The sequence below is a fragment of the Rhinolophus hipposideros genome (genome assembly GCF_964194185.1).
Source record: "Rhinolophus hipposideros genome assembly, chromosome: 1".
NCBI classification, from domain to species: domain Eukaryota; kingdom Metazoa; phylum Chordata; class Mammalia; order Chiroptera; family Rhinolophidae; genus Rhinolophus; species Rhinolophus hipposideros.
In genome coordinates, this window is record NC_138047.1 from 22,605,566 (window position 1) to 22,749,744 (window position 144,179).

Genomic DNA, 144,179 nt, shown 5'->3' on the forward strand with positions numbered 1-144,179 from the left:
TTTGAATTCACCAGAGAGTAGGGTGATGTTTTCTAGATGGCATTGTTGTGATTGGCTTTGTATATCAGAAGTATCTAAAGTTAGGCCTGAACTTCACATAATAGACACAAAAAATAAATTTAAGATGGATAAGTTAAAGTTCTTGATCTTTTAAGCTGTAAATATTTTAGGATAACATTTAAGGTATATATTTTATAACGTTGGGTGGGGTAAGCCTTTAGGAAATGCAGAATCTATAAAGAGTTGACTACCTAAAAATTAAACATCTGTGTATGTCTAAGGACAAGATTAAGAACAAAGTTAAAAGACAAACAAGTCTGGGAGAAAAACATTATTAACATATGTGCAAGACCAAGTGTAAATGTAATTCAGCTTCTACAAATTCATAAGAAAAAGAATTTACTATGACAAAGGGTATGAACAGGCATTCATGGAAGAGAAAATACTTATGAGATGACCAACAGATATATACAATATGCTCAACCTGACTCACAAAAATGTAAACAATCATTTTATGCCCATCACAGTCGGGATGAAAAGAAGCAACTCTGCTCATAGAAGTGTGAGAAAACAGGCACTTGTATCTACTTCTGATGGGAATAAGACTTGTTAGTATCATTTTTGAAAAGAATATGGCGGTATTTATGAAATGTTCAACGTCCATGCTTGTAAGCACTCTTAATCCATTGTAGAAATCCATTCTCCAGAAATCAAAACACCGTTGTAGTATATATTAACATGAGGTCAGACAATTAATTTAGAGATCTTTCCACCATGTAAGTGCACAGTGGAAAGTTCACGGACTTAGTTGTCCAGCCTCATATATTTATTTATCTATTGTGACATTGTTTATAATAGAGAAAAAAATGGAAACACTTAAATGTCCACCAATAACCAGTATAGGTATCTCATAGAATAGTCTGCATCCACGAAAAAGAATGTCCATAGACTTTTTCTTTCAATGTAGTGGCTCTTTCCTGAGATTGTACCAGTCGGACCTTGGGGGGATCTTTTTTTTAAAAAAATTTATTGGGGAATACTGGGGAACAGTGTGCTTTTCCAGGACCCATCTGTTCCATGTCTAGTTGGTGTCTTCAATCTAGTTATGGAAGGCACAGCTCACTGGCCCATGTGGGAATCGAACTGGCGACCTTGGTGTTATGAGCCCTGCGCTCCAACCACTGAGCCAACCTGCTGTCCAGACCTTGTGGGATCTTGCTCTAAATTTCTCTAGAAATCCCCTTGGCTTTACAGTGCTGGCTGAGCTTCAGGCAGGATAGTATTATGGAAAAATTGTGTTTGTAATCTCGCATTTAGTAGCAAAACAGGTGTCCCTCTCTGGGGCCACCCACACGATCCTGCTTATATACTTAACGGTTTCACAGCTTTTCCCCCTCTCCCCCTGAGAGGCAGAGGAAATAGCATCATCCTTCTACCAAACCGTTTTGAGTTTCACTGGCCCCAGTGAGGATTGCCCCAGACCCTTAGAAATATGACCACTTGGGTGGAACCATGTTAAAAAGTTTTTTTGTTTTTAATGATTTAAGAAAACCCTGGGGGAGGTGGTAGGTGGGAATAAAAAAACACAATATGGGTTTTTCAATAACATCTTGAACTTATAACTCTGAGAAATATTGTCTTTGAGCCATTAATGAAACCCACATTGCACCAGTGGCCTTGATGTTGAACACGGAGGGGGAGGGTGGCTGTATTTACTGTCCTTTGGCTCTGTGATTCTCATTACATTCTTGTTCCCTTTTGTACTTGAAGAGAACTTCTGGAGCTCCCAGTACTTATGTGACATTTCTCCTGGGAAGAACTGGTTTAGAAATTCAAATATGCTTGCCTCTGTTCCATGCCGCTGCCACCTGTGTAGCCTGAATAACTTTTGGGTGCTCCTGACTCTGTCTGGCTCTCCTCAGTTTGGGTTGATGAGAATTCCCCTAAACCTTTCAAACCAGCCCAGTGGAACAGCAGTCCTACAAATTAGTAAAGGTGCACAGGCCCTAAAGGAAATTGGAAATCTTAGAAATCACAGCTTTCTAGGCTGGTGGAGAGTTTAAAGGCTTTTTAAAAAATCCACCCCCATTTACAGACTGAAAGGAAATATGATTTCAAGAAAAGACTTACTTTAAGCTTCAGATAGTTGCTCTAGTCCTGGGCGATCCTCAGCCAGTGCCAATTCAGTAATTATGGAATGGGATCCAAGAATATTAATTTGAAAGTCTTCCAGGTGATTCGAATATTCTCTAAAATGGAAGAACCACTGGCCCAGGCTCAGTCTATCTACCTGAGATACTTCCTCTCTGCTGATGAAGCGGGCTTGTAGGGGCATCTGAAGTTGTTAGACACGCGAGATTTAGAAATTGAACCCTTAAGCCACCCAAGACATTTTCACTGAAAGGCAGAGTTGTTCTTCTTGACCATTTAAAGGATTGTGACTTCTAGTACTGTAAAATTAAAGCTGACACTTCTGATTTCTCTGCCTACAGAAGCAAGTCACTGATCTGCCCATTTGGAGAGTCTGCGGTTCTCCTTGGGCTGAGGTGATTTGATCCCTCATATGGATATGCTTTCTGTTGTTGCCTGCAGAGGGTGAGAGTTGCTGGCATCTGGCAAGGTCGGGAGAGAACAGGCAAATATGGCTGATGATTTTTGTACAGAGAAGTAGAACATACCTTTTTAATCTGATGGAAACCATGGACTTCCTCCACACAAAATGTACATACACAAACTGTACTTAAATTGTTGAAGATACATGACTCCTTGAACTCAAATTTAAGAATCTTTGCTAGAAAGATTCTAGGAACTCACCAAACATATATCCCAGTGGACCTGGAGTTTAAAAGATTGAATTTTCAAGGAAACAGTGGGTAGGGTGGCAGCAAAAAATTTTGTAAAATGCTGATAAATGTTGAAGCTGGGTAATGGTGTATGAGGGTTTGTAATCTTTCTTTTGGGTATGAACATTTCTGTAGTACAAATGGTGGGAATTTAAAAAAATACTGGGGGTGCCTCCAAAATGCATACAACTGGACATTTAGGTCAACATTGCTCCAGCAGTAGTTCGCCTTCATCAGAAGTGTCTGGACACTGATGGTAACCACTTTGAGCACCTCTTGTCATTGAAGAAGTCAAATGTGACTTGTCGTCATCTTTTGTTATCGGTATATATTGAGTATTACAGTTTTAATAGTTTTCCTTTCTTAAAATGTGTATACATTGTTTTGGCACCCTAGTCTTCTCTCCAGTTTCCATTTAGTGTCTCAGTTATTGAGGGAATCTGGGATGACAACTGAAAGTCAATGAGGATCAAGTCACGCTGATAAAATACAATTTCCAAATTTTGAAGCTTTAAAATATCCTGTATTACACACCAAACATCAGGCTCCCACTTGTAATTTATAACCTGTTCTACTTTCTATGGGGACTAATATCAGTCAAGGGGCTAAAATGTTGCATAACATGCCATCCCAACATACGGTGACATAAAGAAGTAAATTGTTCTGGATCACGCATCTGCTGGTTAGCTGGTCAGCTGAGGCTATTCTGATGATTTCAGTGGCTCAGTGTGTTCCAGGGGTTTCCCATTTTCCTGGAATTGTTGAACCACCCTTGTTCTTCTCATGACACAGGCTCAAGAGGGCAAGCCTCTGCTTGTACCATGCTGTTAATACAGTACTCTCCCCTTCTCCGTTCTTTTGCTTTCTGCAGTTTCAGTTACCGCATTCAGTTGTAGTCCAAAAATATTGAATGGAAAATTCCAGAAATAAACAATTCATAAGTTTTGAATCTTGTCTCCCCGCTCCATCCTGCCTGTGACATAAATCCCTCCCTTTTTCAACGTCTCCACACTGTAGATGTTCCCCATCCATGAGTGACTTAGTAGCTGTCTCAGTTATTAGATTGACTGTCATGGTATCACAGTGCCGGTGTTCACGTCACCCTTATTTTACTTAATAATGGCCCCAAAACATAAGAGTAGTGATGCCGGCAATTTAACATGCCAAAGAGAAGTTGTAAAGTAAAGTGCTTCCTTTAAGGGAAAAGGTATGTATGCATAGGAAAAAATAGCATATACGTGGTTCTGTATTAAGTTGATGGGCTCTGTCTTCTAAAATGATAGAAAGTCTAGCAAAAGGCTCAGGTATGTTCCTCCCCAAAGAATAATTCCAAATGCCAGTCAACTTCTTAGCTTTTCTTGTCAGTGGGAGACAGATGGCTCTGAAAAGTGAAGTTGCAAATCTAGCAAGTCAGGTTTCTTCTGAGTTTCCTACAGGGAAGAAGCAGGAGGCTATCAGGCAAGCTTACAGATGCCCCCGAACTCCATCCCTCCCCCCCTCCAGCTGGTTGCCTGAAATCCAGAGCAGATCACCTGTTCCTTCCTCCACATACCACTTTCCATCTCATACTGGCCTCAAGAGAAACCGAAAAAGCTTACTATTCTGTGCAGGCAGTTACCTGCCCTCTACCCTTCCCCCTCTGCTCAGGCTGTCTAGAATAACTTGGGAACAATACGTTTCTTGTATATTTAAGGCACTTTATGCTTTAAACGTGCTCTCAATATCTTAACGATTTTATATTAAACATAAAAAAATGATTCGGTAGGAAGAAAAGGTCTTATTTTATAGATCAGGGAAACTGAGTCACAAAAGCTCAGGGGTGATCGCCGGAGCCTGAGTGACTGAGCCTTAGGTGACTAACCCGCAGCAAGCTTCCTGTGTGACCCAACGGATGATCTGGTTGCTTCGATGTGCGAAGGTGACTCAGCTCATAAATGTCTGACCCTGGCTCTCCTGCTGAAAGACTGCCGCAGAAGACGTCGTTTCAGAGCACGGGCATTTGCCTGGCGTGGCCCTTTTACTTTGCTAATCTGTGAAGTTTTCTGTTTGGATGCCTGAAAGTGAGTGACAGCAGAAGAGAGGGGAAAAGTTTATTTTCATGCTGCTGAGTCTAATGACAAGTAATCAGTTCCACAGGTACTGTTTTCGGTGACCCTTTTTCCATGTGGAACTCGCAGGAAATTCCATTACTATTGATCCCCTCCAATTTGAATGCTATAATGATGTTTCCATTCACGAGGGAGATGATTATGTACTCAGACTTCTGCACTCTGAGTTGTGTGAATACATATGTGCATACTTATATACATATCTTTGTTGTCCTAGCAAGGTTCTCAGGGCAGTTAAAATGGTTTGTGAATGTCTTTGCTAAACCTTCTCCAGATGTGTCAAAAAACATACTGTAAATCAGACTTTTGTTTTTTTGCAATTTGGTTTTAATGCGCCAAACATTTTGGGTTATTATACAAAAGAGATTACTATAGAAGAGATTTGTTCTCTTTTTTTTTCTCCTCCCCGCCTCCCTCCCAAAGAACTCTTTTTCAATGTAAGAAGTCAAAAGCTTCCTGTGTTATTCTTTGGGTTTCTCCCTACAACATTCAAACCTTTGTCTGGGCCAGAAGAAGAGTTGAGGAGGCTCCCTCCAGACTGGCAGCCAGCTTTCAAAGTCTCCCCTTTCCAAGTGGAGAAATAAATTCAAGCTGACACTTGGAGTGTGTATACGCCCGTTGCCTTTAGATTTGTGCTCCCACAAGCTTATTTATTTTTGCTCCATTGCAAAAAGATTTATGAACCCTAATTATGAATTCTGACACTTGTGCTCCATGGATGCACTTAGATTGATTTTCATTTCTTGATGGCTTTGAAAAGCTTTCCTTTTCAACTCTAAACCCTCCAGGGCAACAAGGTCCCTTTTGAAAAGAGGGTCTGGCCAGTGGCAAGGCCTACAAAGGCTGTGTTTGCATGGCTCTGGTTTAATCAGGGCCCAGGGATTAACGGATGAGTAGTAACCTCAGCCGCTGCTTTACTGACTCTTTCTTGGCCTCTTTCTCTTCCAGAGAATTGAAGTGAATACGTAAAAAATGTGTTTCTAAATAAAAGCTGGCAAGTAGAGTGTCAGCCTGGAAATAACCTTTTCAAGACATTTCAGGAAAACAAGATTACTTCATTATTTGAAGCTGAGAAAAGATAACAGTTGATGGCTGATTTGGCTGGGATGATGGCATTGGCTCAGCAAGTGAGAAATTGCATTGATTTTGCAAAACAGAAAAACCGATGTGAACTTCATGGACCATTCATCCAAATCAACATAAGAAGGTGTGGGATACTTTGGTTTTCTTCCAACGCTTAGCTCACGGCATTTCATCAGAAGTAAGCAAGGAGAGAGGTCAGTCTGATGGGTGGAGCAGTAGTTATAAGACTTGGAATTAGTCCGGCCCCAAGTGTCCTGCAGGAAGTTTAGGGGTTAATCCTGGAGAGAGGTGTGTCACACAGGACTTGAGCACTAGCTAAAAATCCAGGCATATTCTGGAACCTGGGTGGGATTCTTAACTCCTCCCTTCCCACCTCCCCCTCTCAGGCCCAGTCTCCATTTACTACCTTTTTGGTCTATGGACCTAATTCTTGGGGCATGAGGAGGGCGTGAGGGAGTGGTGATGGACCTCACCTCTCACACTGGAGAGCAGGCACCTTGAAGTCACTAACGATGTGTCAGGTCACCTAAGACCTCCTGGAGGGTTGCATTTTTTTGTTAACTAGAAAATTATGAGTGAAAAGTAAAATCACTGAATTGGTAAAATATTTCAAAACATGATCATCTCTAAATTTTTGAATAAACCTAGGTATATTATGGAATAGGAAGATAAATCAACATAATACTTAACATAGCCTTAGCCTCCAATGGACAGGCTGCTTTCCTAGGGATCTCCTTCATGGATCCATGGGTGCTGGAATACTTTGGGGTAACACTTTGAGAAGCAATGGTGTATAACACTAACTATAGCTGCCCCTTCTACACACAATCCTGCTAGGTGAACCAGGATTGAAATAAATTTCCTTGCTGAATAAAATAACCAAATTTAACTGGCAAATTCAGCCTTGCAGGTAGGGAGCAAATCAAATAATTTCAACTAAAGAAGCCACTTCTTCCTGCTCCTTCTCTCCAACATTTTCTGTTTTAAGTTGCTGTCAAGCTGCAGTGGGGATACCCTCAAATGCCTGTGCCAGAGTCACTGAATCTGGACTCCAGTTTCCTGTAGTGAGACAGGTTAGTTAGTATGACATCAGGTAGTTAGGAATTCCCTGGTAGACTGAGCAGAAACTGAACTAACCATATCTTCCAAGCCTCAAGATAACCTGCTCCTACCGGGCAAAAACCTTAGTCATGCTTTGGGGCAACTAGAACATTTCAAAAGTCTCCCCAGACTGGAGCAGCAGAGCGGATCTGATAAACATCATACTGGTAGGCACCAGCATTCCAATATTCCCCTCCTGGGTAGAAATAGAAATATAAAAGTAAAAGCTTTTGCCTTAGCTAGTGGGCATCCCAGCTTCGGATACCCCCTCCCACTCGGGAGCTGTAACTTTTCTCTTGCTTCAGTAAACTATCCTCTCTTGCAACTCTTTGCCTCTCCCTGGTCTGTATATCCATTCTTCAGCTTCACAAGACTACGATCCGGGTACAAAGAAATATCCTACATCAGTAGGATCGCTCTAACCATCAGCATTTCTGCCTAACTTGCTCCAAAAATCCCTCAAACGAAGTGGTTGCCAAGAAGACCCCCTACGAACCATACGAGGGCCCTTAATGTTGTGATTTTTCAATCCATGAACTAGGATGTCCCTATTTTTTATTACACTGTCCATAAACCTTTTATACAAGAATCAGTGATTGGGGGGCGGAGGAAGCCTGTAAAATTATGCCGATATCTTGCTCCGTTTAAGCTCTCTGGTGATTTCCCATGAGCTCATAACAAGACTCAGATTCCTTGTCATGGACCTTCATAACCCACAAAATCTTCCATACCTTTCTTCCCACCCCATCTCCTGCCTCTCTTCTCAGATTCCACTAAGCTTCAGCCATAGTAATTTTCTTTCTCTTCCATGAACATGCCCAACTCACTGTTGTTTAAGGAAATATGTACTGTGTGGAATTTTCTATCACCAAGATCTTTGCTGATCACCTCTCCAACAACTCCATCCGATGGCCTCCTACCCCCACCCTCTCACCCCAGGGCTGCATTCAGAAGTTCAGAAGCATATCACCCTCTTTTATTTTCTTTATGGAACTTAACAGTATCTGAAGTTCTCTTGTTCATTTAATTGTTTACTTACATATTGGCTTCTTTTCTCCCATCCCTATCTCTATCCCTGAATTTTTTTATTTATTAACTGAGGGATAATGGACATATAACCTTATATTAGTTTTAGGTGTCAACATGATTCAATATTTGTATACATTTATGCAATGATTACAATAAATGTAGTTAACATCCATCACCATACAGTGGACAATTTTTTTCCTTTTTACATCTTGTGATGAGGACTTTTGAGATCTACTCTATTAGCACCTTTCAGATATACAATACGATATTATTAACTATAGCTGCCATGCTAGACGTTACATCCCCATGACTTACATATTTTATAACAGGAAGTTTGTGCCTTTTGCCACTTTGTCCACCCGCCCTCTCCCCCCCATGCCGCTCACCCCCAAAATCAAATGCTGTAGAGCAAAGAAGGCTTTTTCTGTCTTGTGACCCAAAGTATCTCAGTGCCTGGCACAGATCCCATTACACAGAAGGAGCATAGTGAACATTTGTTGAATGAATGAAGGAGTGTGCCAGAGCACTGTGCTGGCGAAGGATCAACAGTAGCTGACACCCCTTCTTCCATGGGGCTGCAGGCCAGTGGAGGAGACAGAAAATTGGTGGACAGATTTTAACAGGAGACTGGTCTAGAGGAGAAATCCAGGAGGTCTTCCCTGGTGACATGGAATTTGTAGATATCATCTGAAGCGTGGGAGAGTTTTCCACTTGACAATTTGGTGTTAATTTTGTAATTATCCTGGCTCTAAGAAGATAACATAGTGAGAGCAGGGAAATCATATGGGAGTGAGTGGCCCAGAATAGCTGCTGAGACTTTCCAAACCCAGCGCACTTCAGTTTCACCCTTCATACTTGAATTCACTGACTTTTCCCCTTTTCTTTCCTTCTCTCTCTCCTTTTTGAAAAGCATTAAGAAACTGTCCTCACCAAATAAAGTGATTTTTTTCCCAACCTATATTTGTTCCCCCTGCCCCTCCAATTGTTTGTTTCCAGCACCAATACTTTAAAAATGTCCTTTCCTACACTTTTGTTCTTTTCTATTTGTCAGAGGGGTATGCATGTGTGATTGAAGTGGAGCTCAGCACTGTGTCCTTTCTGCACCCCCCACCCCCACACCTGCCCCAGCCACACACAGGCCTCATGACAGGCTGGAGGGCACAGTGACCCCCAGCATCTGTAATGGGGAGCAGGGACGTGGGTCTCGGCCAGCTCCTTCCCCAGCAGCGTGCTTTTCAAAAAGAAACAGACAAATCAGAACCCAGCCGGGCTCTGCCAGGTACGTTTTTTGTTTCTCTTTACATCCTGTATGCACTTCAAAGGAAATTTCTTCTGCGAGTTTCCTCTTTATTTAAATTAGCTCCTGACAGTGGTGGTTGTAGAGACCTTTGAAGCTCAGCAAGTTTCTCTGCCCCTTTTTAGCTTTCAGAACGGAGCCATATGGAAAGCAAACTTAAATGGAGCCTAGAGATTGAAGAATTGCTTGAGGTTTCAGATGCTCCCAACTGGGAAAATTGTTCCTCATTCTCAGGGCTCTGGTAATATGTAGGTGGGCCTTATTTTCAGCTGTCTCTGTCTCTTAGCGAATGAAGCACTGAGGGGACCCAATCCTGTCCTCCACGCCCTGATCACCTGCACATTTCAAGGAAAGGACTTCTTGTTCTGAATCAGAAAGAGACTTCAGTTTTGGCCAGTGAGAAAATGCTAGTTCTCTGAACAAGTAGTTCACGTGCCAGCTGCAGAACTGATCCATGAGTTCCTCTTGAGCCAATTGCCATCCTCCAGTTGGACAGAGGATGGTCCACTAGAGTATCTGAGTATTGCATCTGAGTATTGTGCTGTGTGTCATGTATCAGATGCTCCCAAACTCTCAGGACACCAAGTGTCCCATGGGCCTCTTAAATACAAAGAACAATGTCCCTTTTAGAGGTTATGGGGTTGCAATGCTAGGGGCTTCCTTCTCCTTGGTAGCAATGGATAAATGAAGAGGATTGTTCAAAGCCTGTGAACTTTGAACAATTAATTGAATATAAAGCTGATGTTAATCTGAAAAGCACACAGTTTCAGGTAAAGGGGTCATATTTCTGTAGGCAGTGATTATCACAAGCAAAAATTCCTGCTTTGTGAGTAAGGGTGCTTAGAAATCCAGAAAAGAAAATATTCTGATGTGAAAAATTTCCCTGAGATATTCTTGTGAGTGAAGATTGGTCTTTACTTTAGGTAAAAGTTGAAACAGAACGAAAAACATATCTAGGGAAACAAAAGATTACAACAGGGTTTGGAAATGAGGTCTTTTCAGACAGATGGATGTAGTTTTGGAATTGTCTTTTGGAAATTGTTTTTTAACTCTGTGACCTGAAATTGTGCTTAAATTTTTGAAGAATAAAGAATCCTTTTGGTGTTGGTTATATACTGTCCTGTTAAGAATTTAGCATTTATTTTCTCAATAGATATATTTCATCTAATAGGATAAGACTATTTCCTTTCTCTTCCACCTTCTTTAGATTGAGAGAATCTGAATTCAACCTGAATGAAAAGAAAACTATGGCGTTCATCCATCAGGGGACAGCTGGCTAATTCACAATGGTATCTCAAGTCAAGAACTGAGGGCACAGATAAATAGGAAGAAAAGAATGATATGTGTTCTCTAAATTCTTCTTTCAAGATGAAGTTACATTCATAGCACTAGGTATAAGTCTTCCATTTTTTGCGTTACAAATTTATATGACACTGGAAATTACAGAATTCTGAGCTGTTTAGTTCCCATTTTAAACAAATTTTTAAAATTCTACTGAAGTTCTCCCACATGCTAGATTTCTCAATATATGTTTCTTGTTAGATGGACTTAGTATGTTTTAGCTTTTGCTTGTTAAAGTTATTTACATGGCCTAAGGTCAAATGGAGTTTTTTCACATTTTGCTTGATGCAAAAGTCACTGGGCTCTATTGTTTTTATAGTAAAAGATCAGTTTCAGTGAGGTGGTAGAGAACTTCACTTCTAATGGGTCTGTTTAGCAATACATTCACCAGGCATTCAAATCTTCTGGAGAAGATATAAAAACATGAGGTCTGTATGTGAAGTTTTAATATGGTGGTTCTTGATCTGAGCTGAGCTGGTTCACACGTTGTCATGATCACACACCAGCAAGGGAGAAGGTCAAGCGCAACATTCTTTCCAATAGAGGCAATGGAGTGGTGGCTTTGCTTGCTCAAGGGTTATGTAAGAAATTGAGATGTCTGGAGGTCATCGATGGTAACTGGAGGAGAAAATGGAACTAAACAGGCTGCTTCCACTTAGTGAGATTTCTCTAGGAGATTATTTACTAGTCTCAGAGTCCGGCTCTGGTAGAGCTCAGTTTCAGAGTCAGAGAAAAGCTGTAAAATAAGCTGAAATCAGCCCATCCAACATTGGAAAGGGCAAGGGACTGGGGAGGGGGGAAGGAACAAAGGCGCAGGGAAGAAAAAGGACTCATTCCAAAATCTGCCTAATTTATTCCTTTCCTCTTTTTCTTTTGTCTACTTGGCTCTCATCTCTTTCAAGGAGTCTGCAAGTAGAGCAGATGGGAGTGAATAGCCAAAATGGTAGCCATCATTGCTGTTCTGGTAGTAAAGCCTCCGGACTTAGGCGGCCATTTTCCCTTGGATCATGGATGTCCAAAGTCACATTCTATTAGCTCAGCGGCACATGCAAAATAATAACCATAAACCCAGAAATGTGCTGTGGAATTTTCTCCAGCTCTCTTAACGAGCTTTGCAAAGCTCCTCTGTCAAGGAGAGCGGAGAATGTGTAATTTCAAACACATTTTTAATAGTTTCTCTTGGCTGTCTCTGAAGAAGAGGGAGGCATGCTGACGCGGCTCTAGGAGAGGCAGTAACTTTACAAGAGTAATGTTAAACAAATCACCCAGGTATTGGTAGCACTTGGAAAGCATAGGAGCTGGGGCTCGTCAGGCAAAGGGCAGTACTGGAGTTTGATGTGTGGCTCTAGAAGTCAAACCAGTAGGGCAGATGGCTGGTACAAATGAAGATAGACATTTTCAGTGCTCTCTGTCCAAATCATTCTCAGTTTCACCCACTTTTCAAAGTCTTTTTTCCTCTTATAACCAGGCAGGATTTTGTAAAGCACAGGAAAGAGGTAGCAAGAGTAGAAATAGTAGCAGGTGCCAGACCACCAAGGAACGTCAGTGAGGATGCCCGGAGCTCTTGGCTCTTGGCTGTAGCAGCAGATAAATACTTGGTGTATCTCAGCGTCTTAAACACGCTGATGAGGAGTCAGAACTTCTGGAGACCAGAGGCGAGGAGATGTGTGACTCCTGGGCTTCTCCTGCTCAAGAACTTAAAAAAAATCTCATCCAGGAATTTGTGAAGAACTGAAAAGATAACCTTATACTCAGAGTAAAAATAGTCATATGAAATAGAAACTCTATGCTCTCCAGACTCTCTCCTTTTCCCCACCAGTATTTATGAGTACCTGACCAAAATTTTCTTAACTGAAAACCAGAACTCATGGTGTGATAGCAGGTCAGAATATCCGAAATCAAGACAATTTTGAAAAATCTGTGACTATGGTCACAATAACGAAGGTTTAATTCAATGAATCTACCAAAGTAATTACGCTTTTCAAATTGGGAAATGTCACCTGTATTGAAAAGAACATTTTCCATTTTTTAAAATCTTATAACTGGTAATGGAAAAGTTATTTTCTTATGATCAATTTAAATGTATTGTCTATTTTTAAGGAAGAGAAGATTCAGAGATATATTGAATCCGGGGGCTAAAAAGACATTAGCGATCACCTGTTCGAAGCTCCTTGTTTTACAAATCATGTGACGAGGGCTCAAGGAGATGACAAATTCATGGCTGAGAGACCCAGGGCCCTGATTTCTATGCTCAGTGTTATTTCTACTACTTTCTGCAAATTGCTGTGTATCTGCATTATCAGGGCCAGCTCTGCCACGAGGGGTTCTGCATCCGGCCATCTACCTTCCCTTTTCTCAGTGTCTGTAGTGGAAGATGGTGAACTTCTTCCTTAACTCCCAGACCTTTAGCAGTATTGTAGTCCAAATGGGAACTTTGGGATGGAAAATGCTGAGTGGGTTCTGGCTTTCGTACAAGTAGGTTAATCATGGTGAGTACCTGGTAGGACTTGGGAGAGACATGAACTCCCTGCCATACCATTTTCTTCCCAGACCCCCAAGTTTATCTTCTGCATCTCCTTTAGGTCATCTATTTCTTCCCTGACAAAAACATCTGGTTGTTTCAAAACTGAAATTTTCATGCATTTCAGCTCATGTAGGAATGTTGAAAAGCTGTTCTGAAAAACATAGCTCCTCCCTGTGCCAAACCAGTTGGGCTGGAATGAACAACTGTTGTTATAAATCTCCACTCTGCCTCTTCAACAGCCCCAGAAGGTACAAAATAGAATATTTCATGAGACCAGCCAGACGGATTGAATAAGACCTGCCCAGAGCAGCCCTGTGTGTGAAGGGTATGGAAACAATCCTCTCTTTCCTCCCTCTTCTGACTCTTTTTCTTTCAGACAATTTCTGGGACTGCTGGCAAGAGGACAGCATGTTAGGATTCTCTGTGTTCACAACAAATTCTTTTGTGTCCTTAAGTGGAAAAATATTTTATGACATGGCAGAGCAACTGCTTGTTCTGTGAGTGATTCACAAAGAAAACTCAACGACCTAATGATGTGTGTCCTCGCCAAGACTGAGGCAGGGAAAGGGATTAAAAAAAAAAGTGACCCAGAATCAAAAGGCTGACAGGAACTTTGGAAGTCATTGAAGATGTTAGACTACCTTACCACCAAGAACCTTTCACAGTAGACTAGGAAGTTTTTCATTCTCTTGCTGCAAAAGTCTCTCTCCCTGTCACTCCTGACTTACTTCTGCACCAACTCCTTCTTCTTGATAGACAGTTCTTTAAATATTTGAAGAGAGCACTCATATTTCCTCAAACTTTCTTTTCCAAGCAACACATCCTATTTTTTCAGTCATTTCTTATGTTTTTTGGAACTCTCCTTAATCAGCCTTCCTCTTCTGCTTACCTTTTAGTTATTCTTAATTCTCCGATCTTTTTCTTACAAATTTATACCAACCTAAGTCTCTTCCATGATGTTCTGTGAGTTATTTTTGGGAGACTAAATGGGAGACTTTTTTCTGTGTTAAGGTTTATCCCATCAAGATTTAGCCAATATTTGAGGTTGTTGATGACATTTTGAATATTTAGTCTATAACCCATGACACTAGCTATCTCTCTTGATTTTTTTTCTCTTGAATTGTTAACATTTACTCTCTTCATAAAAGTCACCAATATAAAAGTTAAGTTTAGAAACAACTTCCTAGATGTTATCAGACCATTAATCCACTTCAAGTTCAATTGTTCACCAATATCAAATCCAGCTAGCCTTGTTATCACCCAGCCCCTATTTCACCATACTTTCTATAAAATATTATTAGATGTTTCGTCATTCGTGGTGTGACAATTAAGTTTGCGAACTCATCCTAGGAAGAAGTGCTACCTACATACCTCATTGCTGTATACCACTAAGATAACCTTCGAAAAACTCCCCTTGGGAAGCTATGCACCTACACCAGCACCTAATCCACCCTTCAAAGCAATTTTGGAACTCTTTTTCTGGAATGGCCATTAGAACTGTCGTCGTATTATCCTTGATGTCCTGAATGTCATCAAAATGTTTTCCTTTCATATTTCTTTTATCTTTGGGTAAAGAAAGAAGTCACTAGGGCCAGATCAGGTGAGTAGGGAGAGTGATCCAATACAGTTATTTGTTTACTGGCTAAAAACTCCCTGCCAGACAGTGCCGTGTGAGCTGGTATATAATTGTAATACAAGAGCCATGAATTGTTGGCGAAAAGTTCAGGTCGTTTTCATCTAACTTTTTCAGGCGGCCTTTTCAGCAGCTGCAGATGGTAAACTTGGTTAACTGTTTATCCAGTTGGTACAAATTCATAATGAAAAATCCCTCTGATGTCAAAAAAAGGTTAGCAACATCATTTTGACTCTTGATTTGGACTGACGGAACTTTTTTGGTCATGGAGAATTGGCTGATTTCCATTGTGCACTTTGATGCTTTGTTTCAGGGTCGTATTGGTACACCCATGTTTCATCACCAGTGATAATATGGCCCCAACATCATCTTGCCTGTCCAAAATGTCTTGGCAAACTTCGAATCTCCTTTGCTTTTGCTCATCGGTGAGCTCCTTTGGGACCATTTTTGCACACACCTTTCTTATGCCAAGATTTTCAGTTAAGATTCTCTTAACTGTTTCTCTATCGATGTTTGCTTGGTCTGCTATGCTTCTCACAGTAAACCGACAGTTTTGATGCAGAATTTGATGAATTTTTGCAATGTTTTCATCAGTTCTGCTCATTACTGGCTGCCCTGACCTCTTTTCATCAGTGACACGTTCTCTCCCCTCAGAAAAATGTTTAATCCAGTTGTACACTGCCGTTTTCTTCATGGCATTATTCCCATAGATTTGGGCTAACATATCCCTGATTTCACTTCCACTCTTGCCAAGTTTAACAGGAAATTTAAATGTTTATTCATTGCTCGAATTCAAGCTCAGACATTCTCACGACAGCACACAAAAACATGCAATAACAATAATGAACGCCACTCAGCAAGACACCACCACACGTCGACACGAACACAGCTGTGAGACACTGATATACCAAGGTTATGAAACCTTACTGTGCTGTTTGTACAGTGCTGCCAATGTAAGTGCACGGTGGCAAGTTCGTGAACTTAATTGTCAGACCTCGTATGTTTTGCTGAAATTGCAGAGTGTCCACTGTGGTTTCCACAAATATCAACCTGGAGATGCTATAAAAAATAGAACTAAATCTCATGTAGAAATGTCTGTTGGCAGTGCAGTGACAGCTTTCTTTTCTAAATACTCTTCTCACGAATCTATCTGCTTTGCCGCCTTTGCTGATGGCATCCTCTTTACTTTCCCTTTTTAGACCTTTTTCTTCTTTGTTCAGATACCGAGATGCCTTTTGTTGATCATCAAATAATTTATCTGACCCATCCCCTAAGTTTCTGCTAGGTGTTCTTCCAAGCTAAACCTGCATTTTAATGGCAGCCCTCTGCACCTGCACCCAAAAAAGTGAGGAAGGAGAATTTGTGGCAATACCAATAATTGATGTAATCACATCTCCTGGGACGTTGCTTATTCTATAAAGCTTCTCACATTCTCCTTGTCTGTGACTCTGGCAACTTTTCCCATGCAACCAACTCCCCAAACTTCATACCCCAACATGGCGGACAGACATCCTGTTATTCAAAGGGAAACCTCAATGTGCTCCAGTCCAGGCTCCTTTTAGCCAGTATTGAAAATGGCCTCATGGGAGTTTTGTCTTTAAAGCTTTTTTCTAAACCATGCTAAGCCAACTTAGACCAATTGGGGTTTTAAAAACCTCTATCTCTTCTTTTTTTTCATTTCTTTTCCCAACACTGTTCTTCATTAGCAGCAAGCAGGAGGGTTCATTTACTCATTCATTCATTCATTCATTCAGCAAAGAGTTTTTAAGCACCTATTATGTGCCAGTCCGAGGTAGGCACTGGGGGTTCAGAGGTGAGCAAACCCTGCTCTCGGGAGTTGCCAGTACAACTAGAAAGACAGGCTTTAAACATATAAACAACCGTTTATAGAGACAGGTATGTGGGAAGGACAGGGTCATACCTCAGTCTAGAAGTCAAGGCAATGACGTGAGAGGTAACATAGGAAGGGTGATCACCTGAGTGCACCTAAAAGCCTAAGAGAAGCCAGCTCTCCCTGGAGACCATGCCCAGATTCGTGTCCCACAAGACTCTTTGAGCTCCTCCAAAGTTGAGGGCCCATCTGTATCATGGAAAAGGGATCTAACAGAATCTCGCTTCTTAGCCCATCTCAATTTAAACTCTGGGGCTGTCACAGCCTTTGTTTATCTACAAAATATTTACCTACCGGTGGGGTGATTTATTTTTGTAGAGGGAATGTCTGTAGCCCTTCCATCTCATTGGCAGAGTCGCCAGCTCTCCCCACCGAGTCTCCCCTTCCTCTTCAAAACACCAGCTATGCCCAGAAGTGCCTGAAGTTGTCTGTTAGAATTAGAATTCCTGACTGTTCTAGCCCAAGGACAATGGATTTTAGGAACAAGGTTGGGAAATGTGTTTTTTATGATGATAACCATGGCTCTGTCTATATGGCCCAGCTGGATCAGGGGAGGACACTGCCTTGTGACCCCCTTTTCTGAGGGTGTCAAGGTCTCCTGTCTGGCCCACCTCCTGGCACATGAACCCCCCAGGACCTTAAAGTCTGCTCAGCCAGCATGAAGGTGAAGGCAATTTTATGGGAAGCGTTTTCGCAGCCTAGTCTGTCTTGGGACGGGGCCGCTCCTCTCTTGAGTGCCAGCCTCTGCCCCATCTTGCGCCCACCTCAGTCCCCTCCTCCTAACAGGAAAAGGCTCATCTTGCTGGCTGTGGCTGCACAGCCACTTGGTCAATTTGCCAGGGGTCCCTTTATTCCCCTTTCCCAGGACCGCAGAGCTCTTTCTCTTCAGAAGCACCTTGAACGGGAGTGAGAGTTTTTACACAGACACTTGGAGTTGGAGCCTGATGGAATGCATCTGCAAATGTGGAAAATTTCCTTTCTGCATTCTCCCTAAACATTTGACAAGAATTAAAGTTCCCCCCCAGGGGAACCAATTTCACATATTGAAACCAAACTTTTTTCCTTCTTATATTTTCTTTCTCCCTCTCTCAGTCTCGGATTCAAAAGGAATGATTTCCTCAGAAACGAAGCCACTTGTGCTCAGAGTAGTGGTAAACACTGCCTGCCTAGAATGCCCCCGGTTTAAATTAGGGTGCTGCGGCCGGGGTTCACGTTTACTGTTCTGAATGTGTTTCAGGCCTGTCACAACTCATATCCTACCAGGGCATGGAGGCCTGGGGAAAGGCAAAACCTGTTTTCCCTGGAAAAATAATAAAATGTGGAGCTGATTTCTTTTAAAATGGCTTCTGTTTCACAATTCAAGTTGAGTTTTCTGTCAGGAAATGATTACCCATTAGGCCTTTAAGGTGGAGGAAGGGAGAGGTGAGGCGGTGGGGGGCAGGAAGGGAGAGAGGAAAGGGGAGGGATACCTAGAAGGCAGAATTTAAGGGATGTGCTCTGTCCTCTGCCTTGAATCAGGCTGGGGTCTGCAGGCTTCCACTTGTTCCTCTATGTCTGGCAGGATGAAACCGTCAAGGCCTGGCGGAACCTACACTCATGACAAAGAAGCAGCTATTACTCTGTCTGTGGTAGGGTCGTTTATGCAGCTCCAGGAAGGGCTTTCTTTAGAAAGGATAGAGGCCAGCATCACAAGACAGAATACACATCTGTAATGAAGCCAGGCAGCCACTGGATGTCAGCAGCCGGTGTCATTTTAGGACCACAGGGATGGGCCAACGAAAATCCCAGGCATCCCTAGACAAGGCAGTCTCCAGGAAAACAAAAATGGGGGATGCGAGGGGGGCCCAGGCAGACTGAAGAGAGAGGCCCAGCCATAAATATGCATGTCTGGGCAGTGTGTGTTTCAAATTGAATGTTAACACACACACACAGGGTATATTGGAGCATGTTTGTGAACATCCCCAAAAGGGTGGAGCGCTCAAATACACATTTGGAATTTTCATTGGAAACACATGCACAATTAACAGAAACGAAGGCATATCTTAGAAACATTGAACTTGCACCTAAGCAATTAGCAAGCGGATTCATTTTGATTTACTCGGTTGTGGGGCCCGCATCACCAAAATCTAATACTGTGGTGGTGGATACATTTAGCCCTATGGAAGGCTTTCCAGATTCATGCTGTGGCTGAAGTGGGGGCAGGATGAGGGCTGGATTTCTTGTACTTAACACCCTGCGATTCCCAAGTTTGGAAAAGGGATTTAGAGAGAAAGTATTCCTCTTATTTTTGAACTTTTTCATAATATGCGTGCAGAGAAGTGCTTCTCTCAGTTCAACTAAGTTTTTCAAACTGAACACATCTGTGTCATCAGTACCTAGCTCACAGAAAAGAATATCAGCAACACCCCAGAAGCTCCACTCAGCTCCTTTCCAGGCACTGCTCTCTCCCCCTTATTCATTGCATTTTAAATTATATTTTTCTTTCAGCCACTAAAGATGGTAATGATTTATCTTGTGCCAGAACTTCAGAGCAAAGTTATCCAAAGTCAGGGGTGTGCTGTGTACCCAGGAGCCCTTCTCAGGCACTCTGGCTGTGCCTCTACTTCCCTCAGGCTTCAGAGTCCAGTTCAAATGCCATCTCCCCAAATCTCTCCAGATCTCCACCTCCTCAGTTTCAGTGGCCCTTGGAGTTCATAAATTCACTCATCTTCTATGTTTTAGTCCTGTCATGCTGCTATAAAAGGATACCATGGATCGGGGTGAGGGTAGGCTTGTAAACACAGAAAACAAAATGTTTTTCACAGTTCTAGAGGGGGAGTAGTCCAAGATTGAGGCACCAGCATATTTGGTGTCTGGTGAGGACCTGATTCCTGGTTCATAGACAATTGTCTTCTCCCTGTTTCCTCATGTGGTGGAAGAAGTGAAAGAGGTCTCCATTATAAGGGCACTAATCCCATTCACGAGGACTTCACTCTCATAAGCTTAAAGTCCCCACCTGCTAATACCATCACTTTGGGGGTTAAAATTGCAACATGGGAATTTGGGGGGGACACAAGCATTCACTCCATACTATACATATTGAAAGCCAACCAACACCAAGATCTCTGTTTGCAAGGAGCTTAGCAATCTATGGAGGGAGAAAAACAAGTAAACCATAGGGCGTGGTCACTGCTAAGGCTATAGTCAGCACAAGGGAAGAGAGAGTGCCCAAAATGGAGCACTTAACGTGGTCTTAAGAGGTGAGGGATGATTCCTAGAAGAAGAAGATCCTAAGCAGAGACCTAGAGGAACAATCAGAGCCATCCAGGTGAAGGAGTGTGTGGAAAGGAGAATTCAAGGCAGTGAGAACAGCACGTACAAAACTGGGAAAGGGATGGGAGGTGAGGTAGGAGAGATGAACAGCAATTAGCTCATGAAGGTTCTCTGTGCTCTGGGAGACCCTATGTCCCAATTTACCTTGGATACTCTCTACTTACACCTGCTGTCTCAGCGTGGCCCTCACCCTGTCCCCTCCTTCACTCTCAACAGTAATGGTTTGGAGGAAAAAAAAATGATATGGTCACCCCATTCAAACCATGCCAAAGAATTTGATTGGAATGTTGAAAACCCAAAGAGCCAGTGAAGGTCTTTGAGGAAGGAAGAAAAGGATCACATTTGCATTGGAGAAATATTGCTTTGGCTTCAGTAGAAGAATGTTTTGAAGAAAAAAATACTGGAGGCAAAAGATGTTCTAGAAGATTATCGCATTAATCCAAGGTAGAGGTGATGGGGGCCAAGATTGATAGTGATGATGGTTGCATTCAAGACATATGAGAAATATTGAGAGGGAGGGATCACAAGGACACGGTAATTTTATTTACTGTATGTTAAATAGTCGTGTATGTGCTGCCTTCTCAGATTTAAAACTGAACTCTGCTGGCAGCCCGGAGCTTGGGTTCTAGGATCACAGAACCTTTGGGAAAGCTGGAAGCAGAAGAGAACGAGAGTGAGCCCCAGCCTGGAGTCTTCTCTCTCTGGAATGCAGAGCTTTCCTTTGCTGAGCCAGGACCCAGCATAGCCTGGGTTGAGGCCAAGGTCAGGCCTGGGGCAGGGTGGTGTTGGTTTGGGGTGGCACAGACAGCCTGGTAGCAATGGGGTTCTCTGCAAAGACTTCACCCTTAGACTAGGAGGTGGGTTGACATCGTATAGGGTTGAGGAATGTTACAGGCTTGTGAATTGCATTTTAAAAAATATTTTATCAACACCTCTGGAGTAGAACAAACTCCAATCCATGCCACATGTGTTTTCCATGTGTTGCGACTGTAGAAAGTAACCAAACAACTCTGTATTGAACTTGTCAGAATATAATCAAAAATTCCGCTAATTACTTCAGCATGAAGCTTACTGAACACTCTCCCTTAATCATCAGAAGCAGGTCTTATTAGCGAGCACCACGGCTCAATAACACCACTTTATTGTGTTTCTTGGACAACTGTAAAAGCTTATCTTTCACTGCAAGTTTTTCTCATTTTTGGAACCTTCGTCCCCATAACAGTCATCATTACTAACTATATCAAGAGTGCAGTGCTAGGAAAAGTACCATGCAAAGAAATTCCTGAAATGGGAATGGACATTCGTGTTGGAGTGGTGGTTTTTGCCAGAAAGTTAAACTCCAGCAAATAAATTGATTTTCCTAGGCTGCTGGCTTCATTGCCGAGAGAAAGCAACAAACATAAAAACCTGTACAGGCTACTTAACACATTTGTTTTATCTCTGAGAGGCAAATACTAATGACAGAACAAAGTTAAAGGAGCTTTGAGTCCAGGAAGAAAACTTAAGAGGTTTGTAACATTTACAGAGAAAGAACATTATTTCTCTTTAATCTTTCTTGTCTCCCATTTCAGCTCCCCTTAAGCATCTGTACAGTCTGGGGAAAAAAATAAAGAAAAGAGAAAGTGAAAGCAGTGAAAAGAAATAGTAAGTTCTCAACTAGAGAGAATGCATAATTATTTATACAGATGAGAGTACCATGGTGCAGTCTGTAAATGTTTATATTTGATATTTAAATGAAATATGGTAAGCCCTATTTGCTATTCAGAAATCCAAATTTATAAAACAGATTTTTGTTGTTGTTGTTAGTGGGACAAGGAGGTGAAAATGGGTTGGGATAGGAGTTTATTCACATTGCATAAAAATTCTTTACTTTGCAAAATGATTCACTGAAAGCTTCCTTAAAATATAAATAACAGCTCTACTGGTGCATTTCATTTACAAAAAAATTAATTTTAAACAGAACTTTAGGAATAAATTCTATGTTATACAATGGGAATGTAATAGGCATTTTTAAATAGAAAGAAGACTGGGGTGAATATTAAAATAAATTTGCATTCCCTGAATACACTCTTACTAGGCAAGTATTGGGATGGTGGCCTACGAGTGTAATGGGAAAGTCAGTGTTGGGGAGAGAAAGTTCAAGAAGTAAATTAGGTAGGATTAAGGGAAAGAGCACGGACTTATATTTAAAAATTTGACATGAAATTATTTAAGGAATGAGTTTCAATAGGAAACCTTGCCTCCGTAAAAGTAAATGAATGGATTTCTAGTTCAGGATGTAGGTAACTTCTCCTGCTTTTAAGCATGCAGGTAATTACCCCTCCCTTTTCAAATTCCTGTTGAAATAACCAAATAAATACACAACAGAGAAATCTGTATCAATATTTAACTGGTTTCTACAAAAGAAAGTTTGACAATTATAAAAGAGCAGTGAGAGAAGAGAGGGTTGATCCTAATATTTTTAGGCTGCTACTCCTGGGAAGACTGATAAATGTAACTTGAAAGGTAATAAACACAACGTAAAAAAATAACATTGGTAATTTGGATCTAAAAGCTTAGCTTGCTTTAACACTAATTTGGAGCTGGGGGATATGAAATAAAAGGCTGTTAAGTATCTTGTTTTACATGAGGGAAGGACAATAAATAGATATGATTTCTTGTTTGTGATCAAGAATTTAAGCTAAAATATTATTGAAAGGCAACCTCCTATGGAAAAAACGTAGGAATATAAAGAGATAAAAATATTTATAGCCTAGTTATGTCAAAAGGGGGAAAAGTCTTTACATTGGCTCTTTCAACATATAGAGAAAGTTTGAAGGAAAGACTGAACTTTAAAATCACATACAAATACTTTGGTGCTGGCAAGCAAAAGATCTGGAAATAAGCCCCTTTTCTAGCATAGTATGTTAATGAGTTTTGGAATCTACAAAGGTAAATAGACTTGAATAGGGGTGAAGTGCTAAAATGTTACCTATGTAAAGGTGAAGACCCAAAGAGAGAAAGTCAACTTTACATGGTGAGAGAATAGTCATCTGTGGATAAACGTGGCTCATAAGAAGTCTCTAATGTCAGGATGATCAAAGAAATTTTAAGAAAAAATTTGCCTCATTCCACGTTACGTTTCTTGTGCTGCCATAATTCTTCATCCCTTCATCACCTCAAGTCTTCAGTGAAAACTTTGCAGAAGGTTTGGAAGTACTTAAAAGCTTAGTATGAGGTTTGGAGTGATGTGAAGGTTGAAAGGAAATAAAAGAAAACAGAACAGAGAACACACCTGGGCCAGAGTAAAGCTGTGGTGGATTGCACAGCTATAGGAAGGGCCTCAAGAGATACTGAGGGCAGAAGACACAATCAGAAGCAAAATTCACTATTAAAATGTAAATGCCTATCAATTTGCCCAAATCTTGGAGAGGATGTTACCTTTCTTATTGAATATAGTAGAGAGGGTCATTGGTTTGGTTTTGTTTCCAATATCAAGGAGCCATGTGACACGTGGGGCAAACAGTGTCTACATTAAAAAGATAAATCTATCAAAAAGTAAAATGAAAAATATCCACAAAGCAATAAATCTTAAATAAGAGAAAAGAAGTTAGATCACATAAAGGAGTCATCACATTAACTGTGAATAGTTAAACTTGCTATGAAATGACCAAGACTCAGAGACTTGCACTTCATGGCAGGATGTAGTCGGTCAGAGTAATCCAGTATTCTCACTGCGACAACCAGAAAAATCCTGAAATTTTACAAAATTATATATTTGAAGATATAGGAGAGTTGTGGAAACAAAGAGAAGTAGACGAGTTGAAATTCCAGTTTTGAGGATATCTGGCAATTATCACCTGTTTTCTTTGTGGAGCTCATTTGCCAATTTTTTTTTTTAAAGGAGTGTTTATATGCTGTTTACAAGAGACACACTTTACCTAAAATACTGTTTACAAGAGACTTTAAAAGGACACAGGAAATGGAAAAATGCAGGGGAAAAGATATACCATACAAACACTAACCAAAAGGCGGCAGATATAGCTATATTAATAGCAAATAATGAAATTTAAGGCAAGAAATGTTAATAGAGACAGAGGGATTTCCATAATGATAAAAGAACCAGTTCATCAATAAAACATAATAATTTTAAATTTATATATGCCTAATAGTTATAAAAGATATAAAGTAAAAGTTGATAGATCTAAAAGTAGAAATTGATGAGTTCCAGTCAAGATGGTGGAGTAGGTAAACACTGTTGTGGTCACCTCCTCTCATGACCACATCAAAATTACAACTAAACTACAGAACAACCATCGTTGAGAGTCACCTGAAATCTTGTTGAATTGAAGCCCTACAATGAATGACATACAGAAGAAGTCACCTTGAGACTGGTAGGAGGGGCAGAGATGCAGAACAAGCTGGTCACACACCTGTGTGACCATTAAAAATCAGGAGGGATATCTCAGCTGTGGAGGTACCCCCTGAAGGAGCAAGGGGTGTCAGTGCCACACCAGGCTCCACAGTTCCAGTGCCAGGGAGAGAAGTCTCCATAATTTCTGGTTGTGAAAACCAGCAGAGATTATGGTTGAGTGAGATGGAGGGTGGCTGGAGTCCCAGGCGTTCCTCTTAAAGGGAGCACACAGGGACTTATTTACTGAAGGGAGTAAGACTGAATCACTGGCTTTGAGCTCCAGTGCTGGGGCAGCAGCTGGAAAAGTGCCAGGGACATATGCAGGGAAAAGAGTTTTCTGGCTGCAGGACAAGGGCTGGAGGGGCAGCTTTCTCCAAGACAGAGGAGCTCACAGAAGCCATTATTTCTTTGTTGAGCCTTCCCTCTTCTTGGTGGGCAGAATCAGGTGGCTGCCATATCTGAGTCCCTAACAAGCTGGCTGACACCTTTCGTTCACCATGCCCTGGTGATTCTGATACCCTGCCCCACCCAATTTTCAGGCCCATGTAATACACTTCCAGTGACATTTTCGTACAAACCACCTCCTTGGCTCAAGCTGCACGCTTTCCCAGTGTCTCTCAAAGGTTCACAGAACCCAGACAAGCAGCATCTGGCTTGAGTATGTTCCATACCTCTGCCTAAGCAGCCCTAAGCCTGGCATTAGTGGCAGCTGACCTTGGTTCACTGCTTGGCCTCTTGAGGCATTTTCAAGCACAGTGCAGGCAGCGACCATCTATGGATTTCTTTGTGGCTTCTGCCAGGTGGCCCTGAGTGGGGCATGGTCTGCAGCTAAACTTGAGCTGCAGTGGGTCCTCTCCTAGGTGACCCTGGGGTTGGTGCACCAAGTGGTCAACTTCAAAATGAGCTGGAGCATCACCCAGTCGCCTCCAAGGACAACACACCCAACAGGTGGATTAAGCAGGCACCAGAGCCCTGTTAAAGTGAATCAAGCGCTGTAGGACCAACCCCTGCCCCACAACTTCTCCACTGTACCCACTACTAGTCCTCACAACCAAGGAGCCTGAGGGTCAACACCTCCCACTGATGTGCAAATACCAAGCAAGGCTCAACTACAAGAGGAGGGCACACACAACCCACACAAGGGACACACATGGAGTGCACAGCTCAGGTGACCAGGAAGATTGTGCCACTGAGCTCCACAGGACACTTACTACATAAGGCCACTCTATAAAAGCAGGAGACATAGCAGCCTTACCTAATACATAGAAATAAACACAGGGAGACAGCCAAACTGGGGAGACAAAGAAACATGTCCCAAATAAAAGAACAGAACAAAGTTCCAGAAAAAGAACTAAACAAAATGAAGACAACCTACCAGATGCAGATTCCAAACACTGGTTATAAGAATGCTCAATGATCTCAGAAAGAACTTCAACAAAGAGATAGGAAACATAAAAATAGAGATAGAAAACAAAAAAGAACCAGTCAGAATTAAGAGTATAATAACGGAAATGAAAAATACATTACAGGGAATCAACACTAGATTAGATGAAGCAGAGGATCAAATCAGCGATTTAGAAGATAGGGTAGCAGAAAACACCCAATCAGAACAGCAAAAAGAAAAAGAGAATCCAGAAAAATGAGGATAATTTAAGGGACTTCTCGGACAACATCAAGCGTACAAACATTTGCCTTATAAAGGTACCAGAAGGAGAAGAGAGAGGAATTGAAAACCTATATGAAGAAATAAGGGTGGAAAACTTCCCTACCTGGCAAAGGAAATAGACATACAAGCCCAGCAAGCACAGAGTCCCAAACGAGATCAATCCAAAGAGGTCCACACCAAGACACATCATAATCAAAATGCCAAAGGTTAAAGACAAAGAGAATCTTAAAAGCAGCAAGAGAAAAGCAGTTATTTACCGATAAGGGAGCTCCCATAAGATTATCAGCTGATTTCTCAACAGGAATTTTGCAGGCCAGAAGGGAGTGGCAGGAAATATTCAAAGTGATGAAAGCAAGGGCCTGCAACCACGATAACTCTACCCAGCAAAACCATCATTTATAATTGAAGGATAGATAAAGAGCTTCCCAGACAAGACAAAGCTAAAGGAGTTCATCATTACCAAATGAGTACTACAAAGATTCTTAGAGGGACTTCTTTAAGACAGAAGAAGAAGAAGAAGAGGAGAAGGAGAAAGAGGAGGAGGAGGAGGAGGAGAAGAAGAAAAGTATGAAAAATAAAGTGGCAATAACTACATATCAACAATTACTTTCCATGGAAATGGATTAAATGGAAATGGATTAAATGCTCCAATCAAAATATAGTGTGGCTGAATGGATAAGAAAACAAGACCCTTATATATGCTGCCTACAAGAGACTCATTTCAGATTGAAAGACACACACAGACTGAAATGGATAAGAAAACAAGACCCTTATATATGCTGCCTACAAGAGACTCATTTCAGATTAAAAGACACACACAGACTGAAAGTAAACGGGTGGAAAGAGATATTTCATGAAAATGGAAACAAACAAACAAAAATCTTATACCAGAAAAAATAGACTTTAAAGCAAAGACTATAATGAGACAAAGAAGGATCTAGTAATCCCATTACTGGGTAATTATCTGAAGGAACCTAATACACTATTTCAAGGAGATGTGCTCATCTATATGTTTATTACAGCATTATTTACAATAGCAAAGATATGAAAGCAACCTGAATGTCTCAGAATGAATAAAGAAGAGGTGTTACACATATACAATGGAATATTATTCAGTCGTAAAAAATAGAATGAAATCTTGCCATCTTTGACAACATGGATAGACCTAGGGTGCTTTGTGCTAAGTGTAGTGAGTCAGATAATGAAAGACAAATATCATGAGTTCACTTATAAGTGGAATATAAAGAATGAAACAAACAAAACAGAAACAAAAACATAGCTACAGAGAACTAGTTAATGGTTGCCAGATGGGAGGGGGTATGGGGCTGGGTGAAAAAGGGGAAGGGATTAAGAAGTACAAATTTGTTGTTACACAGTAGTCATGGGAATGTAGGGTATAGCATAAGAAATATAGTCAATAATATTGTAATAACTATGTATGGGGTCAGATTGGTACTAGATCTTTTGGGGTGATAGAAGGAAGGGGGCTCTAAGGCAGGGTGCAAAGGTGATTTGTATTAAGAATACAAATTGGTAGCTATAAAACAGTTATGGGGATGTACAGTAAAGCATAGGGAATATAATCAATAATATGCTAATAACTATGTATAGTGCCAGGTGCATACTAGTCAGGGGGATCAGTTCATAAATTATATAAATTTATAACCCTTATGCTATACACCTGAAATTAACATAAAATAGTATTTAATGTCAAAAAATAAGATGAAAAAAAGGAGAAATTGATAATGCACAATTATAGTTGGAGATTTTCATACATCATTCTTAGTAATTGATTTTAATTGATAGTAATATATAGAGAAAAAATTAATAAACACTTAGAAGATCTGAACCTAATTGATATGGGATAGAACACCACACTCAAAACTACACAACATACATTCTTTTCAAGTTTACATGGAACATTTACCAGGATAGACTATATACTAGAACATAGAGTAAGTCTCAAAAAATTTCAGAGGACTAAGAACATACAGAAAATGTTTTTTTGACCACAGAAGAATTAAAGTTGAAATCAATAACAGAAAGTTAAGTAGAAAACCTCCAATTTCAATCGCACATGTATTAAAAAAGAAACCACAATAGTAGTTATGAGATATGTTTAACTCAATAATAGCAAAAATTTGGCGTATCAAAAATTGTGGATGTAGTTAATGACCAGAAAGAAATTTGGTCATTAAAGGAAAAATTGAAGATCAAGTGATTTAAGTCTCCTCAAGAAATTAGAAAATTAAACCCTAAGTATATGGAAGGAAAAATAAAGCTAAGGCAGAAATCAATGACAGAAAGCAAAGATATAATGGAAATGAAATCAACAAATTGAAAGCACAAACCATTTAATAAAACTATTTAGTAACATCTATTTAAGTTAAACATATGCATATAATATGATCCAACAATTCCGCTCCTGGAATACTTAACAAGAAAAATGAGTTTTTATGTCCTCCAAAATACAATATATATATATAAGGCATGGATTAGACATGTATGAGAATGTTTACAGTAACATTATTCATAATAGCTCAAAATGGAAACAACTCAAATGTCCATCAATGGAAGAATGGATAAATAAATTGTATTATGTTCTTATAATGGAATACTATATATCAATGAAAAAGGATGACTTCTTCTACATGCAACCACATGACGAACCTCACCTGCACAGTGTTGAACAAAATATATTACGTACAATAAAAAGAATATACACGCTGGGTGATTCCAGTTAAATAAAATTGAAAATTAAGTTAAACTAATCTATTGTTATAGAAGCTGGAATGATCTTTTCTTTGGGGGATACTGACAAGGAGAGTATAGTAGACATGAGGGGGTACTGCTCAGACACTCCCTTCATGGGAGAACTTTTTGCTCAGCTGCTGGGAGTGCTGTGGTGAACAGCTTCAGCTGTCAGTGGCTTCAGGGATTGCCTCAGCTGCAGAGAACCACCTCGTCCAAGGTCACACTCTTCCAGAGGCTGTCTACATCCAATAACTCATGCAGGTGGTGGTATAAAGGCAAAGGACTATCCACTTTGGCCCATTGCAGGACAATTTTGATGGATCCTTTCAGCTTTTGAGCTTCCTGTGAGTTTGGTAGAGGCTGTGAGCCTTGCATCACACCTTGCCATCCCTTTCTTCCCAGCCCTGCTTCCTTCCTCCCTTCCACAGGTATTGATTCCAAGCATCCACAGGAAATATCCTGAGCACTAAACTCTATCTCAGAATCTACTTCCAAGAGAACCCAGACTGCAACATGGGGCAGAAGAGAACCAGCGGGGTGCTGGAAATGGTCTATAATTTGATTTGGGAGTTGGATACACAAGTGTATGCATATGTAAATATTCATTCAGTTACACATTTAAGATTTGTACACTTTATGTAAATGAGTCATACCTCAAAAAAAAAGGAAAAATAGACTGAAATTGAGTTTAAAAATGCAACTATATGCTATTTTCAAAAGACATACCTCAAAATAATAAGAAAAGTTTAAAAAATAAATAGTGGAAACATGGGGTATTGAACATATGAGTTTATCTCTATTTTCTCCAGAAACCCCACTAAGATGACTGTAAAAAAACATTCAAAAGGTCTAAATTCACAAAGACAAGAAGAGAAGGATAGAAAACAATAGCAAAAAAGATACATATATGATCATTTTGGAAAATGGTGACTAACTTAACAAAGTAGAGAGAAAGTTGAAATCTAAGCCCACAGGCAGGGAAACCAACAGGAAGTTTCCACATATGGCCCCCAAAAGCTCAGGGAGTTAAGTATAGGATGTGTCTGAGGTTGGGAAGATTGGTTAAAAGTCCTTATATTGAGCAGTTAGACTTCTGGATCCCTTCTCTGACCCACACTGTCATATCATTACTTCTCCTTATTTTCAGCAGAAGACTGGATGGAGCTTTTCTCTTTGTAGAAGGTGAATCTGGCAGGTTCTGGATTTGGGCATACCTGGCACAGCAGAAAAGTGAGAAGGAAGTGCCATACTGAAAACAGAGGGCCAAACGAAAGTTGTCATCCTCAGTCGTGAGACCTCTGGCCCTCTTCCTTCATATGAGTCTCAGAAAACTAACAGCCAGCATGAACTCTCTAGCAGAAGATTAGTTGATTCCTTTCTGAGGAAACTACCAACCTCAAATGAAAAGATGGCTTTCACCCTCTCTTGTAACAGCCCTGTGTTCTTGAAGCCCAAGCAACTGGCTTTCAGCAGGACTGGCTTCAGTCAGCTGGAGTCTAGGATATTGGTTCTCAACATTCTGCGTGTCCCCTGGGGAGCTTAGAACCAATAGCCCAACCTGTCTTCTAGGGTCCACCTACTCTGGGTTTCCTGCTGCATTTGAGGAAAAGTTCAAGACAATTCAATTTGAATGTTAAAAAATGTGCAGAGCGTGGTTGATATCTGGATCATACCCACATGAAGAAAACAGAAAAATCGTAAAAGAGGAATATTTTTAAAAATAAATAAAATTGCAATTATGTTAAGTGCACCCTAATTTAATAAATAAATCCTAATAGAGATTTTTAACAAAATCTGTCAAGTGTTTCTAATTTTCATCCAGAGTAATAAATATAAAGAACAATAATTTTTAAAGGGTAAGGAAAGTAGGCTTATTATATATTAAAATTACTCCTAAATTTACAGGAATGAAAAGTGTCAGGCTCTGCTGCCAGAAAATACAGCTCCATACAACAGAGTTGAAGTAAATGAGACAGCCAACTATGAAAAAAGTGGCATTTTATATTAGTAGGAAAAGAGTAGATTGTCCAATGATAATCACTAACAAAAGAGAGGGAAATGATTTTATTTCTTTTTCAATGGTTAATTAATGAAGAGTTCATAAGAGCTGGGCAACCCCTGTCAAAGTTGGTAACCTTGACCGCTCCCAGTTTCCCTAACGAGTAAATAAAACATCATCGAATTAGCTGCCCACTAAGATCCCTCTCAGCTCCAATGTTTTGCAGTCAATCTAAACTAAGATGGTTGCTGCTTTTGTCTGTCTTTTTCAAAGCTCAATTGAGCAGTGGCATTTGGTAAATCAAAATAGAAAGACAAAAGTAAAAATAAACTTGTCTGGCTTTCTCTCTTGAAAGAAGAGGAAAGATGCCTGAGATGGGCCCATTCTAGCCTCGAGGGCCTGAGGGACTCCTGGAGCTTTTTGACATGCACTGTTTGTTTTCAATGGGAAATTACTCAAAATGTAATAAGGAAATATTTTGCTGAGTAAATAGATTCGTTTACATCTTGTGGCATGGATGGTTAAAAAGAATCCTGGCCTTTTAGCTCAGTTGGCTGAAATCCCTAGTCAAAGAGAGGGATTTCTCTTTTCACTAGTATTTCTGTCTTTCCAAGGGGTTCTTCCTCCTCCTTTTGAAATAAGATATTTTAAGACACTTAAAATCCAGGGAGGGAAAAGAGACTTTATTCTACTGTGATGGGGAAGAAAATTATTAATGTTTTGTGGTCACAGCCTTTCCCGGACCCCCTCTGCCTCTCTCATCAAGAGAATTCTAGCTTTGTCAGCTCACAGTCTGGGTTTATGATATGAAATTGAGGCAATGGGCGAGACAGACACACAACTGGATGAGTGAGGACATGGTGTTTACATTGGAAAGGACAAGATTATTCATGAGAAAGAAAACTGGAGATGAAAAGGAGGTAGACAGAGAATGGAGAGTAGTAGGACTTGGGCCATGGAGAAGATTTGGATTGGGAGATGAGAAGGAGGCAGAAAGAGGTTTCTGGGGTCAGCTATGATTTCTGTGGTGAATGTAGAGAGTGGAGGAGACTCAAAGGACTCAGGATGATTGGCTGTGCACTAAAAGTGTAGTTCTCTCCAAATTTCTTGGCAATTTTTCCCTAAGTAAAAGTTGGAACTGATTTCATTTATGTTTTTCAGCAGAGTGTGGTTCTTTGAATCAAAACGTATGTGCTGAAGCTAGGCCAAGTAGGTTCCAGTTATATTTGAGTTATGCCACAGAAGCCAAAGGTTGTATCACTCTTGGCCCTTTTCTCTCAGTTTTCTCTTGGCCTTGCCCCACCGTCTTTTTGCCCCACATAAGGCTTCTCCTGTTCCTTGCTCACAAGCCTTCTCTGGGCTGCAGTCTGACCCACAGATTCCTCTAATCCCAATGCAGGTAAAAATGCATTTAAAAAGTATCTGTCTCAAATACTACCAATGCCACCTCATCTTTGTCCTCATTTGTAGTCTCCGAAGAAAATTTGAATTTGGAAGTAATTTTTCCTTTCAAGACGACTTCAGGACACTCTCTTCCAACTTGCTATCTATAGACGTGATATTATTTTGAATAACAAAACCCAAGGCTACAGTGAAAATGTCCCATGTTGGATCCTTGCTTCTTCACACACGCTTCTCCTGCCTTCAAACCCAAAAGCACTCACTTAACGGCAGTTGCCAAGCCCTGTGCATTATACTCATGCATTCTTCCAACAAATAGTCACTGAGTGACTGTGAGCCAGGCACTACTCAAGTGCTGAGGATATAGCAATACAAAAAGACATAACAAAGAAGACCCCACAATTTGTGCTTTCATGATGTTTGCAGTCTAGTGGAGACATATCTGCATCTCTCTCTCTCTAATATATATATATATATACTAATTATAATATACTATAATATACAATAGTTTATATATTAATAGAGCATTATATATTATATACTATATTATAGCATAGTATTATAGTGCTAGTACAGATATGTAGTATCTATCTATTAGTATATATACTAATTAGTGTGCTAGGCAGTAGTGAATGCTAAGACTTAACATTGAAGCAGGGATAAGAATAGGAAACATCAGGATGGATGGAGATACAGTGGTACCTTGGTTTTCCAACGTAATCCATTCCGGAAGACCGTTTGAGTTCTGAAAAATTGGAAAACAGCCGACAGCTAGGCCTCAGGATCTTGCATTCAGCGGAAGCCCCCTGACATGTCTGACATCCGAGGTGTGTTTGGAAACTGAAGCATTTACTTCTGGGTTTACGGTGTTCGTAAACTGAAATGTTCGTCAACAGAGACGTTCGAAAACGGAGGTACTGCTGTACTTGAAATTTTAGATGGGGTGGCCAGAAACATTTTCACTGAGAAGGTGATGTTTGAGTAAATACAAGAAGGACATGAGAAGGGGAGCATTTTAATAGAGAGATCCATTAGGGGAAAGATATGAGGCAGGAAGGTGCCTGCCAGAGTCATTGGAGAAGACTTAGCAAGGGGGAGAGCAGGACGACATGATTTCAGAGAGTTTATGGGGAAAGATCATGTAGGGCTACTGGTCATAGTGAGGACTCAGGCGTTTACTTTATGTGAGCTGGGAAGCCATTGGAGGAATTTGGGGAAGAGAAGGGACATGATGGGACTTAGCTTTTAACAGGATCATTTTGGCTTCTGTTTTGAGAATAGACTGAAGAAAAGGGAAGAAGCAAGGAGACTAGCTATGAAGCTGTTGTAACAATCTAGATGAGAGAGGATGGAGGTTTCCATTAATTAGGATGGTAGCAGTGGATGTGGCGAGAGACTAAATTCTGATTTATTTTTAAGGAAAAGCTGATGTGATTTGCTGACCATTTGGATACAGGATGTATGTTGGGGTAGTTTACTTTCATTCCTAGTTTGTTGAGTGTTTTTATCCTTTAAAGGGTTGCATGTTTTCCACAATTTTTGCCCACATCAATGGAGATGTTCATGGGGATTGTTTCCTCCATTCTGTTAATGTGGTGATTACGTTGATTGATATTTTTGTGTTTAACCAACTTTATATCCCAGGAATAAATCCCACTTGGTGATGGTGTATCATCATTCTAATATGTTACCGGATTTGGTTTGCTAGTATATTTGGGGGGATTTTTGCATCAATATTCATCAGGGATATAGGTCTGTAGGTTTCTTTTTCTTGTAGTGTCTTTGGTATCAGAGTATTACAGGCCTTATATAATAGAATGAATTAGGAAGTGTTCCCTCTTCTTCAATTTTTTGGAAGCATTTGAGAAGGATTGGTATTAGTTCTTCTTTAAATGTTTGGTATAATTCACTAGTGAAGCCATCTGGTGCAGGGCTTTTCTTTGTTGAGAATTTTTTATTATTGATTCTATTTTCATACTAGTTATAGGTTTCTTCAGATTTTCTATTTCTCATGAGTTAGTCTTGGTAGGCTTTGTGTTTCTAAGAATTTGTCCATTGATATGTGGGATATAAAATTAAAAGCAACAAAGAAACAAGACAAACAAATAAAGAAATAAAAACTCCTTGACACAGATAATAGTTCAGTGGTTACCAGAGGGTAAGGGGGGAGGAGGTGGGTAGATGAGGGTAAAAGGTGTCAAATATATGGTGATCAAAGGAGAACTGACTCTGGGTGGTGAACACACAATGTGATATATGATGATGTAATACAGAATTGTACACCTGAAATCTATGTAACTTTACTAACAATCGTCACCCCAATAAATTTTAATTAAAAAAAATTTGTCCAATTCATCTAGTTTATCCAATTTGTTGGCAGTCAATTGGTTGTAATAGATTCTTAAATTCTTAAGAATCCTAATAGATTCTTAAAATCCTTTTCTATTTCTGTAGAACCAGAAGTAATGTACTCACTTTCATTTTAGATTTTAGTAATTTCAGCCTTATTTCTTTTTTTCTTAGTCATCTAGTAAAATTCTGTCTTTTTTTTTATCTTTTCAAAAACGAACAACTTTTGGTTTTTTTGATTTGCTTTATTATTTTTCTAATCTCTATTTTACTTATCTCTGCTCTAACCTTTATTATTGTTTTTTCCTTCCACAACATTTGGGTTTATTTTATTCTTCTTTTCTGGTTGCTTAAGATATAAAGTTAGGTCATTGATTTGAGACCTTTCTTTTTTTTTAATGTAAGTGGTTACAGCTATGTATTTCCCCCTTAGCAGTGCTTTCACCATATCTAATAAGTTTTGTTATCTTGTGCTTTTGTTTTCATTCTTCTCTAAATATTTTCTAATTTCCATAGTGATTTCTTATTTATCCCATTGGTTGTTTAAGAGTATGTTGTTTAATATCCACATATTTGTGGATTTTCTAGTTTTCCTTCTGTTACTGATTTCTAACTTCCTCTTGTGGTTAGAGAATTAAATTTGTATAATATCTATCTTTTTAAAAGTCCATTGAGACTTTTTTGTGAAGTAACATGTGGTCTACCTTGAAGAATGTCCCATGTGCACTTGAGAGAATGTGCATTCAGTTATTGGGTGAATTAGTCTGCATATATTTGTTAGGTATAGTTAGTTTACTGTGTTCAGTCCTCTATTTTCTTGCTCATCTTCTGTTTGATTGTTCTAACTATTATTAAGAGTGGGCTATTTTCCAACTGTTATTGTAGAACTGTCTATTTCTCCCTTCAATTCTATCAATTTTTGCCTCATATATTTTGAGGATATTTTGAGGATTATTAGGTACATACATGTTTATAATTGTTATGTCTTTTTATTTTATTAAAACCTTTATTAATATATAATTTCTTCCTTTGTCTTTTGTAAACTTTTTTGATATAAATTCTATATTGTCTGATGTTAGTATAATTACCCCAGCTCCCTTTTAGTTACTATTTGCATGGAATATGTTTTTTTATCACTCACATCATGAATGTCAGTTGATATTTTTGTTTGATTAAGAAGAAAGTGAAGCAACATAAAATTATGCCAGAACTTTACTTGTTTAGTAATAATGTGAGAGATTTCTTTGTTGAATTGGATAATAGTTTTTAAATACTGGAGAATATTTCCTCAAATATATATATATATATATTTGCTATTCATAATGTAACACTAAAAGACACAACACTCTTAATATTAACATTAAGAATGTGCATTCTTAACATTTCCTTCCCATTTTCTTAAATCGAGGCCAGATCAGAAATCTATTTTTGTAGCGAACCACACAGTAAATATCTCGGCTTTGCAGGCCATACTGTCTCTGTTGCAATGTCTCCAGTTTGCTGTGATAGTACAAAGTAGCAAAAGACAATATAGACACACTTCTATGTTCCAATAAACTTTATTTGTGGATGCTAAAATTTGGATTTTATATAATTTTCACATGTCATTGGAATATCATTCTCTGCAGTGAAATGTTTGAACTAAACATGACTGACTACTCTTCTAACAGCACACTGCCCCAACTATTCACATTCTTTAGTATCCCTTCCAACCAATTTGTAGTTCTTCATACAACTTAGCACAAGATGAAATTATTTTGCTCACTTGTGTTTTCTTGTTTATTCTCTTTCTTTTCATATTAGAATGTGAGCTTGATGAAAACAGAGAGACCTGATGATTTAGCTTCTTATCGCCAGCACCTACAATAGTACCTGGCATCTGGTAAGTGCTCATAATTATTTTTTTTAAAGAAAGAATGAAATTTCAATAGTAAATCCATATTCACCTTACCATTACTTTCATTCTAGTCTGTGTTTTTATGAAATAGAGCCAAAGAACATTTCACATTACAAATGATGTGGAGACTTCTCACTCCATTTTGTTCCTAGAAAAGCTGCAAAGAGCCATGCCCTGAGAGCGTACTCATGGCTGCAGGAGGTCCTATGGCTCCTTATAGAACGAAAGCAGTGTTTCAGCCAGGGCAGCTGTATAAGGCAACGCTCTGTTGGAAGTTGGTTAAAAAATATTTGCGAGAAATGTTTTCCTTAGTGTTCACAGATTAATGGAAAGTTGTTAGTTTAAAGGTGCTGTACAAGGCCAGTCATGTTCCTCGAATGGGTCCTCTATGAAACAGCTCTAAATGAGTTTTAGGCTCTCTGGGGACTTTTTTGATAGAGACCGAATTTCACAGTTCCTGACGTGGCCATGTTTGCTCAGGGAGACAGTCTTGTTTGTCCTGCTCAGCAATTGTGAGGTACAACTTCCTGAGGAACCAGCCAGTTCCATGAAGAACTCCTGTGTGTGCAGGCTGATCCTTCTGCTGCCCTCTCGATGTGTTTTAAATCTGTCTTCTGATTAGGTGGATCTGCTGACCTGTTAAACTGAATAGGTATCACTACAATACACACTCTAATAAAAATTGTCATCTTTAAAACTAACCTATGTCAGCTCTAGGGAACCTGTGGGCCTGAGATGGCCGGTGGCTGGCCATGGTGTTCTAGGAGCATTTTTGTAGGGTGGTTACGGGCCCAGCATGAGTGTGGGAGATGACACAACACTGACTTTGTAGAAACCACCAACACACCTCTTAGCTCCCTGGTACCCTGTCCCACCTACCTAGAGCTGCATTGTCATGGGCACTCTGGGAGCCTGGGTGGCCAGCCCTGCCCCACAAGTCATGGAGGCCTTTTGCAGCAGTGGACAGCTCATGATGGCCTGGGGAGAATTTGATAGTGGACAGTGACCCAAAACCTGCACTGTAGCCACTCTTGGGCAGCTCTCGGGGATTTGCGAACCTGAGGTAAGTGGTGGCTGGCTGTGATGTTTTAAGGGTATTTGGTGAAGTGGTTACAGGCTGGGCACTGACATAAGAACTGAGTCTGCTTTAACTTTGTAAAAACCACCGGCCACATCTCCTGATTGCCTGGGACTCCACCCTACCCTGCTAGTGCTGCATCACCGAGGGTGTTCTTAACACCAGGTCAACCAGCCTGGCCCACACATCTAAGGAAACTCTTTCAACGGCTGGACCTTGTGGGCAGCAATAGGCCTAGGGGGCCCTGGACCTTTTGATAGCTGCCTCAGGCCCACCACTGATGGCAATCAGCCTTGCTTCACAGTGAGATCACCCACACAGGCCTTCAGGTCCAGCAAAGGCAGCAACTAAGCATATACAGCTTTGTGGCTCCTACCACATTCCGAGGGCCAGTAACAGGCAAGGCTAAAAGTGGCCTACATGGGAGCCCCTCCTAAGAGACACCAGAAACAACACACCCAGAGGCCAGCTTAAGACCACAAAAGAGCACTATCTGGTTAGTGCACAAGCAGCATACCCCAAGGGGGTCTCAACAGGCACAGAGCCCACAGCAGTGAAGCCTCCTCTGAGGGTTCGGCCCCCACACAGCAGCTCATACAAAGTGTGCACAGCCAATCTTCACAGTCAGTCAGCCTGGGAGTCAAGCCCACCACTGACATGCAAAAAACAATCAAGGCTCAACTACAAAAGGGGAACACACACAACACACTCAAAGGACACACCTGGAACACATGCATAGGAGATCAGGGAGACTGCGCCATTGGACCACATAGGACACCTACTATATAAGGCCACCCAGCAAAGACTGAGAGACATAGGAAATTTACCTAATACATATTAGGTTGGTGCAAAAGTAATTGCAGTTTAAGAGGTTAAAAATAATTGCAAAAACCACAATTACTTTTACACCAACCTAATAGAAGCAAACACAGAGAGACAGCCAGAATGAGAAAACAAAGAAACATGTCCCAAGTAAAAGAATAGGAGAAACCTCTAGAAATAGAACTAAATGAAATGAAGGCAACCAACCTACCAGAGACAGAGTGTAAAACACTGATTATAAAAATGCTTAAGGAACTTAGTGAGAATTTCAATGAAGAAATAGCAATCATAAAGAAGGACATAGGAACCATAAAGAACCAGTCAGAAATAAAAAATACAATAACTGAAATGAAGAACGCGCTAGAAGGAATCAATAGCAGATTATATGAAGCAGAGGATCAAATCAGTGATTTGGAAGATAAGGTAGCATAAAACAGTCAATTGGAGCAACAAAAAGAAAAACAAATTTAAAAAATGAAGATAATTTAAGGGACATGTGGGACAACATCAAGTGTAACCACATTTGCATCATAATACCAGAAGGAGAAGAAAGGGATCAAGGGATTGAGAACCTATTTGAAGAAATAATGACTGAAAATTCCCTTAACCTGTTGAAGAAATAGACATACAATCCTAGGAAGCACAGAGAGTCTCAAACAAGAAGGACCCAAACAGGCTCACACTAAGACACATCATAGTTAAAATGGCAAAGGTTAAAGACAAAGACAGAATCCTAAAAGCAGCAAGAGAAAGATAATTAGTTACTTAAAAGGGAGCTCCCATGAGACGATAGGCTGATTTCTCAACAGAAATGTTGCAGGCCAGAAGGGATTGGCACAGAATATTCAAAGTAATGAAAAACAATGGCCTACAACCAAGACTACTCTACCCAGCAAGGCTATCATTTAAAATTGATGGAAAGATAAAGAGCTTCCCAGATAAGAAGAAGCTAAAAGAGTTCATTACCACCAAACCAGTATTACAAGGAATGTTAGAGGGATTTCTTTAAGCAGAAGAAAATAGAAAACAAAGATAAAAAAATATGAATAATAAAATGGCAATAACTATGTACTTATCAATAATCACTTTAAATATAATTGATTAAATGCTCCAATACAAAACACAATAAAAAACAGAGAGGATAAAAAAACAAGACCCATACATATGCTGTCCATAAGAGACCCACCTCAGATTCAAAAACATACACAGACTGAAAGTAAAGAGATGGAGAAAGATATTTCATGTAAATGGAAATGAGAAAAAAGCTGGGGTAGTAATACTTAAATAGAATAAAACAAAACAGACTTCAAACTAAAACTATAATAAGAGACAAAGAAGGACATTACATAATAATAAAGGGATCAATCCAACAAGAGGACATCACCCTAGTAAATATTTATGCATTTAATACAGGAGCACCTAAATATATGAAGCAAATATTGACTGACATAATAAAGGCAAATATTGACTGACATAATAAAGGCAAATATTGACTGACATAATAAAGGCAGAGATCAACAGTAACACATAGGGGATTATAACACCCCACTGACACCAATGGACAGATCATCCAGACAGAAAACTAACATGAAAAGAGTGACCTTAAATGACACATTAGACCATACGGATTTAATTGATATTTTTTAGAGCATTTCACCCCAAAGCAGCAGAATATACATTCTTTTCAAGCACACATGGAACATTTTCTAAGATAGACCATACAAGATCTGACACCTAAGTTCGCGAACTTATCCTAGAAAAAGTGCTGCATACTTCATTGCTGAATATCACTATGGTCACCTTCAAAGTACTCCCCTTGGGAAGCTATGCAGAGGCCAGCACCTAGTCCACCCTTCAAAACAATTTTGGAACTTCTTTTCTGGAATGGCCATCAAAGCTGTCGTCATATTACACTTGATGTCCTGAATGTCTTCAAAATGTCTTCCTTTCAATATTTCCTTTATCTTCAGGTAAAGAAAGAAGTCATTGGGGACCAGATCAGGTGAGTAGAGAGGGTGTTTCAATACAGTTTTTTGTTTACTGGCTAAAAACTCCCTCACAGACAGTGTGCGGTGAGAGCTAGTGCATTGTTGTGATGCAAGAGCCATGAATTGTTGGTAAAAAGTTCAGGTCGTCTAACTTTTTCATGCAGCCTTTTCAACAGTTGCAAATAGTAAACTTGGTTAACTGTTTGTCCAGTTGGTACAAATTCATAATGAAAAATCCCTCTGATATCAAAAAAGTTTAGCAATATTATTTTGACTCTTAATTTGGACTGACAGAACATTTTTGGTCATGGAGAATTGGCTGACTTCCCTTGTGCACTTTGACGCTTTGTTTCAAAGTCATATTGGTACACCCATGTTTCATCACCAGTGATAACATGGCCCCAAACATCATCTTGCCTGTCCAAAAGATCTTGGCAAACTTAAACTCTCCTTTGCTTTTGTTCATCGGTGAGCTCCTTCGGGACCATTTTTGCACACACCTTTCTCATGCCAAGATTTTTAGTTAAGGTTTTCTTAACTGTTTCTCTATTGATGTTTACTTGGTCTGCTATGCTTCTCACAGTCAGCCGACAGTTTTGATGCACGATTCAACAAATTTTTATAATGTTTTCATCAGTTCTGTTTGTTACTGGCTGCCCTGACCTCTCTTCATCAGTGATGTGTTCTCTCCCCTCAGAAAAATGTTTAATCCATTTGTACACTGACGTTTTCTTCACGGCATTATCTCCATAAACTTGGACTAACATGTCCCTGATTTAACTTCCACTCTTGCCAAGTTTAACAAGAAATTTAACGTTTGTTCATTGCTGTAATTCAAGCTCAGGCATTTTTGTGATGGCACACAAAAACACACAACAACAATAATGAGCGGCACTTAGCAAGACACCACCACACGTTGACACGAGCACAGCTGTGAGGCAGATATACCAAGGTTATAAAACCTTGTTTGTACAGTGCTGCCAATGTAAGTGCACAGTGGCAAGTTTACGAACTTAATTGTCAGACCCTCTTTTACTGAGAAGTTTTTCTTGCTAAAACATATTTCATGCTGGCTGGCATGCATGTTTACTGGATGGCCATTTCCATCAGCCTAAAGTCTGAACATGTTGGCAAGTAAGGCTCTCCACAATCTGGTACCACAGTTCTCAGATCTTTCAAAATGCCCCTACTCCTGCTCCTCAATTCTCCACCCTCTCCTCTTGCCACACAGGACCATAGTTACACCTGGATTTCTTGCACTTTAGGCCTCTGGTCATGCTCTTCCCTCTACCTTACAGCCCCTCTTTCCCTTATGCCTCTCATATCTAATAGTAGCTTGACTTACTTCTGTTTTTCCCCCCAGGTCTCCCTTCAGGGATGCCCACACAGGAAGACTTACTAGGCCATCACCACTGCACGGTAGTCAGGGTGCCTTTCCTACTTGTGTCCTCTGCAAATTCTGCCCTTCCCTGTCCGGGCCTTCCTTTGTCCTCTCTATTTGTCTATCTTCCTAGTGGGGCAGGGACTGTATCCTCTTCAGTTTGTGTCCTTTGAGCCTCACAGAGTCTCTGGTTTTGGTGGCTTTGCAGGAAGTAAATAGAAAAAAATCTCAAAGTCCGTGAATATCCTGTGTGCAAGGTCAAGGATAGATGGCCAGACAGAGAAGGAACACCCCCTTTGGAGTCATTTTGGCCAGTATAAGAGAGACTTAGCCCACAGCTCCAGACATAAGCAGGCATAATAAGGGCTTGGGAACCTGGACAGCAGCATTGGGTGGAGGGGGGCAAAGTCTCTGCAGAAGTGCTAAGGGTCTTCTGTCAACATATTATCTTTTAGGATCTGGGTTAAGGAGGAGTGTGTGGCTTGGGGAGCCCCGCCAGGCTATGGTGAGTGGTGGGCATTATAAAGCTTCTCAGGCAGCAAAGTCAAGTAGAAAGCCAAGCTACAAGAGGCTGGCTGGGCTGAGAGGCTGTCAAGGTGGCCATGTCATGTAGCAGTCAGCACAGTCGTGAGGGGAAGCTGCTCCCAAAGAGCCAGAGCTGCACCCTGATGAAGTGGCTGGGGACCCAGGAAGAGGCTCAGACTGGAGCCTGGTAAGGCAGAGTCACCAAAAACAGACAGGAGTTCCACTGCCAGGAGAGCCCCAAATCCTTTCCTCATTTCCCTAGTTAGTAGATCGTGCCAGCTTAGGATGTAAGAAGCCTTCCATGAAGAATCCTTTTGGCAACAATAGTAGGCCTATATAGAACCCTCATTGTTCAAAAAAGAGTAGAAAGGAAACAAAAGCAGCCAACAACATGAGGTCGTTTTTTTTGTTTGCTCTCAGATCCTCACACTATGATACTGCTCTGTATCAAAGGCTTTCTTGCTCTCTGGAGGGTGGGAGGAAGGGGAAAGCCAGGATGTTCTCTCTCTGCTTTAGAAGGCCCCTTGGCATGGCCACGTCTCCCCTATGGCTCCAGCTCCGCAGGACAGGACAGCCTCCTCCTCTTAAGGTCCCAACCCCGCAAGCTGGCTGCTGAGGTCCAGCTTCTGCCAGATAGCCTGGCTCTGGGGCTCTACCAGTACCATTTTTCTCCTTTCTCCGGTCTTGGAGGCTGTCTCGGCATCCCTGTTTAACCTCTCATCTCCATCATCTCTATAGCCAATTCTCTGTATATAACTTCCCTGTTTAAAATATCTGGAGTGTTTGTGTTTTCCTATTTGAACTTTAACACTTATGAGCCTAGGAAGAAATTCTCTGATATATAAAGGAAAACATACTCAGAAGGCAGAGGAACATAATTTTATAAAAGATTTATTGCAGAAGAAGGAAGTCAATTTTAGATAGCATCTGCTATGGACTCAATAAAATTTAAAAAAAACATGGACTCTATGAAATAGATGAAAATTAGTCATCAAGATTTTTCTTAAAAAAGCTAAATGGGTCAAGGAAGGAGTGCTATAAAATGCAAGATAAAATAAAAGATTTGAATTGCTATCTTGCTTAGTATCAAATTAGTAACATGAAAGACAAGCTTAAGAAAATTCGAGAATGCAAAATGAAGAGAAAAGGAGGAATAATATTCTCAGAGAGACAGTTTTGGAGGCCAACTTTGTAAACTTAGTAGGGTTCTATATTTTGATAAATACAAGGTAGAAAATTTTTTTACTGAGTCAAGGGACCTTTGGTTAATTTTTTCTTAAGTTGGATTTTAAGCAAAATATAAATGTGCATTATAATTTGTAGCATGCCAACACTGGGGAACCACAGGTAAGTCCAGAGAACGAAAGAGGAAATTTCTTTTATAGAAGAAAAGGGGGAGTTGGGAGGGTTTGCTTTGAATGAAAGTCCGTTACAGAAAAGCTGGAGTTCAGGGTTTTGGCCACTTCTCATTGGCTGAGATGTGGTAGCTTCTCGTTGGCTGGCTTATTGCTGGGCAAGGAGAAAATCTTCCTCCTGCAGGGTTATGTAAAGTCACCTTTTTCCTGCTAGGGTTTGTAAAGCAAGCTGCTGCAGTTACGTGGGTGAGAACTCCTCCTCAGGGCTTCCAACTCAATTTGAAGGACATTTTCCTTTATTTATTTTCACTTGTTCTATTCTAGCCAACAACCACCCCCCACTTCACCCCTGCACCCTCCTCCACCCCCTTACCCCAGCCAGAATCTGCAATTAGGGTATGCTGCCACAAGGTGGTGCAGTACTGCAAAATCCTTCTGATTAAAGACTGCCAGAGCTCCTCTCCCTCTGCAGCTCCTCATGAGAAAGGGAAGGACCCTCAGACAGAGTATTCGGTTTACTGAGTGACCATTGCCATGAAGAGCAACAGTCTTGTCTCTGCTCTCTGCTCAGGAAGCAGGTCAGATCACTGACACTGGGGTTCCAAATCACCAAGTGGGTGGGTGACCAGTTTGACTTCTACTCCTGCCCTAATTCTCAAACCAGGTGGGCTGGTTTGCTAGGGTTTCACTGCCAGAAGCAGTGCCACCAGAGCTGCTGCGTGACACAAATCAACAAAAATGAAGCCCTAAACAAGGTTTAAATTTAATTCTATTGAGCAAAAAGTTAGTAATTGGCTGCAAATGTTTTGGGAAGGAAGAGGGCGATCATTAAGTGAATTGGCCAGGAAAAGGCAAAAGAAATACCAACTTCCATGATGAATTAAGGCCAAGACACTCAAATTAGTGTTAGAAGGGGACTTTCATTTTCTGAGAGAAACTCCAGGTCTGTCCCTGACTTAGGCCCTCCTTTGTCATGCTGGCCTCAGGAACTCATTGTACCTTTAAGACATTCAAACTTAAACATTGGCAAAAGCTCTTTTCCTTGACTCCCTAAGAAAAATTATTTAATCATAGATGGGGATAACCAAAGGGAAATAAAAGTAGAAAACACTGAGAACAGAGGCAGTCTGCCTTGCAAGGTAGAGCTTGCAGCCCAAAGATTATAGCCGCATGTGGGATACCTGAGTATCAAATCTAGCCTTGTTCTGAGACTTTCTTTTCTCAGTCTCAGTTTGAAAATGCCATATTTAACAACCACCGTTCCGGAGCAGTGTCTTAGACACTGGACCTTGTGCTATCCAGACCAAGAAAAGCTGAACCTTCTTTAACACCTAGCTTGGTCCATGCTCTTGGTTCCAATTTCCTTTTCGAGGCTCACACTTCTTTCTCAAAGAAGTTGGCCCAAGAATCATTCCATCTTTCCAGTGAGACTCCACCTACTAATAGAGGAGCAATCCAACCCTTGTAGATTCAACAGTAAAACCGTACTGACACACATGATCCTGTCATTTTCATTCTATAAGATACCCAAATATGGTAAAGAGGAGTTTCCAGAAAGTAGTTTTCAAGCTTGAGGTATTGGATGTGTGTGTGTGTGTGTGTGTATGTGTGTGTGTGTGTGTGTGTGTGTGTGGTTTGTTTTTACCAGAGCACTGACTTCGACTCAGAGACAAATTGCCAAGTCGCTACATAAAGAGGAAAAAGGAGAGAGAAAAGGGGGAAAAGGAGGAGGCGGTGGGCAAATAATTGAAGAGAAATAAGAAAGTAAAACAAAAGTGTGAGGCCTCGTTGGAGAAATTGTGTGCTTGTGTAGGATATTTCTGAGAAAAACAGCGGTAGAAAAAGAGTGAATGTAATTCCAAATACTTTCGTGCAGCTATACTTTGAACTAAGAGTGCAGTGCAGGAAGCAGCCAGCTCCATTCTGGTTTTAATGTGATCAGGAGCCTTCCCTCTGGGATGAGATGCTAAGTCCACTGGCTCCTTTCTGAAAGGCCTTAATGAGCCAGCCTGATGCTGAGGCTGTTTCTCCATTGGTCAATGGCAAAAGTATGGAAAATTCCAGACAGTGGATAAACAAAAACCTTCCAGTGTATTTGGCTTTGGGGTGCATGATATACGATGGCAGAGTTTTCAGTAGCAGATTTCCTTCCTAATGATGTTTTTCTTAGGCTAATAGGCAGTCCCCTTCATGCTCCCGCACATTTGTGGCTCCACTGGCCCACACAGCCTCAGAAATTCTGACACACTGTTACATGCCACCTTCACCTGCTCATGAGAAGTTTCCTTGGATGATTCTGAACAAATTTAAACAGATAAATGCAATTAAACTCTACTTCTGTTTCTTGGAACCTGGAATTATTTGTCATGTCTAAGTAAAATAACATATTTAATACATACAAGTATATTGGCATGTTATCTCTCTCCCTGTGTCTATGTGACAAATGCTGTTTTCTGAAAAATCTGAAAATAAGCTTTATATGAACCAGGGGCGGTTCTAACTGGGAGTCACAGGGTTATGGATTCCGATTACCTGAAAGCAGATTCACTAAACGTCAATTCACTTAATGACCAATTTCCTGAAATAATGAGGATTTCTCCCAAATTCTAGTTTTGCCTTAGCTTCTGCACAGGTCTCCAACCCTGCCCACCTCTCCTGTCACTACTATTTTGTATACAGTATTCCCTCGATATCTAAGGGGGATTGTTTCCAGGACCCCCGCAGATACCAAAATCCAGGAATGCTCAAGTCCCTGAGTCAGCCCTCTGTATCTTTGGATTCCTCATCCGTGGATTCGATCAACCCTGGATCAAAACACTGTTGGGTGAATCTGCGGATGTGAATCCGAAGCTACAGAGGGGCGACTGTACAAATGGGAGGCTTTCCTATAACTACACAAGATGGCTTACTTTCTTTTCTACTCTAGCAGATTTAGCCCCTGACCTGGTATTAGTTGTTATTTTTTTCCCCCAGTAGTATCTGACCCTGCCTCTACAGTGTTTTAGAAAAAGGAGCAATCCTTGAAACCCTGTTCACGGCCTTCATTATTGGTGATTTGTGCCATGCAGCTGCTCTGGTGGCCCTGCTCTTGCCACGTGCCTGTACCTCCCCCTTGCTTCTAGCTCGTTTGAAGATTTAGAGCAGGGGTAGAAGTCAAACTGGTCACCTGCCCACTTGGTGATTTGGACCCTAGTTTCAGTGACCTGACCTGCTTTCTGAGCAGAGAGCATAGACCAGGCTGTTGCTCTTCATGGCCATGGTCACTAGGTAAGCCAAATACTCCGTCTGAGGGTCCTACCTTTTCTCATGAGGGACTGCAGAGGGACAGGAGCCGTGGTGGTCTGTGCCCAGAAAGTTTTTGTGCCAGCATGGAATTGGGTCAGTGAGTGTGTTTTGTTAAATCTCAGCTTGTATTGGTTGGCACTGGCACACGCACCTTCTCACTGCCAGGAGGACCATTGAAGGGAGTGTCACTCAGCAGGGTGACTTGGGGTTGGAGTGTTCACAGAGGGGGAGGATGGGAGAGAGGAGGAAGGACCAGGAATGGAGAAACTTTGGAGGGTAAAGGAGAGAGATCCACCAAGACACAGGCAAAATGCCTCAGCATCCTGAGTGAGGAGAATGGACCCCAGGCAGGACCCTAAGGGTGTGCTTTTACTTGCAGTTCCCTTAGAAGAGGTGTGTGGAGGAAATGAAAATCCTGATATTACTTCTGGATAATATATTCATATATATATATATATATATATGAAGTAATATGTATCTTAAAAATATATGTATCTTAAAAAAAACCAACAACCATGCAGACAATTTTAAAGTCACAATTAACTGGCATTAATTACATTCACAATGTTGTACAACCATCACCACTGTCTATTTTCAAAACTTCATTACCCCTAATGAAACTCTTTACTCATTAAGCAATAACTGCCTATTGCCCCTTCCCCAACCCCTGGGGACCTGTAATTTACTTTCTGTCTCTATGAATTTACCTATTTTAGGTACCTCACTTAGGTGGAATCACATATTTGTCCTTTAGTGTTTGGCTTATGTTACTTAGCAGCATAATGTCTTCAAGTTTCATCCATGTTGTAGCATGTGTCAGAATTTCATTCCTTCTTATGGCTGAAACACATTTGCTGTCTCTTTTTAACCACTAGATTTCTCCCACTTTGGGTATCTTTGAAAAAACACAGAGTACTTGATGAGATGCATGAGGTCATTTTCCACGGAGGTCTCCTACCCATAGAACTGACCACATTCGACCTTTCGAGTTAGGTGAACTGGAGAGAATGATCTGGCAAGGAGCTAAATAGATGGAGAAGGACAATTCAGTACTCATTTAAATCTTTGCCTACACCTGAAAGGGAAAGAAATGTCCCTAATTTGTGGTTATTTACAGTAAGCACTGTAAATCAAGCAAATGCCATGAAGTGCCAATAAAAATTTTAAAAAATCAGCCTTAAATAGCTAAACTCTCAACAGCAGCTCATAAAGTGAGGCTTGGCAGTTGTTAGGTAGTTATGGTTAAATTGACAGTCCTTTGGGGAGTTTAGATATCCAAAAAGCAGAGGTAGTTAAGACTACAGTGATAAATGGCTGGGCTTGTTGGTTGAAGAGATTTTATAGCACACATTTAAGCTTAACCGCCTGTGAGAAAGTGAACAGGAAATAGAGGTTATCACTTCTTCATAGCCACTGCATTCATTATTGACTTCAGGGGGTCTGTGACTCACTGGGAAAAGCAAGAGTGAGGCTATTTAAAGGAGGAAATCATTTCTAGGTAACATGATATTGTCAAGCAGAGAGAGAGAGAAGGAGGGGTGAAGAGAGTTGTGAAAATCTAGGAAAACTACAAAAAGGAAAGTAAAAAAATGAAATAGAACAGAAAAATTTAAGACCACAATAAAGAAAGATATTAAGAATATAATTTCCCCTGACACTCTTGGTAGAAGATGGTAGTACAAAATTATAGTTACTCCACTCCCTTCACTAGTACCTCCCACCGGTATCAACAAAGAGGCCAACACAGGGCAAAGGTCCATCTTTGATAAAACTTGGTTTGGACACAACCACAAAATATGAAGAATATCTGTTGTGTGCAATGACATTTTGACCAAATTGAGGGATAATATAAAAGTTGATGCATAACTCTCCAAATGTCAAGCAAGGTATAGATTGTTCTAAAAGTAGGGAAACAAAATTCTAAAATAGCCAACTAATAATCTCTTACTTAGAAAGACAAGCACTTACGCCATGAGCAGACTACAGGAAAGGGGGGGGGGTCAATCCCAGCGGGAGTAGAAGGGGAGTGCAGCTGTGAGATTTAATCTGTCCTATCAAGAAATGGACTAGAAGTGAGCCAGGCCTGGAAAAGGGGACAAAACAATGATCTGGTTTATAACTGCGGACCTGAGTCAGTTGAACAAAGAAGTAATCTGTGAGAGTGACCATATTTCACTATGAACCTCTTCAGGAGACCTGCCCATCCTAGAGATGGAAATTCTGCCCTCACACAGACACAAAGCAGATTTAGGAAGAAATACGAGCACAGTGTTGTTCTTAAGCACATACCTGGATTTGAGCTGCCAGGGACACTGTGCCCTCCCTGCTCCCACACCCATTCTTAAGCAAAGAGGAAGTAAAAAGGACAAAAAAACGGGACCTGAATACAAGTCTCAAAAAGGAGGAAACCAAGCATAACAAGCAAAAAGCAAACGAAGAACCTGCATGGAAAGAAATATTCCAGGAAAAGAACGTTTCTGACAAATAGTACTCTCCATACTCAAAAAAGCTAAAGAAGAAGTACAGTTTGAAAAGCAAGCTCAAAGAGGATATAAATGATATCGCTATCACAGAGGAGAGAATGACAGGATGTGAAAAGTGAGTCTCCTGAGGGCAGGAAAGAAATAGAAGATAATTTAACAAAACAAAACAAAACAAAGCAGAACTGTGAAACAACAAAAAGGAAATTTGATAGTGCTAAAAGTAGGTATGAAAGACTGACACAGGAGATATAACCAGAATTCTGCCGTGCTCTATTAGTATATCTTATACCCAACACCTAGAAAGTGCCTTGTATATAGTATAGGTACATAGTAAGTAAAAATTGAATTAGTGAATATGGTAAATGGGCAACATTGAGGATGAGAACAGAAAAAGGGAACTTAAATAATTTGGATATAACAAATTTTTTCCTGAGATAAAGTAGGTTTCGATCTGTAGATGCAGAAGACACAGTATGCTCCAGAATAACCCTTAGACACATCTGGCTAAATTACTGAACTTTAAGCATAAATAAAGAATTTTATGGAATTCAGGAAAAAAAATATTACTAATGTTTCGGTGGGAAGATAAGGCTGGCAACAGAGTTTTCCCCAACACTATCCAACCAGTTAATTAGTAGTGCAGCAGTAACAAGAATTCTGTGGGTGAAAATAAGACCCCAGACCTGTACCTATTTAGGTTATCATGAATGTGTAAAGGAACAGAAGACAGCTTCAACCTGAGGGAGCACAGCATGTATGGGCTCATCTTTTTTTCTAAAACAACAACAACAACAAAAACAAATAATGACAGCATCCATCCAGTCAAAAGATAAATCAAAATAGATAACTCAGGAAGGGGAAGTAGTATATGAAAGGACTCACACTAAGCATTAAACCCATTTCAGCACTGTGGGAATAATGGTTTCAGAGAATCATTTAAGTAGCATAAATATTGACAATGTAAAATTAAAAAGAAAATTCTTAAAAACAACATGTGGGAATGAGAGGAAGTATAAGAGTTCTAGTCATGTCCTCATTCATACTGAGGATTCAACAGGTAGTACTTGTGTGTAACTCAAGTGTGTAACTCAAGAAACAGAGATTGGGAAAATGGCAGCCCACTTGTACATCACAGCTGCCCTGCCCTTCACTGCTTCAACTCAACTCCTCAGGGAAGCGGCTGTTGAGCTGTCAGGCAGAGCCTGTGGAGTTGAGGAAAGACTTGGTCCTGTGACTGAAAGAGAGCAAGGGAGAGGGAGGAGGAGAGGGAGGGGGAGATGGGGAGTAGAAAAGGAAGAGGAGAGAAGGAAAGGAGGACGGGAGATCATTTGTTTGTTTCCCTCGGTCTAGACTAGAACTTGGAGAGTTGTACAGGAGAGCATGAAGCTCTAAGTTTTTAGAGAAAGTCTGGCTTGTGAAAATACAGAAATCTCTGAGAAGAAGGCAGCAGAGACAGGGTGAGGTCCTGACCCTAGGAGTGCTGTGGGATGGCTGAGCAATTGGCAGAGTTCTTTCTACTTTTTGCAGTTATGCAGCCTGGAGAGGATGCCTTTGGGCATGCTGATGGTCTGCCTCCTGGTCATAGGGGCTGAAAGTGTCTTCCCTGTCTCCCTACTCAAAGGCTTTCCACTGCTGAAGATGGACTTGGGCTTCAAATGAAGAAAGTCTTGAGCATGCAATGAAAATTGGTGTCGTTTAGCCAGAGGGAAATAACAAACATGATATTCAGAACAGGAGTTTCTACTGAGACAACTGTCGGAAGATATTTATTATAACTTAATAATCAACAAACAGACAAACAAATGCATTTAAGGAGATTCAAAATATTTAGAAAACACTTTCCTGAAAGATACTTGCTACACAGGCAAGTGCATATACATCTGATAAAAGACTCATATCCATAAAGTATTAAGGAATACTTCAAAATCAATAAGAAAAAACCAGAGAACCCAATACAAAACTGAGCAAAAAGCTTAAATGGGCACTCCACAATATCTAAATATTCAATACATATTAAAACCACAAATTAAATGGTAATTAAATATTCATATTAAATAATATGAATATAAGGAATTTTAATATTAAAAACAAAAATTCAAACCACAGTGAGAAGCCCCTGCAAATCTACCATAATGGCTAAGACATTAAAAACTGGCAATTTTGTGAAGCAGCTCGATCTTTCATACAGTCCTTGTAGAGATGTTACGTCTCTACATATGATATGGAACATATTTTCCTATGCTTATTTGCCATCTGTATATCTTCTTTGGTGAGGTTGTCTCTGAAGGTCTGTGGCCCATTTTAAAAATCAGGTTATTTTCTTATTGCCGAGTTTTAGGAGTTCTTTGTACACTTTGGATAACAGTCCTTTATCAGATGTGTCTTTTGCAAATATTTTCTCCCAGTCTGTGGCTTGTCTTCTCCTTCTCTTGGCATTGTGTTTCAGACATTTTTAATTTTAATGAAGTATAGTTATCAATTGTTTCACGTATCTTGCCTTTGATAAGGTATCTAAAAAGTCATTTCTATACCCCAAATCACTTAGGTTTTCCCCTATGTAATCTTCTAAGAGTTTCATAGTTCTGTATTTTACATTTAGATCTATAATCCATTTTGAATTACTTTTTGAAGGATGTAATGTCTGTGTCTAGATTCATTTTTTTCTTTTTTTCATGTGAATGCCCAGTTGTTCCAGCACCATTTTTTGAAGAAAAACACACAAACTATCTTTTCTCCATTGTATTGTCTTTGCTATTTTGTCAAGTATCAGTTGACTGTATTTGCATGGATCTATTTTTGGGCTATCTGTTCTAATCCATTGCTGAAATTGTGCATTCTTTTGGTAATACCAGACTGCCTTGATTACTATACCTTTATGGTAAGTCTTGAAGTTGGGAGTGTCAGTTCTCCAACTTTGTTCTTTAATATTGGATTGGCTATTCTGGGTCTTTTGTTTCTCCACATAACTTTAGAATCAGTTTGTTGATATCTACAAAATAACTCGCTGGGATTTTGATTAGGATTGCATTGAATCTATAGCTCAAGTTGGGAAGAACTAACATCTTTGACAATATTGAGTCTTTCCATCCATGAACATGAAATATCTCTCTATATATTTAGTTCTTTGATTTTGTTAATCAGTTTTGCAGATTGTCGATATGGATCTTGTACATATTTCTTTAGATTTATACATGTCTTTCTTTGGAGGGGGGGTGACTAGCTTATTTTAGGCCAAAATATAATTTTAATCCAGTGGATATAAGATTTAAGCACACAAAACTACTAAAAGCAGAGTAATACCATAATACTAATAGCAGAAGAGATGGATGAATCTCTTTACAATCTTTGCACTATCTCTGTACCAGGTACTATTATTGCAAGTGCTTTATACATAATAAGTAATTTAATCTTCACAACAATACTAAGAAATAGGTATTATTATGGTCAGTATTCTACAGATGACAAAACTGAGGTTAGATAGGTTAAGTGTCTTGTCCAAGATTGTGGAACTAGTAAGCAGAAGAGAGAAGATTGGAACCTCAGCAGTTTGGCTCCAGAGTTTGTGCTCTGAAATACTATACTACACTTTTTCTATGATGGCCAAATATATGCAGCACCCTCCCATTCACCCTGTGTATATGCAAAGATGATGTTTAAGCTTCTGAATTTAAAAAATATAATGTAAAAAATATATTAAAACCCACTTTGTCGAAGGAACCGCTGAGCTAAAGCCAGTACGTTAAGTGAAATAAGTCAGAAAGAGAAAGACAAGTACCATATGATCTCACTTATATGCGGAATCTAAAGAAAAGAATAAGTGAATGAACCAATCAGAAACAGTTTTGAGGACAAAAAGGAAAAAACTGAGAGTTGTTAGATGGGCGGGGGGGGGGGGCGAAGGGGGAGAAGGGGAAAGGTGAAGGGATTAGGAAACAGTCGGTAACCACAAATGACCTCAGGGTTTTTGAAAATTAATTTGGGGAACGTATTCAATAATGTTGTAAAGATTTTGTTGGGTATCTGATGGACATGCGTCCTATTTGGGAGACCACCTCAGGGATACTGTGGATGCCTGATCATGGCACTGTACACCAGAAGCTAAACAATAATGAATGCCAACTATAATTTTATATATATATATAATGTGATGGCTCAGTGTGAGGTCGGAGGGATAGTGGATAGGTGGAGGGGGGTTCACAGTGTGAGGGATATAAATGATGAACGTCTAAGTATTACCTTGTCTTGTACACCTTTAACTAATAAACTATAAAAAATATTAAAAAACACAGGAAGATATTGGTAACATATTATAGACAAGATACTGAATTTTAAAATGTACAAGTAGATCATACTAATTAATAACAAATGGAAGGAAGGAAAAAAGAAGGAAGGAAAGAAGGAAAAACATGAACAAGCAGTTCACTGAAAAGAAATACTAATGGCCAATAACGTTATGCACAATGTCACTCATCTTAAAAAGTATAAGTTAAAACACTGATATCATTTCTTACCACATTGTCAAGTATGGAAAAGTTTAATAATTCTCAATGTTTTGACCAAGTTGTGGAAAGACAGACACTCACACCCTACTGCTGGAAGTATATAAATTGGTAGAAATTTTAAATGGTAATTTGGCATTGTGCATCAAAAAATTTCATGTACTTTTCATTTGAGCCATTAATGCCACTTCTAGGTATTTATTCCACAGAGGTATAAGTGGCCTAAGACACATTTGCACAGGATCAGTAATTATAGCAGTCCTATTCAAAGATGATTTGCCCAGAGATGTTACTAGTCTGTGAGGAGATAAGGGGTCAGAATGTAAATCAATTATACTTCTAAGAGCACTGTGAGTTCAGGCGAAGATTTTTTTTCGTAGATTTTCTTGATTAAGAAGCGTGTTGATTTATATTCTGGTGCAAGCTCCCTATCTCATTGTGAAACAGCACTTTGAATAGCATTAGTTTATAGTAACTGAAAATGGGAAATAACCCAAAAGTCCATCAAGGGGGTATTTGCTACATAAATTATAAAAGATCCCAAAATCAAATTCTATCTAGTCATTTAAAATAATGAAATCTACCTATATATATATATATATATATATATAGATAGATAGATAGATAGGTAGATAGATAGATAGATAGATATGATACATATATGTACATGATGGAATGGAAAAACTGTTGCAGAGCAGTCTGATGAATATAGTAAGAAGTGCAAGATGAAAGAGTACAAGTTTGGATATGCATAGAGTTTCCGTCAGCATACACAAGATATTGTTAACCATGTCTATCTTTGGGATGTGGGACTGGAATCATGGAGAGATGGGCCATGGGGTTTTTTATCTTATACTCTTCTATATTGCTTCCCTTTTTCCACAGATAGCATAAGTTACATTTATACTTTTTGAAAACATGAATTAAAATGTGAAATTTTTTAAAAGTCATGAATACAAGTCAGATTAGACTCATTGCTAATTAAATTTCCAGAAACTGGCTTTGGGCTGAAATTCATTTCAGAAGACTTACTGAGACGACCTTTACGTGAATTTCCATGGAGTCGTTTTTACATAAAGATGTAAAAACACATCAGTTTGTTTTTCTAAACTCAGAAATCTTTTTTCTCACCTTAAAAAACAAAGTTTGTTACGGGCAATGCACACACCTCCCAAACCAAATTTTTAGTCCATCTCTAAGATGTGTCTCAAAGTTAGGAAGTAGTGCAGTCAGGATTCTTTCCCTGCAGTGTGATAATCAGTCACTTAATTCTGATCATACCTGTTTCAAAGAAGTATAGGACCAAAGACCCTTTGTGCTTAAAAAGGCCAAAGACGGTATATCATAACATGTATTTGACAAAATCTCTGGGTCCTATATGCTTCATGGAAACCACAATGTATATTGCCAAAATTATGGGATATTAGAACTTCCAATGTCGTCTGGAACACATTAATAATCATGAACATTTGTACAGTACTACGCAGTGTGCAAAGCACTTTTGTATCCACTGTCTTCCTTAATCCACACACCAGATCTTTGGAGTAAATTTCACAGATCAGATTTTATAGATGCAAACTCTGGGTATTGAAGGTTTATATGTTTATTCCCAAAGTCACTAAAGAGTGAAGAGACACAGCCAGGCTGTGCAAGCCCAGTTCTGACCATTACTCCACACTGCCCTTCAAGGCATGGCCAACCTAAGCCGTCCCTGATAGAAGAGTCTGGGCAGCTTGCTCGTATTCTCTGTGTTTATTTGCATGATGTTGTGCCATCGAGCTGAATGAGTTTAAAAGCAGACCATGGCTGTTGCCACTGTTTGCTAAACATTGCTACTTGGAATAGGCAGAGAATACATACAGTGACTTGAGCTCTTAGTCATCTTGAACAGTATCAAGCAGGATGACGAGAGGGAAAAGCAATTCTTGTTGATTTGAATGAAGGAAGCCCTCGCACACGCTGTGTTTTCTACTGGTGTGTCTGTTCTTCTCTATCTTCGTTTTACTTTATGCTTTTCTCCACGAAGTTCAGACTAATAATAAAATGATCTTCCTTGAAGATCGTTCTAACACTGATACCAACTTTCACCCTTTCATTGCAGTCTTACATGTCAGATATTTTTTGTTTCCCAAGGCTCTTCATTAAAGTACCCATATCTCATATTCTACTGCATTTCTACTTTCTTGCATATAAGCCCTATATAGAGGAATTATAATTATATGATAACACCTTCCATTTATTGACATCTATTTAAAAAATGCCAGGCACTCTGGTAGGCACCTTATAAACTGTATATCAGCTGTAAACCTTATAGCAAACTCTACAGGGTTTAACACATTCCTCTCACTTCACCAGTGAAGAAACAGAAGCCCAGAGTGTCTGCATCTTACAGCAGTGAGTGGCAGAGCTGGGATTCAAATATCGATCTGTCTAGCTTCAAAGCCAAGGTTCTCTCCAGTACATAGCACACAGAAATAACGCTTACTGTCCTAGCTACTGAAAGAATGAATGTATTTCGTGAAAATGTACATTTTAAAGTTATATATTTTAACAGTTAGAATCACACTCTCTTTTTCTCAGCTCTTAAAAGGTGGGTTGGTGGTCTGAGGTGATGAAATCAAACCTAACACAAATGCAGCACTCTCATATCATACCCCTTACCAAACTAAGGAGAATTACAGCATATAATGGGCCCCTCTGTTCTGCTTCTTTCTCCACCTGGTCAACTCTCAAAGGAAAATAAAATTCATATGATCATTGAGGTCTAGAAATTAACTTTTATTTTAAATCTGTCAAGAACTCCTGGCAGTTATTAATTTTATTGAAATGATTACATATGGCAAAACAAAGCATAGAGGTAATTCTATTTCTCTACAACATAAATTATGAGTTAGATTCTCAGCTGCTGGCTCAGCATTGTTCAAGATTCTTTTAAAGGATGACTTCAATTTCCAGAAAATGTTAAAGCAGCAAAAGAAAAAAATAAATTAAAATTAATTGCAATTGGAGATATTGCCAAGGATGTGTTAATTATAAAATCTTCTTGATGTGTTTCTAGGCCAGACTCCAAGCTTTCGTATTAAAAAAAAAAAAAATCATGTGAATAACTGTCCTATATTGGCTTGTCATCCATAGTTTACAACATAGAACAAATTTGCTGATTCTTTTAAAAAGATGGCAAAAGTGAATTATGACTAATTCAACTAAAAAACCAGCATCTATTCATCTAACCAAAATAGTCAAAACAAAAACAATTTTATTAAAATATTTCATACCAGAATAACTTATAATAGTATGAAAAAGAATGAAGTACTTGTCTTTAGTTCTCGTTGACATGATACCATTTTGGCAAAACTATTTTATAAAGATTCAAAAGTTTTTTTTATCATGGATCTGTAATTACTTAAGGATGTAAACCAAAGGAACTCATACTTCATCTGATCATACAGTCATAACTTACATATCTTGCTTTGCACTTACTGTTACTGCAAACAGCAATTTAGAAAACAAAGTAAAAATATATATATATACAAAATATTTTATATCAAATTATCTTCATTACACTAAATAAACCCAATCCCCAAATGCTTTGTTACATGAAAAAGTGTCCTACGATTTATATCAATATTGGTAATGTCCATATATCAACTAGAGCAGCCTTTGGTTTTAAAAGCATTTTGCAAAATAAAGAAAAATGTCACCACATGGCTGCACTACTGGCTCTCATTCACACTCACAAAAATGCTTTCCAGTTTTAAAAAAAAAATTACAAAATAGATTACATACGCAGAAAAAAACATCCCACCATAAAAGAGTCAAATCCTTTTTACTTCTCTGCAGCACATATACGCTGTTATGCTTGGCGTCTCTACTGTTTATCCAAGTTTCAAGTCTCCCCAAGCTGATTAGAATATTATTGTTTGATTGAAAAACATATTCTTCTTTCTCGATATTGATTATTTTCACTCAGTGATAGTCTAATTTAGAAACAAAATGTTCTTTCTTTTAATGCATGGTTTCACTTAATTTTTACTTTAATGTCCTACTTGGCAAAATTCAGAGACTGTTCAATGTTTTGTTTTCCATATGTTTTAAATCTAAAAATCAATTTTACGTGTGTATATGCATATTCACAGAGATACATTTCTTTCCTTGTCTTGTTCTCATTGCAATATAAATTGCCCATCAGCAATTGTAATTTGAAATGAACCAAGTAAAAGGTTTTTAGCCATTCCATATGAAAAACAACTTCCATCACAAAAAAATACCAAACTTTAATGCAAACAGGATTATGTTTTAAAACTAAACTATGGGTTTAGTTCTACAAAGAAAAATTTCGAATTACCTATATAATAAATTTTTTAGAAGTTCAGCAAAACTTGAGAAAAAGAAAATCCAAATTAATTCTAAAGGGCACTGCAGTGTTTTGCAGCAGTGCTCGGAAAAAGTTTTTCTGACCACACTGTGTTCATTGCAATTTTTCTTAAATATACACATCATGTGATCACTACACCTTTCATTTTGGAAATTTGTAACATATCAGATATGCAGGCAAGATACATGCATAAAATTCTCACTGTCACTCTATGAAGCACACCGAACAATTTTAAATACAGAAAAAGGTTTTTTTTGTTTTTTTTTAAAGAAACATTTCATTTGGGCTGAAGAGATTTCCAAGTTTTAACATGTGAATTGTTGAATACATTTCAAGGGCTTTCCGCAATTATGGTTTCAGTCCTGGAATGGTCAAGTCCATCTGGAATGACAAACAGACTAATAAGCCTTACGGGCACTGTCATTTTGAGGCATAGCTGCTCTGCTGTGCCCACGTTGTAGCTTATTTTCGGGAAGCAAGGCACTTACTGTAATGGCAATGCAGACACTGTATGAATAGTTTGAGTAACATAAAATAAGTTAATACTTTTGATTAAAGTGAGTTTTTTTTTTTATAATTTATATGTCTTTTACAGAAGCAACTAAGTGATATATTTAGGATATTTAAAAATAAGAAGAGGTTTGAAAGGGAGTCATTTTCACTCCTGCTTTGGCTCTTAAGATGAAAATTTATAAAAAAAAAAACACAAACACCAACATGAAGAATAGCCATTGATCTGAAAAGCGACAACTCTTAAAATTGTTGAACCAGTGGCACTTTGACTGTCTTTACTTCTGCTATATGTGACGACTTCTGGATGATGCAGCTGGTAGTTCCCTGCAGTTTGTCTTTTCCCTGTGCAAGATTTGTTAAGGCCATAGCTGCATTGATCTCCTTCCAGTATGTGTCATCCTTGTTGGTTCCCTTTCTATTAGCTGCACTGGATTTAAGCAAAACAGAGAGAAAATGATCAAACTCACTGCAGTGTACGTAGAAAATGCTATCACGGAAAAGCACAAATGGCAAATAAAATCCTATTGCTCACCTGTCACCCTTATTGGATCCGTTTTCCAGAGTGTCTGTAAAGAAAAGCAGAAATTCAATTACTTTTCTTTTTCTCTTTGTTCAACCTCAGGAATTTCATCATTAATTATCTGGAATAAAAGTTCATCAGAAAATAATAGTTGACAATTAGGTTTGTTTTCTTTTTTGTTGCAAAGGTAGTTAAAATTAAGGTACACAATCAAATCTCTTTGCAAAGAACGAGTAAATGATGAGAACAGGAAATAAAGAAGGAAAAGTAGCTTTCATAGATATACAAAAATCTGAGCTTAATTTTTCTGAGAAATTGGGCCTTTTCATGAGGACGCGAATGGTATAGGGAAAAGAGTGCTAACTGTACCTGGGGCCAGGATCTGGTTTCTCCCCACCAGTCCTGTGTGCCTTTGGGCAGATTACAGTGCTACAACGTCTGGGGTGCAATTTCCCCAACTATAAAGTAAGGGAATTCCTAGACGATCTTCAGGGTACCTCTGTCTCAGTAGTCTATGATTTCATGGGAATCAAACCTCCATCTCAGAATCAAGACTGGGAAATAGTTCCATCTCGCTAGTGAGCAAATGAGTAACAGACCCAATGCTGACAGCAATACAGGGCTTCCTGGCATATTAGAGTAAGGAGGCACCAGTCTTCAAGCTCCAAAGGAACTCCTTATCCTGCTGCTGCAGGAAATGAAAGTTAGGGTGCAAGCTTTTGCTTATGCACGCTCACCTTTGGTTTAGATTTGTTCCCTCACTCAGAACACTAATGTCTACCAATACTACATTGATATACAGAAAGATGAAACGGGTTATTGATCTTGATTAACTCTCTGACTGAAAGAATATGGTATTGGGAACACAAAAACAGACAGGTGGAGGGAAAGAGGGGCTACCAGCATGGCAGGGGAGTGTGGACAAAGGAGTGGGGTTGGGAGTCCCCATCGGCCTCTGACACTCCAAAACTATGTAGCAGTTAAGTCACCATCATCACCATCATCATCAACAATCACCGTTACTGAACAGGTACAGGAAGAGGTGCTGTGCTGCGTGCAGGAAACATGAAACACGCAGTGTTTTCCCAGACCATCTTCTAAATCTGTGGCCTTTGGAAAGCTGTCTTTTCCTGCACTCAGTCCTTTCCCTTTCTTTTACCACTCCCAAACTCAATATTTCCGAAGGCATTTTTTTCCTCTCTGCAGTGCTCAAGGTTAGTTAGGCCATGCAGCATAATTTGTAGCTCTGGGCTCTGCGAGAGTCATGCAACTGGAAGAGACCTGAAAAGAACATCAACATGATCATAATAGTCCAACCATGGCAAAATTTCCCAGGGAAGACATGGTCAAGAGAAAATATTTATATGACAAGTAGATTAGGCAGCTAAACTGCGATGCCTTCTGTGAAGGAAAAGAATCAGGAGTCGGGCCTACAGAGTAGGCCAGAGATAATAATGGGTTACTACGAGCTCTTTGCACAACCCTTCACCCAGGGACCCAGGGAGCTTTAAAAAAAAAAAAAAAAGCAAGCAAACAAAACAAAAGCACTTAGTAAAAAATGACAAGGTTGTTAGGAAGAATAAATGAGATGATGTATGTCTGGCCCCAAATGGAACAACAAATGTTAGTTCCTCCTTTCATTTTAGGAATCCTTTGGGGAAATATTAATAATTGGATCTGTGAGCGATGGCTGGTCAGCCTCTGGATTTTCTGGCTCCTACTAGGTGGGCCTGTATAGTTAGCTACACCTCTGCTGCTTTCAATAATTTTGGAATTATAAAAGTACTCATGCAAAGGGAGGAAAAGAATGACAGCTTGTAATTCACAGAACTCTGATAATCCTAGTTCACAGATCACTTCCTATGTGCCAGGCACTATTCTAAGCACTTTGTGTCTTAACTTATTTAGTATTAGTGACTCTGTGTGTGGACAGCATGTCTCTGTGATGTCCATTTAATCATTCTTTGTTTAGTGCTGTTATCTGTAAATCTTTACTCGGTAATGACAGAGACAAGGCGCTACCAGAACACAGAACAAGTCAGGGCCTTTGTTTAGGAGGAAAAAAGCCAGAAACATTGGACATTTTACAGAGAAAAAAAATAAAAATAAAAGAGTTAGGCCTTTGCTCAATTTTGCCCACAAATTGCAACAATTCTGTTGCCAGAGTGAAGCAATAGGTTATGGAGATATTTATTCAATGGAAAGACTTGGCAAAAGCAGAATAAGTTCCATGAAGCTTAAATAACATTAGGGAAATAACGAAACATAATTTAGAAAAGACCATGTAACTGATGGTCTGGCTCCCAAACAAGCAGTCTCCCAGGCACGGGGGGCCAGAGTCAGACTCCCTACCTGAATGGTCAACCTGAGAGTGATTACTGCGCAGCCGGTGGCTATCAAATAAGTGATGGGTTACAGAGCCCAGAGATGCCAGAATGAATGGAGCCTGCCTGTGGAAGGAGAACGTGTCATTCATCATTACGGTCCACGGAGAGCTTCTATTTGAGACGAAGAGTGAACTTGCAGGTCCTGCACCCCCATGAAAGGCTGGATGCCGCTAGTGCCCCCCGTGGATGCCTCCTTGAACTCCTTCCACCGAGAAACAAGTTTACTGCAGCCAACTGTGAGATTATAAAATTCTGCTTACTCTTTGGGTGTCTGTGTTTTACAGTTTGGTGCCTATGAAAATACCTTTGAAGTGTAAAAACACAGACTCCAATCCCTGATCGGGTAGTCCTAATTAGTTTCACAAATTTCAACAGTGTATTCGGCAGTATTCAAAAGACTGAATCCTGTATTTTATTTCTAAGGCAGACGAGTACGTGCAGTGTCATCAGGTATAGATTCAGGTTCCTTTCCCAGCAACAGAAGAAAAGTCTTCGCAAAAAGTAAGGAACAGAAGAAACGTTTTGCTTCTTCATCAATAGTCAATGCTAAAACAACGTGTAACAAAGATTTGTCAAAGATTTCAAACGAACAAGAAAAAGCTGACTACGACTGCTTTTGGGGAATCTCTGTGTCCAGGGCGGTTTTGGTTCGAAACGTAAATTGGTGTTAGGAGGGCATGCTTTCCTGTTGCTGTTATTGGGGGGCTGCCCAGTGTCACTAGGACATTATGCGTCCAAGAGCCACCTCCTGCAGTGTAGTGTGTTCTAGTTCCCAGAAGAACGAGTAGAAGGAAGATAGCAAACAGGGGCCCTTTTACTCAGAAATATTTGTGCTTTTGTAGGAAAGCAAAGGGCTATAGAGATCTGGCAGTTTGGGGAGAGTTTTTTCTATTTGTTGTGCTGAGATGAAATTTGGGAAAATGCCCCAGTTATTTTAGAGAACTGGTATCATTTGAGGGGAACTCAGAAAATTTACAATCTACTCATATTAAATAACTATTAAATGAGAAGATTTTTGTTTTTTCTTACGCTCTTTTCCTTTGAAGTATAAGCTTGCTGGCCCTTATCTGGATCTGCATTTTGTGCCTTTTCAGCCTACAGCCTGTGTTCAAGGAGCAGTGTGTTTTCACCCATCACCAGGGCTCAGGGGCTCACTTCTGCCCACCTCAGACAGGTGGTCTCCCCCACCCCCCTCCAGAATGGGCACCCAGTAAGTAGCTCAAGAAACAATCTGACAGGAGAAGGAAGGATTCTGAATGTTGCCGAAGAGAGGGAAATCTTAATTCTGAGCTAGAGCAGACATCTCACTGCCATTAATTAACATTCATTAGGGTATGACTGCCCTACGTTCTGCTCAGCTGTGGCTCTTACTCTGCGAGTAGCTTGGCTCAGAGTCTCCGGAGTCTGAGCTAAAATGCGTTTTTACATTCTAAGGTTCCAAAAATCAGCTACACTGTCAATTACCATAAAAGCAACTGGTTGGCAGGAACAACTTATTGAACCAGCCAAAAGAGCGTGTTTTAAGACCAAAAAAGAAAAGGAAAGAAAAAAAAAAGAGGCGCGTAGTTAGGAAAATCTTGAACGCTGTAAAACCCAAACCATGTTGAAACCTAAAGTGGGGCTATCCTCGGTTGGGGCGTGTTTTCTTATAAAGTTAAGTAGAGACACAATTATACAGAAAATTCAGTTCTACTGCAACTCGAGATGGGTAAACTCAAAACTCTATGGGCAAAGTGTCCGGTCAACTTTGGCAAATGCAATTTACAAATACATTAATTTTGATATATATTCCTGAAATAAAAGTTATTGTCATAAAAGAGACAAAAATATGGCCAAATCTTTTGCTCTGAGATTTCCACCCCCCAAAATTTAATTAATAAGCCCTAGTTAGGAATGTTTTTAAATGTTCCACAAAATATTACTCACATCACTGAAATGTAAATAAAATTAAGTATGATTAAGAATAGGAGTATTTTTAAATTAAATAATCTAAAAATCGTACACTATATATTTCCCTAAGTTAAAATAAAGTCAGAACTCCAGATGCTTGACAACTGTTTCCTCACCCTTGGTCAGTTTGGGGGCCATGACTGGTGACAGCAGGTGTGGACAGCCAGGGTTTAGTTCCAAGAGCCTCTCAGACACCCGATCAGTTGCTGGAGGAATTTACATACTTGGAACAAGTGAGATAAAGAACAAGACTCTGGTGATTTGGGCAAATAGAAAACCTCACTGAATCTGAAATAACGACTGCTCCAAATTTGCAGGATCTTACACCAAATGGGTGTAGTGATCTCCAGGACTCCCTGCTCCCATCACCACGGTCTCTGTCTACTTCTGCACAAGCCTGGACTTGCCACTCCTACAGATTGGATCCACTGTGACTTTATGTTTCTTTTCTTATAAAATTAGCATTTGTTGTTTTTCTCTAATAAGAAAATACAGGTTCACTGCAGAAAATCTGGCGAAAAGTATAAAAGAGAAAATAAAGGGCATTTAGGATTAACTAATGTTAATATTTGGATATATGGCCTCCTAAGCAAGTTTATATACATTTTTTAAAAAATGGGGTCATTCTGTATACGTTTTATAACTTGCTTTGCTCACTGAACTTTCACTTTAGCCTTACCCTTTGTTAATAAATAATAATCTACCATTTGGCCTTCTTGATGTGGCAGTGGATTTTGTCTATGGAATAGAAACTGGTTGAAAGAATCCAAAATCCAGCTCCACCCAGTGTAAATGTGAATATTGAAAGACCCCAATGTTGCAAGAAGGGGCTATCTTTAAAACAATTACTACAATTGATCGAATGCTTCTCATGCCAGGCACTCTACAAATGTTATCTAGTCAAATGCTTACAACATCCCTGTGAGAGAGCACCTATGGCCTTTATTTACAAAAATGACAGTGTAGCTTAGAGAAGTCCAGAAACTCGCAAAGGACTCAGTCAGGCAGTGGGGGCTATGAGGCTCGGCTCCCTGTCAGCGGACTCTGAAGGTCATATTTTTAACTGCTGCATTCCATTATCTAAGTGATTTCTGTTGCTAAAGCCACCTTCAAGGACCCTGGCAAGGTCAAATGCATTGTTTACATAGGGAAAGCCTGTGGAATGATAACCTATCAAAAATCTGTTAAACACTTTTTCTGTTCTTTTTGTTAGTGTTTTAGACCATAGAGATACAAAAAGACATTTTTTTTCTCCTTATGATTTAATCTGTAATATAAAAATATCTGTCCAAATCACAGAATAGGGAATCTAAATAAGGTCTCTTGAGCTCTTCCTCACACTTTAATTAGAACGACATTTTCATAGACGTGATATCTGCAGAATCACTCTTCTACTTCCTGACGTGAATTACTGCGAAATGACTCCTAGACAGCTGTTGCTGCACCACTTTTAGAGAAAATTTTTGTGGTCATTTTCTCCTTAGGGTAGTTAGAGTTTTTGAATGAGTAAAGATAAATCATTCTAATTTTTCCCAAAAAGGAAGGGGAAAAAAAAACCACCCAACAAATAACCCATAACACTTATCTGTTGATGACTAAACTGCTTCTTCTAGTTTCACCAATCAAAACAGTGAGTTCCACTTTAAAATTTCACATGACAGGATGAGACTGCAAAGAAAGCTTGGTGAGTATCCAGGTTACTGCTCTCAGAAGTGTTACTGGAGCCTTGAGATGAAGGAACTTTTCAAGCTTTCTGAGTAGTGAGAATTATACAATGAAACCCACCTCATCTTAATAGATGAATCTAGCATTTTTGTGTGTTTTTTTTTTTTTGCAATATACTAGCTAAATTATTTATTCTGGGGCCTTAAAGAACCAGTGGTTTCCAAGATCATTTCAGAGTTTGAAGAAAAATCTTTTCCAAAAATGAAACCAGTGTTTCCTCCAGCCATGACTTCCAGCCCCCGGCCAAAAAGACTCTTTTCCTTCCTGCTACCTCTCACATGGGCTGGACCCTCCATGGTGAATGATGCCTAGATGTTCTGATCTCCAGGATCGCTACCTTCAGCAGACTTTCTGTCAATGCCTTATCCTCTCCATCTGCCAGGAAATAAAAATTAGAAACAATGCTCTTCTATTTTGGACCAATAGTGATGAGTTCCCTGGTTAGGATGGGGGTAAGTTGACATCCCAAAGCTTTCAGGACAGGTTATATTTCAACTAATACCACCACCAACAGCACAACTCTACTGTGCCTGGAGTACCCATGTCTGTGGATAAAGCTGCAAGAGTGCTCTTTTGGTTCCTTATCAGTTAGAAAGCTATAGCTTTGATGGCTTTCCTTATTATGCGGAGCTTGAGGCTGGTGGATCCTTATTAATTCCTAGCTGTATCTTTGTTCTGGGAAAATGCACAGCTATTCTGACTTCATCAGTCTGAACTGGAGGACTAAGGGTATAGGAAGTGGAATTTGTAACTTGCAAGAAACTTTTCAAATAAGCAGTGTACAACCCAGTTATAACGTCTCAACTTCACTTTCAATCTTTTTCACTGAATATATTGAATATTCTTAATGCTAAGTTATTCTGCATAGTCTCGTCTATCTAAGATTGCGCCACTGTGATCTCAAAGGCTCCACCTTCCCAAAGTCTAAAACTTGCAGTCTGAAAGTTCACTTTGAAGATTAGAATGTGGTCTACGGGGAGGAAGTTGTTGGTGAGTGACCAAAAGAGGGTTTGGAAATATTGAAGATTCACATTTCTATTATTAGCTTGTAGTTATGAACTATCAGTGTGGTCTGGTGTGAGGCACGAGGCAGCATAGTGCAGTGGTTGGGCCCCAGATCTTGGAACCCGTATACTATCTGTGTGACAGCTGGCCAGCTGCTTGCCTTCTCTGTGCTTCAACTTTCTCACCTATAAAATGGGGCTAATAGTACTACATGCATTGGCTTGGTATGAGCACCACATGATGTAAAACTTTGTAAAGACAGTTTGAGCACATATATCAAGCTTTACGTAAATCCTTGTGAAATAAAAAAAATTAACCTCTCTTACTTTTGTTTTACATCTAGAATACGGGGTTGAATGCAGTCACCAGAAAAATAAGCATTGTTCAGAGACTTAATATGAAAACCATTATATAAGGATGAAATATTTTTACCCTGGGCGCAGCCCATCAGCTCAGATTAAAGGATTAAGTGTGCAGAATCTATCATCTTCAAAGACAAAATGGCTTTTCTGATGCTATGCTGTGCCAAAGTACTGCAACATGCCAAGACAAACAGCACTGGAGCCACATTAAAGGATATCTACTCACTTTAAGTGTCTGATGGGTTTTGTGACTTCATTTTCTCAAGGGGAATTTTGGAGATGTTACCCAAAATGTTTCATCCATGAAAGGTAGGTTTCCAGCCAAAGTCTCAAAAAATGACTTCCTAACTATGCACGAATAACTGCTGTGTGTTGCAAGGAGCATTAATTGTTATAAAGACCCTCCTTTTTTATATACAAGTTGGGCTACTAGTTCTGAAAACTGGATGGAGTTTGATTCTTAGCTGAAACTTTATGAGGGCGATTTCTCCCGACATCAACTTAATAGCTGCCACACTGTAGTTCTAGGTCGACTTGTTTAATACATATATAACTGAGTAGTATTAAACTACAAAATATTAACAGGACTTTCTTCAGCAGAAGGCCTTTCAAATGAAAAATATGCATTTGTAATAATCTAGAAATTGGCTGGAAAGTCTGGCTCCATCCATGTGTTTTCAAGCTCTTCAATATCTCTGAAAAACCATCAAAAAGTATTTTTCCTTTGATATATGAACTGGCTGACATTATTGCCATGCTTTTCAAATTCTTCAAATTACCATCTCTAGAAATGACATTTCAGACTTGGGAATCTTGGTGTTAAACCTGTCTGACTGCATTAACACCAGAAATGACACAGTGAAAGACAGGATGTTCACAAACTTCTTGGATCTTTCAGAACAGTAGCAAATGACAACCTCCCTACTCACGGTTCATCTGCTGTATTCATTAATAGAAAAACGCATATTTTAGACACAAAGATGAACAGTATTACCCATCCTTCTACATTTCAAATACATTTCAATGTTCTTCACACACTTAAACTGTTTTAACTGTTACTTGGCATGTCAGTGTTCCGTGTTCACACATTTCTACATTTAAAGGTTCTGCCATTTTCTGCTTTTAATTTCAGAAACCGTCATTTAAAGTCTAAACTGGGGTGGGGAGGGACTTTGAAATGAAAATTGGGAAGATTTTTGTTGATAGCAATTGGATGGCATTCTCTTCCAGCAGCTCAGGGCCTAGGTGGCATCCACCCTGGACGGGGCGGCCTTCCATTGCAGGGCACACTCCACCCACACGCTGAACTCAGACGGGGACAATTTAGACATGACAATTCCCCTAACTGTCCATCTTTGGGAGGTGGGAGGAGAAAACCCACACTGACATGGGGAAAACACGTGAGCTCCACACTAACAGTGGCCTCAGCTGGGAATCAATTTCTTTGTTTTTTATGCTCTATTTTGTTTTTCTTTGTCATCAACATTATAACAAAATAACATATTTTGAAGGAGCGGTGAAGGAGGAATAAACAATGTTATTCGAGGACCGGCTGTACTAAGTATAAAGCTCTCGGAACTGTGCTTGGCACATAATAAGTGCTATAGAGTTATGATTCTCGAAGTGAAGACGTGACACTCAGTCATCCATCACTAGTCATGGATCCACTCCAAATTCCATGGAGGTGCTAGGCCCCACACAGGATTTCTACTATCACACTCTAGCCTCCAACCCATCTTCTGAGGATGCTGCAGAGAAGAAGGATACAATTCATAGGGGAATGTCTCAGAAGGACAGATTCCTCTCTCATCTCTGAGATTGTGATTATGTAGGTCACAGATGTGGTGAAGAACAAGCTCCCAGGAGATCTGATGTAGATGGTAAAGGGGCTGCTCCACGAATAGAACTGTGGGGGAGCATTAGAAGTAGACTGCTTTCAGTAAAGAATTCCAGCATGCTGGAATTCCTGGGTGTTCATTCAAAGGTAGCTGCACAAGGCAGTATTTCTATGCTACTTATCAAAAACCAATATGGATTTCTAATATTCCCAAAGGGTCTAATCACAGTCTAATCTTTAGGCTGTATGTAACGAATCACATTACTGATTCTCCCTTCGTGTGAATAGCAGATACGTGTACACATTTCCACAGGGGAATATTATTCAGAAATGGGAGACTCTAGCTTCAATAATACTTTGTATCGTGTATGTTTGCTTAAATATAATACCACTAAAAACACATTTTTGGGGGGGATAAAACATTTCACTTTACTTGCATTACTTTCCCCAGTTATTACCATTTTTACTATGCTATGACATGTAATTCAGAGACAGTCATTACAAACACAAAGTTGAAAAAAAAAAACACACCAAGATTTTCATTGTAATATATTACAGACTACTTCAGAATAATCAAACCACCCTCCTTCTTCTAATTGGAACAGCAACAGTAATAATATACTGTTATAAGATCTGTTTTCTGTTTTGAAAATAAACACGTTGGCCCAGCTCTATATTGCTATGATGGTGGGGCCTTTTATTTTCGTAAGTCTTGTATTTTTTTTATCTTTCCTTTGGGAAAATAGGGTGACATATATTAATCCACACGGGGTCATCAAAAACTAATTATTCAACCTAACATAGAATTTTTTCTTTCTAGGGTAGCATAATAAGCTTTTATAAACTAAAGTAAACTTAGTTTCTGCTGCTTAGTAGAATATTTTATTCAGGCCTGCTTCAGAAAGAACAGGGCATTGTTTTATTATACATCGACAGAGTGATGAGGTTTTACAAACAGTTTTTTGCTTATTTTTAATCTGTTATTTTTACAGCAGCCATGAGAGGTGGCTGGAGCTATATGATCTCTAAAGAGGGACAGGATAAGGGGTGCAGAACCACCATGCAAACAACTTGGCCACCACCAATACCCAAATCACCAAAACAGAGTGCACTGGTCAGGATGTTGAATCGAGCAGTGAAGGAGGATTGAGGGCGTCCTGTCTAGACCTGCTGATGGCTTTGCTCTTGAACAACAACGGAATGTCAGAAAATCTGGGACCGAAGGGCTAACGAGAACCCAAATGCTAAAGGTAGTAGTCTCGAAGCCACCTACATAAAGGTCCAGGGACAGGTTGAGAACTGAGAATGACTCTTGGCTGGGGGTCTGCTGGAGGGTGAACTGAGCTGGTCATTCCCCAGATTGCTCGGGGTCACCCTGTGCTGCGACCTCCATTGCCAATGGCCACGCAAAGCAGACGTAGCAAGTCCAAAATAATAAGGCTCCACAGCTACAGTCTTAAGAAAAGTAATATTCAGGAGAGGTATTTCTGTGGGCATCATATGATATTAAAAATATAGCGCTTAAACACAAATCAAAGAAATTATAAAAGAGAAAGCAAGCACCCTTATGATCTTAGATTTACAAAAATACCTGAGCTCACTGACTACCAGGAAAGAAGAACAAGTATAATATAGAGAAAAGATTTTGCAAAGCCATTTCATGGAAATTTAGATATAAAAGAATGGCATGCTTACATGATTTAAATATATTTAAATGGCAAGCAGCTACTATACATATGAGTATTGTCTTATAAATGTCATATGCTATTATAAGTAAATAAGATACCTTAACAGCAAAAGAGGAAACATATTTATTTTAGTCATTAAAAATTTTTGATTTATGGATAAAGAAGTTGTGGTACATATACACAATGGAATACTATTCGGCGGTAAGGAAAGATGATATAGGAGCATTTGTGACAACATGGATGGATCTTGAGAGTATAATGCTAAGTGAAATAAGTCAGACAGAAAAAGCAGAGAACCCTATGATTTCACTGATATGTGGTATATAAACCAAAAAGAACAAGACAAACAAATGAGAAACAAAAACTCATAGACACAGACAATAATTTAGTGGTTACCAGAGGGTAAGGGGGTGGGGGGTGGGTGATGAGGGTAAGGGGGATCAAATATATGGTGATGGAAGGAGAACTGACTCTGGGTGGTGAACACACAATGGGATCTATAGACGATGTAATACAGAATTGTACACCTGAAATCTATGTAAATTTACTAACAATTGTCACCCCAATAAATTTAATTAAAAAAAATTTTTTTTGATTTAGAGAGAGGGACAATGAACTTAATAATTTATTTTGGACTAAAGCAATCCTTTGCTATTTCTTATATTTTCTATCCTTTCCCATAGTTTTTTATGACTCGAGAGAAATTTAATATTTTAACAATCAATAATAAAAAACAATTTTAAAATAAATGGGGGCGGGGGGGCAGAAAGCTGTGCAAAACAGAAAAGAAGCAAAAATTGCATTTCCAGAACAAACTAGATCCATTTATCAACACGCTTGGTTTTGGTGATATACTATACATATATAAAAGTGACTTAAGAATCAAATCCTCCAATTTAAATTCTCTCCAGGTGCTCAGAAATAGATGGTGAATGAGCAATGAGAAGATAGTAGTTACCGCCTTGAATCAAAGTATTAAACAAAACAGCCTGGCTCTCATAGATAAGAGTAAACAAACTACGTATTTTTATCATGGAGGCACAAAAAGTTGCCTTTTTCTTTCTTTCTTTTTTTTTGGGGTGGGGTGGGGCTGAGGGGGGGTAATAACAGCCAGGAAAATCATACATTCCTTGTAAGATTTCCAAGCTCTTGTAGGCATGTGGCTTTCTCCCCGTCCCTAATAAGATGTGGTCATTCTGGTCACTTTTCCACACTCAGGAGGTAGAAGCAAGCAGAGTTGGTATAGGCCAACTGTGGATTCATGGGCAGAATAGTTTCTCACAAGAAACCAAGAGCTGTGAAAGCCCCCGAGCCTAGGAACCTGCCACAGCACCACATGACATTCTCTAATACTTCAGCCGTCTATGCAGTTAGACGCGTACCCAGGTCATGCCCAGCACGAGGGAGCCAATCTCTACTATGCATATGGTTTGCACATGGGTCCAAGGCTAAGGAAACCGAAGGCATCTACCTACCAAGGAGGAGACACATCCTTCCCAAGCCATCCACAATGGGAGCCGAACACAAGACGTTATGAAACACACATGAAGAAGTGAGCCATTGTTTCAGGCCTCAGTGCAGCATTTAATTACCCAGCCCTTAGCATAAGACAAGAATAAGAGGTTGGGAAGGCAGAGTTGGTCCGGGAGGCTTTTTAGAAAAGGTGTTGCTTTTATTTTCCAAACTCTGAGTAGCTGGATATATTATCCAGCTAATTTAAGAGATTTATAAAAATCATTGTATAAGATAGATAGTTTATTAGACAATGTAATATTCAAACTTTTAGCTGGACAAAAACATGCAGGAAAAATACTTTTAAAGTGAAAGGAGCAAGGAATCTGTATTTGTGCTGACTTATAAGAGCTTGTAGGAGAACAGTAAAGAAATGAAAAGATGAGTGATGATGAAGAGACTGAAAGGTGAAAATACAGTAATTAATTATTCACATGACTAATTATCATAATAAAAATAATTGGACGGGATAGGAGAAGCAAAAAATAGGCTCAGAAATGGAAAACCAGAAGATTATTTTTATACTAAAGAAAAGAGACAGCATGGGAGTTCTGCGGGGGAAGTGCTGGAAGTATCTATCCAAAGGCTGCTTTTAGAAACAGGAGTCAGAGTTTATGATTAATTGAAGAATTATTCAAATGGAATTCCACAATAACTTTAGTAGTCTTTACGGCACAGAGAAAGAGAATAACCAATTAGTTACTCAAATTCCTACAGCTGCTTCTAATGGGATTTGTGCCTTTTTTTGGTTTCTCTTGAATTGAGAAATGAAGCACACCTGTTCACTGCAAATCAGCGCAAATTGTGAAGGGTGGGTTTACTTCATCACAGTTTATTCCTCCAACAGTAAGGTACAATGGATAGAGGCCAGAGTGCTTAGGGTCTGAATCCCAGTTCTGCTGCTTATTAGCATGTGGTTTGGGGCACGTTACTTAATCTCTTTGAGTTTCTTTTTTTTTCTTTCTAATCTGTAAAATAGATACGAACACAATGCACAAAAAGGACTGTTGTAAAAATTAGCAATAATTGCTGTAAAACACCAGGCACCCAGGAATACTCAACAAATGGCAGCTACAATCATTCCACAACTGCACATACTCTTTTTTGTAGTGGGAACAAACTTTGATGAACTTTGAAGATTGACCTTGGAATGGAACAGATAACGAGTAACACAATTCAAAATAGTTTTTGTATTGAATTGTCTTAAGTTAGGTCAGGGGCAATCATGTTATGTCTATGATGCTCGGGTGTGGAAAATTCTCAAAAGAGCAAGACGGCATATTATGGAGGCTTCAATTTTGCAATGGCTTGACGAAGGTCACTGAAATTGCTTAGTAGCCATAACACGAAATGGAATTTCGATGAGAGTGAGAATAACATGCACTCTCATCTTCGATGAGTGAGAATGAGCATACCAGGGCAAATTCCAGGTTTATGTCAGCAGCAGGTCTTTTGCTGTTCATTTTTGGGGTTGGCATATGCAACCCCTGTTGGACTGGCAGCTTACACACGTTACCCATGCAATCATATAGGTACGTTAAAGTGTTTTCTCTTAATTGCTTGGAGCAAGCTTTAAATGTGAAGGTCCTTTCTCAAAATAGAAGATAGCATTTGGATCTGGGGGAACAGCTTTGGAAATTCCAGTTCTTAAAAGCTACTTGTTTAACCCTTGTTATTAAGAATTTTCTAGGAAGATCTAACTAGCTGGTATACCTATGCTTTTCATAAGGAGTAAAATAACTACTTAGGACATACATTACTTAAAACACCTTCATTGTATCACGGCTTTATCCCAAACAACTGCACTTGGTATCCTTAAATTCTTAGATTGACTGAAGCAAGAATATGTAGGTTATTTCAAATACTCCTGATCTACTACAAAGAAACTGACAACAATGAAAAAGTTCTTTCCACTGCATACAGAATGGTAAGAATAGTCAATTTCCCTTGGAATATTTTTTGACATGTTTGAATTCCTGGCATTTTTATAATGAACAACCACATTACAGTGAATCTGAACTAATCCAAGTGAAAAACCAAATCATCTTTTTGTGAGTTTCAAAAGGAAAATCACACTTTGTACAGAACATTTTTATCACCCTTGCTTTTTGGGGCATAATCAAGGGCCAGGTCAACTTAACACAATTCATGGTGATGATAACAATATTTGTTGAGCACTCTGCAAGTCATAAATGTGCAATTAATCTCATTTCCTTTTTGTGCTCATTTATCTAATTTCCCCGTTTTACAATGTGGAAATTGAGACTCAAAAAAGTGTCCAAGGCCAAATTGTTAGTAAACAATAGGGCTAGTACTAGAAACCAGAGCTCCTAATTTTAAGAGTAATAGAATTTGCTCTTCTCCATGTTGTCTGCATTGACTTATTCATGGGTTCATGGGTTCATTCAGCAAGCCTTTATTGAATACATCTTATATAGCAGGCACTATGATAGGCACTAGAAATACAAATGGACGTCATCACCAAGCAACTGTTGGTTTGGTAAATAAATAACAACAGCGTGGTAAGTCCTGGGTGAGCATAGAGGGGAGGGAACAATGGCAGGGGGAGGGGGTGGTGGTCCTGAAAGAAGCTCCAAAGGAGATGAGGAGATGATACCCTGGGGGCAGCAGAGAAGAGGCCTGGCAATTGCTTCCAGCAGCAAGCAGCCTCTCCCATTCATGCCAGCGTGCCCAACTAATGATATCCTTCTCAGAATGCCAAGACCTGGAAAAGATGGGAAAGCACGGGCCTGAGGTAAAGACAAGCAGGGGTTACCAAGGTGAAGGTGGGGAAATTCCAAGGAAAGAAAACAGCTGTATGAAAGCCATTGCAAGATTCCTCTGGGAAACTCTTTTTGGCGAAGCTGAAATGAATGAGATGTGTGAGGGCGCCTTTGGAAAATGAACCAAGAGATATTAGCAGAGGCCAGACATTGAGGGGTTTATGGTTTGGGCTGTCAAGCGAAGGAATGTGAACTCTATCCTGAAAGGTACAGGGAAAGTCTAAAGGATGCTTAACAGTGATATGATCAAATTGGGATTTTAGAAAGATATCTCTTGTCTTAGTGGACAATTAGATTGGAAGAAGCAGGCAGGATCATGGTAAGAACTAAGAGAGAAGGGAGGCATCCTGAGATTAAGAAAGTAGCAGTAGGGATAGGAAGACAAGCTTCGAGCAATATTAAGAGGGCAGACTTGTGGAACGACTACATGGGGTTTGGGAGTGGGAGGCAGGAGTTTGTAAGATCTCTCAGATTTCTGCTGTGGATGATTGAGTGGATGGAGATGGCATTCTCGGAGTTAGGGAAGAAAGGAGGAAGGGCAAATCTCACTTTCGAGGAGGCGGCCCATAATGAGTTTGATTTTGATGTGTTGAGAGTAGGGGGCTTTGAGGACCTTCAAGTATGGATGTTGACCTATTCTTACAGATGTGCGATGTTGCCCTTAACAGAAAAGAGAAAGCTGCATTGCCGGATTATTTAGTAATATACTTAGAAATATTTTCTCCTCATTCATTTTCATGTGGAAATGCATCAGCATGTAGAAAAAAGAGGTATACAAAGAAATACATAAGGAAGAAAGGGTCTTATAGGAATCTAACTACAGAATCTAACTTAGCACACAGATCTAAATAGTTTCCCAAATGCTCAGCTAATATTATTCAACATGTAATTTAAAAAAAGTGTAAAATACCAAAGTCTTGAAAGATGAATTATTTTAAAAAAACCTTTATTAGTTACACACCCTTAATACATACTGCATTTACTCTCAGGAGGAAATGTACACCCAAAGGGTGACGGGGAAAGAAATAGTTTCCTCAAGTGAAGAAACAAAAGAGTGGAGGATCTATCTGGCTATTAGCCAGTCAGAGAATACTGAAAAGCTAGCAGTTTCAAGGCAAATCTTTACTAATCCATCTTTTACCAAAGTTCTCACTTAAAGTCCACCTTTTGACAGGAAATATTTATTTAACAGGAACTTCATCTGAACTACAAAGTGCCCTTAAAAAATTTTTAATATTGGATTCCATATGAGGCTAAAAGAAGATGGTATTAGGTGACTGAAAAGAAACACGTATTTTTAAAAAAGAAGAAGGAAAAAAGGCCTTGTGGAAAGCATAAAGCAGTTAATGAGAATTTCTATTGAAAATTGAAAGTTAATGACCACACAAAGTTTCTTTCCGATTGAGGACAGATGCTTCTTCAACAATGGATAAATCAATAAAGTTCATTTTCTAGTGGCATTTGGAACCACAATTTTAATCTGTTGAAATGGCAGGAAGACAAAAAACAAAATACAAATAAACAGAAAATGGTTTTCTTTTAGAAAGAAACTGCATTTAATTGGCTTCTACCCTCGAAGTTTATATTCAGCTTCCTGACAGGGGGGAATAACTCCCTCAGGAAGGTGGCTTTTTGTTGGGTGCGTGTATGACGTTCATTTGCCTTGCATCTAAAAATTAGAACATAACAAGCTTCTAATCATCAGTTGTTAATGTGAAACAAAAAGAATTCTTTTTTCCATTGAAAGCAGATTGTAGTGAAAAAAAAGCAACGTTCTCCAAGGCCATATGCTGTTGGCAAAGCTCAAAAAAACCTTGTAGTCCAACGTGCTCATGTTCAGCTGTGTTTACTTAGACTTAACTTGACAAAGTCTGCCTCTGATTACACTGAGCAGTCATCTGCCCACAGATAAATAGATACTACACAAACTTGGAGAAAATGACATTTGGCCTCCATAATTTTGGAATAATTTACTCTGTACCCTCAACTTGAAACACAAAAATGATCCACAATATGTTTTTGGGATTGAAACATAAATATTTCATTTAACAAAGGGAGCAGCCTCCATGACCTTCATGGATTTTAGGTGATTTACTAACAAAGTATGGTACTACTTTGGAAGGTGTGGAGTAGCTCGGCAACAGGCAGTCTCAGGCAACATTTATTTCAGTCTTTTCAATAACCATCAAGATTTCAAGGAATTTCTGTAAATAAACTGTCACTTAAAGAAAATAACTTTCCATCAATTTTTTGCAACAAGTCTCCAGAACAGAACATGCATATAAAAATAAGAGTTAGCTAAATTATTTCCAGAGACTACATCTTGGAGTAATGTTTACACTATCGGTAGAGAGCAAAAGCTCAATGTTTTACCACTATATCTTACACTAAATGCAAAATTTTGCTTTTGGAGTAATATAAACCATTTCCATGGCACAGAGTCTGTTCCCGATTACCCAAGAATTGATTCTGGCCCATCGTATTTACTTTACTTGCTGTTATATTTACATAACAAAAGATATACATACTTTCCAAACTAAGATTGTTTCAAAGGTGTAAGTACTTATATTCCCCAGTGATCGACCTATAAACCAATCAATCAACAAAACTTGACTGCACTGCACGAACAGCTGGTAATACAGTAGTGAACAAGAGAAAGATGGTCTCTGGCCTCTGAAGTTTATCTAATGAGAAAAATAATAAGTGAACACATACTGTCATTTTCTAGGTTGCTCATTTTAATTTATACAATTATGAAGAGTTTTCCTCCACTGAAAGTAACATGTGTTCTTCCCTGACTCCTGTTTTATTATTGAATGTACTTAGGAATGGAGCCCTTCGTTTGGAATGGTGGGGTGTGAAGGGAGCCGTGAATATTCTTCTCGGCGCTCCCTCTAGCTGTTCAAGCTCTGTCTGTAAAGTGGTTAGTTTTTATTGATTCATTTAATGCCTTCTATCCTAATTTACTAAATTTGCTTTCATAAGAGCTCTGTAAAATGAACTAAGTAAACGATGGTACTGCTACTTGTGGAGCAACTGCTGCTTAACTTTTAATAAGCAAGGGTTTCCAAGAGGCTTTCCCTCAAAAGAATTGAATCTATTGATGTACCTTATGCCACATTCTCCAATAGTTTTCTCTTATTATGCGTTTACTTTGAGATTCACAAAAGATGATTATACAAATATAAAAGAAGGAATATGTTTTCCAGTGTGCGTGCCTTTAAGGTCAGCAATCAAATCCATTACATGGGCTGGAGACCATGGTGGCCTCATCATGCCCATCTCCACGAGAGAAGACATTATGCCCTCATTAGCTTTTAATGCAAAACTGCATCTGCAATCTAGACAGGGCAGATTCCTCACATTCGATGTGTAGTTGGAGAATTGAATCCAGGAAAATGAGTTTCAACCATTTCTCCTGAAGCTCAGCCACATGACAAAGCCAGAGGCATTTCCAGAGCCACTGATGTAACAGCAGGCTAAGTGAAGAAGGCTGCTGCTGCTCGAAAGTAACTTTCACAGCTTAATACCGAGGTCCTATGACAGTCGTCTAAACGAGGAAGGTAAGCGGTGTTAGAAAACAGGGGACAAATGACCACACATCTTACTTTTCAAGCATGGAGTGAGGGGGCAGTTGACAGATCAAACTTCAAGTAATGCAAACCCTTTAAGAAGCAAAGCCACTTGTGGGTGGCTTCTTACAAAGGAAAAGTCAATTTGTAAACCATGTCAGATTGGGTCAAAACATAACTCTGCACAGAAACTAGTACGGAAGCTCATCTTTAAAAGGGACTACAAGAATCCTACATGCACTAATCATGTCACATTCAGTCAAGGCTATCGGGAGGCCGTGTTATGTCTAAGAAAGTTAGAAGAGGCATCCGTATCTCAAAACATGCAATTTATTCTCCACAACACAGAATTTAACACAGAAGAAAATGTTAGTTAAGGATCACTGACCAGAATTCGTTTACAGGAGATCCGAGGTTGAATCAAACTTATATCTTCCTCTTAATGTTAACCAAAGTAGGAAAAAGCAAAAAAAAAAAAAAAAAAAAAAAAAAAAAAAAAGGAGAAAAAAAACCCTTCAAAACCCCAAATCTTAAAAAATTTCCTGGTTTCATTTTTCCCAGAATTGAAACACCACAAAATAACACCACCTCAGTGCACTCACTTCCAGCTCAGTCAGGAAGTGCTGAGGTACATAAACATTTTTTTATTTCACTTTTTTACAAGAAGGTGACCAACATTTTCACAGCATTCCAAAAAGCTCCAGGTTTGGAATACATTTTGGTTAAATGTCAGCAGAGGAATTTGCTCATCGTTCAAAAAGCACTTTTTCTTTCCAGTCTTGGAATATATGTAGAAACTGTATTGTGAATGGAATTACTAAACGGCTCAGAGCCACAAAGGGAAATCCATTTTATAATCCCTAAAAGAGTTCTGTAGGAAAGCATTTTGTACAGAAGGAAACAGGAATAAGATGGGACATTTATATAGCACAGCTTATCAAGTGCTTTCACAGTCATTATCAATAGCTCTGTGAGGTAGGTAGTTTTCTTTCCCTCACTTTATAGATACAGAAAGAAACCAAAAAAGTTAGATGGTTTATCTAATGTTTCTGTTAAGTTAGTGGTAGAGAATAAAAACCTGAACACATGTCTTCAAAATCTAAAACCATAATCTGAAGGCACTGATTTGAAACCCAAAAGCCAGCATCATAGGTAATGGGAAAATACTAGGTCCGAAACAAGATAAAAATGTGCTCTATTGTCACTGTTATTTAACACCATACTGGAGGTACCATTCAATGCAATAAGCTGGAGAAAGAAACCCATGGCAAAAATTTCAGAAAGGCGGTAAAATTATCACTATTTGCAAATAATGTAATTGTATTACTAGAAAACACAAGAAAGTCAACTGAAAAATTACCAAAAATGACAAGCAAATTTATGGTGGTAGCAGAATATTAATATATGGAAATTAATGGCTTTTTCATATAAAAAACAACCAGTTAGAAATATGTGATGGAAGAAGGGATTCAACCAAACAACAAATAGATAAAATGCTGAGGCATAAATTGAACAAGAAGTGTGCAAGACCTATTTTGAACATTTGAAAACAGTACTAATGGTCACAAAAATAGATATAAACAGATATGCAAAGTTTTTGGATAAGATGGACCTACATCCTAGAAAAGTACTGGTTTTCTATAGTAATTCATAAATATAACAATACCAATACACAAATGTAACACAACCCCAATAAAAATAACAAAAGAGGCTTTCTTAGTAGATAAGTTGATCCTTAAGTTAACATGAAAAAATACACAAGCAGTAATAGCTAGAAAATTATGAAAAAGGAAGAAGCACAGCCAGAGAGTAAACATATTCTAAAGCTTCAATAATTAAAACTGTGGGACTAGAACATGAGTAGAAAGACAAATCAATAGAGGAGAACAGAAAGATAAGATAGATTCAACTTACAAGGTGGTATTTCCAACCAGGGAGGGAGGAGAAATACAGATTGATAAATAACTGGTATTAAATAAAAGATTTAAGGGAAAATAGATAAAAGATTTAAGGGAAAAACTGAGACCCATAGAAATACTAGAAGAAAACTTGGGGCACTCCTTTAAAGTTTTAAAGTGACTAAGTTCTATCACTTAAAATCTAGAAGCCATTAAAAAAAAAAGATTGATAAATGTTATTGCATTTATTTAAATGCTATGTGGGGAAAAATCAAAACATGTATAACTAATTGGGAGAAAATATTTGTTAAGTCATAAATATCAAAGGCTAATCTCTCTACTCCATAAAGTGCTCTTCAAATTAATAAAATATTATCAATAAGAGAGTCCATAGCAAAAAGAATATGAATATATATATACACAGAAAAAATGGAATTTTATGACTGGCTTATTCCACTTAGAATAATGTCTTTGAGATTTATCTATTTTGTAGCATGTGCCAGAATTTCCTTTCTTTTTCATGTTGAATATCATTCCTTTTTATGTACATACCAAATTTTGCTTATTCATTCATCTGTTGACAGATAAGTTGGGTGGCTCCCACCTTTTGGCTATTGTGAATAATGTTGCTATGAATGTAAGTGTGCAAATATCTATTCAAGTCCCTGTTTTCAGATCTTTTGGGTATGTACACATAAGTGGAATTGCTGGATCATGTGGTGATTCTATTTTTAATTTTCTGAGGAACTGCCATACTGTTTTTCATAGCAGCTATAATATTTTATATTCTTATCAGCAGTGGGCAAGGGCAAAGGCAATTTTCCTACAACCTCACCAATACTTAGTTTCTTTTGTTTTCTTTAATAATAGCTATCCTAATGGATGTGAAGTGGTATGTCATTGCGGTTTTGATTTGTATTTCTCTGATGATTAATGATGCTAAGCATTTTTTCATGTGCTTATTGGACATTTGTATATGTTCTTGGAAAAACGTCTATTCAAGTCCTTTGTCCACTTTTTAAATTGAGTTGTTTTTTGTTGTTGAGTTGAATAGTCTACCCTTTACATAAAATGGGGGGAAATAAGAATTTACATTCATATTTGGTCTAAAACATATAAAGAATCTCTGTAAGGATATTATAAAAGTCAAATATTTTAAAAATGTGCACTATTGGATAACTCACTTCTGGTCCTTATCTCCTTAGTGTTGTAAAATAAATAGGTTGGACTGAAATATTTTTCTAGCTCTAAAATTGTTATCAATGTTGTTCATTATAGCCTTAATTATACCTAAAGAATAGAGCAACACAGAATTTGAAGTAACATTATTTTATTAGCAGGTACATCATATGTCTCCACAGATTCCTTCAAGAGCCCATTCAGGCCTAACTTGACAATAATTCTTGGCATTTAAAGATTCTCTGATCCTTAACATACACAACCTGATCCAGAAAAAAAGAGTTATTCCCCTGTTATATTCTGGTTTTCCCCTTCTTCTTCAGCTCTCTCCTTTCTCAATCCAATCAACTTTTCCAATATCCTTTCCCCCACATCACAATCAAGTGTTTTTCGATATTTCTCCTCTAGATTTTCTTTCCTGTTACTCAGTGTTTCTTCTGTCTTTCTGTCTCTGACATCATTATATTTCTTATACCTGAATGTTATCATATTTGCATTTTCTGCCTTTCTTCTGGATTACTGTCTCTCAAAAGCAAATTCTCTCTTTATCAAAATAAATTTATCTGATACATCATCAAATATTAAGACAGCCCTTCCTTCCCAGGAGAGAAATTTATATGTAATTTGCTTCAAGTACCCAAATTTAAAAGGTTGTGGTTAAAATAAAGAGGTGAATCAAGAGCCTTTTGACCTTGGCTGATTCTTTTTATAAAGGCAGAAAGGACTTGAAGAGACCAGTCTAATCATGAGAAGCTGGTTAGAGACGACATGAAATGTGTCTGAAATTGCTCCTTTGATTTAACATTCTGGTACTGCGTCCTCCACTTGATCAATTGGAGAGTAAGCTTAGGCATCAGGGAGCATAGAAGGTACTCCAATGCTGGAGAGCAGCGTGGACAGGGCCCAATTTCCAGTTTGAGGATTTCTACCTCTTCAACAAACTTCAGAACTTTGGTGGGTATAATGACATTTCTGGTCTTCCCTAATGCCCTACATCTGCCAGTTTCTTAATGTTTGTGTTTACCAGTGATACATGTAAATCACATCGTGGGGCTGACAGGGAGTTTCCTTCATTGGGCTGAATAGTGATAAATTCTGGCCCAATCATATTACTGCTTTCAAGTAAGATTAAAATCTTTTTTTGTACTGCCTGGTCACTAGTAAGAACAAAACAACATAGGCTAGAATACCCTGGAAACAGAGGTAGACCTCAAGCAGCAGAGCTTTGAAATCACAGACCATCACCAAGGAGGAAAGGTCCATCACTGGGAAAGGGAAATCATCTCTTAGAATAACATAGTTTCAAATTTAAATCAAATGGAAGAAATCATTTAAAATATTCCTTTTCTAAAATCACTATCCACTTTTTCATACCATTTTATGCCACTTTCTAGTCCTACATCATGTTCTTCACTTTTCCTAATAATACATATATCATTTTCTCTAAAAAGAACATAAGCATGAACCAAAGTGTTTTTTGATGGACTGATTTTTTCCCCCCTGAAGCTTTGATACCACTCTCAGTTTCTAGACTGGTCATATGGATGGAATGGGCTCCTGAGCCCAGACGTCACCTCCACACCAGCCATTCTGCCCTAGATACAACCCTGCAGTGGTCATAAGAGTGCCCTGTGCCTAATTGCCAACGCTGCCTCAAAGAGGAACTCCAAGAAAGTTCTACACTCAGTCCCTAAAAGACCAGAATCTCCAGAACTATCTCCAAATGGGCTTCCAAACCTGGCAGGGATGATGGTTGGGTTTTAGGGAATCGTTGAGACCCCTAAAATTATAAACTGAAGAAAATACACCTCCGTTGAACATCACAAATGCCGTATAAGGAAGCAGAAGGTTCTGAACTACAAGGCTCCTTCGATTTGCTTAGCATCTTGGTGGGTGGGTTAATGCACAAAACGTAGGCCTGAAGAAAGTTTGAGATTACACTGTGATTATCTTACACTGGGAAAGAACTTGGAGATTTTGTGGCAACTGGGGATCTAGGAGGTGAGTAGGAAAGGTTGGGAGAGGGACGGGTGGAGCCAGTGAGATGCTATGAGGCTGGAGACCATGTAGGGCACAGCAGGCAGGGCAGACTCCCATGTGCAGTAGCTAAAGGACACTTAAGAACAAGGAAACGTAGTGCTCCGTATGAAGTTATGTGAACTGCGTGATGTATGGTTCTCCTTTTATCGCCTCCAAAAAATTTCCACGTAGTCTGTTACATGTACGCACCTTCTGAGAAGTGGGGGAAGCTTCTGGCATTTGAGGAAGGGAGTACATTTCATATCTGAATCAACATGATGAAGAACAGATCCACAGGTGTGGGATGGTGATGTGACTGAACACACTGTAGAAAGTACACGGTGATGTATGCTTTGAAAACAGAACCCTCAGGCATCAACAAAAATCTTCTGGAGGGTTCAACCGTCCACACTATGAATAAAGTGCCTAAGAGAATCCTATTTAGACCTTGTTAACCCCAAGAAGGAGTGTACTTGCCAAAAAGGACTCTGTGATTAATCGGGTCCAAATTCGTAATCAGAGTCTACCAGCCATTGTTGACAGGGTGACTCACACACACTACATTTCAGGGAAAATCCACAGACAGAACTCCCAAGTCTCTTGCACTGCATTCCTGCCCTCTAAGCCAAAACTTATATGGGAGTTCCTGGAACTCTATTTTGACCAATGAGCTAAGACCTGTCCCACCCAATAGGAACTGCTAAACTATAGCCTCATTTGCATCTTTACTGACCAATTAGTACAGTTCCATAATGACCAATCAGAACTCGAGATTTAGATCAATCAGAACAGTTTATTGAACCAATCAGCCTGTGCAAATTTGAACCCTTCATTTGCATAAAATGGACCCACTGGACCAGAACAGGAATTTTCTCTATATAAGTGTACCTTCCCTTTGTCTCTGTAGAAGGCACTTAAGGTTTGCACCAGCACAAAGGCTGTATTTCCCAGTTTGCAAACTGCTCACCTGAATAAATTTTCTCCTTTTACTGCACCCAGACTGGGGCCTCCTGCTGGCACTGGATTCGTGCCAATGACTTTTTGTTAACAATCTAAAGGATCAGAGATACCCCTGCTGTCATCTGGGTTCCACAAAAGTGTGGCAGTGAGGGGAGGTTTCTCTGGAGAAAGATCCAAAGCTTTTCATCCAATTTTCAAAGCAGTCCATGTAGAAAAGGAGGAGCAGCTCCAAATAAGTTAAGAGTCACTGTTTTGGAGAGTTCTACTCCATAAATGATTTTTTTTTTTTTTTTAGTACACTTAACCAAGATGGAAAACACAGTAAAATCGAGTGGAAAGAACCTGAATGAGGAGCTGAGAGACTGAACTTCTCTTTCTGGCTCTGCCACTAAGTAGCTGGGCATCAGTGGGTCACTCCCTCCTAATTGCGAGAAAGTGGGAATAATTATCATTATTTTTTACCTCACGGAGTCATAATCAAGATCAAATAAAATAACAGATGTTCATGTACTGTCTCCAGTACGCAGAGCAGCACAATATATTATTAGATCTAATCTGGCATGAGATTTGCTAACCTAATACCAGAATAGTAAGTACAAAAATGATCTTAGTAAAAATATTTTTACAATTCAATCATGGATATTATCCCTTTTCTTGCCGTAATAAACAAAGCCCTTCCACTTTAAGGGTTATTTTTATCAGTCATCCCACTTTTGGAATTTCACTTTGTTCTAACCTCCCTTGACAATGTCTATTTTGTGTCTTTCCTACTGCCTCCCTCCTCTGTAGGCCAGCGCAACAAATTTGTGCGAAGGCAGAAGAGTATTCGCTGGCTTTTTCTATGCATGGCAACGGGTATGACATTTGATCTCACCCAGGGATTAAGTCATTCATGAGCAGAGCCCAAAGGGAGGAACAGCTCCAAAAAAACAACCATCCTTGCTGGTACTACAACATCCAAAAACTCAGTCGCTTCTGCTACAGTTATAATTTGTAGTTTGTCTGGCACTGAGAAATCTCACTGCAGTCTCTGTGGTTTAAATAAAATGCATCTACAGCAGCTTGGAGCCATGTTTTAAAATGTTCCATGTTATTTTAGTTCAAGGACAAGCTTTTAAAATTAAAAGAAAACTGTGGCTTTAATTACTGATTAAAAGCGAAAGTGTGTGTGTGTGTGTGTGTGTGTGTGTGTGTTTAAGGAACACTATTAAGTCCCACTTTTGGGGAAAGCATTTGAAATTAAAAAAAAATTTAATTCTTCTCCTGAAGTAACAATCTTCATTAATATAGGAAGATTAAAAACTGAGAGCATACACTCACACATAAATACAACATTTTTGTGGTTTTAAAACTATTATAGTCACAGTTCATCCACTCAGTATTATATTTTTCAGTGAGTTCAGTTACATTTTATGACCAGGATGCAATATTTTAATAGGCATTACTGTCAACACAACGACGGACTTAAAAAAAGGCAGTTGATATTGTTGTTTAAGAAAAACCCAATATCTTAGGATCTAAATTTATGAAACACAGAAGTTCAGTTACATTGTTCATACAACAAAATAATTCACTGCAAGATTAAAATACCAAGCGTCTGCACTGTCCTTAATATGTGATTCAATTTAAATGTAAAGTTTCTGGAATGTATCTGTTCTGAAATCCAAGGCACCATTTTATTTTCTGTGGATTTACATAGAGTGGCCCAAAATAGAAGTCTTAAGTCAAATGCACCACAAGGGCAATAAGTGAAAGCCTAGACCCTGGGCTCCAAACAAGTGCTACCTCCTCTCCTGTCTTCAGCATTCTGGGGCCACTCGGGAAGCTACAGGAAGGAATCTGACTGTGGTCCTACTTGTTTTCTCCACTCATCTGTTTCCCCCTAATAAGGGCCCCACCACCCTTGTTCTGTGCGATTGTTTTATCTACCTTTACCACATTTTTGAACTCCATAGCTCTCAGGAGGATTGCTTTAGGCAGATACTCATCTCCCTCTGGCCACTGTTATGTCCCTGGATTCCTCTCCTTTCTACAGGTATGCTCCATGCTCCCTCCTGGAAGTCTGAGGCCGGAATGCCATTGCCTATCCTATAGAAAAGGTTCTGTGCTAATGGCATCATCGCCAGCCTCAAATGCCCACACTGGGACGCAGAAAGACAGGATCTGCAGTAAGATGAAGGAGGCGAGGAAGTACATTCTGGACAGAAGGCTGTAATCAAAGATGAAGGAGCCACAGGGCTGATGCTAATCTCCTGGAATGAGGAAAGGATTACAATGGCCCAGAGGAGCCAAAGAGGCTCCCTTCAATCCTCTGGCACAGTCAGTCACAGAGAGATTGACCAGTTCTTTCAAAATACCCTGTGGGAAATGGGGACAATCATGGTACTGACATTATGGGGTTATTATGAAGATTGAGTAAGAAAACTCAAGTCAAGTGCTTAGCACAGTACCTGGTACTTGATTAGTGCTCAAGTGGCTACTAGCTATTATTGTCATTACTATGCTCTGGGTAAAGTATTTTGACAATGCATTTTTTTTTATCACTTCACAGGTACTAGCTGTCCCGAGACAAAGGCCTGCAGTTTTTGACTGAGACATGGCTAACCATTATAATGCTCTGGAGGATTGAAGGACAGACAGAGTACCTATTGGGATGGCTGGGGACTGAGCACAGTGTAAGGTAAGGATATACCGAATTTCCCGGAAAATAAGACCAGCTCTTCTGCCGTATTTCCCTGAAAATAAGACCGGGTCTTATATTAATTTTTGCCCCAAAAAACGTATTAGGGCGTATTTTCAGGGGATGTCTTATTTTTTTCATGTACAACAATCTACATCGTCCTAACGTACTAAATGCATCGGTCTGGCTGACGATCTTAACTGGGGCTTATTTTCGGGATCAAAAAATATATATACAAAAAAAAATGTGTACTAATTACATAATCACTTGTACCCAGTCTGCATCTCACTATCCTAAGAAAATTACTGCTTTTAAGTAATTATCACAAAGTATTACAAACCACTTTCACTTTGCTCCCCCGCCCCCTCCGTGTTAGTGATTTGAAAACATGTGCTGCTCTTTCCTTTCTCTTAGTTGCCCAGCAAATTAAATGCATCCATCTGGCTGATGATCTTAACTGGGGCTTACTTTCGGCATAGGTCTTATTTTTGGCGTAGGTCTTATTTTCGGGGAAACATGGTAGGTGCCTTTGAAGGGAGGTGAAAAGAAGCCAACAGGCAGAAGACTTAGAAAAGGAGATGGAAGGATGATCTCCCAAAGGTAAACTACCATCGATGTGAATTTCCCCATGTTTGATGAAAAGTAAAAGACAGTGGCCACGAACAAGGTTTTAGAGTCAAACAAATCTGAGTTTGAATGGTTCTGCAACATTCCAACTTATGTGGGCAAATTCTGCTACTGATGTTTGTTCTCTCATTCTCAAAACAAGGATAGTAATACATACATCACAGAGTTATTATGGGGACTCAATAAAATAATACACGCAGGTAAAGCACAACGCCAGGCACATACTGAGTGCTCAGTGAAAGGCAGCTGTTGTTACTATGTGTGGTAAACCTCCATCAGACCACTGGGAACCTTCTAGCCATCTACCTTAGAAATACATTGCCTGATGCTGGTCTGCATGTTAAGATTCCTGCCTCATAATGTGATAAAATGTATGGAGCTTAAGGAAAGTAAGATTAACCAAATGTACAAAGAGAATATGTATATATGGAGTTGGGTTTTTTTTTGTTAATTATGTAAATAATTATGTAAATATCAACTAATATATTTGGATAAGGTTTGATTACTCAGTTTATAGATTACCCATATCAAAAGCATTTAAAGCAGTATAGTTTTTACACTTTATAATTAAAATATCACACAAATGATGATACTTATTCTTTAAACATTGAGGTTGAACAGGCCAAAGTTCATCTAAAAATTCCCCTGCTAAGTCGTGTCTGGTGGGATAGGGAGAATTTTGGCCCCATGGCTTTTACTCCTAGTGTCACATCTGTGAATGTTACATTACATGTTAAAAGTGATTTTGCAGATATAATTAAGATTACCAATCAGTGGCCTTTAACCTCAGGAGATTATCCTGGATTATCTGGGTAGGCCCAATGTAATCACATGAATCCTTAAATGCTAAACTTTCTCCTGGCTGGGGGCTCAGGGAGAAGGCAGAGAGATTCAAGTGTGAGAAGGACTCAATGTGATGGTGCTAGTTTAAAAATGCAGGGGACCAGAGAAAACGAATGGGGCAGCCTCCAGAAGCTGAGAGGCAAGAAAATGGAGACCTCGGTCCTGCAATCACAAGGAAATGAATTATGCCACCAGCCTAAGTAAGCTTGTGAGTGGGTTCTTTCCCAGGGCCACCCAGTAAGAACCCAGTGAGACTGACACCTTGATGTCAGCCTAGTGAGACTCTGAGCAGAGAATCCAGTCATGCTGTGCCAGCCTTCTGACCTGAGATAATAAATGGTGTTGTTTAAAGTTGCTAAATTTGTGGTAATTTGTTATGTACCCATAGAAAACCAACACACAGGCATAAAAACTATCCTTTGATTTATAACTACAGTCATCAGTTTTGAATCTGTCATGGTTAATTAATTAGAAAACAACACACTCCATTCCTGACTGTGGCATACAAACTGTCCATTCCTGGCAACATATGTGCCATGATTTCAAGCTCGCCTTCTGGCACTTCTCTTGTCCTTCTAAGTTTCAGGGGCTTCACTTAATATTTTCTTAAAATAAGTGCTTGGCTATGCTGCTGCTTATTAGCATCTCCAACGAGGGTGTACAAGATCTTCAGAAAAGAAAACCTTTCAAATTCGTATATTCCAGAAACAGCCTTGTGAAGAAATATGCAGCAATGACTGGCTAAGAATTAAGTCTGGATATCTGCTGTTCAGCTGTCTGCCCAACAGCGAGATAAACTTGTGATAATATGAAAAGCTCTTGAACTCATCAGGATGATTTTAGTAATTCAAAGGTGTACCAAAGCATTAGCCATATAATTGAGGGAAAGACCCACCCAGGATAACAGGTACTGCCTAATACAATGACAATGAAGTCACTGTAAGCAAAGGGCTCTGGAAATGTTAGATGCAATAAAAGGGTGCAATATGTAGGAAAGATATTGGGAATAGTGGCCCATTCTAAATTCATTACTGTAGAAACAACACAATTTCCACATGTTGACAGCTGGACAATCAAGCATATCCCTGAGGGAAGAAAGAAAACTCATAGAAAAGTACTCTGTGGTCAGTCCACCACTTCCAGAGACACAGAAATACAGCAAAATATTCAGTTAGCTCAGCTGCAATCAAACAAACCAAAGAAGAATCTGGAAAGCAGAGCCCTGAACAAAAACAATGCACTTTATTGTTTAAAAACGAAAAGAGAGAGAAAAAGAGAAAGAGGGAGAGAGGCAGGGAAGAAGGCAGGAAAGGAGGGAGGGGAGAGAGGAAAGAAAGAAGGAAAAAAAGAAAAAAAAGAGGGAGAGAGAGAGAAAGAAGAGAAAGATTAGTTAATTAGGAGAAAGCCAAGATATTTTGATATTTTTGAAATAAATTGAATATGCAATTTAATGTGTACTTTATTAACGTTTTGAAACATGATAACCCTTTCACTCCCATGATATATTTTATTTTGATGTATAACTTCAATTAAGTATATTTGTAGCAGTAGCTAAAAATTATTAAAGTAATCTAAGTATGGAAGGGTAATAAAAAGTGAAGCATGATTATTTAATGCTCCATTAATTGATAATTTTGCTTGAAGGAAAGATTGGCAAAAAGAAATGGAATGGAATTCTTAACTCCTTGTTTTTACTTAAAAATTCCCAACATTATTCACTCAAACTAAGAATTTAAGTTTTCCACTGGAAGAAGAAGAAATGTTACTTCTAGCATGCCCTGCCACATGCTTAACTACAGAATAAAATTGTATTAATTTGGATTCCAACCACATTTCTGAATTGTAGTATTTATTAAGTACACAATTGTCAACTGCCACTAATTACTATATTATATTATATTAATTAAAAGCTTTTGTATTTAAATTATATTTAGCTTTTCATATCAAGCACTGTAGTTCATAACGTGTCATGTTTATGTAGAGGAAACCTATTAGGAATTTTTCAGGAGCTCCCATGTTCCATTCTGTACATAATTACTCTAAATATATTATTCTGTTATTCAGAATCTGTTTATAATTCTGAATGTGTGCAAATTCCCACCAATAACTATCAGAAAAAAAGGGAAAATTTTTATAATAAAATCATTTACTAAAAGTCTATATTACAGAGTTCCTTTAAGATGATACACTGGATAAGCTTTACTTCTTTCTCAAAATCCCATTAAAATTACAGAATGAAAATTTAAAAGCAAATAAATAGCTAGCAATGCTCGAAAGCAATAAAGGGTACATTGCCAAATCAGAAAAGTTGAGAAATTCGTGAAAGATGAAATGCATATGGCACCAAGTCGGTGGGGAAATCCAAACAGAACCATAACTCAAAATAGGTGGACAGCAAGACCATGGCACAGTGGGAGCTGCTTCTCCCAACAGGGCACATGAGATATTCCAACTCAGTAGTTCACTGATGACAAGTGGGCCATGAAGAGAATCATAAAGGTTACAGTTAAAGGACAGCCATCAGAAGAGCTAGGTCACGCCTTTGGTTCTGAGTTTATAATGCCTCTGGGTCAGCTGACCCCACGACACAGCTGTTACAAATATTCTTTGGTCAAGTTAGGGACCGGTCTAAGAAGGGATCCTAGCAAAGGCAGTGAGGCCATTAAGACGTGCAGAGTAGATTCAGGTAACTTCTGATCTATGCAGATGTCATGGTTGCTATGAAAAAATGAAGCAATAAGAAAACAAAGATGTTTTTGGAAAACAAAAACAAGATACCAAAACTACAATGGAAAGGGCAAAGTTGAGGACTAAATTAGTAATCTGGAAAGATAAAGTTAAGAAAAGCATTTATAATATAGAGGAGAAAATGGAAAATGTGAGAGGAAAAGTAGAGAACCAAGAAATCCCAGGCCAAGATTATTTCACAGGTGAATTCTTTCAAACCTTCATGATATCAGGAAGAGATAATCCATACTTTATTTAAACTAGTCTGGAGTAGAAAAAAATGAAATAGTTTCCAATTCATTCTTCAAGACTAATGTCAAAATTATGGAATGAGAACATTTGAAAAAAAGAAAATAATAGACAAATCTCACTTGAGAACTTTGATAAAAAATTACTAAAATAAAATGTTAATAGAATCCAGAAATGTATTAAATGAATAATATATCATGATAGAATAGAATTTCCCCCCAAAATTCAAGGACAGTTAAACACTAGGAAATTTACTCTATATAAATAGATTAAAAGAGGACAACTAGATGATGGTCTTAAAAATTGTGGAAAAAACATTTGATAAGTGCAATGGACTTTTTAGTTATGTGGGTGTTTGTGAGTAGGGGGAACCTCTTGTTAAACAATAGAGGAATGGAAGGCGAATCCCTTAACTTGATAAAGTGATTATACCAGAAACCTTCTGCAAACATTATACTTAATAGTAAAATATAAGAAAAATTCCCTTTAATGCCTGCCATCATTTCTATTACTCAACATTGTTTTGGAAAACCTGCATTGTAAGAACTGGAGGGAGAGAAGAAGTGAAAGAGAGGGGAGGAAAATAAATACATAAAACTGTTACTATTTGGAGGTTATATGCTTGCGTATACCTTGACAATCCAACTAGACATATGAAAAATAAACAAAACCTAACAGATATCATATGTATCAGTGATAACTATTATAAAATGTAACAGACAAGAAGCCATCCAGAATAGAAACAATAAGCATAACAAAATAAAATATCTAGTAATTAACTTAATGAGAAATATGTAAATCCAATGTAAAGAAAACTATAAAAATTCATTGTGTCATGAAAGATGATCAGAATAAATAGAGAAATATACTATGTTCCCGAGTGGGAAGACTTGATATAATAAGGACAAAAAGTATTCCCCAAATTAATATATACATTCAATGCAATCCCAAATTAATTTCCATGGGAACTTTAAAAATAGAACTTGTCAAACTTACTCCAAAGTTCAACTGGAAAATTAAATTCAAGAGCCTAAATGAGAATATTTTTTAAAAACTGAAAGTAGACATACCCTGCCATATGCCAAAATGTACCATAAAGCTACAGTCATGAAAACAGTGTGCTATTGATATAGGAATATTTTTTAAGTTTGATAGAATACATTAGTGTCTACAAGTAGACACACATATAAAGGAAGTTAGTATGTAATAAAGGCAGCATTTCAAGTCAGTAAGGAAAGGTGGAAGTACTCAGTAAATTGTGTTGGGATAACTGGCTATCAATTTGGAGGAAAAATAGAAGTCAGATCATTACCTCACACAATTTACAAAAATTTTTTAATGTAGATTATGAGTATATAAATGTACAACTGAAATAATAAAAGTAGTGTTAAAAATGTAGACGCAAGCTTTTAACATCTTGGGAAAGGTCTCCCTAATAATGACACAAGACATAAAGAATCTATTGAAGATTGAACCAGGTGCCCTCTCCCTTCTAGGCCTCCTAACCCAGGAACTTCATCTGCCACCAAGGGGGCTTAACCATTGCCATGCTCCCCAATGCTCCTTTGAAATGCTCTTTGTCTTGCTGCCCTGAGCCCAAGTTCTGTTTCTAACAGAGATAATACGGTATGCATTTAACTATGACTTTCTGTACACTGTGGGCTTCCTTCTCTCTCTACACATTTCACAGAATCTCAGATTATTCAGAGGTAATAAGGTCTTTATGGATTACCTTGTCACAAACCCTCATTCCACAGCTAAAGGAACTGAGTCATTGGTTAATAAAGAGACTTGCCTTAGAACACATACCCAATTGCTAGCAATTCTGGCTGAATCTAGAGCTCCTGATTTCTAAAAGCTTCCTGCTATTTCCACATTATAACATCCTGTGGCCTAATCTACATATGGGCAATTTCAGGTGAGAGGAGGAGGCTGACTGGAGAGAAAATTTGGGCCTGGCAAGGCCGTTTTCCAAACCATAGATGAAGCAGCAAAAATTTAATTAATGTAATTAAATTACAGTCAAAACATAGATTATATTTGTATTCCTTCAACTAAGCCTCTACCCAGACCTTTACACTATCTTTTTAATTAAAGCACGTTAGAGACAGGGTGCGGTCAAACAGAACATAGATCATTTGCCTTTATGTTTCTTCTCTGAGCTTCCTAATAACATTTCACTGAGTGTGTGTGTTAGGGGGTGGGGATTAATATGTCATGAAATCATAAAGTTGAGCTTTTTTATATTTTCCTAATGAAAGGAAAGTTATTGTAACTATAAACTAAATTTTATTGCTTCAATCATAGTAACCATGAAATAGCCCTCAAACACCTTTCAAGATACTTGAGAATTACTATTCCAGATGATTTATGTTTATACTTTTAAAAGTCCATTTTAAGAAAAAAAATAAAAATAATTTTTTGAAAGAAAAAAGTACATAGGTTAGATAAACGGGAGACCCCAGGGGTTATGAGTAAATCTGAAGTGGTGCCATATTTCTGCAAAGGTCTAAAGTAAAGGAACCCAGGAGACACAATAAAAGTTAAAACAAGACCAGTGCACTACTGACAGGTTGTGAAAAAACTCTTTGATCCAGCTGCAAAGATTTAGCAGCTCAGAAGAGAATTAAAGGAGAAACAATACAGCGATAAGAAATGCAACCAAGACAACAATAAAAAGAAATGCGAAACACTAATAGCGCTCAACCTCAGCTGCAAACAAATGAAGGCTGTGTGGATTCTCAAGCAGCCCCATTACCGAAACCATCTAGCTTTGTGTTGGGCAAAGACATCACAGCAAAGGCACTTGGCACAGAGCAACTCCTGGCCATGGATTTTGCGTTTAGAAATGTAAGACCCAGTAACATTTAAGGAATTCTAGCTCTTGCCAGATAGCCATCCTCTTGCCCTGAAGCCATGTGACAAATGATCCTGAATACCACTTGGCCTTTTCTGCATCTGTTGTCTAAATTAGTGTAGAAACTGGAAGGAGAGACTGAATTTTGGCCCTTAGCAAAAGGGTACATTTTAGTGTTGTAATGACAGTCTTGGCAGAACAGGGCATTCTTACTTGAAATGTCTCTGCCATACTTTGTCCACCGTAACCTGAATCTGGCTCCATCGAAGGGACTATCAGTTCTAAATTTTAAATGTACAGGCAGTGATGTAAAAACTTAAAGAGCAAACTGTTTCTTGGAAATCACACTTGATGAACAGTTGTCTCTGACCACCTTTCAGTGCTTTTAAAAGGCTTCATTTCCATTTGCATTTCTTTTTCACTTTCATTTTAAATTTCCAAAATATTCCTCTCAAAATTACTACTTAAAAAAAAATTTATTCTCTTTATTTAAAGCCTGATCAAAGGCAAAATTTCTTTTGTGTATTATATACTGGGGGTGCCCCCCCAAAATGTATACTAGTGGACACTTTGGTCAACGTTGCTCAAGCAGTAGTTCGCCGTCATCAGAAGTGTCTGGATGCTGAAGGTAACCACTCTGAGCACCTCTTGTCATTGCAGAAGTCAAACGAGACTTGTGTTCATGTTTTGTTATTGGTATATATTGAGTATTACAATTTTAATAGTTTTGTCCTTTCTTAAAATGTGTATACATTTTTTGGTACCCTCTGTGCAATGTATATTATAAGTGTGTATATACATAATAGTATCAAAAAGGGGAACACATTCTTTCTGTCAAAGATATCCACCTTAGTCACTGTATCAAAGAATCTCCAAAGCACTGCGGCCAGTGGGCAAGAGGCAGTTTTTAATCCTCTCTGCAGTCCAGGGATTGCAGAAGACAAAACATGCAGTTAAGAGCGTCCTGGCCATAGTGCCATCGCTCAGGGGCTCCCGAAATCTGTGAAACAGTCAAGTCGAAACCTCAATTTAGTTTTTTCGTGGTACATTTACTGAAGTGCCTCACCTGAGGAAATGCTCAAGATAAATTCGACACGGAAACACATCAATGTATCTTGCACCAGAATGTCCTACTGGGCATGACAAATAGTTCAAGACTAGCTCTTCTGACTGGGAAAACTCAAAATTGTTCGAAGCGGATGAATGATGCTGTTGAAAGCTGTGTCTTATCTATCTTCCCAACACCACTTTCCAATTGGGTTGTTATCATCACTCATTTTTTCTGTCCTCTTTCAGGTAATGACTCAATGTCTCCAGTGTGCACAAGGTAGAGGGAAGATACCACAAAGTAGTTATTTTCAAAAGCTACTTTGTTTACTCAATTATGTTCAATTTCTATTACTTATTACTATTATGCAACCCCCCCCACACACACACACACCATGAGTATTAACTGTTTGGGATTTTCTGCAAACCATTCCTATATCCCTAGGATACTGTAGGATACAAAGATGATCCCGAGATACTGTAGGCCTATTACAACGTGTAATCTATCAACGTGTGTGAAGACCTTTCCACTGCAGCCATTAAAACAGAAACTTTTTAAAAATGTACACTCAAAATTCTAAAAATTCTCAAAAGCTCAACACTAATGACTTAAGTATGTTTTAAGTAAAAGTCAAGTAAGTACCTAAAGTTGCCCAAAGCAATTATACTTACTGTATCGGAGAGCAGTATTACAGCTACAAGCAAATCAAGCAACTCATATCCAAAACACCCAAAATTTCGATGCCTAGTAAAGAGCCCAAACAACTTCCTAATCTTTAAATTAAGGGACTAAAGTAGAGGATCCCTTAAAATTTACTGCTGGATTTATAAAACTCTTGACTATTTCCCTCTTTAGTACAATGAAAATAAGAGAAATTGGGTAACAGAGCTGTCAAAGAATAAAGGGAGAAAAGAATTGCTATGCAGCTGCTATTTAAACATGCCATTCTTCGCCTAAACTGAAAACCAAAAAAATTTCAAATTTTGTGAAAGAAATTGGGCAAAGTGAACTAAATTATTATTTTTTTTGCTTCCTCAAACCTCACAATTATAAATGATATAATTTCTAACAAAAAAACAAGAACACAAACTTCCCAAATTGAACAGTACCAAAATTCTGGACTAGAAGTAAACACGTATTTATCCTGAGTAAAAACTCTGAGTAAAAACTCTGTTACATCAACAAGACAAATTTTGACATAGAAAAATACCTGTTTAATTTTAGAAACAAAGTAGGGAGGCAGAAGGGAAAAACTAACTGTGATGAACCAAACAAGAAAGAAAAGAAACCACTTCCATATTCATTAAATAGACTGTCTTGTTATTTTCACAGACAGTCAAACCTTTTTGACATCCTTTTCAACACCAGACTGGAGAGGTGTCAACAGATGTTATTTAGCCTTGACAGTGTGTAAAGAGTTTACAAACCTAACTAAATTTAGAATTAGTAGAAGTTAGGCACTTATATTCTTCATACATAGGAGAAGGGGGGAAAAAGGCCCTTTTATGCCAGCTTTGAGTTTGGCTTGAATTTTTATGACTTATTTAGAAGCCCTAGGGAATGAAAAGTCTCTGAATGGAAATACTGACACAGTTTTAAATATAGTGACATGAACAAGCACTTCTATGAGATTGCACCAGGATGTGACTGACCACTGTAGCAAATTTGAAATGCACAGAGTATCAGAAAATCAATTACAATTGACTGAATTGTAGAAAGTGATGCTGAAATATAGAAAATACCCCTGCAGAATCAAAATTTCATGTTGATAAACTTGTTTTTTACAGGAAAATATGTAAAAACGTATGGGTTCTTTATTGTCACATGAGGAAGAGAGAAAACGAAAATTTTCTGCATAAACTTTCTCCAATTCTATCATATGATTAAAAATAGTCATTCTTAAAAAGTCAAAGCTGCCGTGTCAACCGGAAAGTGAATGCAGCAGAAGAGTTTAAATTAATGGGTCTAAATCTATGCTTTGTTTCTTATGTCTCACCTACATGGCAACGTGCTAGATAAAGATAGACAACAAGTATCATTACTTAAGCGAAATCAAAGTCATTAAAGCTCCATTTATTTTTGTCTGTCTGCTATACTCTTTATTCTTTGTTGGATTTTCTTTAAACTAGCTGTTTCCATTTATCACCCTTTCATTTTCTTGAAAGTCACTCTTTTACTTGAAAATCTGTTTCGTTTCACTTGATATTAAGTTTTTATTTTGAATCTCTTAAATGTCTCATAATTTTAAGCTTCATTTTGTTTAATTTTTTCCTCTGGTTTTAACTTTTTTGTATTTGCCTTTTCTTTTTGACCCATTTAAAGTTATTTAGGACCATTTCCTTTCTTTTATCATGTCCACAGACACAGATCATCATATACATATGTACATTAAAATGTCTTTTATGACTTAAGAGGCAGACAGACTAAATCATTAAAACACTAACTCATTCATTTAAGAAACAGTTACGGAGCAAATCTGTGAAAAACTCTGTACTAAGTGCTAGGGGGACTATAAAAATGAATAAAACACATTGCAGTGCCTCAAAGAGCTTTTAATACACACAAGGCAGTGAGAATCAGCACAAAAGAGGAGAGAATATAGCTTCACTTCAGAAAACAGTTTGTTTACATTCACACAAACATGAAATCAGTATTATATCATTCTTAGGTACCACACAGTGGAAATACAACATAAAAGAACAAAAACGTGAGGATCAAACACAACCCTAAAAAATGTGTAGATTTTCTAAACTGAGCTGCCATACACTTTTGATTTGTTTGTAAATGTTGAATAGGGATGTAAGTCTCAGCATCTACATTTAGGTTTTTCAGGCTCTCACATAACAAATAACAAACAAAAGTGAATGAAAAGCTAACCCCTGAAGGAGTCAGCAAACTGCTCGTGCCAATATTTGTTCCCTTGTTTTGTTTTTGTTTGTCATTAATCTCTCAGTTTTTTTTTATATTAGATGTACCACTTATAAATTTCATATAAATTTTGCCAGTGAATCCATAAAAAAATATGTAATTTTCAAAAATCAAGCTCATTTGAATTTCAGAAATAATCCACGTGAACGTGTTTTCCCATTGTCATCACTGATGAATATTTAAGCATCTCCTGTGCTTAGAACAATGCTTAAATTTTTATAATTCTATAGTAACCCCATGCCTACCCAAAGGGCAGAATTTCTGTAAGTCTCAGTTATAAGATGACAGCTTTGAAATAATTAGAAAAGATCACTTTTTAAAAGGCTCTCAGAAAGACATTCTTTATTCAAAGGAGTGAGGGGTAGGTTTAGGATTGTGGTTAATTCTAAAATTACTGATGTGAAGGGTGGGAGAGCATAAAAAAGCAACAGGAGGAGGAAGTTTCGAGAAGGCAGAGGATGTGTACGCACAGCCCCCATGCTGTGTTTAATATTATATCCGTAAGTTTAGAGAGCAGAAATCCTACATTTTAAAAGTTGGTACTTAAATTTCTCTCTGGAAATTTCACTTATGTGGAATACCTCCTTCACAGATGGTGTTTGAAAAGTGAGGTATTTTTTGTAGTAAAGATACAAGACAAGAAATTGGATAACCTTTCAAGTATCTCTTAAATGTCAGTAACTGGGCTGCTGATAGAGGGTTTTATGATTCTCTGCTGGAGTACATCAACAGTCCTTTGCATGCCAGGAAAAGAATGTCTGGAATAATCCACAATGGCACAGCTTAATTCTTTCACAAAAAAGCAGGAAGTGACAAGCACAAAATGAGAAATAAAAAAAGAAAAAAGTGTCCAAAGTAGAGGTACTGGTCAACAAAACCCCAAAGAAAAACCCAGCATATACAGTTAACCCTTGAATAATGCAGAGCTTTGGGATGGCAATGCCCACGCAATACAAAAATCCATCTACAACTTTTGTCTCTCCCAAAATTTAACTCTTAATAGCTTACTGTTAATTGGAAGCCGTACCACTAACATAAACAGTCAAGGAACACATATCTTGTATGTTAGATGTATTATAGACTGTGTTCTTACAATAAAGTAAGCTAGAGAAAAGAAAATGGTATGAAGAAAAACACAAGGAAGAGAAAATATATTTATAGGATTGATTGAAAAACAACCCACATATCAGTGGAGCTGCGCAGTTCAAACCCGTGTTGTGCAAGGGTCTGCTGCACACAGAAACACACACTATCCTTAACAGCTGGCTCTTGAGGAAGTACCCTCTTGACTGCCATGCAGCTTTCTTTGAGCTATCCCCAAATACAAAACCTAAAATTGATGAAACCTAAATTAGGAGTGATTATTCTCTGCTCAAAAAGATCTACCAAGGCGTGCCTTTAAATCTTTCTTCTGCTTCATTCAACTAGTTTCTTTGATGAGTGCCTAGCACAAAGCCCAGAGTTCCACTGAGCCTAAAAGAGGGCCTGTGGACAGTGGCTCTAATAAACATTTTTGTATGTGGAATGAATGTATGAAAGAGCACCTCATATGTGAATGGAATGTATCCCAGAAAAGTACCTGTTAACTCAGTTGTTTAGAACTATGAGTGTATTTCTCCAAAGAAACTATGCCATCAATTAAGATTAAATCCAAGGCTAACTCAATGGTTTATTGAGCTCATGAGCATACCTGGGTTTTACTACCGGTGATACCAACTTAAATATAAGAAAAGATGAACTAGTATCATTTATGACAACATGGATGAATCTTGAGATTATTATGCTGAGTGAAATAAGTCAGACAGAAAAAGTTCAGAACCATAGGATTTCACTGATACATGACATATAAAACTGAAAACAACAAAAGAACAAGACAAACAAGTGAAGAAACAAAAATTCATAAACACAGACAATAGTTTAGTGGTTACCAAGGGTAAGGGGGGAGGGAGATGGTAGAGGAGGGTAAAGGAGATCAAATATATGGTGATGGAAGGAGAACTGATTCTGGGTGGAGAACACACAATGTGATATATAGATGATGTAATACAGAATTGTACACCTGAAATCTATGTAACTTTACTAACAATTGTCACCCCAATAAACTTTAATTTTAAAAAATTGAAAGCACATGAGTGTACAGAAAGAGAGGGGAAAAATGCCATCTCTTCCTTTGTGGGTCATCATTAGCCAAGAAAAAAATGGTTGGAAATTGTGTTTAGCCTTTGTCATCCTCCCCAAATTTCTTTCTACTTCCTAGTTTCTCTTTCTTCAGTAACCAAAACACCTCATTCTCTCATTTTGCTCCAATTGTGGCAGCTGAGTCCAAATGGACTCAGTATCCCATGTACCAAATAGATGACTTCTTTTTTCTCTTCTGTTTTCATGGATATTCACGTCAGTCAAGTGGAGGGGAAGCTAATCTTATTAATTCACACTAACAGAGAAAAGAGTCCCATCTGTCTATATGTTTTTGCAACACCAGATTTGTATGATTAAGAGGTATTTTAGACAGTTTAACAAGATGAAGTTTAAACATTCAGTCTTGTGGGAGCAGGTTAAATTTATGAATTAAATTTTATGACGGCAGAGCAGTGGGGCTCAAAAGTTGACCATTTGTGAGCTGCAAAAAGAAAAGAACAGAATAGGGACCTGTCCTTAAGCTGAGCAATAGGAGAAGGGAAAGCCACACATTTAATTTCAAGACTTGCCTGATTTCCCCCATCGGTATACTTCTTAGAAACCTCACCTCTCTCCTTCACTAAAGAAGGAAATATAATAAGCTTGGGCAAATCAAATTCTATCCAAGTTAGGAAAAGTTCCAGTGAGGACTTACTCTGTAAGGTGGCACAGATGGCAGATGGCTCCTTCATGGATGCTCCCATCTGGAGACTAGGAGCACTGATTCAACAGAGATGGAGGTGGATATGATGGCTAGAGTCCTTATCCTGATACCTTAGAGCAGGCCCATCTAGGATCTAGAGGCCTGTAGGTCAGTTTGTGATGGGAATTCACTCCATCAAAAATCTGAAAATTGTCATCTGTTACCTAACATGATGAAAACCGATTGTAACTTTAATTTAGATGACTTAATTCAATGGATGACACTGAATAAATTTTCTTATTTACTTAATTGTATTTAGAAACAATGACCTTAATAATTGTGATCAATGTTAATGTTATAATTTGCTGCTGTCAGAAATGTTTTTAACCCATATTGAGAGCCTACTATGCCCCTAAAAAAAGAACACTTTTTCCCCCACACGATGTAGGAGACTGAGGATTACAGTGAAGTATTTAATATCTACATAAAATCAATGAAAACATGTTTGTATCTACTTTGATGGTATCTAGTAATAATCTTCAATTGGGATTACTATGTTATAATCTACCAGGTGTCTCCTTAATACAAACAAGTGAAAATGAAATTCAGTGATACATTATCCTTCCACACACCAATTCTTTCATTTGGCTTTTTGATTCCATGTATTTAAAGAAATGCATTATGAGATAGCAACCCTTTTACAAAAATGGATGAAAAAATGGGTATTTTTTTTTTAGCATAGATAAACCAATAAATTGTATTTAAAGGTGGGCAGTTCTTGAAAAAGAATTTAAAAGAAATCTTTGTACCACGATAGAACTGGGATGAGGAGTGGTGTTTAATAATAGTAGACTTAGAAGATATTTAGGTGAGGAAAGAAAGATATAACCAGAAGGAATTGAAGGAATCCAGAGTAAGTCTGTATGCCAGAGAAAACCATAGCAGTTGCTCAGAAAGTATTTATTGAAGTCCCCTGTTCTACTATTTATGCATGAGTGGTAACCCAGCTACAATTGCAGCAATGTTGACACTCAGTTCCCATAGAAGATAGCCATTTATTGTTTTGATCTTAAATTTAGCAGACCAGTCTTACACCACCAGTCTTTCTTAATTCTCCATCCACAAAACCAAAAAATGTATCCTGTTCTTTTAAAGTTTATAAACATGCATGGAAAACCAGAAGTTTACGTGTCTAGGCTGCTTTCTCACTGCTTGCATAACTAAAAATTAGGGTTTTATTTAAAAATAGAACTTGGCAAATGAGGAGTCCATTGGAATGCATTAATAAAAATAAATGGCCAAGATATTTAACTTTGAAAAGCATCAACTATACAGGCATGTTATTCCAGCTTTGATTTTTTATTTTTTTTTTATTTTGTCACCTCTGAAAAGAGCATGCATTTTCAGAAGACTCATTACACTGGGTAAATTTCAGTGACATGACCTTGCTTTTATTGAGCAACATACAAAAATTTATAAGACATTTTAAAAAATAGACCTTCAATCATTCCACTTCATCAAAATTAATTTTCATTGTTCCAAAATCTTTCTTGTTTCTGTCTGTACATATTTGTATTACCATAATTGTATTCAGGGTTACCACACTTTTAAATTGTTTTTCACTTAACATTACATTATTAATATTGCTCATGTTATTTCATAGTCAGTATCAATATGAAATTTTTGAGTTTTATGCTTTTAATCTGGTTTGTGGTTAGGATCACATTTATATTTTTAAAAACTAATTTACTTCCCATAATTTTGTATGTTTTAGAAAAATGTATAAAGCATGGGAATTAATTATTTTTTTCATCGTTTGAAAGAAATCCAATGAGTCTATCAAGTTGTGTTTTGGGAATTAGATTTACTAAAAACCTTAATTTTTCCTGAATTAGTGGTGATTTAAAACTTTTATTATTATGAGTTTATAATTTAATTTGTGTGGATAATACCAACTTGTGAGGATAATACCAATTCATTTCATCTATGCATTTACATACAGGTTGAATCACCACTAATTCAACAATTGTGAATAGTGTTTCATCATAATTTTAACAATATTTTTTGTTTAGTACCTATATAGTAACAGCTATATCTCCTTTCTCATTTCTAACTTTAATTTGTGTTAATTTTTGCTTATTTCTTTGACTGCTTTCAAAGGGTCAACTCTTTATTTACTTATCTATTTTTCAGCTTTCCATTTTACTCTTTTTTGTTTTTTTATTCTTTTTTCAATGTTGATTTATTTTCCTTTCTATGTAAATTAACATTCACAAAGCTTTAAATTACCTCCAAGTTCTGCTCTGGTCACATTAGTTAGATGTTTGTATGTAGTTTTTAAATTTTTTGTTATTAGCTAAATAATCGATTATTGCATCTTTTACTTCTTCATAGATCCAATTACTATTTACAAGACTATTTTTATATTTTGAACTCTTTGGAGTTGTTTCCATTATTGGGAATTGGAGATGCAAATAGAAAAATGAGGTTGATTTAAGTCTTTAAAAATACAGTAAGATTTTTTTTTTTCTGATTCCTCAGAGATAATATACCTTAAACACATTTGTAGACACTTAAAATCAGATTTCTGGCTAAATAGTCTGCAGGGTATATTAAACAGACCAAATTTATACATTCCTTTGTAAGGCTCTGTTGGTTACATATCAAGCTCCTTCATATGCTGAGGACTAAATGTAGTGACACTTGTGTCCTATTTAGCATAAGGCCTGGCATACCATAACTAATCAATAATTGATGGCAGCATGTGTAATAATAACAGTAATAGTATTTGTACGTGTAGTAACAGTAATAGTCTAATACTAGTTATATTAGTATTTGTAATAATAGTAATAGTCTAGTAGTTGTTAACGTTCCTCCTACCTCTTGTGCTCAGCTGCATTACTAATCTAGAGAAAAATAATGAGCTGCATGTCCTTGGTCTGCATTTTCTTATCTATGGCATAATGTGGCAGGACTAGATGCTTTCTGAAGTTATCTCCAGCTCTAACATTTCTAAATCTCATTTGTTGGAATTTTCAGGACCCGGACTCTATCTACATCAGAAGTAGTCCCTCATATCTTTTGTTTTGAAGCAACTTGCTCAAGCACTCTTTTTGAACAAAGCTCTCTGGGAACTGAAGTCAAGATAGAAAAGTTTACTGAACTCGCTACTCCATCTGAAAGTTTTATACCAGTAGGAGTCAATTCATTATTTCTGGAATGAAAGTAAAATTTTAAATGCTATTTATCAGCCCTACGTGTGCTTTCCAGGAATAAAAGTAAAATTTCCAAAGAAATTTAAGCCAGTCCTCTACTGTTCCATCACAAAAGTCTTGGCACCCATGCTAATTTGTGTTCCTTTTCCACCATTAATGGCAATCAAAGAATTCAAGAGAAAAGATGGGATACAAAGTATTTGCATGGCTGGCTATGGAATCCAGAACATTCCCCCATTAAAATTTATTCATAAAGGCCAATATATATATCTTCTAAGAATGTTTATCATTAAGATTCAAAATTATTATTAAGAATGAAAATTCTCATCATTATTATTAAGAATGAAAATTTCCCATGATCAACTAACGAGCATATCTGGTAATTAAAAAACAAAACAATCTTTAAAACTTAATTATGGGCGATATGTGAATAGTCTGATACAAAAGCAATAAAAATTATGCCTTTGTATCTGCCAGAATAAACCTCTCTGCTGCAGTTTTAATGGTTTTAAACAAGGTATCACAAAAAAGCAGACTTACCTGTGCGATAGACAAAGTTGCCTTCGGTTTCTGATGACGAGGGAGACACTAATTCTTCCTCAAATTCATTAGAACTAAAAGAGCCAGAATGGTTTCTTTGCCTTGTCTTTCCCATCATGGCAGCATTTGTGGCCATGACATGTCTCAAAGAGTCATTAAGATAACGGTTCAACAAGCTGCTCTTGTATTTTGGGGGTGACACGTAGTCCTCATTGGCCCGTGACTCTGGTCTCACTCCAGCTTTTATAACTGAGCTCTCACTTTTAATCACAGGATGGTGAACTGGATTATTATAGCCCCCTTCATTCATGTGGTTTCTTGGAGGGTTTTCTCCATCTAAGGGGAAAAAATATCGCTAGGTGATACTTGCATATACTTTTCCCTAGCCACCCAACAGTTATAGTTGATCATTAAACATGCATGTAAAGAAAGAATATTTAAAGTGTATAAAATTATCTCAGATACTCAAGGTTAATTTTTAGGCATAGGAAAGGTGGAATCTATGTAAGCTCTCCCTGTGGTATTTTAATTTTAATGAATTTCACAGAAAATGTTATTCTGACACACAGTAAATCTATAAACAAGAGGAAACAGCCATAATTCTGTTGGTCATTTATAGTATTGTAAAAGCAAAGTTACCTCATGCAATAAAAAAGAACCGTTATGGCACCATCATGTTTTGTGGGATTGACCTTAAAAATAGCAATTGAGGTGAACTTCTTATTACAGAGGCAAAGTCAAGAAAGCAGAATAAAAATACGAACAAACCTTCGGAACACGAATCATCACTGCTTACACTAAGCCGCTCAGCATTTCCTTGAACATACTTGTTGTACAACTTTATTCTTAAAGCCCAGCTTAAATCTGGCTGTCGAACGGTATTCTTAAGCCGACGTCTTGCATTAGCAAACCAATTTGACACCTAAAAAAGTATTATTTTTCAATTAACAACATATACAAAAATTCCCCATCATACAATTCCCATAAGGAACATAAGCCTCTCTCAGTATCTCTGATCATTCAATATTCCCAGAATGTAACAGTATTGGACATTCATTCCATCCGTTCACTCATTCATTCAACAAACATGCTGGGCATTTACTACAGAGATTGAGCACTTATTGTATTCTGGGAATAATAAAAAAATGAAGAGGCCTTGCCATCAAATTTTCAGTCTAATAAGAGAGGTAAGAGAGTATGCAAATAACTGTAATATAGGAAAGAATGTGAAGAATGGTTTAAGAGGCATTAAAACAAAATCATCCAGGAGTCCAAAGGAAGGTGTTATTTTTCTATGCGACTGAAGACTCCATGAGAAATTTAAGGTAGGCTTTGAAGGAATATATCAGGTATAATGGCTAGGGAAGTGTGTTCCCAATAAAGAGGATACTGGAACAAATATAGGTCAAATTCCAGAGACGTGATGGGTAAGGTATTGGGGAGAGTCACCAAACCTGTATAATCATGAAAGGGGCAGTGTTATTTTGAGAAAGAAAGGGGATCTGTTTAAGGGTAAAATGATGTGTTTGTTTTGGGGAATGTTTAATTTGAGGCATCAGAAAAGTATACAGGTGAGATGTGCAGCAAGAAAATAAAAATGGTACCCGACACTTAAGGGAGAGGAAGAACAGATTTGGGTGGAATGCACAGAGGTGATAGCTGAAGTTGTGAGAGAAGACAGAATGATAAGTTGGTCAAAGACCAATCCCTGGAAACCTCCATCGATTAAGAAGGTAGAACTACAAAAGAGAAGCTGGCAAAACAATCAGAGATAGAGCAATAAGACAAGTCGAGGGAGGAAAAAAGCCAAATAACACTGAGCTTTAAGCTGAAAGTCACGTGCTTCCAAAGAAATGAACACTGCAAATCAAAGTTACTTCCATTGTTTTTATAAGGTGCTGTTGGATTTCTAGAGGCTAAAGTGGTACTTGAAGTTTCTTTTAAAATATCAGGCTATCATCACGATATACCGTATATACTAAAAACTTGAAGGGCTGATATTTACCTTTAAAAGAATGAATTGTGGAAAGAGAATTACATCTTTCTACCAATTTGTTCCAGAACATGACCCCACATTATCATAATGGTTTGTGTGGCAATGCTTGTACTGGAAGTTCGTTTTTTCCTTTTTTTAGATATATACTATAAATATACAATTTTTTGCATATGCTCAAGCCCCAATTGTTGAATGGATCTGTGGTGATTACTACTTTTTAAAAAAACAAAGCTACAATATTTTTCTCTTTGTCCCCATGGATAAAAATGGTAGTTTTTTTCCAGTTTACATATACATATATACAAAATATATAACGTTATATATATACACATGTATATTTATTAATATATTCAATATTACCTATTACTTCCTCTGCGTCCTAGCAATGATAATTGTCCGCTTAAACTTACGTGCAATTTTACTATGGCATTTCAGAAGACTTAGTCTTCATCAACCTTTCTTCCCATCAAGCTATGCTATTATTATGATGACTCAGTCCTTCTTAAAGTTCTCAGTCTTTTCCAATCTCTACAGACAAACAAATATATATCTCTTATAATATAAAGCTCCTGTGCTTTAGCCATGATGGTTAGTGCTAGGAATGGATAGACTTTGTCCCCTGCACACACAGTAGGACCAGCAGTGAAGAACTATACATAATTAACCGTGACACATGGGTGGGTTTATCACTGTGGAAGCACAAGATACCTGGTCGACTTCTTCACCACATTTTGCAAACCTCCTCCTATTCTCCAAGTCAAGGCCAAAGTGTTAGTCCAAGTTCTCGTTACTACTAACTAGGAATTTCAGGACATTCTTTTTTCAAATTCCATTCCACTTGAATGGATCTTAACCACCATCAAATTCAAGTTGATGCACCATTATGATTCAATCACTTAACTTTTTCAAATACTCATTAATGTCCTGTTATCCTATAACTGTGGTATGGTAGAAAGAGACCTGGGTTACTGTTCTGAATTTGCCAAAAACATGCTGTGTGAATTGAGATAAGTCACTCACTTTTCTGAACTTCAAACCCTTCATCTACAAATTGCATTAGATGGTCCCTAATATACTTGTCACTCTAAAAATTAAGATTTGTGAATATAGCCCCCACTCTCCTACAGCAGTTAATTCTCTTTATAGTTGATACTAATCTACCTTCTGCTCTCGACCACTCTCTCTAGCAATCAGATGTGTGTTTATGTCCTTCTCTGCCCCTCTCACACAGAGAGGACACACCACAACTTCCTTTGTCTATGCCACATAGTTATTAGACTCTAAATCCAAAACCTTTTGTTACTTTCTTTACTAAACATCACATAATTCTGATAAACCTTAAATCTTAGCTAACCTTAATTCTTAACTAAACTTAAATCTCAACACAACTATTATACCACAGTACAGTGTAAAATCAAATTCTTACAAAACTCTTCATATTTTTTATGAAAATGCAATATAATGGCCTTCTAATTTCAGAAAACATTAACATATTATAATTCTAAAACAGAAAAATGGGGACCTTTAAATGTCATGCTGGAATGACATTTAAACTAGCTTTTCATATGTAGGGGTCATATCCTTTTTTATGTTTTATATATCCGTAGTATATTAATTATATATTAAGAGACTTTCCAGAAAGGTTTGCTGTGCCTAATATAGGCTGTTTCTAAATTGATTTCATAATTTTGACGGGTACCCAACCTGCTAATATATTTACTCTGCCAGTATTTCATTACTAGAAATTTACAGTACAGCCAAAGGACTGCTTATAGCCTGAGGTGTTTAATATGTACTTGCATTAAGTTGTGCAAATGACAGTCAAACAGTTGGTTAACAAATTTGCATAAATATTATTTTACAATTTTTTCCCCCTGAGGAATGAATGCGAACTCCATTTGTTTCACTGAAGGTGAAAATATCAGTTCTGGTTTTCTACCTTTAACTTACTATAGGTTCCTTTAGTTATTATTCAAATTCTTTTAAAATTCTATTTTACATGAAGCAGGACTCCTTACCAAGGGTTGGTTCTGGAACGGCATTTTAATGTCAAACTCAGAGTTTTAAAAACACTGTATTTTATAATGAATGCTTGGAGAACCAAATATCTAGAAACTGGAAGAGAAAATGAAGTAATTTTCATGCTACTTTAACAGACGTGTTTACATTCATCATATTGACCAAGCAATCATTACAGTAAACCCAAAGGGATATGCTGGCATCTGTCCATCTGTGAACATACAGAATTAACACACTTATTCTGAGTTACTCAACTGAAATATTGAGCACTTCATTTGCAGATCATGTCCTATAACACTTGGAATAATGTAGAAGGATCTTTCTAAGATTTTTGTTAAATATTTAACAGTTGCCATAGTCCTTGCAGTTAATAACTGGATATATATCTCAGCAGAAACTCTCATACCAAGCAAAAACAGAGCTATATCAACATAGGAGGCAAAATCTTGCAACAGAACAGTTTTAATCAAATGGTATATAGACATATCCTAGAAATTTGAAAATTCTACTACAGTGTTTCCCCGAAAATAAGACCTAGCCAGACCATCAGCTGTAATGTGTGTTTTGGAGCAAACATTAATATAAGACCAGGTCTTATTTTAACATATTATAAGTCCTGGTCTTATATAATATAATAAGATATAACATAATGTAAGACCGGGTCTTATGTTAATGTTTGCTCCAAAAGACACATTAGAGCTGACAGTCCTGCTAGGTCTTATTTTCAGGGAAAAACGGTGTAAGAGGAGGAAGCATTCACACCCAATCATTAAATTGCACTCTGTATTGTAATCATGAAAGAAATCATCCCAAGGAGACATTTCACTTATATAATCCAGAAAAAATATAAATATGTGTAAAAATATATACACACATAAACAATAGAAAATATTAAAACCAGATACAGCCTCCATCTGCCCTTTTAAAAACTCTCCAAAGGCAATTATTCCTTGGTGAGATCCATTTCTTACAATAATACAAAACCCCAACTGTATACCACTTTATATTATTCCACAATAAAATTGTTTATATTTTGAGAGTACAGAGTATATTTTTATAATGTTTGAATAATGGCCAGCAGGAATAAAGCGCAGTGGAAAATTTTGGTTGGTTAAGAGTCAAAACACGCACGCGCGCGCGCACACACACATACACACACACACACAAATCATCTCCCTGTTAAATAAAAATACTTGTATCTCATTAGGAAGATACCAGATTAATAATGCAAATGAGAATCAAACATAGTTATATTATAGCACTTTAAGACAAGCTGCCAAGTCTAGTAAGTAGAAAAAAATTAAGTTGCGCACATAATTCTTTCTGCTTCATTTTTTCAGGGATAAAGTAGGTGCTGATTCATGTCCTTACAGCTTCTATTTATCAGAAAAAGTACCTTTTGTGGTCCTAAAGACATTTCCTCCACTAAAGTTTTGGCTTTTTGTTAGGTTTAATGAAGATTGATGACCAGGTTGACACTCTCCTTATCAATTTAAGAACAACAAAATAAGACAAAAATGCTTCTCATGAAAAGTTTGACAGCTTGACACACAATGAAAAGGAAAATGTTAAATGTAAAAAATTATCAAAATATAAGATAGTCTTGTAATTAAGGAATAAAAGTTATGCTAACAGCTTATTAATATACATCATTAGAAACAGAGATAAAAGGTGTTGCAGTACACAAGAATTACGAGTTTGGAACCTAAAATAAGGGGACACTGCATATTTGTTTATAGACATAAAAATATGACATATTTCCAGATATATTAAAAATAATAAAATTAGTTATCCTCTTGCTTGTAGAATTAAAGCATTAATTCTACAAGCAAGAGTATAATTAATGCTAATTAATTATAGCATTAAAGATAATGAGCTGCCTTCTGTGTATTCCTTACAATGGAATGGATTTTAAAACATTCTCTAATTTTAGGAAAGGTGTTTTGGAAAGCCACGTAGTGATAGAAGTGGTATTTCCCTGATAGAACCTATTTACTCTATAAACATGTACGGATAGTTCACTATATGGAAAATACTGTGCTGGTGTGGTATGGGGGTATGAAGATAAATAAGACATAATCACTCTTCTCAAGAAGCCTGAATCCACAGGAGAAATTTATTCAGTGGGAGAACCTGACTCATTAAATAAAGGTCTAATTTGCAGGGAGTAAAAGCTTTATTCAGACCAGAGTTTTGTACTTTCCCCCTAGAAGTGTAAAGTATTTACATAATGTATTTGGTTTCCCATAGAGTCAGAATTTGCTTTGATGTTTTATATCTGACTTTTACAAATTTCCCATATATAAACATATAGGTAGGTAGATAGATGTGTATACACACACACACACACACACACACACACACATATTTCTTACATAGATATTCCTTATGCCTAATTGAACATAACTGAACCCAAATAAGTCTATATATAAGGTACCTTTCCTCTACTACACATTTTGATTTTTTCCATTTATCACTTTAAAGTTCCAGAAACCAACATCATTTACTATAAAATTGGGAAATCATTAAACGGGTATCACTTATTATTATAAATAATTACCTTTGCCCTATTTTAAAATTACATAATTTTGTGCATTTTTATTTTCTGAGTATAAGAGAAAGAAAATTTAATAGGAAAAGTTTTCATTTCATGAATGAAAACTTCATGTAAGTTAGAAAAATGTAATAGCCTTACGAAAATCTTAAGGCAAAAAGTATTTGCATTTGCACTATCATTATAGATAGAAAATAATTCGGTTCTGTATTAAAATTAAAACTACTTGTATTGCATCTCAACAAAACTATTGTACATGAAAATTTAAATGTCTGCTAATAACGAATATTATTTTTCATAATTAAAAAAATGTTCTAAATATGTCATAAGTATTTTTTGCTTTTATATGAAAGGTGGCAAGCATTAAACATAGAACTATGTAATCAACCAAAATAATCTAATGTTTTATTGTTACTATCATTGTGAAATATTCAAATAGGTCTATAAATTAGTGTATTCTCAAAATAAATAGCATACCTGTTTAAAAAGAAATTTGAACATATGCATGTATTTTCCGTAAGTCAAGTTTTTCTGACTGGAATAATTTATTTAGAAACTACTTATGTAAATCACTGAAAGTTGCATAGTTTTATGTTAAGCAGATATTAAGCCAAGAACACTAAATTAATTTTCCCCTCCAGTGCTGCAGCAAATCACTATTAATACTATTGCTTGTTAATATAAAGCAAAGCAGATGTTTTTCTCTACAATTGCATTCTGAAAATAAGCAGAGAAATGCATATTATACTTTTAATATGCCTGAACACTAGTCAACTTATATGCTCTGTTATACTTTTCTTTAATTCTTAAATGATCTTCTTAAACACTCTGGAAAGCAATTTATATATTATCTACTAGTTAACTATTGTTTTTTATTTTGGAGTTCTCCCTTACTATAAAGTTAAGGGAATGACCAAAATTTCATAAATGCAGTGATGGAGTGCTACTATAATATGTGAAACTTCTCAGCGCATTTCGCTCCTCCTCTTCTTTCTGAATACATGTGTTCTGTTTGCATGTATAAAAGTTCATCTCACCATATTTATTAAACAAAACTGTGATGGGTTGGAAAGAGCATTTGATATGGAATTACATTATTTCCATGTCTACCTCTATGCTCACTAACACTTAACCTCCACCTGTTTTGGTTACTCGCATGTAAAATGCTGGCAATAATTTGTATACCTCACCAGGTTCTTGTGATTATGAAATAAGATTATGTAGGGGAAAAGCTAGTCAAATGCAATGTTCACTGGAAAAGAAACAAACTTGCACCATCTCTCTACACTTGACAAGTAACCCAACCATTTGAAATTTTCCTCTTCTTTATCCTGGGAAAGATACCATCAGGGAAATTTTGTGGATTTTAGCTAATGCCTAGGATGCTTCTTCTGACAAAAAAAAAAAAAAGAAAAAAGAAAAAAAATATGTCCAAACCTACTTCTTGCCCCTTCAACCCACCTCCTATCTGTCAGTAATGGTCATTTTGAAAGTTATCCTGTACTTGACCTGTAATAGGGGGCCCTTATGTGGGTTGCCTTTCTGTATGGTTCTCAAAGTATGGTCCAGGGTCAGCAGCTTCAGCATCAGGACCCCAGAACTTGTTAGAAATGCAAATCATGGGCCACACCCCAGACCTACTACTGAATCAGAAACCCTGGAATGGGGCCCAGCAATTTGTTTTCACAAGTCCTCCAGGTGATTGTGACGCACACTTAGGGTAGTGATTGTGAAAATCACTTAGGGTAGTCCTATCTGTATCCATCTATATAAGGTCCACGAGTCCAGATTCCCAGACACCTTCTCATAACTCTGCATTTGACTTTTCACTGCCCTCCCTAACAGAACACCCTGTGATAGATAGGCTTGAAAGGAAACCCAGAAACTTCCCAGAACACAACTCTGCTCCTGTCCTGTGCCAACCCCTCAGCATCTTCAGCAGCAGGAGCCAAAGCATCTGGCCAGCCTTTCTCTGTTCCATCCTTCCCCAAGGCCTGGCGCCAGGTGGGGGTCCGCACAAACATGAAGTGTGCCCGCTCCTCACCCTTTTGCCAGGAGACGGATCAGGGGCTTGGTGGACCCGGATTACCTGTACTAGCGTCATCTGCGAGCCCAGCGCCAAGAGTATCTTCTCCGTCTTGGTGGGGTACGGGTTGTCCCGGTGTTTGTAAAGCCACTGCTTGAGGGGCCGCGCCATGTCTTGTAGGGCCTGCCGCTTGTGCCTCACCTTCCCGCCATTCTGCCTCGCCCTGGGACACAGGGAGAGGAGGGGTCTTGGTGAGTGGCGCCGTCTGGACGCTGCCCGCCGGGCTCCCCCACGAGGGGAAGCATTTCAGCGGCCGCAGAACCCTCACTAGGCACCCCAGGGCGCTCGGCCCAGCCGCAGACACCCGCCTGGCGCGCCACGAGGGTGAAGCGAGAGAGCCACACAATTTCTGGGCGGGGACATCGCTTCCTAAGCATCTCTCTTTGAAATGGACTGGTTGTCGCAGGGGGGTCCTGTGGCAGTGAGGGACCCTAAGTTTATCTTGAAACGGGGGGAAAGCCAGTACCCCGACGTCAGAGGTTTAGTGACGATGGTTAAGTGATTTGAAGGGAAATGTTATTCAAGCTACAGATTTGTACGGCAGGGCTGTCACCCTTCCCTAGCCAGTCTGCACTGCGCCCTTCTCAGTGGCCCCGGCCTCGCCGGCCAGGCAGAGATCACTGCCGGCTCTGGACGGTTCTTTCAGAGAAGTCACGCCTGCCGCTCAGGGCTTCCGGTCGCCTGCAGTCAAAGGATAGGTCGCCCACGGGACGGCGGCAGTAAAGCAATGGATGACGGCCGCCCCGCTGCCCTGGTGCTCTTCGGGCTCTCTCCAGTTTCCTCTGATCCTCTGGGAAAAGGAGAAACTTTCCAAAGGAAGGATTCGTGGGGAAAGGTTGTTGAACCTAAAAAACACGCTAAGGGTCTTTTCCCAATATAAGGAGAGTTTAAAAGTATGGAAAGCTCTGTCCCATTACGTAAAAAGACCTCGGGAAAAGCATAGGAGAGAAAGAGGCGTGCGGCCCGGAGCCGGGCGTTGGGCGCTGCGCTCCCAGGCGGCTCCGGGAGGTGTCGCCGCGTGGCCGCCCGTGCGCCACGCCACTCCCGGAGACTCGCACGCCTGTGCCGCAGTCTCCCGGGCCTTTGCCTCTTTAAACACTTTGAAATGCAATTCCATCCGAAAGGACTGGTAGTAACATTTTGACGAAACCTAATCTCTGTTTTACTAACCAGCAGCACCACAGAACAAGCAGCTGATGCAATCTTTCAGGTGGAGACGGCCAGGGCTGCCGCCCCTCCCCACCCCGACGCTCCGGGAGCCGCCGGGAGGTGGCCCGGCTAGAGACGGCCGTCCACGCGTCTGCAGCCCGAGCATCTGGCCCACCCGCGAGCCCTCGCTCCCACCCCCACCCCCGCCAGCAGCTCCTCACCCTGCTAAACCGAAATCCGGCCCTGCAGGCCTGCGGCCTACCCCTCCCGCTGGCAGCGAGCCCCAGCGAGCCGCGCGCGTCTAAGGCACTCTGCGAAAAGCCGACCTTCCCAACACCTTGGCGAACCGCAAGGCGGTGGCCAGGCCCTGTCCTGGCAGAAAAGGGGAAGTCCACGGGGCTGGCCTGACCTGGGAAGCCCCGATTGCTTGGCCCTGCCATGTTATTAGGCTTCCTGCTCAATCCTTTCTACCTGGATCTCAGCCGCGCGTCTGCACCCGCGGTCCGGAGAGGGGCAGGTAACCCACCACCCTGAGGTCCAGGTATGCGAGGACTGCGGGGGCAGTCCCAGGTGTCCTCAGTTTCCAATAAGCCTTTTAAGAGCTGTACTGACGAATCGATCCCTCCCTATTTTGAGAAACTACTACCTTAGAATGAGAATGCGCAAGACCAGGAGGCGGAGACCTGCCCTTCCGGGAAACTCCGCGCCCCTACCCCGCCGACCCCGGCTGCCAGCGCCGTCCACCGGCCCAACCACTCTGGGCTGCGCACTCGCAGGAGCCCCAGAAGTGTGAGCATACCCGGTCCTCCGGTGTCTCAGGCCGAGGTTGTCCTTGAGGGGCGGGCCCTCCGAAATGCCCACCTCAGGGCGGGCATGGGGATTGTCCAGGACGCCGCCGTAGGGCCGGCCGCCCCGCTCCCTTTCCGCAGCGCCGTGGTCCTCAAAAAGCACGGCGCCGCTGAGCTTGTCGAAGACGATGGTGTTCATGGTGTGGGCTGGCAGAGGCACCCGGTGCAGCCGCAGCGCCTCGGAGCCGGGCCGCCAGGAGCTCCGCAGGGCTCAGGTTCTAGGAGATGAAGGTGCATCACGTTACTCGCCGAGAGCGCTCACACCCTGAGCGATCCGAGCCCCGACCTTGGCCGTGGCGCAGCGGCTACGGAGTCCTGGGGAGGAGCAGCACTGCCTCACCTGAACGAGGGGATCTGCTCCTCTCCCTACCCGGCTACACCGCTCCCCCCTCACCTACCCTCCACCCGCACTCTCGGGGGAAAGGTCCCTGCCCTCTTCCTTGACCCGGCGATCGAGTCCCCAAGACACTTCAACCAGAAATGGTGTACCCGCAGCGGCAAAGGAAAGTGATTCCTAAACAAGCCTTCCTGCTTTGGTTTTAATCTGGAACAAGCACACTCCAGATAGCGGAGCGCGATTGGCGCGGGGCTCCGCGTTGTCTTCGGTCACAACGGCAGACTAAAAAGCCTCTCCAAGCTCCCACTCGGGTCGTAAAGACGAGTTGGAAGAACGGGACATTTTAGAGTAACATGAACGACCGCATCCGCAAGCCCCAGTTAATGAGTCCCATGCCGTACCAGGATTTCAGGGATTTTTCACGTTCTCTAGATCCTGGGTGGTTTGGCTGACCCCCCCGCGTCCTTATTCCGGCTAAGGTCCCTGGGGTGGGGTTGAGGGCAGGCAAAGTTAGCAGACTGCAGTGTTAAGTGGCGTCAGGGTCAAATGCACCACATAACCCTCTCCCCTCCAAGTCTTCCTACCATCCCCCAGCCCGCTCTGGCAAGCGCAGTATCCCCGCAGGTGAAAGACGCGGGAGTCCCAGAACCCCCGGAGCCCGCTGTCAGTAAGATCCTCTTCCGCAGCGCGGGTATGAGACTCGACCTCTGAACCCTTCCACACCTGCCCCTTTCTGGAGTCTCGGGGAACCATTTCAGAGGCTGCAAAGGTGGTAAGAGTGGAAGGAGGCTTCGTGGTTCGCGTGCCGCCGGGCCTGTGGCTGCCACAGTCGGGAAAAGCCTCCAGCTCACCTCCCCGCACCCGGCGGCCGGGAGCCTCTGTCCGCGGCGCGCAGGCGTCAGGGTCAAGTCCGCGCCGCCGAGGAGCAGCCGAGTGACCGCCCCGAGGCGCGCCGCCGTCCCAGCCCGCCCCATCTCCCCGCCTTGCGACTCCCGGCAGCTGGCGTTCCTTTCGAACCACCTCCGCTTCGTAGCCAGCGCCCCTCACCCCGCCCCGCCGCGGCGTGGGCTGCCACCCCCACCCACGTACGGATACTCTGCCTTGCCGAGCGCTCACACTCGCCAACGCCCCCCGCCCCGCCCTCAGGCCACCACAGCAGCGGCCACGCGCGACAATTTAGGGCTATGACCACAGCGATTAAACGACGGCTCCCGTACTGTCAGGGAGGTGAAGGCAGACCTCTGCTGGCGGCCCCGCGTTCCATAAGACTGAGTCCTTCCGCGCAGACAGGTACGTATCTGGGGTGTAGACACAGCCTCCTCGATAAGTGTGAAAGCAAATTTCTGTCCTCTCAGCCCCGGGTCTAAGGTCAGGACTCCCCTTGTTTTTTCTGTTTAAATCCGTGCGCTTCGTGCTTAGCGTTCACGCTGCTGCGTTTGTAAAACACACCCCTTCCTAGCCTCACCGTTTCCCCCACCCCAGCCTTGTCTTCCTAGATGCACTGGTGTGTTTTTGTTTTTGCTTTTTCCCAGCGAATCCGCCCCGAGGTGTGGCAGACAGGGCCCTTCCCCGGCTGTCCCCAGCCCACAAAAGAGATACCGTAGCCCACACAGATAACCCGCACGGTCTGGGTCTGCGGGCAGCAGGCGCGGTGTGAGGGGGGAGGCAAAGGTCCAGGAGCTGGGTGCTGACGCAAAGGGTCCCGGGGGCGTGCGAACAGCCGCTCCTGAGCCTCCCGGGACCCCACGCTCGGTCCCCCACGCCTCCTTTCGGCTCCTCCGCTCCCCACTTACCCTGATTGACTCCAAATTGTCGTTTGGAGAGCTCCCTCCCTGCGGAACTGACCCGTCCAACGCCCGCGAACAATTTTAAAGCAAAGGAGGCGCGGCCAGGTGGGCTCCCAAGCTCCTAGAAGACCCGCCGGCCAGCCTTGGCCGCCACCCGGGCGCGACTCCGGAACGCGGAGGGGGTGGGGGAAGGGCGAGGGGCTCCGAGGCGCCAGGGGCCAGAACGAGCCTCCCATCCCACGGCTCCGGGCGGGACTCGGCGACCCGAGGGCTGTACCTGGGACAGTGGGGCCGGCAGCCGGCGGCAGGGCGGCTGGCTCTCCCGCGTCGAGGTTAGGCGCACTCCCATCCCCGCCGCATGTTCTCCGCGCGGGCTCCAGCGCGCTCACCGCCGCCACCGCCGTGGTCTCGGCTTTATTTACCCAGACGGGCGCGCGCGGCCCGGGAACAGGAATACCGAGGCGTTCTCATGTTTCCTGACTGCCTGGCCCAGCCGGCGAACATCCTGCGGGCGCGGTATCCACGTTCCCGGGCCGGCGAGAGGAAGCCTTCGCGCCCGCCCGGCCGCCGGGACGGCAGTTAACCCTCGCGGAGGAGCTGCCGCTGCAGGCGCCGCGGGGCAGCCCCCGGCCCTCCGCGTCCTCTCGGGCGGGCCGGGCTCCCAGCTCCGCCAGCCTCGCAGGCGCGGAGCAAAAGGGTCCACTACCTTCTCATATAGGGGAGAAATGGGAGAAATCGCAAGTAGCGCCGGGCTCGGGCTCTGCGAGCTGAGAGGCTGCGTTGCAAATCCCGTGTCTTAGCTGGCCCCAGTGTCGGAAATTTCACCACGAGTGGCTGGGCGGGAGAGACCACTACGGCGCGCCCTTTATTTTCCTCGCGATTAGCTGGAGTAAAGATAGAGCTCGGGTTTGCGCCTATATTGATTGAGCACATTGCGGGAGGCGCTTGAGCCCCGGGCGCCTCTTTTCTGGTGTCACTGGGCTTCTGAGGTCCTGGCTGTCCCAAAGCCAGACACACATTCATCTTCTGGGTCCCGCGCTGGAGAGGCCGCCCTCGCCTCCGGGCATAGGGTTGGAGAGAGGCAAGGCTGAGGCGAGGCGAGCCCAGGTGTCCAACCCACGATGACCCAGGTGTGGAAGAGAAGGCGAGTTCAGGGCCAGGGGTGTGTACGAAGCAAAGTGAATGGAACTTAGAATTCCCGGCGGGGACACTGTGTAAGGAGAGAGAATAACTATCAGATTCTCTTATTGATGATGCTTGGCTTCCCACCATCACCCCAAATAAGTAGTGAAGCTGTGGTTTCGGAGCAACTGGAGGCTCGGAGCTTCTGGCAGCCTAGAAGACCCTCCAGGCGAGGAGCACCAAGACGCCCGCGTCCTCGGTGAGGGCCCCGCTGCTGCAGCGACACCTTTCCTCTTTTTTAAAGAGCGAAAGTAGATTTACCCAAACCTGAAAATCATAGCATCATTTCCCCTTTTCTTTTCTGAAAGTGGCTGGACAGCACTGGGGCAGTGGCCCACCCAAGCGTCTTTCTTTATTATGACCTGGAAGTGGTTAAAATATATACTAAAACTATTTTTTTCCAAGGCTAATCAGACCCCCAAATTTTCCATTATGTTATCTCCCAAAATACTTGGCAGCAAACCGCACAGTGGCACAATCTAAAGCAGAAAGGGACATAGGTTTAAGTTTTTTGTGCATCACGCAGATAAATATTATCATTTGATCGTTTCCTGATGTCCCTGGTTCTCTTTTATTATATAACTTGAGGTTGCAGAGCACGCATCTTGTCATTGGTGCTGCACTTGACTTCTATGATGTGGGTTCAGTGCAGACATCAATCTACAGACCTCGCTGTAAGGACTTCCAGTCAGGTACACAGTATCATGTTTTAGTCAGACTTGCAGCAAGTAAGTTTCACAACAAAATCAGTTCTAATTGTTAATTTGTAGGAAAAAAAGAGCCTTGTTTCCTTTTGTGGTCTCTATGACTGCTAGTCGTCCCCAGACGTGATAATGAAATCAGCTGTAACTCTCCCCTCTGGCATACATGTTTTGGTCAGCTCTGCGGGATAAAGCAACAGGCATGTATGTAATTGCTTGCAATTTCACAATACCTACTCTACCGACTTATGGAACTGTATGCTCTAATATAGGCTAGTGTAAGAAAAATTTTGTTGTTTTAGTCTTGAGTGTATTTACACAATTTTAAAACGCATTTAGAGAACTTTGATTTAAGAAACACTTAGATGTAAGATTTGTTTTCTTAAAAGCTGATATAAAATTTACAGAAAATATCTTTCCACAAAGTATTTTTTATTAAGTATAGGAATAATATACACCTTAGTCTCAGATGAAGTCACTGAAAAATTAATATGTGATAATTCCTTTAGTCTATAGTTTAGTTGTTAGAATACATTTTAAAATGAAATTGTGTGGAGAATCTCTAATATACAAATGAGCATGTATTTTGTGACAAAATTTTACTTTTGCAAGTTTCATTCTTTATGCAGGAGTGAAATATCTTCTTCGTTTTAATCCACCATTCAGATACATTTGTCACTATCTTAAATGTCACATTTTCCTAAAATGAATTTTACTTGCTATACTCCAATCTCAGTATATGAAATGCTGTATTATAATCCTCAGAAATAAAACTTTCAGTTTTAGAAAGTGTATGTAGTTTGTGGGAGATGAGCATATGTAGGGGGGAAAAAAACTTAGGCCAGAAGTCATAAGACTTGAATCCTAATCTTAATTCTGGTTAATTTGATGTTGATTTAGCCTAAATTTACCAAAGTGTGAAATGAAGATGATTAAGTTTTCCACAAACCTGCCTTACACTATCATTAAGATATTTTTTAAAATGTGAAAGCTAAGTATTGCTAAAGCTAGAAAAATGTTAAGTAAGAACGTTTGTTAGAAATCTAAATCCATTCTATTGGACTTCGAGTGTAGTTATAAGTAATTTTTACTTTCTATAGAAGAAAAAAAGAAGACTTCATTTTTAGCATTTTGATATTTTAAAGGATCCTAACATTTCAGAACAAATATTGGTCAAATTTTTGAAAATAATGATTGCTTTTAAACTCTTTTCCAGTTATTACTTATAGGCAACGAAATAAATTACAAAGCCAGGGAAAGACTGTCACTTCCCATTCAAATGGTATAAAATAGTACATTTATGAACAAACAGCAGCTTCACCTCACACACTTGGCTAGTTGGACATGTAGAGACACATTTTGGAGTAGTAAGTGGACAACCGTAAGAGGTGGTAAAAAACAGTTGCAGAAACATTGTGAGAGAACTAGTACAATGGGTGGCTCCCAAATATCTCACAAAGCATTTTGCTTTATTTATATTTATATTGCAGAATAAATTCTCTCAGAGAGGGTCTTCTCCATACATTTCATTCTCAAGCAATCAAGGAACAGAGTGCAAGTAAAAGTTCCTCTTCAACCAGTTCCACCAATCACATTTCTCAGAGGCAGCCACCAAGAGGTGGTCATTGCTGGTTTGATGTGCATTCTTAAGACCCTTTCCTATGCATTCACATACACAAATACAAACAAAACATTATAGTTTTGTTTTAGGAATTTTTAAAAAAATAAATGAGATCATGCTTTATGTACGTGTATACACGCACAGAGGAGTATTAAACTAAAACTTGTTTATTCACTCAATGATTTCATAGAGAACTTTCATAATAGTACATATAAATGTAATTCCTTCTTTTTAACTGTTATGTAATACTCCATCATCAATTTCACCATTCCCCTATGAATGTTTCTGTCTTTCCGATTTTCACTGTTATGTTTATAATAGTCAAACATTTCTTGTATATGATTCTTTCTGCACATGTGTAAGTATTTCTCTAGGAATAGTTACACAGATGTAGAATTGCTGCGTTGAAGAAAGCATGATTTTCAGATTTGGATAGATACTTCCAAATTTCCTTTCAACCTACACCTCCACTAACACATGAAAATCCCCATTTCCTCACATGCTTACACAGCATTTCATATGTTCAGTCTTCATAATGCTTGTCTATATGATGAGTAAAACAATGTCACATTGTTTGAGAATCTTTTCATTTACTTATAAGCCATTTTTATTTCTTAATTGAAGAAATTTGCTTATATCCATTGCTTACATCTTTATTAGATACCTCATAATTTATAAAGGTTCTTTGGATATCATTTTTTCCATGATTTATACATTGCAAACATGTTACCTGGTCTAAAATCTGCCTTTTACACAACTTTGTCTTTTTTTTTTTTTAAGATTTTATTGGGGAAGGGGAACAGGACTTTATTGGGGAACAGTGTGTACTTCCAGGCCTTTTTTTCCAAGTCAAGTTGTTGTCCTTTCAGTCTTAGTTGTGGAGGGCGCAGCTCAGCTCCAGGTCCAGTTGCCGTTTTCTAATTACAGGGGGCGCAGCCCATCATCCCTTGCAGGAGTCGAGGAGTTGAACCAGCAACATTGTGGTTGAGAGGATCCGCTCCAATCAACTGAGCCATCCGGGGGCTCAGGGGCAGCTCAGCTCAAGGTGCCGTGTTCAATCTTAGTTGCAGGGGGCGCTGCCCACCATCCCTTGCAGGACTCGAGGAGTTGAACCAGCAACATTGTGGTTGAGAGCCCACTGGCCCATGTGGAAATCGAACCGGCAGACTTCAGAGTTAGGAGCATGGAGCTCTAACCGCCTGAGCCACCGGGCAGGCCCCACAACTTTGTCTTTTGGTTTATAGAAGGTTTAAACATGAATATATTAATAGGCCAATAAAGCTGTCTTTTCCTTTATGAGTTCTGTGTTTTGTGTCTTCCGTACAAAGGCTTTTTCTATATTTTCTTCCAATACTTTAAAAATTGTTTTCACTTGGCTCTTTAATCCTTCTGGAATTAATGTATATATGTTGTGAGGCAGAAATCTAATCTGATGTTTTTCTACTCCAATTGAATGGTCAATTATTCCTATGGCATTTATTAAAGAGGTTTTCCCAATTGATTGGATTGGAAATAATATTTCTCATATATGTGATGAATTCCTTTCCATATGTAGGTCGGTCTCACAAGGCTTTGAGAGATGTCGCAAAACACCGATACACTGTAATATATTTACAATAGACTTAAAAATTTTTAAATCATCTTGTGCTTCAAAGACTTTTCAATATTATTCTGTTCTAATTTCAGAACATGTCAGCTATCAAAATGGTAATGTACATTGCCTGATTATGGTTGTAATTTAGAAGGTTAATTCAATACTGTTCCATGATGAAGACATTTATCTTGTCCTTGTCTTGTTCAGAAGCAGGAGAGCCATATTCTCTAGCGTATGGCCCCACAAAGCTTTTTGAACATGTCACATGATAAATCATTGATCTCGAGCAATATAAGGTTATTTGGGAAAGTGATGACTCCCTGTATCCATAATTTGAAAAAGTAAAGTGCGTCTTTCTTCTTGCTCAATTTTTTACGGAATGGGAATTCTTTTATTTATTTATTTATTTATTTATTTATTTATTTATTTATTTATTTATTTTCATAAAGCGACCAGCCAAGATGAGAACCATTGATAGAGTTGTATATTAGTCAGATTCACTCTGGACAAAAGTGCAAGTACTGTGTCACTACAATTTCTAAAAAACAGGAGCTACATATAAGTGCAGAAAATACAAGTGATAAGTAGTTGGTAGAGCTGAGATTCAAGTGGGTTAGAATCTTGCGGTACTTCATAAGCTTCAGGCAGGAACTAAAGAATCATGGAGCTCCAACACTCCATCTTTTCCCTTGATACCAAAGTTATCTTCAGTAACCTCCAATTACTGGATCTCTACTACTTACAAACGTGAAAACAAATGCACTATATTCTGAGGTCCCAAGGGGAACCTGGAGAACATTTTACCCTCAAAATGTGCATTGAAATACTAGAATTCCTTCTAGAAGATTATTCTAGCTTGAACATCAATTTGTCTTCACTTCAAAAGTTGGCCATTTTAATAAATACTCATATAGTGAAGACTTTTGACCATAGATTAGTATGACTCTTTGTATTTTGAACTTAATGGACTTCAGGTACGCAATAGATTTTTAAGATTTCACTACCCCATGTACTTCATGCTGTGTTAAGCTTTTGGTTGACCCTCCACTTCAATCCATCCTTCCTGTTACATTTTCATCTTTCTGGCTTTCATCATGTGTAGGATATTTGAATAAACTCACCAAAGGAATGCACGTGAGCAAAAGTGATGCATGCAACTTCTGCTTCACATGCTTAAAAAGAAATTGTTTGCCCTTTTTTGGAAAAACTTCTTTGTTACCAAGGGCTGGAACACAGTGACCCACATCTACTGATTAGATAAAAACCAAAGAACAGCAGAACCACAAGATAAAAGGAACCTGGGGCCTTGATTGGACCACGGGGTAAGAGCTCCCCAGCTTAGGCTCAGCAAACGTTCTCTGTAAAGGGCTAGATAATATTAAATGCTTTAGACTTTATGGGGCATACTCTCTGTTGCAATTATTCAGCTCTGCCATTGTAGTGCAAAAGCAACTCTAAATAACGACTTGACTATGAATGAATACTTTATTTGAATGAACAGACAGTTGACTATGAATGAATCAATGAGTGTTGCTGTGTTCCAATAAAATTTTGTTTAATGGACTGAAGATTGAATTTTATATAATTTTCACGTGCCACAAAACATTATTCTTTCTTAGATTTTTTTTTTTTAAAAGTCATTTATAGATGTGAAAACTATTATTACCTCAGAAACAAAGACAAGAAGAGGGTAGATTTGACATGAGGTTGTGTTTGCTGGCATCTGACCTGGACTACTGAGCTCTGGACTGTTATGGGGGACAAATAAACTTCCCCTTATTTAAGTCACTGTATTTTGGGGTTTTCTGGCTCAAAGAACTCAGCCTGAGCCCTACATAATTCACACCTATCCAAAGATGATCTTAGTTACCACAGAGGGGCTTACGGAAAGTGCTTTTTAGATGACTAGAGGCTGCCACCACCAGGGAGAACTGGAAGGGAGATGGAATGAATAAGTGCTTTCTCCCTTCTCTCCCTGAGAACATGTTGCATGTGTTCAGAAAATCAGCCTAATTATTTTTACAATAATTTTTGATACTATGTTTTTGGTGTTTTGTTTTGCTTTTTTAAAGTTATAACCACGTTTTTTTTTAAAGGTACTGATATATCTTTAGGCATAATATTGTTGTTTGGGTTTTGATGTTTATGTTTTTTGTAGTCATGGAAAATGGTGACTAATTTTTAAGGATTACTATTTTTTTCTGGCTCACTCCCTTCCTTCTAAAAAACCCACACGATTGGAACTACTTTCTCATTGTTTTCTTTTTAAATAATCAACAATAAATATTTATGGGGCACCTGCATGCAAAACCATTTGCCAAGAACTGCATTGAATTTGATTTAAAAGGCACCATCCTTGCCTAACTTACAAACCTGTTAAGAAAGCATAGGGAAACAAATGTACCTCATCTAAAACGGGTATCTGATATAAAGATTGCTTAAATTCAGTAAATCTGTAAATTATCTGTAGAAATAAATGCATGAGGGAGCTTGAAGGCGATAGAACGGCCATTTTATGTGTCTGCTACAAATTTTGTAACCATACTACCGACATCCTTCCCGAAAACATGCAAAAAGAGGTCATTATTTCAGAAATTTGAGCCTGATTGAAAAACAGCATTTTCACCTCTTACATCAGACTTTTTTAAGTTTTATGCCAAAAACCTCTGGGTTTCAAGAGAGATTTTTAGGGCTTCCGTTGGGGGAAAAAATATAGTAAGAGTAAACACACTGAGGTTAGTTCATGATCTTCCTTCCTCCTTCCCTGTCCAGGACTTCCCTGAACCTACCTTGATTCCTCCACTTTTATGGTCCTCTTGAGGAAAAGTGCAGGAAGGGGGGTGGGGGGCTTTGGAGGAGAGGAGTTGTGAATAAACTTGCCATGTGTGGCGGTGTATTGATTCTTGAGGCGTATACAGAGGAGCATCCACTGTTCCCCAGCACGAGGAGACGAATTCTTGCCCAAGTATGCCACAGAACTGCAGGCAGCTGGTGGGGAGAGGTCAGGTCTGACCCTGAGTAATTAGTCTTCTCTTTGTTTTGATATTCACTGGTCTTTATTAAGTGTGCTTTGATGCTGTAAGCTATGACAAATCCTAATTTAGAAGGGAGTTTGGGCTAAGAGAAAGGGAAAAGGAAAAAGGTGTTATTCCAATTAATTGTGCAACTTAAATAGCCCAAAGTCTAGGATTAGCAGAGTCTTCCAATATCCAAATGTCACAGTTATTTTCTTGGACCTGCAGTACTACTCAGCTCAAAACATATGTCCTTCCAGACGTCTACAAATGAAGACATAATTAAAGACATTTTAAAAATTTGCATAACGTGCACAGCACATACTACATGCCCACAAGCTATTCTAGACACTTAACCCTTATAATTCTCACAGCTACCTTTTGGGGTAAGTACTCATTAGAACCCATTTTGTAGAAAAGGACACCTAGGCACAGAATTGCCCTAAATCACAAGTTGGTAACTAGTGGAGCCAGGATTTGAACAGTCAGGCAGGCGCCAGAGCTTGTGTGCAGAATCAAATTATGTCACCTCTTTAAAGGTACACAGGAAGGAGAGAGAAAAAGAACTTTAAACACTTGACCGCATAATTATAGGCACAGCTAACTACGTATGTAGTTGCACATCTTTTGGTTCCTCCCTCAACAGTAAGAAATTCAATGCTAACGTGTTCATTTTTCCTTCTGTGTGTGACCTTTTCGCTATGTGGGGAGCAAATGGAATCTGTGTCGCCTGGAATATGATGACATCACACAGCCCCGACATCATGGTAAAAAGGCTGTACTTCATGTTAGTCTTCATGTGTGGGTTCACACTCAAAAGCCAATAACTGCTGAGTCTTCTGCGAGTTCTTTACATCTGGAGACCATCCTTTCCACTGGGCAATGAAGTGGCTCAGCAATGAAAAACAACATGCTTTGGAGTCACCCCAGCTATCCTGAAATGTTGCTGTATTGTAGGAGTTAGCACATCATGACTGTACGTGGCATATCTCAGGTGGGGTGAATACCAATAGCTTTGAGGCCTAAGGAGATGAGAGTGGCCTCTACACGTTCACAGTCTTCTTCTTCTTGTTTTGTCTCTGTTTTGTTTCGTTTTGTCTTCTCTTCATTTGTTATAGTTGTCAGGCCTGCCTCTAACATTTGTGTAACTCAAGGCAAGAGTACAAATGAACGCCCACATACTATATGTCTAAATATTTAAAAGTTACAAATCAAGCTATTAATGGTCTATAATTGTCTATAAATCAAAACACTGTTGAATAAAATACATCCCATCCTTCTATCTTGACAAATATGCTATCCTAATGGAAAATGGAAAACTGTATAGTTATAATTTTTGTTGGGAAAAAAATCAAAGACAAGAAAGTTTAATTGTTATTGCACATGTCTGGATGTTTTGTTGTTGGGCTGGTATTGTGTAGATGAGTAATAAAATGACAGATATGTAATTCATAATTTATTATGGATTTTATTCCATTAAATTTATTTTTCTTCACTTCAGAAAAAATCACTAATTGTGTTATTATAATCAATATTCTGTCATGATTTGTATTCTAAAGGATTACAAATAAAATGTAATTATATTCAGGGGGCTCACAATTTGAATACATTTTCATCAAGAATGTACGTTAAACCAAATATAGAAAAATTTAAACTTATTTTAATATATATTGTTTATAAAATGCTATTTTTATGCTAAAATACTCAAAGGATACATAAAGTTAAAATAGGAAAGAAAAATTATAATTAATGAATGTAATATTTTAATAAAACCGAACTCATTTAATTTTTAAAAATTAATTTAAAATATTTTATACAAATAAAATTATCTGCAATGCTAGTGTTCAATGCACAGCTGGTTGTCACTGTGAAGTATTGGTATCAGATTTCATGAATGGTTTGTCTAGATCTACACCTTTACCAATGGAGGAGTGATATGCATTATTTATTATTGCAAAATGCTCTTTTCTGCCAGTTGCAGCTATTGCAAAGATTTGCTAAATATTAAATACCTCAGAACCATATACTGGAGAAGCAAGAAAGTGATGCCAGGCCCCACTGAGACAGAGCACGGCATGAGGTAAGGATATGTTTTATTCAGGGGACGTGCTGAGTTGATTAATTTGTCTTTTCTCCCTGCTCTTGGAAGCAGTGTTCACCTCCAGTGCAATTAATAGCACATCCCAAACCTTTACGACATTTGGATGTGATCATCTTTTACCTTGAGGACATATGGCAGACGATATGTAGAAGCATTTCCGTGAGCCCTGAATGCTGTTAGTCACAGAGCAGATGTTTGGGTTTAAAGTTGCACTGCATCCTGTTGAGTGTTAAATCCCCAACTACAGAGGCACCATGTGTTCTTTAACACATTTACGTGTGTGTGTGTGTGTGTGTGTGTGTGTGTGATGTAGGTCTTTTAAGGAGAAGGGTTTAGGGCAGTGACCCTTTGCCTGGGTCTCAGGGTTTTACCAGTTGTTGGGAGTGTTTTTAAAATGTTATGTATGTATGTATGTATGTATAATGCATGCATTTACTTTTTTTACTTATTTTAAAAAGTTTATTAAATTTGATCACTCTGATAATAAAAATGAAATCACACTTACCAAAGCCTTTTTGCAAATTTATCCTCTGGTGATCTCAACAATGATTAACACATACCACAACACCTGAAGGTGCAGAAAGCAGGGTCACTTTTAAAGCCCTCCCAGGTAACATCCATTTTTAATAGGGGCGATTATTACAGCATCATCCTATAGAAAATGATGTCTTCACTGAGGGTCAGAGGTTTATATTAGGTTGGTACAAAAGTAATTGCGGTTTTGCAGTTATTTTTTAAGGTCAGTTTGGCAAAGTCTTTCCCTCAACAAGACTGATGAATGCCAACTATAATTTTATATATATAATGTGATGGCTCGGTGTGAGGTCGGAGGGATAATGGATGGGGGGAGGGGGGTTCACAGTGTGAGGGATATAAATGATGAACGTCTAAGTATTACCTTGTCTTGTACACCTGAAACTAATAAAAAAATAAAAATAAATAAAAAAATAAAAATAAAATTCATGAATATAAAAAAAAAAAAAAGACTGATGAGGAGACCGCTGGTTATGGGCACTTTATATGGCATATGGCTACAACTTAAATGCCTTATTCTCAGGCACTCGGGTTCACCACAGTATGCTTTTTATTTCCATCCATGCCATGTTTTTTAACACGCTGCCTATGAAGCACCTTCAGATGGGTACTTGTTAAAAATGCATTTTCTAGATGGTCAAAGTCAGATTTTCTGGGCTTAGGCCCTCTGATGCCGCTGACACAAATGCTTCTCAAACCAGACTTGGTGAAAAATTAGTTTAGAACAATAGCCCTTAAGCTTTCTTTTTATTGTACACCCTTATCAGTAAAAATATTCTGGGCTGGTGGATCTAATATACAGTCATTTAATTTTAAATGGTATATGTGTACTACTGTGCTAATATAGCATGTAAATTGTAAAACACACAAAAACAGAAAGTGTCTTAAAAGGCAAAGATGAAATAAATGATATTTTAATATAATTGTGTTTTGTCTATTAATGATACAAAATATTTTTTGCTTTCACCAAAATACCATTGTTAATGAATAAGTAATTATTAATAGTATCCACAAGGCTATTTTTAGTGAAGGCACTGCAATTTGAATTGCTGCATACTTTTAAAAAATCTTGGTTCAATATGATTCGAAGTTTGGGACTCAAGTTCACATTCATTAGAGACTTTTTTTTAATGCTGTCATCCCTAAAAGAGATAATTTAAGACAAGATAATTTAAGACAAGACAAGACAGAAGAGGTAGATTTCTGACTCTATTTACTACTTGATTTTAGCCCCATCCACAAATTATATGAAGGGTTTGGTTGAAGTTTTGCTTATAAATTTTCGTTGATATCAATCAGTTGTTGCAAACTAGTCACAAAGTGTTATCATTTTATTTTCAAGAAAATGACTTTAATAATTCACTGAGATTCTTTGAGAGATTTTAAAATAGATTTAAAAATTCCATTTCCAAGTTTCTGAAGTGTGATGAGTTTCACTAGGCAATCCAAGTCATTTTCAGGAACAGAATCACACAATGATGGGCACATTTCTAAATCATGAGTGTGTTTTGGAAAGCAGTTACTTTCTCAGTTATGGTTATCTTTGCCTGAAGGGGGCAGATTAAGAGTGTTTTATATGTTTTTATTTTTTTAATTTTTAAATAGCTAAGGTAGATTTCCATTGAAAGACACATCCTCTACAAGATGAGCACATGACTGTGGCGTAAGGCTGAAGTTTAGGAGAAATCAAGGAAACGGTGAAAATCTTAAGACTGCCAAAAAATGTGCAAAGGCTAGATAATGGCGGGCCAGTATTTTGTACCCACTGCTCTCGTTTTTATTCTATAAGAAGGGAGCAATCATAAATGCCAATCACGACCATCACTAATTCACAGTGGAAAGAGTTGGGGCCTCTGGGATGACTCTCAGCCCTATGTGACAGGGTGGATGTGGAATCCTTCATTGTGAGAGCGAAAAATAACAGTAACAAGAGCTGATAATTATGCAACTCTTAGCTGCCAGGCACTTTTCTCAGACTTTTATGTGTATCACTTCATTTATCACAGCTGAGTCTGAGTATCAGCCTTTTCCAAATGAGGAATCTGAGCTCAAGGTCATGAAGCTATTCAGTAATGAAGCCAGGAGTTCAGCAAGTTTTGGAGATGATGATGACTTCAGTTGTGGACATGGGATGTTAAAGTGCTGGTCTGGTGCTGAATCTACTGATTAAGACTTAATTCTGGCTTCCAGGTAAGATGGAGGAGGTACCTGACGACGTCTCGGGGCTGAATGCTCCACACTCAGGAGACAGATCTCTGTCCTGCTGAGGTTGGCCTCTCCAGTCTTAAATCTGCACACTGAACAGAGGCTGGTCTTATGAAGCATTGATTTCCTGAAATCTACAGATTTCTTGGCAGGAATTCTCTGTCTGATTGTTTTAGATATCAGTTTTGCAGAATATGATTCTTTAATTTCTGGGACATACAGAGATATAATATTAGTGGTTGGGGCATTTTCTTGGACTCTTATAAATATTAGTTTGTGTTTTCTTGGAGGGCTTCCTCTGAATGAGTCAATATATAAGCTCCATTCTATTCCAGGCATTGGGCTAGCCTCTTAAAATAGAGTGGTTTCAAAGATTTGTCCCTTACTTTCAGGGAAATTACAGTTTAGAGAGAAACAAGTAAGTGGGTAGGTCGTTGATATAGTGTGTTGAGATTGTTCGTAGGAATAAAACATCTGTGCACAGATGGGGAAGACAGAGGATACTGCCAAAAGGAGTGATTTAGAGTTAGCTAGGTGGAGTGGTGGGAGCTGGAGAGGAGGCTTAATTCATTTGCTTATTGTAATACTTGCAAATAGATATCACATGCTCCTTCTTTCATTCTTCACTTCTGTCCTTCCCCATTTTCCTCTTCACAAATTCCCTTCTACCCACCTCTCTATTTTTCCTTTCCTTCCTTTAAAAAAGAATCACTTTTTTTAATCATCAAAAGATGTATTATTAGTAGTAAACAAGAGAGGGATGAGCAAATCTTCACTAATAGTCCTTACCTAGGATTAAAGGTTCTCTATTTAAAGTCATCTAACATTATTGCAGTAATCAGTGTGAGGTACCAGAAAGGTCAAAACTCTAATGTCATTGAATTATGGCACTCCCATTCTCAACATACAATTATTTTAGATTCTTTAATAAAGACATATGTTTTGTTACAAAAGTATATACATGCCTTGAGAAAGCTAGAAAATAAGATAAGCAAAAATAAGAAAGCAAAAGCACTGTATTCCTCCCAATGAAATTCTTTTTAATATCTTCATGTTTTCAGATAACATACAATATATATATATGTATTTTTGTTAAAATGGGATAATACTTGGCATGTTATTTTGTATTCTGATAACAATCTTTACCTTTAAAAGTCAAATTTTAATCTAATAGTCTATCCATATTCAAATTTTCTCAATCATCCCCAAAATACTCTTTAGAGCTAGTTTGTCCAAACTATAATCTAATCCAGGTTCAATCTTGAATCTAGTTGTTATTTGTCTCAGTTTTTTCTATTCCCACACCATCTCTAATCCCACCCCAAACCCCAACACCCCATTACACACTGACTTGTTGAATAGACCAGACCAGACCAAGGAATCCAACAGAATGATTTATCTCCTCAATTTGTCTGGGTTCCTTCTGGTGCTGTTGAACTCTCCCCATCCCCTCTATTTTCTTATGCTGAAAGTAAAGTCTAAATGTTTTCTGGATTCATGTTAAACGTTTTGTTTAAAATATGCCACAGGTGATGGTTTGTACTTTATTGTGTATGATATCAGGAGTCAAAATATTTCGTAGTTCCACCATTTGTGGGGCTAAATTTGACCACGGAATTAGGGTGATGAAAATCTGATCCCTCCATGAATTTACACTTATGTTTTTCTCCTGTGACTAGAAAGAAATCTTTGTGGTATTATTTTGGCACTCTGTGAATGTCAGATTCCCCATAAATCACGCACTTGCTCCTTTTAACATAGTTGACAATGCTTGCCTGGGTCAATAATTTTCATTAAGGATTGACAATGATTAAAATCTAGTTCAGTCTTTCCTTTACTCTAATAGGTGGCATTCTTCTGTAAAATAAAACTTTCTCTCATCAAATGTGTTGTTGTTGTCATTAGTCGAAATAAAGTCTTACTGAAAAGGCAAGATAAATGTGTAATTTTTTTTCATTAGATATGTGTTCTCAAAGGAAGGAACTTCAAATGATGATGACATGTAAGTTGGGGAAGGGCTTCTGTTTTTTGTTTTATTATCTATTCATGGATACTCATTGATTTAATCAATGCTTCTACATGTCTGCAGCATTTTTGGTCTCAAACGTAAGTTGAATAATTCAGCATCAGTTGTTTTATGTTGCAATGTTATTTAAAAGAGACAGAAACAGCTAGTTCTACAATTTTATGAACATTTTGAAAAAATGAGATTTTCAAGACGCTGGAAATCCCTTTCATTACACACGAAGAGCCCCTCAGTCCAGAGAATGCCCTCCACCAGTCAGTTGTGGTGTAAAGTTCACTCTGTCAGCCTCACATGATTAAAACGATTTACTCTTGGAAAATGGATTTTCTGACACTGAAAGAGAAGTACCATTTCAAGAATAGTTCACCTGTGCCGTAATCAAGACAAGATGTCTCCATTTGGGGAATTTTTCTTTTTTATTTAACAATATGTATATTGATCCTTAGATTTCTTTCTTTACTTTTTTTTAATTAAAATTTATTGTGGTGACAATGGTTAGTAAAATTACATAGGTTTCAAGTGTACAATTCTGTAATACATCTATATATCACATTGTGTGTTCACCACCCAGAATCAGTTCTTTTCAAAAATAAGTTGATAAGTGGCTAATTGCTGGGAAAATTGCATAGTTCATTACATAGCCTATACATTGAAAAGAGCTTTATATTGGTTTGGTCATTATTCTGTTCTCTAAAATAAAGTTAAACTCAGAAGGAAATGATAATGATTAATGGGCATGAGCAGGTACATGTGAGCATGTCAGCATGCACATGTGTGCAAACACACTTACATACACACTGAGAGATATATTACTGAATTGTAGAGTGACCAACTGTCTTGATTTTAGCATTGAAAATCACATGTCCCCGTAAGCTCTCCAGTTCCAGGCAAAACAGATTGGTTGATCACCCTAAAATTGCCAGATAAAATGCAGCATGGAATCCAAGCAACAGATCTCTGATGAATCTTCCTGTTACTGACTCAGACACTTACCAAAGCTATTAATTCAGATATGCATTGATATTGCAAACTTGCAGGAAAATAACTTTTTTTGGTGCATAAGGATACGAGTTCTAAGAAGTATCAGTAATGCACTAAAAGTCTCTAAAACTGCCAGTATAAAGGGGCTCAAGTATCTCACTACCTATTTTTATTTCAGAAGAGGTAATATTATTGCCAATATTTCTGAATATTTCAGCCAAAGCTTTGAAAATGGAATAGTGTAAGGTACAGTGTTCTTGAGTTGTTTTTCACTATGGAGCTTTATTTATAGTAAGTACTGTTTATAGAGACTGTTCCTTGAATGTTAAGTTGAAAGGGACCTTGAGAAGTTATGGAATCTGTCTAGGAACCTTTCCACATCCAGTCAAAGCCATGATTAGACCATGATGGGACTCCATCCAATATATTTTTAAATGCCTCAAAGAAGGGGATATTCCATTATTAATTTTATATTATACCTAAAATATTTTTTTCTGGTTGATACTAGAAATTGTGAACAGCTAAAAGTCATTCTCTGACAGAGGTTAGAGATTATTTTTTAATTTCCTTTCAGTATTTTAATTCAAGAAGCTTTTAAATCTTCTTCAAAGTTTGTATTTTTAAATCCTTAGTTAAATTTGTGGCTCTCCTCTGAATTGCTGAAGTATAGATTTGGTATATTAACCAAGCAGGGCTGGAAGCACAGATTTTTCTTTGGGAGAAAACAATGTCTGCTTTGTAATACAAGGCTTTACATTTTAAAAATTATAGCACTCATGAAACTTACATATTTGTAGTGAAAATGGCATTATTTAATAACCTCGTGTTGCAGACCCTTAATCAATTGATGTCTCAAAATATAAAACTATTAGTTTTATTTATCAGAGTTTAATAGACTCTAGGATTTCCCAATAGCTCTATAGATATGGCATCTTATTGCTAGGATTTATGACTAAAATCTCATTTTTCATCCTTAGGACCAGAGATGAGCCTAATCCCACATGCTTTCTAGTAAAAAGAAGTGCTTTGAGGCCATAAAAAGGGAAGAATGTTATCCTATGAGACATATAATTTAATTTTAGGGTTTTTGTTTTGTTTTTTTTGTTTTGTTTTTTTTCTGGTTTCCAGATTTTTGACCTGGACATTTTTGTGGGTAGTTTAGGAACACAGAATTATTTAATTTAGGTGGCTAGTATTGTTGAGATTGAAAGAGCTAACAGAAGTTAAAGGGCATGTGCTATTTGATGTCAGTGTAGAAGGATTGAAAAAGCATCATTCTCAAACTTCAGCATGCATGCAAAGTCACCTGGGGAATCTTATTAAAATCAGATTCTAATGCCATGTGGCCCAAGTTCTGTATTCCTAACAAGCTCTTAGGTAGTGCTGGTGGTCCAAGCACTTTCAACAGCAGGGTTGTAAAGGGCTCAACTATAGCTTAGTTCAGTCTTTCTCTTCTTAACCTAGAAAAACAAATGGAACCCAATGGGATACTGGCATCATAGAGAGGGGTGAGGACATGGGTAGGGATGAGAAAAATGACCTTTATGGTATTATTGGTATAGAGAAATATTTGTAAAACTAATTTAGACCGTGATTTCTATTGCACAGTGGCTAGAATGTGGGTATAAATCTGAACTACATACAATGACAACTTAGCCTGTAATTGCTGAGTTGTTTTAGTTAGGAATTAATTCATACTTTATAACTAGATTTTGACTTGTTTTACTCATCTTTAATGAAATTCATTTTTCTCTATTTCATATCATGAATATAACAAATTACTTTCGACAAAGAAACTTCACATACAGAAATTTGGTATTGCAAATGCCATATACCAAATAAATGTTCATATTTTGTAACTAAAGTTGACATTTAGATCCTTTGTACCAAACCCCAATAGCCTAACTTCATGTAGTACATATTTTAATTCATAGTCATTTATTAACTCAGCAATAATTATTTATTGAGCAACGCCTTATTCATTTACAGTGCTTTCTGAATTTTTTGCCTGATCTTTTAGGATTGTTTGTTTGTAGCAGAAAAACCCCAAATCAAAATGGTTTAAACAAGATAATAGTGTACTTCCTTCTTATATCCAAGAGTCTATTTGACATTCCAAGATGTCAAGGATCTCATCACCTTCTGTCTTGTTGCTTCCCCAAAGCATGGCTTTCCATCCTGAGATTATTACCTGGTCCAAAATGGCCACTGGAATTTCAGCCATTATGATCACATTCCAATCAGTAGAAAGGGAGAACAGGAGAGAGAAATGCTTGTTTCCTCCATCTCTGCAGGACTTTTTTTCTATCCCCTAGATCACATTTAATCACATAGCCATACTTAGCTGGAAGGATGGCTGGGAAATGTAGTCTTTATTCCCAGTGACCATGGCCCATCTACAAAATTGAGGAAACTATTACGAGGCAAACTGTGATCTGCAGGGCAAATCTGCCCACAGCCTATTTTCATAAATAACTATTTATTAAGACATAGCCACGCCCACTCATTTATGTAATTTCTGTTGTTGCTTGCAAACTACAATGGTGGAGCTGAGTAGTTTTGAAAGAGGTCGATGGCCCACAAAGCCTAAAATATTACTGCCTGGTCCCTTATAGAAAATGCTTGCTGATCCTTGCTATGAAAGAAAAGGAGGGACAACCTACAGTCTCTGTTACATTTCTTAGGCTATTTTTTTCTCCTCTCTCATCTTTAGCCAAGTGAAGCTTAATTATAAAATCAGCAGCCTATACAAAATGCTAAAAAATAGGGTCTTAGCAAGAGTTGTACATATTCTGGTACAGGATGTTAGGGAGACCATTTGAGTAAGATGCTAAGATGTTCCCACATAGAACTGTATTTTTCATTCTCTTGTTAAGATTTATAATTGTTTGCCATTTGGGTCTTGCATCAGTCTGGGCTTAATTGATGCAAACAGAATTCACTCTAGTTAGTTTAATCAGGAAGGGATTTATTACAGGACATTAAATCACATGCAAAATCATTAAAAGCTTAAAAGTAGGAGGAAAGGAGGTGTTAAATAAGTAAATGCTAGATAGATTTTTCGGAAATGACTCCCTAAGTATATTGCAGAGCAGGAAAACCGAAAGGGCTTCTATCTTGTTCCTGATCCAGGAGCTCCAGAACACCACCACTCTGTGCTAATCTAGAAATGGCATAATTAAGAAGCCACCACCGCTGCTGGCTCCAGAAATATGATTCACACAAGCGGCATGGATGACCTATACCAGGTCTCTGACACCCACTGGAACATCTACTAATATTGGAGTGAAAAACTTCAAATATCTCTATGAGGAGGCCTGCCAGAAGAAACAGCAAAACTGCAGTGGCAAGGCCTCTACTCTACTTCCAAAGGCCAAATCTCACACAGAGCGAATCTGATTTGTCAAATCTAAATTGCATTTAGAATCCAAGATACAAGGGAGTCTGGAAAATGTAAATCATAGTTTCCCAGTCTCTGTAGCACGAGAAGACTGATGAGAAAAAGGGTGGAATGGATGAGGGGCACCAATATTTCATGTCCTGGTCTAGAACTCTTGTTCGAGAACACGAACTCGACATATGTATGTGATGATGTCTTTTTTTTTTTTTTGACTCTGACAAGTCAGTATGTTAATCTATCAACAGTCTCCCTCAACTTGGTCGAACCATGAACATTTTATATTCTCAGAAGTTTACCCAAATCAGGCAATCATATATTTGCCATCAATTTTATGATTGGATCAGTGCCTTCATACATTTTTTTTGGCCAATAAAATATCAATCAATAAAATATTCCTAGGAAACATACACAAGTAAATAAGTAAATAGCTGCTCTCATTGAAACAGCAGTAGAGCCTTGTGGTAGAAATATTTCCTACTCTTTGTATATTGCAGGTGCTCTCTTATGTCTCCCAGACTCCAAAAATGGGGACCATGTGACTGCATTCTGGTCAATGGAACGTGTCACTGTCAAGCTGGCCCTAAAACCCACTCTCCATTTCTCTTTTATTGCAGCAACAGCAGAGGTCTTACGTTGATATAGTGGCTTCACACAATGGTGATAGCTGGACCCTGGATTTACGAGATGGAAGAGAAGACCTTTGACCTGCGCTGGCATTTGTGGAGTGAGGAACAAACATTTGTGGTATGAAGTCATGGAGATTGTATGTCATCACAACAGAGCCTGTAGCTTTTGATGCATATGGGCCTGAGATCCTGTAGTCACCACCTCTCACCACTCCACCTCCAGCCTTTTTTCTGCGTCTTCTACCCCTGCTCCCACCTCCTAAGGCAACTCCTACAACTATTTCTGGGGACCAGAGTTTGTAAGCTATTACTTTAGACTGTTAAAATACCCTCCCCTCTAGTTTTAGATTTTAAAAAACTGTATAAAAATGAGTATTACAATTACAGATTAAACCCAGGAGTGACTGTAAACAAGGTGGGAAGGCAGGCACCGATCTTCTCTCATCGCACTTCACTGAGAACAGCCCTGAATTTGTGGTTTACAAATTTTAAACCACAAATTTTTAAACCACGTATTTTTAAAGTTTTATATATGGAATCTAGTTTCTTTTTCTGGAAAAGGCATTGCTCATCAAAGTGACATAATTTGGTATCATTTGAATCTGACTTTTCCATAAATGATGTTAAAATAGGAACTAAGAGTGAAGACTAAAAGCCCAATTTCTGAAATAAAAATTACTACAGATACTATATTTAATGAGGCAAAATAGTATATTTGATTAGCATATTGAAATAAAGTTATTCCAATAATTGGGGAGATATATTAACCAATCACAGAATATTTTATTTAATAAGGAACATTACCATAGTATACTGTAACTAACCAAACAACCCATGAAAAGGCATCTCAACAAATAGGTCGCAAAATTCAGGAGGTCTTCTCTAAAAGAGTGACAGGCTTTAGGGGAAACTTTGGTCATAGACCTATCTCATGACTCACTCAGGGATTTGATGACTTTCATCAAACATTACTCTGCAAAGTTCAGGCATCAGAGATCAAGCAGTTGGTCTTTTTGATATGTTGGAGGTTGGACTAGGTTTCTGCCAACTTCTTTGGGATCCAAGGTGTTCATGCATGTCTTGGGGGTCAGGAGCAAAAGTGTGAATGGACTGAATTTGGATTTTTCTGCTTTTACAAAGCAAGCTTCTCATCTGTTCAGACTCAACCTAGATACCACCTCCTCAGGAAGACCTTCCATGATCACTGTCTCTAAAATAGCTGTGCCCTCTTCCCCCTGTCAATTCTCAGACCTCTCTTTACCATATTTTCTCCATATCACATGTCACTAGTTGAAATTGTTATGTATTTTCCTATTTCTTCACTAGCCTATAAGCTCTATGAGAGGAGAGCTTTTATTTCATACCACTGTATCTTCAACAAATATCATATTGCCTGGTACATAGTAGGCACCCAATATTTCTTAGGTTTCCCTAGAGATTTATTCTTAAGTATCATGTAAAATGCACATTTCGTTCAATTATATTCCTCTGTTATTACACAGGAGCACTACTGATGGGGTGGTAAGATGTTAGGGGAGGGGAAGCGTTCTGTAGTCCTAGGATTAGGTCTCGGTCTTTTAGTGAGACTGTGCCCTGGGCTGTGACCTTCACGTGAGCTTATCAGTGTCCCCTCCCTGCCTACACCCCCGACCCCACCTTAGGTATGACTGATGTTTAGAATGGGATAGAGTGGGGTATTTCCCTTCCTCCAGATCAGTTAGACTCTGATATAACTTCAACAGTTGAGGCTCTTGAAACATAGTTTTATTGAAGACAGGTTTTGTTAAGAACAGCAGAATGCTCTGGGAGTATTTAGAATGGCTATTTTCCCCTCCCTCAAACCATCCCCGGAGTTTTTAATTCTCAAACTTGTCCACATGGAACCTCCAGAAATTTGCCAATTCCAATGTAGGGTTTTCTAGTCTGGCATGATTCCTGAAGGTTTCTCCTGGTAGGATCCACCTGTCTGTCTCTATAATTTTGGGGCAGAGGTTTGCCCTGTGACCTCCATCCGCTGATGGATCTAAAAAGAGTTGTTGACTTTCAGTTTGTTCAGCTTTTTTCTTTTGTGTAGATGGGAGAGACAACATCTAAGCTTCTTATGTGCTGGGCTGGAAACTGGAAATCCTTCAATATTTTAAAAAAATAACTGAATAGATGCTAGAAGAATGTACAGCTATCAGCTGGTTCACTATGATTGTTTGTTCTAGTTTTGCAAGTCTAAATTTTATTTTAACCAATCGCATCATAATTGCATAGGAATAGATGAATTTTCATTCTAGTGAATGGTACTTCTCAAACCTCATGATGATCCCTGATATTTTTTACTACAACAGACTGTTTGCATAATACAGAGTAGTACATGTAAGTTATATTACCCATTAGTCAATAACTCCCTAACTGAATGCAACATATTCTAAATGTATTGATTTTGTGCTGTAGACTAAGTGGCAATAACAGATACTACCAAAAGTAACTGGCTCAAACATAACAGAAGGGTATTTCTTTCTCATGCAAACAATCTGGAGGGAAGTGGTTGCCCTGGTTGGGTGGGCAAAAGATCATGGAGAGACCAGGTTCTTTCTGTGTTGTTACTGTGGTGTCTTTCTAGCTAAGTGGTTGAAACTGGCTCAGCTGTTTGTCTACAGTTCAGCCTACAGAAACGGATCATGAGAGAATCTAGAGAGCAAGCAATTTTTTTTGAAGTGTCTGATGTGGAACTTGCACAATCACCTCTGCTTACTTTCCACTGGCATAGACAGTCCAATGGCCAACTAGCTGCAAGGGAGACTGGGAAATTCAGTCTTAAGCTGTGTGGCTAGATAAGGGAGGATGGACTGAGGATCAGTTAGTAATCAACACTGTGTGACTCTGTGTGTATAAAATGACCTTGCTTAGAAGTTTTAAATGCATTTTGAAGTCTGACAAAAGTGCCTGTGTTTACTTTCGTGCTATCAATACTAGTAACTTACTCTTCTTAAAAGTATGTTCAAATGAAAATCTTACACAAAATACACAGAAGACACTCCAGGAAATGAACCTTAGTATTTTGCTGAGCTTTAAAGAGAATATGTAATCCTGGTGCTGGCCATTTAACTACGAAGGACCACATATGATCCAAATATAAAAGTGTGTGTGTGTGTGCGTGTGTGTGTGTGTGTGTGTGTGTGTGTGTGTGTGTTTCAGGTGAATCAGTTTTAACATAGTGTTCCATTTGAAAAAAATATATACTCCAGCAGCCCAAAGTAATTTATAAGGAATTTGAATATTCTATGTGCATTTCTCAAGAAATGTTAAGGAGATCTATGTTATAACCTACAACAATACTTTTTAAAATACTTTCTCTCTTCCACACTTCTTGCATACCACATATTTGTTCCAGAGCCTTCCCAAACTCCCTCATCTTGACATCCACCTTTTATGGCTCTTCTATCTTCTTCCTCCTGCCTTCACCACAAGCTCTTTCTTCTTTAGACCAATTTAGAATTGAGCTTCTTTTTATAGTTTCATTTCTGCTTTGCTCATTACCTGGATTCTCCACAAGAAAGAACCCAGGGCTGACCCAGAAAGCCAAAATCTTTTCCCCTTTTTTCATGCATCTTTGGCCTGGTAGCTCTCCCTGTCTCCTAATTTCGCATTACAAAAATACCAAGAACTAGACTGGCAGAGAAAAAAATGCCTCCGATGGTGGGGGAGGGTAAAATCTGCACAGACAGGAATGAGGAGGCTATGAATACTTACACATTAAAATGTCTTGTTTCCATCACACATATATCGTTAAGAGCTCAAGTGAGGATAATGTGGATGGCTATAACTCCAAAACAGATGGAAAAGCTCTCAGTTTAAAAATATTCACAAAGCTGGATTTATGCAGATGTTCCACCTGAAGGCAGAGCTGAACAAATTAATGCTCACAGTGGACTAAGAAACTCTAATCTATAAAGTGAAAAGGGAAGGGAAGGAAACTGAAAATTATTGAGCACTTACTCAAGTATTGTGTTAAGTTCTTTAAACAATGTCATGTCATTTAAAACCCCCAATAACCCTTCAGATCAATGCTCAGCTTGGGGATCTACAGACCATATTCTAACTAGTACCCGAGTGGTGAGATTTAAAAATGCTGTGATTTGACATAAAAAATATTAAAATGTTCAACACTATGTAATATAAGTGCCTGACAGTAAGATTTTGATTGCAGAGGCATTCATCTTAAAGACATCCATCTCTAATCAGTAGAATCAATATAGTGCCAGCTGTATTATACACCCTCAGCTATACAATTGGATAAGGAATCAGGTGGCCCCCACCCATGAAGCTCTTGGTAACCTGGATAACTGACCGCTTGAGTGATCCTGCTTTCCCTTTCCCAAGCCCTAATTCCTGCTCTTATATTTTAAATTCTCCAATAAAGAGTAAATCCACAAAACCCTTGGCACTCACCCTTGGGCTCAATAAAGTTAAAACCCCAAGTCCACGCTCCCTCCCTCTCTCTGGGACTTATGAGTAACAAACATTTCTTTTTAAGTTCCCCGATGGTTGCTGCTGAGGTGTGTCTTGCAATCATAATAAGAACTACAAGGGCTGGTCCAGCCACAACATTGGCTCCGGTTGGGGGAAATGTGTGTGGGGCTTCCCACAAGTAATATAGGCCCAGCTGAGTGCCCTCAGGCATTTGTAGTCAATGTCCATAGGCTGAGACCGCATGAAACACATGAGCAAATTCAGGATCATCAGGAGAAATATCTTATAATTTTATAATAATATATATCTTATAATAATCTTATAATAAATAATCTATCTTATAATAATATTATAATAATATGTCTTATAATAATAATACTTATAACCAAAGAGTCTCATCATAGCTCATTGTGCTACTTCAACTGAGGTAGACTAATGAAAAAGGCACAAAGGCAGATTTAATATGTAAATGACACACATATGACAAGCAGAGATCAAAAGACCTCATATTATTTGAAATGAGTGATGGCTTTGCAGGAGCTCCAGTTCAGAACAGGACTGAGAGATCTGAGTCGTCACCTGCCGTAGGATAGTCAAGTTATATTCTAAAGAATGCATCATAGCAGTATCATATTAGTATTATGAGCTATAGTTTGGTATAGGCAAAATGATACCACATTGTTAATGCTGTTTCTTTGAATGTTGTTGTTTTCATGAGTATTTTAACAAATTTATAAATTTGTGTTAATTTTTATCAGTATGGTAAATGGGATTATTCTTCCCAGTTTTTCACTTCCTCTCTACTATAGATTTATACAGCCAAGCTTGTATGTGACTTTGCAGTACCTGTCACTAGAGAAGGCAGACTGTTAGAGAAGGCTGGGAAAAAGGCAACGTGTGTAACGTGGCAGTGAGACATGAGCAAAACTGTCCCTTTTAATAACATGCAGGCAAAAAAGTATACCACATGAACTCGTGGCATTGGACAAGGACGTTCTGGGTTGAATCAGAATGTCGATAATGTGAATAGGCTGCAATTTGCTGCATTTGAAAAGGTACAACAAAACACTGATCAGCTCAGAAAAGAACTGGCCGGTTTATAAGGAAAACAGAGAGGGAATGTAGACAGCATAGAAATTCCAGAAGCTGTAGGGTTGGTAAATAAAATTGTTTCTGGTTTCCAATCAGTACATGATAAAATTAAAAAAACACCTTGGATTTGAAAGACCTACTATAATAGCCTCACGGAAATGAGAAAATCCTGGCATGATCCAAGACAAACCTCAAGGCAATGTCCAACTGTAAGGACCTTTACCCGGACAAAATGACTTTTAGAAGAAGTGATTGAACCAGTGGTCCCACTGATGCCTGATGCATCCAATGTACTTGTAATTAAGTCTAGACAGATGTGCCTCACAAATTTTACAAGTGTGGCTTTTGGCACATGGAATTGCTGGTAATTAACTGCATCAAAAACCAACAGGTTTTTAAGAGCTGTGTTTTTAAAAGTACAGCCATGCTAGATTAAAAGAGACTGACTTTGAGAAGGATAAAAGAGCTCTGGGCTCTCAACTACAGTAGGAGCCCAAGTAGGTGAGAGAGCTGCTCAGATTCGCCAATACTTTCTTAAGATGTGGTCAGGAGGGATGAGGGAAAAGGACGGTCTTGCATGAGGCAGAGTGGGGCCACGGAGAACAACGGACTGGGGCTTCATCCCAGGGAGCAGAGCCAGGGTCTAAAAAAAAAAAAAAAAAAAGGAATGTTCCCAACCCTAGGGGAAAAGTGGTCAATACTTTCATAATAGGATTTTGGAGTTTCTATGGACCAGTGACCACTATATATCTCACTGTTATTCCTTGTCCCCATTTCACGATTGTATGTTGGCCTGTAGGGGACAGATTGTTTTGTCTTTTTGTTTATAAACTAGCTGGAGCAAGAAGAGCCCCAATGTAGAGCACAGATCATTGAACTTAGAGCCTGATGCTGTGATTGGATGAGGCTTTGGCATATTTTGAGGGCCAGTGGGGGAATACATCATGTCAGGGAGCAAAGTGACATGATGCATTCTGTGACACAGAATTCTGTGAGGGATATTGTGGT

General features: G+C 38.9%; 1 protein-coding gene across 2 annotated transcripts; it reads right to left on the reverse strand.

The window, feature by feature from the left end:
• Positions 1–56,794: 56,794 nt before the first annotated feature.
• MKX (mohawk homeobox) lies at positions 56,795–116,824 on the reverse strand. Of its 2 annotated transcripts, XM_081046617.1 has the most exons (7): positions 116,698–116,824; positions 115,461–115,727; positions 113,516–113,675; positions 105,626–105,779; positions 104,858–105,193; positions 59,458–59,491; positions 58,650–59,347 (listed from the first exon to the last, which is right to left on the reverse strand). In XM_081046617.1, exons 2-7 carry the CDS (start codon positions 115,646–115,648, stop codon positions 59,344–59,346), a joined length of 876 nt encoding a protein of 291 aa, XP_080902743.1. In that variant the 5' UTR covers positions 115,649–115,727; positions 116,698–116,824; the 3' UTR covers positions 58,650–59,343. The 2 variants fall into 2 exon arrangements, with proteins under 2 accessions (XP_080902742.1, XP_080902743.1); XM_081046616.1 differs by lacking the exon at positions 116,698–116,824 and having other exon boundaries at positions 56,795–59,352; positions 115,461–115,905.
• Between the last annotated feature and the right edge of the window lie 27,355 nt (positions 116,825–144,179).

Bases quoted from the DNA above. Each gene is read 5' to 3' on its own strand.
- MKX (XM_081046616.1), bottom strand. From the start codon at position 115,648: ATGAACACCATCGTCTTCGACAAGCTCAGCGGCGCCGTGCTTTTTGAG. The intron at 105,194-105,625 runs GTTTGTTCGTAT...TTTTCCCCTTAG, and splicing joins TGATGATTCGTGTTCCGAAG to ATGGAGAAAACCCTCCAAGA. The intron at 59,353-59,457 runs GTGAGCAATAGG...GCTTAAATCCAG, and splicing joins GGATCCAATAAGGGTGACAG to TGCAGCTAATAGAAAGGGAA.